The sequence below is a fragment of the Pteronotus mesoamericanus genome, unplaced genomic scaffold, assembly GCF_021234165.1.
Source record: "Pteronotus mesoamericanus isolate MK-2021 breed Mesoamerican mustached bat unplaced genomic scaffold, CSHL_Meso_final contig_90, whole genome shotgun sequence".
In the NCBI taxonomy this organism is placed as follows: domain Eukaryota; kingdom Metazoa; phylum Chordata; class Mammalia; order Chiroptera; family Mormoopidae; genus Pteronotus; species Pteronotus mesoamericanus.
Window position 1 is genome coordinate 41,634,549 of NW_026555277.1, and position 118,500 is coordinate 41,753,048.

General features: G+C 48.6%; 3 protein-coding genes and 1 long non-coding RNA gene across 4 annotated transcripts; 3 read left to right on the top strand and 1 right to left on the bottom strand.

Moving 5' to 3' along the window:
* The first annotated feature begins 11,184 nt into the window (after window positions 1-11,184).
* PTPN5 (protein tyrosine phosphatase non-receptor type 5) lies at window positions 11,185-61,004 on the top strand. The gene is made up of 14 exons (XM_054586260.1): window positions 11,185-11,292; window positions 24,761-24,837; window positions 47,409-47,602; window positions 48,143-48,226; window positions 48,386-48,463; window positions 48,880-49,121; window positions 50,251-50,440; window positions 52,658-52,742; window positions 56,550-56,629; window positions 56,816-56,953; window positions 57,533-57,643; window positions 60,119-60,279; window positions 60,365-60,478; window positions 60,911-61,004. Exons 2-14 carry the CDS (start codon window positions 24,813-24,815, stop codon window positions 61,002-61,004), a joined length of 1,596 nt encoding a protein of 531 aa, XP_054442235.1. The 5' UTR covers window positions 11,185-11,292; window positions 24,761-24,812.
* Window positions 61,005-64,689: 3,685 nt separating this feature from the next.
* IGSF22 (immunoglobulin superfamily member 22) lies at window positions 64,690-82,574 on the top strand. The gene is given in 30 exon segments (XM_054586005.1): window positions 64,690-64,795; window positions 67,013-67,144; window positions 67,380-67,409; window positions 67,412-67,453; window positions 67,456-67,511; window positions 67,867-67,966; window positions 68,047-68,090; window positions 68,295-68,468; window positions 69,108-69,221; window positions 69,704-69,866; window positions 70,519-70,791; window positions 71,717-72,001; window positions 73,035-73,116; window positions 73,118-73,154; window positions 73,241-73,382; window positions 73,519-73,563; window positions 73,566-73,814; window positions 74,875-75,177; window positions 76,407-76,415; window positions 76,418-76,579; window positions 76,773-76,901; window positions 77,568-77,720; window positions 77,723-77,863; window positions 78,331-78,419; window positions 78,622-78,652; window positions 78,655-78,810; window positions 79,508-79,807; window positions 80,614-80,888; window positions 80,890-80,944; window positions 82,294-82,574. Coding segments are annotated over 30 exon segments (3,948 nt in total). The 3' UTR covers window positions 82,365-82,574.
* A 74-nt stretch (window positions 82,575-82,648) lies between these two features.
* On the top strand, window positions 82,649-87,704 carry LOC129080515 (uncharacterized). The gene is made up of 3 exons (XR_008530186.1): window positions 82,649-83,356; window positions 86,183-86,320; window positions 87,657-87,704. It is a non-coding gene; the product is annotated as an uncharacterized LOC129080515 (long non-coding RNA).
* Window positions 83,665-88,147, bottom strand: TMEM86A (transmembrane protein 86A). The gene is made up of 3 exons (XM_054586006.1): window positions 87,954-88,147; window positions 85,526-85,790; window positions 83,665-85,167 (listed from the first exon to the last, which is right to left on the bottom strand). Exons 1-3 carry the CDS (start codon window positions 87,972-87,974, stop codon window positions 84,731-84,733), a joined length of 723 nt encoding a protein of 240 aa, XP_054441981.1. The 5' UTR covers window positions 87,975-88,147; the 3' UTR covers window positions 83,665-84,730.
* Window positions 88,148-118,500: the final 30,353 nt, after the last annotated feature.

The window sequence follows — 118,500 nt, forward strand, 5'->3', positions numbered from 1 at the left end:
AACAGAAGTGGCATATGAGAGTCAAGGAATAAAGGAATGGAGTCCTGGCCAGATCCCTGTCACAGTGATCCCGCTGAGTCCGCAGACCAAGTGGGAGTCATCTTCCCAGCTCTTGCGTACATAATTGGAATGGCCTTACCTAGCAGTTAGCAAAAGCCCCGTATTGATTCCTACTGAAAGATCAAGAGGAAGTCCCTGAAATTATACCCTCTTCTAGCAAAATAATAAATAAAGACCAACATTGCATCCCAGAGGGAATGACAGAGATTGGTACTGACCTCAAAGATTTAAATGATGGAGGGGAGGTTGTCTTGATCATATTCCATTTAATTCATGAGTCTGGCCCTTGTAAAAAGCAGATGACTATGGCAGATGAGAGTGGACTACTGACACCTACCAAGCAGTAGTGCTAGTGCAGCTGCTGTGCTCGATTTGGCATCTTTGCTAGAACATAGTAACATGGCCTCTGCTATATGGTATGTCTCTTGATCTATTTACTTGGCTATTAAGCGAATGCATTATGCTTAATAGCCAAGAAGAAAGATAATCAGAAGTTTGTTCTGGGTGAGATTGGCAAGAGTATGCAACAGGTATACTCTGTGTCACAAAATATTCTGAAGATACATAGGCCATCTGCACATTCCAGAAAAAAGCCATATTGGTCCACTGTATTGATGGCATCATATTAGTTTGACTTGGTGACAAAGAAGAGGCAAGGACTCTGGCTTTCCAGGAGATAAATATCACAAAACTCCAGGGCCCTGCCTGCCCCAACTGTGAAGTTTTTAGGGGTTCGGTGGTTTTAGGCACGCTGGGACATCCCCTTCAAAGTAAAAGACCTCATACCTCCTACCACCAAGAAAGAAGCCCAAGGTTTGGAAAGCATCTCTGTATTTTGGGAGCAGAATATTTCACACTGGGGGATACTGCTTGGACCAATTTATTGAATGATGTGGAAGGGCGGCTGTATGCCCCCAAAATGTTAAACCTCTGTAATGTCACCTCCAAAACATAACCGCATATGATTTTCCCTATAAATTGGAATCAACCATACTTTTTACACTTATTTGTAATACTCTTGTTCTCATTATCAACATATACAAATTAAATTTTTAATGGCAACTTACTAATGATCATTAATTGTAACTTCAAGCAAGGCACTTCTCTCTGGGTCTCAGTTACTTCATCTCTACAATGAGAATGTTAGAAGAGATCATCTCTAAGACGCCTTCCATCTCTGATAACTTGTGCATATATGCAACTTATGGTGCCTGTATCTGTTCCTCTCCCCCTCGCCTCTCATCCACAGGCAACAGCCAGGAAAAGCTGCACCTTGGAGAATAAAGACCTTGAACCAGCCTCCCTCAGATTCCACTTTCATGACCCAGAACAGCTGCCAGTGGTAGGGCTCCTCTCTGTCAGGGTGATGTTCAGAGGCCTCAGTTGCTTTCATTCTGATATATCTTAGTGTCCCATGTCCTTGCCGAATCATCATTATAACTTTTTGTCAAACCAGACTGGCATTATTTGAAATTGATGAATTTTAGACCTCTGGTTAGAAAGGAAGATTGGGGGTTGTTTCCCCCCAATAAAATATGACCTCATAAAACAAGGACTTTGTTCATAACTTGTACACCTTATCACATAGGAAGTTTCTAGGGAGTAGGACTCAATAAGTGAATCTAATCTTATTTCTGCCCTTTCTAGCATTTCCAAGGACTCTTGCAACATCTGCTTACACATCTCCAACCACTGAGAGCTGATTACCTCTTGACGTAACCAATTCCACTGTTGCACTGAGAGACAGGTGTAACTGGAGAATGACGGTGTCAAACTCAGAATACCTTCTACACCAGCGATTTTTTACTGGTGTGCCACAAGAATTTTTTAAAAGATTTTATTTATTTATTTTTAGAGAGAGGGGGAGGGAGAAAGAAAGGGGGAGAAACGTCAATGTGTGGTTGCCTCTCACTTGCCCCAACCAGGGCACCTGGCCCACAACCCAGGCATGTGCCCTGACTCGGAATCGAACTGGCGACCCTTTGGTTCACAGGCCAGCACTCAGTCCACTGAGCCACACCAGCCAGGGCAATACCTGACTATTTAATCAGGAGTACTGCCCTCTTTTTCCTTACATTTTCAAATTAAAAAATGACAACAGTCAACACAACAACAGCTGTCCAGTGTGAATGAATCAAAATCATGCACTTTTTTTGGTAAAATTGGCAAAAAATATATATTTTTTAATATGCTGTGGAATTTTAGTAATTAGTTTATGTGTGCTATGAGATGAAAAAGACTGAAAATTGCTGCTCTACCCCAATTGCTAAGTCAAGAACTGAGGGGCAAGTCCTGGCTGGTGTGGCTCAGTTGGTCAGGAGTCATCCTGCAAACTGAAAGGTTGCAGGTTTGATTCCAGGTCAGAGCACATGTCTGTGTTGTGGGTTTGATCCCCAGTCAGGGCACATGCAAGAGGCAACTGATCAATGTTTCTCTGCCTCTCTCTCTCCCTCCCTTCCCCTTTCTCTAGAATCAAATTTTTTTTTTTTAATTTAAGAAGAACTGAGGGGCAAGAGATGAACATGTCAAATGGGCAAAAGTTTGCTCTGGGAGTGGAAATACAAGCTTTGAGACAATAAACTGTAGTCTGTATATTACTTTACAGAACATTTATGCACATTTCTTTTGTCCTGTCTTGAGGGTTAGGCAGCAGGATTTAAATTCAACGAAAAGTATTTGTTGAGTAGAGTCTTTCTGCAATTTTTACATCAGTCACCAGGGGACGCACTTGTTGCTTGAATCGTCACTTAATCATCCCTGCGTCTGGGGACCAGCAGAGTCCCAGAGAGACACTAGACTTCAACAATAAGTAATCAGGGACTTTTAGGTCCTGTCACTGGCCCTTTCTACTACAAAGGAACAATACCAAAAGTAAGATTACCTCACAAGGGGGATACCCAGGGAACATCACATCTACTGAAAAAGGTAGTTAGAAATTCTACCTTTACTGCTAATTAAATAGCCAGAGGAGAGCAAGCCAAAGGCCTATGGGGAAATATTATGGCTCGGAGGTGAAGAGGCTCCAGGGCCTTGCTGAAATGGAAGGAGAGTCGTGGGACTTTACCTGCTGCTGCTGCTGCTTTATTCTCAAAATCTCTGGCAGTCTCATTCTGAAATATTAGGACTAGAAGGAACTACATATGAGAGCACACAAGCATTCCCTCTTCCCTTCTGTTTTACAGATGGGAAAACTGAGGCCCAGAGGAAAATAAATTACTTGCCTAAGATCTAAATGACTATCTATTGGCAGAGCCATAATTAAAACCCAGGAGGTCATATCACTGAGAGTAGTTTGGCTGACGGGGATGTTCTTTAGAAATAACTCTTTGGATTCAGGGCAACCTGAATTCTATCGGAGATTGATTGATCTTTCAGAATGGGTTATTAACTCTGATATCTTTGCTCGAAAGAGAGAAGAGAAAAAAACAAAGGGAAGGGAATGGAAAGTAAGGGAGAAGACAAGGGTTTCCTGTTGGCCTTGTCTCCAGTCCCTGCTGCAGCTCTCTTCCTAGCAACTGCTGCTTTGCTGCATTGTCTGAAGCACATATTTCTTTTCGAAAATCAAAAGATGAAGGATTAACTTCCAAGCCAAAAGAAATTTTTCTTCTGGGTTTCAGATAAATCATAATTCAAGGACAAAAGTGTCAAGGGTGAGCAATCCCTCAAAAAACTTCTGCAGAACAATTAAGCATTGTCTATAGCACAACTCAGTTCTGAAGTGCAGTCTCGGAGACACTTGGAAGCCAGACCTAGAAAGGGCCTTGGGATAACTGTATTCAAACACCACACTTTTTTTTACAAATGAGCAATGTGCAGTTCACAAAGGGGAAGAGACAGGGTCATAACTCAAATGTTTTCACAGGCCTGGAGAATGAAGCCAGCTGGGTCAGATAGGAGTTATTTCAGATATGTTACAGGAAATATGTGACTTTCCCCTTCCAGAAAAACAAGAGGGCAAGCATCTTGACAAATGGTGAAGAACACATGCCCTCAGTAACGAGGCTATGACTGGGGCCTATGGCGAACTGGACATGCCCTGCCTCCAGCTCATTGGCCACTATCATGTAGGCTTCTGAGCCTGAAGTTGCCAGATCTTCTGTTATTCATTTTAATATGAATTTGTACTTGAAATGTCCTCGTTGTTTTTTAACAGTGGCAACTAATTTGAATTGGTTGCAGGCCAACCAGAGCCCTTCTGGAGTCTGATTTCCACCACGTTTCTGGTGTGGGTATCCTGGGATGCCCGGGGCTGCACAGCCTCCGGGGGCCCGGTGAGAGCAGAAGAGCTGAGATTCCCGGTGCTTCTAGGATGCTGCTGCTCTCTAGGGTTCCCCCAGTTCAAGTCCAGATCTGACGGCTCTCCCCACTTAGAAACCTCCCATAGTTTCTGAGTACGAGAATAAAACTCGTCCACCGCCTTCAGGGCCCCATGCAGCCCGGCTCCTGCCCGCCTCTCCCACCTCCTCTCTCGCTCTGCCTTCCTGCTGGGCCGAGATGAGAAAGTTCTGCCTGAGGGCTCTCTCCCCACTCTGCATGGCTGGTTCCTTCTAGTCACTCAAGGCCTTGTTCAGATGTTCTGTCCTCTGAGAGGTCATCTCTGAACACCCCACCAAAAGGGACCCCTCTCCACCTTCTCTTATCACCCCACCCTCTTCTCTTTCTTCATTGCACTTACCGCTGTCTGAAATGATCCTCTTAGTCATTGTTTTAACCTGGCTCACTGGCAACGTGTCCCCTCTAGAATATAAGTTCCATGAGAAAAGAGACGCCGTCTTGCTCTCTAAAGTGCACCCAGCTTGGGGAACAACGGCTGCCTCACAGTAAGCTCTCGATAAAATACCAGTTGAATGACTGCTTTGCAGGCGCCCAGGGCAGTGACCACAGGCAAGAGTGACTTCTGACTCCCACTCCTCCTGAGACAAGTATTTCTGATCAGCAATCTGATCGTCTTGGGATCAGCAGCCAGGGGCTCTTGGTCTTCACCTTGAGCTGACAGGCTGGTGTCCGCGGGCCCCCAGAGGCTTGGTCCAGATCTGTGGCGAGTTGCTATAGCAAGCTCATGTCCTACCCTCCCCAACCCCCACCTGCATACAGCCCAGCAATTGGTCTCAGCTCCGACTTTCTCCTGACAAACCTTGCTAACGTCCTTGGCTTTTCCCTCTTCAGGCTTGTGGCCAGGAAATATGACTCCAGAGATGAACTGTCAGAAACACAAGGTTGTTCTCTCCCTTTAAATCAATTGTCTCCCACAAAAGCTCTGCTTTTTATCTTCCCATCTCCGTCTGTATAGCATCTACTCCAAATGTCCCAAAGGCTTGAGAATGGTACTTGGACACTATTCTTAAACCCCTGAAAAAGGATTACCTTTGCCAGTTTGGGTGTAGGGACACCAGTAAAATCAGCTTCATGAATCCCATTTATGCTTTGCTGAAACAAATGATACCACGGTCATTGCCCACAGGACCCTAAGGTTCTACCCTCAGAAAACCTTCCTGAAGGCTTGCTCTGAGAACTAAGTGCTAGAGCTACCTCAAATTCTTTATGGAAATGAGAAGGTGAAAAAGAAAAGAAGAAAGAGGGAAGGAAAAGAAAATCTGAGCTAATAGAAAGGGAGCAACCTGCCTTGCCACTTGAGATATGTCTGTTTCTTCCTCTCTGAAATAATGACTCAAGTATTCAAGAAAAAATTTATTGAGTACCTACTACCTCCCAGGCAGTGTCCTTGACACTTGGATGCATCAGACAAAGATGCCCGCGAATGTGGACTTTGCGTTCTAGTGGAAGAAGACAGGCAATTAAACAGTGGATACATGAAGTAGATAAATGATCTAATTTGTAACTCCTAAATAAATGTAGTAATATAGAACATATTATAGAATATCTTATATATAATATAGTTTAAGAATCATCCAATATGTTTGAAGGCAAAATGTGCCATAAAAGAAAAGATTAAGACTGCTGAAGAAAGCGGGAAGGGGCAGACTCCAGTATTAACTGAGGGAGTGGTCAGGGTAGGTCTGTCTCATTGACAAAATGATGCTTCAGCAAAGACTTGAAGGAGGTGAAGACAGTTGTTCTACGTAATTGACTTTTTCCCTCCCTTTTTTAAATTCTGAGAAGATCAGAACCAAATTTCAAGCTCAGTCTTCTAGAGGTCCCTGTGGTCTGCAAATTTGGGGTCTTTTGTCTCCTGAAGAGGCAGGACAGGACAGGGGTTAAGGACATGTGTTCCAAAATCAAACTGGGTCCAAATGCTGGCTCTACCATTTCCAACTTACATGACTCTGGGCATGATATTTAATCTCTCTGTCTCTGTTCCCTATACCTCAAAATGAAGATAATAATAGCACCTATCTTACAGGGCTCTTTTAAGGATTAAACGAAATAGTGTACATAAATTCCTTTGCACACAAGAACTCAATAAAAATGAGCTGTAATTATTAAGCCTCAGTCTTGTCTCTCTAAGTTTATTTACAGTTTCCTTGGTCTCATTCTCTATCCTTATTGATGTTTTAACATTGTTTTATGGATCTTGCTCTTGTGGTAAGCTATCTCAAACCCTTTGTGGATTGGGGTAGGTTATAAATAAGTAAGAAAATAAATAAAAATCTAGATAGAGGAACATTTTCACTGAAGCAAAACATTTCATTACAATAGCATGAATTGCAAGTGAAGCCAAAGGCAAAAGATATTGATTCTAATCCCTAACTGTCCATCAACAGCCACCAGCAAGACACTCTGCTTACCAGACCACCTTTGTCTTTCCCAAACCCCTCTCCCTCTTGCCATCGATAGAGGGTAAATGATTCACACAACATGGCCCAATAAGCCTAAATCCCCCCAACCTCAGAATTACTTCATTGCCATGGGCTTCAGAGAATTCTCCTTCTTCCCCATCAGAGAAGAGAAAGGAACTCAATGAGGTTGCTTTCCATGGTGACAGGGTTCAGGAACCAGCTGCTGCCTCAGTGCACAGGCAAACATAAGTTAGAATTTCATTATGGCCATTAATTAGTGAGCAATGTGGCCATGGAAGTCCCTGGACCTCTCTGGTCCCCAGTTGTCTTGTCAGTAATAACAGTACCTCCCTCCAAAGGTGCCTGTGCAGATGAAAGAACAGAATGGAGAAAAGCAATATGGATAGTTTATTGGTAAAGTTCTCAATCAATGTTAGACTTCCCTTCCTTTCCTGCACCCCAGGGCAACACTCAGTGGACTATGGGAATAGGAAACTCTTCAAGAAGAGGGTGTGCAGCAGGGCAGACACCTGGGGAGATGAGCTTAGGTATGGCCCTGTATGATAGAAACTTCCTACAAGTGATGAGGAAAGATCATTTGTGAGCTCCGCCTACCTTCTAGGTATTTCATCACGCTTCTTCCTCACCAGCGCCCTTTGAGATGGGCATTGTTATCCACACCTGACAGCTGGAACTGGGCTTGGACCCAGAGCACACAGCTAGGCATGTTTGAGAGGCAGCTCTGGCCTTCCGAAATTGACTTTATGAAGAGCAAGGACTGGCTTCCACCACAGGATGTCTTAAGTACAACTGATAGAAACCTGTGAGTTCCAGGCCCTCCTGGAGGGCCATGCCTCTGTGAATCCAGAGCTGAATTCGGCAAAAAGGGAGGCCAAGCCGCCCTTACCGAGGCTTCCTAAACCCCTGCCCTCACTACCACCAGCCCCCAGAGCTTCCCTGTTAAGGCATCCCTGCTCTGTAAGTTTTGAAATTAGCTAGATCTGAATTTGAAACACATACCCCTCACATAACAATAGGAGAGCCTTAGGTAACTCACTTACTCTTCCTTGTTCCTCTTCTGAAAATAGGGATATTATAATAAAATGCCTACCTCCCAAAGTTGTCACGAAGATTAAATAAAGCAGTACATTGAAAACACACAAAATAGTGCCTGGCACATACATAGTAAGCACATATTTATGGTAGCTGCTATCATTATACTGACGTTGTCTGGGGAAAATCAGCTCTATGCTGGCTGAACTGTAACTGAGTGGAAAAAAATGGGGATTCAGCTGCCTGTTGCCACAAAAGCAAACTCATGAGGTAGATGCTGGTACAGAAGGAAAGGGGTTTTATTCAGGTGCTGCATGATCTAGGAGAATGGCAGACTCCTGCCCCAAAGCCCATCTCCTTAGCAAGGCCAAGACAAGGCCAGCATCCAGAGTTCCTGCTCCAATTTAAAGTGCAGTCCTTTGGAGCCCACAGGTGGCTGCTAAGTAGTGAGAGTCTCCATCCAGGTAGCTTGGCTTGTTCCCAACTGCTATTTATTTTAGGCTCCCTCCTGGAGCCTGAGTGTGGAGCTTGTATGGTTATGGGCCATGTGGCTGCTGGAGCCAGTCACGTGCTCCCAGGTGAGAGAGAGAGAGAGAGCGAGAGAGAGACTCTCTCCTGGAGGCCATGGATCACATGGCTGCTAAGGCCATGTAGCCTTGAAGAGAACAGGTGAGTACTCGGCTAGTCCAGATAACAAACGACAGAGAGACAGAGAGAGACAGAGACAGAGACAGAGACAGAGAGAGAGAACGAGCCAGCACTTCTTTGTTCCTCTATGATTATATTAGCTTGGGTGTAGGTCAGGCTCAGTGCTTTCTCAAAATGACCAATCAACTTCCCAAACTTTTGCACACTTTAGGTGGGTCAAGCTCCCAACTAATCCCTTCTTTCCCCAGGGTTGACTGACTGTCTCATTGGTCCACCACCTCCTCTTGTGCAGTTTTAACTTCTGTCCCACGTGAGCCTGCCTTCTCCTGGTCCAGCCCTCAATATGGTACCCCAAGAGGGGAAGGGCTTTTTCCTCTATCCAATTGTCTTGCTAGTTTTTTGCCCTCAGGCCCTATCCATTGGTATTTTTAGCTTTCTGCACTCAGTGTAAGAACCTCCCCCACCGCCATCTTAGCCAATGGGGGAGACTCCCCCCTCCCTCCAGACAGACGGTCTGCCCTTAACAGAACCACAGAGATAATGTTCTCAGTGGCAGAGAGCATGTCTCTGAGCACCAGCTACCCACACATCCATACAGGCTGGGCATCATGGCCTGGTTAGCTGACATTTGCTCCTTCCCCTAGCCCCACAGGAAACTACCTGGTAATAACAAGATTTAGCTGGGCTCTGTGTCCCTCCTACAGAAAAAGACTAGTCCATGCACAGGCCAGGGCTTCTGTTCACTGCCCTTCACCCACAAACATGTACAGCTGGTCCCTTCTGTGCTGGGAACTGGGGAGAGAGAAGACCCAGCCCTATCCCAGCAGTTCATAGCACACTTGGGGGAAAGGGCAAGGAACTGCTATTACAGCAAATGGAAAGGAATGAGGGCTGAGCGTCCCTGGGAAGATGAGGAAGGCTCCGAGGAGAAAGAGGTATTTGAACTGGACCTTAAAAATTAGGTAAGACATGGGGGTGGGAGGAAGGCATTCCAGGCTGAAAGCTAGCATGACCAAAGGACGGAAATATGGGGTGTAGGTGTGCTTAGAGAACCGAGGAGCCTGGTAAGGCAAGAGGACTGGGAAGCCAGAGGACTGCGGTGACAGCTGGCAGTGGGGGGGCTGCAAGCCTGAGGGATAGGGAACATAAAATAAAGATCTTGACTACCATGAAGAAAACTGGAGGCAGGGGTGGGCCTGCAATTTAAAATAGGATGGTCACAGAAAGCCTCTTTGAAGTAACATTGAAGACCTTAAGAAGCAAGTCACGTGACTACCTGGGGGAAGTTTTCAGGCAGAGAAAATAGCGGTGCAAAGGTCCTGAGGCCATAGGGTAGTTGCCATGTTGGTAATGCATTAAAAAGGCTAGTGTGACTGGGGTGGTAAGAAGGTGAGAAAGTTAAGAGGAAGCCAGCTCATGAGAGTCCTTGCAAGTCTTTATAGAGGCTTGGGCTTTCACTTGGATGAAATGGAGAGCATCATAGAATTTCTAACATCGTTTCCTGACTTACGTTTTTAAAAAGATGGCTCTGACTGCTGTGTAGAGGATCAACTGCAAGGAGCCAAGGGTAGAAACTGGGAGACCAGCTGGGGGGGCTATTGCCAACAACCAGGCAAAAGAGGACGGTGGCTGGAGATTTCCTCATGTTAAAATGGAGCTCAGGATCCCCGCACTGTGTGCAGCCCAACGCTTAAATAAATATATATACATATACATACATATGTATGTATGTATAGGAACCTCTGGCCAACGGCGTGTCAGCCTGGGGAATGTGGGATTATGGGCAGCCTTTTGTGAGTCCGGCCCCTGCTGCCCAGGAAAAAGCCAAGACAGGTGCGCGCCCCGCACCGCGTCAAGAGGTACAACTGGCTGAGGGGTGTCTTGCTCCCCAGAGACTGAATAGAGAAGGGTAGGAAGGAGGGTGCCCTCTCCCAGCCCTGGCGCGGGTCCGGGGAACCCGGCACTGTGTGCGCCCCGGTATGCAACCTCTCCGCCTGTACAGGTGTGGGAATCTTCTAAGCATCCTGTGGGGAGCGCCACGGACCCCCTCCATGCAAACCTGCCCCCCCACCCCATACCCCTTTGTCTCACTTTCCCCGGATCCCATCTGTCTGCCTGTCCGTCCCCCATAGGTTTCGGTGCGCAAGGCTCCGCCGCGATCCCTCTGGCGGCAGCCCTAGCGGTGCAGCCCCGGCCGAGGGCTCAGGAGAGGAGAAAATCATGAATGAAATGGATGCGGTGCCCCCATTTCCCCCGCCCTCCCTGTCCAAGCAACCTCAGTGTGGGGGCGGTGTCTGCAGGGACTCCGAAAGCCGAATCCGGGAGAAACGGCTCCCGAGATCTGGGTCAAGGATTAAGGGTCTGAGACCCGGCCCCACTCGGGCCCTGGGCGCCGTTGTAGCTCCTCGCTTGCCAGCCCCGCTAGCCCTGCGCAATTCAAGGGAGCGGCGCAAGCCCGCCCGGAGGCGGGGCGGAGCCGGGGCTAGGTTGGGGGTGCCGAATCCACCCCGGCGGCTGCGCCCGCGACTCCGCAGCTGAGGTGCATTTGGTGCGGCGGTCCGGCGAAGGAGCGCGCACGGAGCACGGGACGGAGCGTCGGGAGGACAGACCGACGGACGGACGCCCCCGCACACGCAGACGCACAGAGCTCGGCGCGGCCCCCGTCACACACACGGACACACTCGCGCAGACACTTACAGGGACACACGCAGATACACGCACACTCGCGCGCGCATATCCTCCCGCCAGCCAGCCCGCCCGCCCGCTCGCCGGCGCCCGGAGCCCGCTCTGGCCGGTAAGTGTGCCGTTTCCTCGGCGCCTTTGTGTGGGGAACCGGAAGGCGGAGGGCGCGGGGCCCTTCCCCGGGCAGCCTCGCGACTGAGACCTCCTCTAGCCCCTAGGACAGCAAAGCCGGCGCCCGCCCCCGCCACGCCCCCATGGGGCTCCCGGCGCCCCCGGACTGGGGGAGGGGTCCCCACCCAAGGAAGGAGGCCGGGCGCTGGGGAGCGCGCTAGGAGCAGCTACCACTCCCTACGGAGCTCGGACACGGTTTCGGGGAGGGACCGGCTTAATGGTCCCGGGTCCGAGCCTCTGCAGCCGAGGCTGGTGCGCTGCTGTTGGCCGCATCGCCTCTCCAGGGGCTGCAGCTCCATGGGGAGACTGGAAAACGCCGCTAGCCTGTTGGCTTGTAAACTGCGGCTCCAGGCTCCCAGCCATCCCCTCGCTTCGCCACCCCCGGACCTTGTAGCTTAAACCACCCACTTCCCACCACCCCCGAAATAAAATGCCAGTGCGTTTCCCTCCCCCACCATACCCCTTTTTCCTAGATGAGGCCCAGGCTCCTGCAAAACGTGCAGATTACCTGGGTCAGAGCCCTGAAGGGCCACCTCACCAAGGATCATGTGGCTTAGAGGCTCAGGACCAAATGAACCTTTGGAACTCATTTAACCCCCTGATTTTACAGATGGGGAAACTGAGGCCCAGTGAGATGGTTTGAGCAAGGTCACCAGAGAGTTAGTGGCAACGCCTGCGTTAGAATCTAGGGTCCCTGGCTTTCGAACTCATTCCCCTCTATCCAGTTTGATCCTATTCCCATTGAAGCCCCAGAACCCCAAAATTCATCTAAGTGTACCAAGAAAGTCTTTGTAATTCCTGCCCCGCCCCGACTTGGAGCATCAAATACCATTCATTTGCTACCATCCTTACTGGGGTGGGGTGTGGTGGGGCGGGCGGGGGCTGGGGGAGATTAGCCCTTAATTTGCCTCATTTGGCCTCAGAGGAGAGCTATTTTATGCAAGCACTCCAGGTTTAGGATTTAGTTTGGGAGAATGAATCAGTCCTGGAGGGGAAATCGGTTACCAGGATGTTCATCCTGGTTCTCCCAGGAGTCACTAAGCCTGTGTCCTCAGTCGGACCAGGTGATGCAGCATCTGAGGAGTCGTCCCCTCCCCCACCTGGACCTGCCTGCGTGCCTTCCCAATCCCTCTTCCCTCCTCTGTAAAGGCCTGGGTCTTCAATCCAACCAGGACCCTTTCATCATCCCTTCGTGGAGGTCCTCAGGTCCTTCCTGTCTATTGAGTGTTGCTGGCAAAGCTGCGGGGAAAGCCTGAGTTGCAGCCTTAGGAGGTTCTGGTGGCAGTTCAGGGCAAGGCTCCCTCAAGGACAGCAGGGTGTCCCCAGAGCTGGCACAGAGAGGGTGCCCTGAGAGATAAGGTGATGGAGTGCAAGCTGGATGGTGGCTGGATAAAGTCAGTCATCTCTGAGGAGGCTCCATGGGATGGCAAGGTGTGCCATGTTCATTCTCTAGGGACCTGAGGCTCTGGTCTCAAGAGCTTCCTCCTCGAGTGGGATGGGCAGCCTGGCATGCAGGCATCAGGGCCAGGGCGACCCAGTGACGGAACTCCAGGACCCACCGTTGATCTAGTGGCCCATCTCAATGGCATTGTGCTCCAGAAGCACAATTTGCATAGACTTCATGATGAGTCGTGGCCCCTGGGTTTTTGCAATGAAGTGGCTCCCACCCTGAGAGGGAAGAGATCCGGGTTCCAGGCCCAGTGTCCTCCTCACTGGCCGGACAGTTTCAGTAACTGCTCATGACCTCTCTGGGTCGCAGTTCTTCCATCCAAAAAACACAACATCATTTGATTGAAGAGCTTCAAGATATCTTTCAAGTCTGAACTGTTCGGGGGTGGGGGGAGCACTTATTTATATAACTGCCGTGGGCCTGATTTTCCTCTTCTGTTACTCTGTGAAGGAATAAAATGAGATGAGATCATTTATGTAGGGTATTTAGCACAGTGCCTGGGGCATAGAAAAAGCTCAGAAATCAGTAGCTTTAGGGCCGCAGCTTTATGGCTATACCCTCCACTTCTTCCCTTTTTCAGATTGCCCAAGCACATGAGATTTTAGGGCCTCAAAGTCCCTCTACCTCAAAATCCCGTCCCCACTGACCTTTCCCAGATGCAGGGCTCAGCCAGCGTAAGTAAGTCGTTCACGCAGCCTCCCTGGGAGAAGCCTCACTTTGTGTATCAGGTATGTCACACCTAAGTGTGATCGAATGTATTAATTTATATAGTGTCAAAGATTTCCTAACACTCTGTCAGTTACTCCTCATCACACACACGAGACCCACTGTATTACTGTTGCCATTTTATAGATGGCGAAGTTAAGGCTCCCTTCAACTTACCTGCAGGGGTGTAGCGTAAAAGTCTCAGAGCCAGCGAGCTGTGCCTCCTGCTCAAATCATCTGACTCCGGATTCTGAACTCTTTCCCTCATGTTACATTGCCTGTCCTTTTCCAAGACCTGCCCTGAAGGAGAGACTGATAACCCCTTGGAAAGAGTTGAGAAGAAGGAGGGGTTTTATTCTTCTGGAAGACCAAGAGTGGCTTCTTGGAGAAGCCTGGTGGCATTTGAGTTGGGTCTAAATGATTTGTACCAAAGAAGAAAAGCGCGGGCCTGGCTGGTGTGGCTCAGTGGACTGAGTGCTGGCCTGCCAACCAGAGGGTCACTGATTCGATTCCCAGTCAGGGCACATGCCTGGGTTGCAGACCGGGTCCCCAGGATAGGGCGCACGAGAGGCAACCACACAGTGATGTTTCTCTCCCTCTCTTTCTCCCTCCCTCCCCTCTCTAAAAATAAATAAATAAAATCTTTAAAAAAAAGAAAAGAAAAGAGGGTAAATATTGCAAATAATAGAAACAGCATGAGCAGAGAATAGGCAGTTTGGGTGCGGGGGGGCGCGTTCTAAGGCATGTACAGGAACTGGAAAGCAGTTCATTCTGATCGGTGCAAAAAGGTTAAAAAAAGGAGCCGTGAGGACGGCCGGGTGGGGAGGTGGAGGCTGTTGCTGGGGGCATTGGGTGCCAAGCCAAGGGACTGGTCTTTTGTTTTTGAGTATGGGAGAGACATGATCAAATCCAGCCATTAGGAACCTCACTGTGAGTGCCCCCTTCCCCAGCAAAAACAGATTGGTAGGAGAGAACCCGCTTGCAGGCAGCCCAGGGAGGAAACAGCGGCAGTCGTCACGGTGAGAGAGAAAGAGGGTCTGGACTGGGGGTGGTTGTAAGAATGAAAGGAGAAAGGAGTTGATGCAGGAGGCTACAGTGTCACCAGACTTGGCAGCTAATTGGGTATGTACACTGGAGGGAAGGAGGAATGAGGAGTGATGACAAGGTTTTGATCCTGCGGAGCTAAGGATGCCATTCGCAGAAAGCCCAATCGGGAAGAGTCGGGAGGCTTCGGAGTGGAGGCCATGGGTCTGACAGGGAACCATAAAAACTCCTGCAAAGCTGGCTCACCGAGTACCCCAGACTGTTAAGGGCTGGTTCGTTCATTCATTCTTTCATTCTCCAAATGCATATAAACATCTGTTACATGCCAGGTTGCTCTAGGCTCGAGGGACACATTGCTGGAAAAGATGAACTTCCTGCGTAAGCTCTACCAAGGTAGACAGAAAATAAAATATAAGCAAAGATGCAACATTTCAAGGGGGCAAGCAGTGCTCGGGGGATAAAAGTTAAGCAGGGTGAGGAGTGACGGGAGGACAAGAGTGGAGAAAGAGGTTGGCCTTTAAATAGACTTGTCTTTAAGGAGGTGATATCTGGACAAAGACCTGAATGAAGTGAGGAGGAGACCGTAGGGAATGAAGGCATTCTAGGAAGAGACCACAAAAGTGGCCTTTAAGGCTGCCTGCAGCTCTTGTTACTCCCACATCCCAGAGGAAGACACTGAGGCTTTGAGAGGTTCAGATACCAGCCTGAGGCCCAGGCGGAGGGTGGGGGGGCGGGGGCGGGGGGGCGGGTAGTGGCAGAGCATAGCTTTCAGCCAGTTCTCTCTGCTTCCACATCCGTCCTTTTTCCAGAAGACCATGGTTGCCTTAAGGTGTGAGACCTCAAAATGGCCAGCCTGTCATGTTTTGAGGGATTCTCCCCATGACTGAGGACCTCTGGTGACAGCCCGCCCTGGGCCCCAGGTTTCCAACTGTCCGTTGACACAAGGCAGTGAGAGACTCCATCATCCCCGGGCCAGGACCAGGCTCCATCCTGTCTTCCCCAGTGGACACCTGAGCAGGACCAGAGTGACCACCTTCCTTCTGTCATGCCAGCCCGTAGCCCTTCCGAGTGCCCGTTAGCTCCTGCACCGAGTGGAGTAATGCTCTCTTCTTCATAAGGTCGTCACAAGGGTCTAATGAAGTAAGGGACTGGAAAGTACATGGCACATAGTGGGTATGCAGCTCAGATTTACTCTATCTGAATTCAGACCTTTTTCAGCCTTGACTACTGCTCCCATCTGGGATTTTTTTGTCTTTCCCATTTTATTTGACTTCCTGGATACCATTCTTCTCTCCCCTGACAAAGGAGCCTCTGCCAGGCCCTGCGTCTGAATCGGTTTGCCTCAGTCTTCCACCAAAACCAGAAGTGCCAGGATCTCTCGAGCCTGTGGCACCACAGCTCAGCGGGGCCTGAGCACAGAAGAGTTAAATCAGAGACTGAGGGAGGGGCCCTGACAGCAGACTAGACCCCTCTGTGGGGCGTGGCAGGAGCTGGGGGCCTCCCTAGCTGTAGGTGCGAGCAAACCAAGCTCTGAACTCCAGCTTTCCCCTCTGTGAGTGCTACAAGCCCCAGGAGAAGTGGTTTTGTAAGCAGTGAAGCTCAGAGCAGATGTCAAAAGGGATCATCGTGAATGATCCAGAGCAAGGCACAGGTGGCCCTGGCAGTCCAGGCCAAGGCTCAGCATCAGGGACATCTAGGAGGGAAACCAGGGGCAAGTAGAGACCAGAGCACAAAATCATTTGCGATCAGGGTGGGTGTGTAATCAGCACAGGCTCGGTTGGCATTCTAGTTCCAAGTGGAGTGGGGAGAGCTGCAAGAATGGACAGGCTTTGGTCCTAGAAGGCAGATGACCACGACATAGACAGTGGCTGCCAGAGTAGAAGGCAGAAGGCCAGGTGCTAGGACTGGGACGGTGTCCTTGCCAGACAAGCAACAGTGAGACTGAGTGTTGTTAACACTCTTAGCAACAATAATACCAGCGAACACAGTGTACTCCGTGCAAGGCATTCTTCTAAGAGCGCCCTGTTTACTCATCAGAGCCATATTATGAGTTGGGGGTCTGTCGCTAGTTCATTTTACAGATGAGAAGACTGAGGCAGGAAGAAGCCACGTATCTTTCTCAAGATCAGACAGCCTGTGAAGGAGCCTTGGTTCATACGCGGCCAGCCCAGTCCCAAAACCTGAGCTTTGTGGGGATTTTTAATGAGCTACTCACACAGACTCCAACTCTAGCCCACTTCTCATTTGTTTTTTCCAAGAAGTATGTCTTGAATGTCTGCCTGGTACCAGATAGAGATTAAGCATGGGAAACAGGAAATTCCATATAAGAGGTTGTGAATCTAACGGTTTAAATAAAAGCGGGGCCTAGAGTTGAGACAAACTCAGTTTGAAGCCTGCTTCTGCCACTTAACCAACTGTGTGACCTTGAGCAAGTGACTCAGTCTCTTCAGGTCCCGCTGTCCATGTGGGCAGGAGGGGGTGATAACTGGGTTTGGCTCACAGGGTGTAGTGAGAAATGAATGATGTCATGCATAATGCTTGGCATGGTACCCAGCACACAGTAAGCACTCGGTAAAAAGAGGCAGCAAGGATTATAAACCACAGTGTGAGGCGAGGATACAGGTATCAATAAGTGACTGCCAAACGGAGAGGTAAGAACAGAAAAGGGAGCATCCAGGTCTTCCTAAGGGAGTCAGGGAGGGTTCTGCTGAGGAGGTTACATTTCAACAGGGTCTTGGAAGGGCCTCAAAAAGTTTTCCAAAGGAAGGTGGGCAAAGGGGGCTTTTCCAGTGAAGAAAAAGTACATTTCAAAGCACTATGGGTAAGAGCAAGCATCTAAATGGAAATATCAGACCCCCCCCACACACGAGGTGTGATCTCACCTTCACATTTGCGATTGCCTGTTTTCTCCTCGCAAATTAAACTGTCTACCTTGGGGATAGAGGGGCTGTAGAGAGAAGGAGCAGAATGCAGTGTTTTTGGAGTCTTGGAGAACAACGAGTTAAACCAGACGGCCTTTGAACTCTGCAATCCTGCTCTTCATTTGATCTTATCATGGGCTCCTGTCCACCACACAGGCAGAACTATGTGCAGCCAGTAGTCATCATTGCAGCTTAACAGGCCTCCATCAATAACTGGCTGGGATGGGGTCTTCCCTCCACACTTGAAAGTGGGGCATCTGTTGTCCAGGCTCCATGACCCAAGACCTGGTTTCCTTGGTGCTGGGAGCGCCCTCTGCTGGTCTCCTGCGGCTCCACCACCATCCATTTCATCCAACATTGACAGCCCCAGAATTGAAGCTTGACCTTAAGGAAAGGCCAGCCTATAGCCCCTGTGTAGGCTGGGCCTCTCCGGCACTGTTCCATCTTCCTTCCCTTGGGTCTCTGCCGCGCTGACGCCCCCGTCTCCCACCAACAGAGCAGGATAGAGGAGAAGTCATCATTTATCTGGGCACATCCCAAGCAGAGAACACTCAGACCCTGTGTTTGGGATGCAGAACACTCCAAGTTTGCAGTCTGCTCAGACGTGGGGACAGATGGCTGGACAGTGGACAGCTGGGCAGGGAGGGTAGGCAGCTTGGCAGGATAGAAATAGCAGTGAACTAAGTATTGGGAGTCCTGGGCTCAGAGCCTATCTGTTCCACAAGTTTGCTGCACGTATCAGTCTGTGTCCTTTGGTTGCCAGCAACAGAAACTAACTCTTAGTAACAGGCAGAAAAGCCATGTATCACAAAGCTTTGGGTTATGACACAGAATGACAGGTAACTGACCTCTGGTCTTGGGTTCTTCCTCTGACAAGGGACACACAAGGCGCCAAAGGAAGAGAGAGGTAACTCTTCAAACAAAATCAGGATTTTGTTAACTACCTGAAAATGGCTGTTCGCCTGCCGTGTGACCTGAGGCAAGTCACTTAACCTCCCTTGCCTCAGTTTCCTTACTGCTAGCCTTTCTCCTCCAGTTTCCAGTGTACTTTTTGCTGAGAAAGCTCCCTGACCCAGTCCCAGAGGGCACCTTCCCCCATCTTGGGAGTGAATTTTGAGGGAGCAAGGTGAGTGAGGGGCTGTGTGGTTCCCTGCAGCTCATCCCATTAAGGAGGACAAGCCCCCTCCACGTGCATGCCCCCGGAGTGATGACTCATTTGCATGAGGTGCTCAGCGTGGAGCTTACAGGTCCCCTGCCCCTGAAACTCGGGATGGCATGTGAGCTCCTCCTGGCTGTGGTCTGGCCATCTTCTCCAGGTTGCGGAGATCCTAGCTAGAGTCTACGCTTCCAGAGCCCCCAGAGCCACCAACCCCAAGTCCCTACCGTGCCCTCCATTTGATCTTTAACACAGGGTCCATTTATAGACTCAAGCCCTGTGCTGCACACCTGGGGTGCAGAGGTAGCTGAGGGAGTGGGGAAGCTCCAGGTCACCAGAAGCCCAGGGGAGGATGCAGGTGCATAAAGAGCTAACGATAGCAGCAGAACAAAGGAAGAGACAGAAGTGTGAGGTAGGGGTATGGGGGAGCCCAGAGATGCGAGAGCTTGATTCTTCCTGGCAGATCAGGGAGTGCTCCGTGGAAGAGGGAATGTTGGGCATGATTGAGATTCAGTCATATTCAAGGACTAGAGGAGTCTGCTGGGGTCAGAGCTTTAGGAGGATGACAGGAGCTCCATGTTGACAGCGAGGGATGTCTAGAGGGCCCTAGCAGCCTCAAGAGTATGAAACACAAGGTAGAAAGCATGGCAGCCTGGGGTTGCGTCAGGAGGTTCCCGGGGGCCCAGCCTCCCACTCAGGAATCCTGACTTCGGCACCCCAGCTCCTCCTCTGCCTCCATCCCCAAACCTGCCAGGTGCTCCTCTGCCTATGTCGTTGGCACCCCTGGCATGCACTCCAGGACGCCTCCTGTCAGCACCCACTCGCCCCTTCCAGCCCCCAGGCAGAGGCGACGTGCTCCCAGCCCATCCTGGACAGATACCTGGTAGAGCGCGTCACTCAGCACACAGCAGTGACCTGTTCTGTCTCCCCGACCAGCCACACGCTCTAAGGAGATGGGCGGGCTGCTTCAGGGCAGTCTCCAGCACCCAGCACGGGTGGAGTTGCCAAGTGGCGCACATTGCCGTCACATGTACGAATGGACAGTCGATGGTGATGATGTTCAAGCTGAAAGGGACTTAGAGTCTGACTATTTATTTTATAGACAAGACCTCAGGGGTCTAGAGCGAGAGAGGATTGCTCAAAGTCACAAGCATGTGGGGGGCAGAATTGAAAGACTTGTGGTTCATTGCAGCATTGTTCACAATAGCCAAAAGACGGGGACAGCACAAATGTCCATCGCCTCATGAATGGAGAAATAAAATGTACTATGTTTTTATAGTCAAGTATTCGTCCAAAAAAAGGAGTGAAGTACTGTTACAAGTAGATGAACCTTGAAAACGTTATGCTGAGCAAAAGAGCCCAGACACAAAAGGTCACACACTCTTTATGATTTCATTTATATGAAATGTCTAAAACAGGCAAATATATAGAGATACGAAGCAGATTGGTGGTTGCCAGGGGCTGGAAGAGGGGAGAGTGAGTAAAAACTAATAGGTATGGAGTTTCCTTTTGGGATGATGAAAATGGCTGGAACTACATAATGGTGGTGGTTGCATGTTGTGAAGGAATTAAATGCCACTAAAGTTTACACTTTAAAATGGTTAAAATGATGTATTTTATATTAAGTGAATTTTGTCACAATAAAAAAAAGGAGCGGGGGAGGTTGTTTGAGACCATAGCAGATGCCCATGAGCTGGGCCTAATGTCTCTTCCTCAAGCATAGCTGCTGGCCCTGCTTCCTGTTGCCGACCTGCCCGGCCCGGGCCATGGTGGAGGAGCCCGCGGCACCGCTCACTGTCAGGGAGCCCACAGTCCAGTAGAAAAGGGCTGCGCCCCCTCAGGAGGCAGGATTCCCGGCAGCCAGGCCTGCCTCTTGCCGTGTCCTCTGCTGAGGCCTAGCACCCGTTGCTTCCCATCCCACTAACCAGCCTGCTTCCAATTAGTGCCAAATGTTCCATACATCTCAGGCCTCCATGCCTGGCTCTTGCTATTCGCTCTATGCAGGAAGGTCTTTCCCTCGTGACCCCTCATTTCCCTGAAACATCCTTTAGGAACCAGCTCCTGTCTTCCCCTTGGAGAAGACTTCCTCCACCCCTCACCACAAGCTGAGCTGAGTCCATCCCAAGGTGTCCATGCATGTGTCAATTAAAGCAGATGTGGGTGCATGATATTTGCACATTTGTCGCACCGGGAGGATTGGGAGCTGTGGAGGGAGGGGCCTGGATTGTTTGTCACTGTATTCTAAGACCGCGCTGGTGCCTTGTTCATAGGGGGTGCTCAGCAAATGCTTGTTGAATGAAGCAGTGGCCTTGGAAAGGTTCTCTTTCCTCCCAGACATTCCGCATCATTGAGGGAGGGACAGGCTAGGTGATGGCCCTGCATCTCCAGGGTTTTCTGGTTCAAAGGGCAGCAGTGGGGGCCACTCCAACAAGAAGCTGCCTGTATCTTGGCCAGTTTTCTGCTTTTTTGCCCACTCACTGGAGTGGAGAAGGAGATAGAAGGGGACTGCAGCAATCCACCGCAGACAGCTAGTTCTGCTCTTGGTGAGGAAGGACGGCAGTGCCCAGAGACTTCTCCTTCTCCATGTAGCCTGAATGGACCATCTCTTCTCTTGGGGAATCTAATTAAAACCCTCCCCTAAGCAGCCTAGGCATGGGGGTTTGGGCTGACGGGGGTTTGGAGTCCTTTGATTGCAGGACCGAGCAGCAGGTTCTTGCTCCATGTTCCTCTACAAATGAGAGGTGCTACTCTTTCTGCTTTTCTGATTATGAAATTAGTCATTTTCTAGGAAGCTTATTTATAGAGTCCTCTGAACGCATGCAGCACCAAGCTATTCTGAACACGGCTTGGGGCCAGGGAGGCTTAAGGTGCAACAGCATCTGTGAGTCACTCCTGGGGCCCCTCCCAGAGGTGTCTGGATACTTTGGTTACCTTTCTGCACCCAGCCAGAAGCCAGCCCTCACGGATTGTCCTCGGGCTGGGGCGCTCTTTAGGGAACACAGAAAGCTCTTTCTCAGGGTGGGGAGATTGTGGATAGGCATTCTTGATCCCAACTTCCGTGGCCACGATGTACAACCTGGGGCAAGTCAGACCCCCGTTGTGTGCTTCAGTTTCCTCCTCTGCAAAATCAGTCCTCCAGATATGTGGTTCTGTGACTGCTCTTGACAGCAGCCCTGGAGGAGGGTTCCAGGAGGCTTAACAAAGACCTGCCCACCAGGCCCTGGCTGGATAGGGCAGTTGGTTAGAGCATCATCTCAATACGCCAAGGCTGTGGATTCAGTCTCCAGTTAGGGCACATGCAAGAATCAACCAGTGAATGCATAACTAAGTGGAACAACAAATCAATGTTTCTTTCTCTGAAATCAATAAATAAAAAGAAAAGAAACTTAAAAAAAAAAAAAAGACATGCCCACCAGGCAGCTCCGATTATAGCCTTGTTTGAGGTTCCTGATTTTTTTTCAACATGGCCAGGGCAACATTCATTTATTCAATGAATATTTATTTCATGAACACCTGCTATGAGCCAGGCACTGTGTGAGACTTTAAAAATAAAGCAGAAGTAGTGGTGGTACTTCTACTGGAGGTAGTACTGCCCTCATGTAACTCATGGTCTAACGGTTGAGATAGGTGTCAATCAAATAATGGCATAAATAAAAATAAAATTTCAAATTGTGTCAAGTGCTGTGAGTAAAAAGTACTGAGAAGCAGAGCTGGGGAAGCTTTCCAGGCAGAGAGGAAACCGTGTATAAGTTTATCAGGGAAGAAAAGCCTGTCAGAGTGCAGAGGTCAAGAGGGAAAGGGGCATGAAATAAGGTTGGAAGAATAAACAAGGGTCAGACCATGCTAGATCTGGAAAACTTTGGTAAAGGATTTTTGTCTTTGTTCTAAGTACAGTATGAGGCCATTGAAGCAGTTTTTCAAGGAAGGTTCTATGAGCAGTGTTGAGTTTGGAAAGAGTTGATTCTCGCTAAACCTGCCCCATTCAGTTGTGCAGGTTGTAAACGGCACCACCGCTACAGCCCGACGTGTGCGTTGGAGCATATGGAGACTGTTGTGGAGACCAGCCTGAGTGGACGCCAGGGACCAGTTAAAAGGCTGCCTCGGTCACCTAGGCAGGCGGTGCTGGGCATGGACCGAAGTGCAGGTGGTGGAGGGGGAAGTACGTGCAGGGACTCAGGAGACATTTGAAGGCCCTCTCTGCAGGAGAGCTCGGCTCTGAGGTTTGGGATTCAGTGAGGGAACATGGCAGTGAAGAAAAAAGAAAATTGTGCAGCACCAGTTGCGAGCACATTAACCCAGCTTGTCTGCCCTTTATTACCTCAGGTCTGCAGCCTGACCCGAAAGCAGCCTCAGGACCAGTCCTAGGGGCAGGGTTGCAGGACTGGTGGGCAGAGAGGCAACCGACCTCTTGGATTTCTCCAACGTATTGCATTGGCCAAATATTTCATGTGGTTTTTTTCCATAAAATGAAAGACATATTTTTCATTTTCACCAATAACTTCATCGATTTGGATATTTTGAGTACGTTGACTCTCTTCCACATGGTAGAACATTGATCATTCTCAATTAATGTATTGATTTGACCACTATAAACTTCAGCTGGTCTACCTAACCATGGAGCATTGTCCAGTGAGAAATCTCCAGCATGAAACTTCACAATTTGTGTTTCAGTTGCATTTTTACCTTTCTTGAAATAAAGCAGTCTGCCAAAATGTTGCTTATTTTCTTCCATTTTCAATATTAAAATGGCTACACAAAAATTCACCAATTTTGATCATTTTTTAAAAAATGCATGCTGATGTGACAGCTGTCACAATGCAATCTGGTAGAATTGTTTCGAATGAAGTTCAAGGCAACTAAGTGCTACTACAGCTATCTTCCAGAAAAAACCAAATGAACTTTTTGGCCAACCCAAAAGTATACTGATGAGGCTCTATTAAAGCTTCTTTTGGTTGCCAGCCTCAGAAATCAAATCCCACTAGCTTAAGCTAAAGTGTTGTAATCTATTGGGAGGATTCTGGGACATCTTGTGGCCTTCATGGACACGTTGCCCAGCCGGGACTCAGGATGGGCTGGAACATGGCAGCTTAGAGGCCCCCAGCAGCAGATGTTCTGGCCCTTTTCTCCAGGAGACCGCAGCTGCCATGATTTGGCCCAGCGACCGCAGGCCCTCGGGGGTGCCTCTGACTGACCCAGCATGGTTGGCGCGTCCAGCCATCTTCCACGGGGGTCAGGGCCATGAAGAGCAGGCGGGGCCATTGGAGGCCACCGCATTTCAGGATATTCCTAGAGTCGGGAGCCCCTGTGAGCTATATAGTTGTCCTTAGAGTATGTCTGTCTCTAGACCCTTCAAAGGGTCTGCCTAACCCACAGCGACATTTTCCCAGCTTACTGGGTAAAGGAGAAAAAGGCTAGACCCCACTATAGTTCTGAAAGGTGCCCTGATGGTCTAGAGAGTTTTCTGAGTTCAGAAAGAAAGAAAACATTTAGAATGTGCAAAAAATACATATAGCTACTTCTTCTAGCAGTTTCTGGAGATGAGTCTTGCATACCACTGTCCACTGCCTGAGGTACAGTCCTTGGGGAGCTGGACACAGACTGTGTTACCCAGACCCCTCTCCTTGCTTCCCCCATGCTTTCAACTCTTAAATGGTGCAGGCACAGGAACTGAGAGGCAGGACAGCACCGCAGGGAGCGTGAGCCTGGAGCCTTAGACTATAACTTCCTGCCCAGCTCCACCCTAATGAGCAGAATGACCTTGGGCACGTTATGTAACTTCTCCGAGCCTGTTCAATGATTCCTGTTCATGGGGTCACACTGAAGACTCAGTGCGATAGAGTCTGTAAAGTGTTTCACACATGGTAAGCCCTCCTTAAGTGGTAGAGATGACGATGACGTTGGTCACAGTGATGCTGCTGATGCTGGTTTCACCGGGAAGATACCTGCAGGATTCTCCTCTTCCTGCAGCCTGACCCTTCTATAGGTTGGTCTTTTCTGAAGGTCCCTCTGATGGGGCGGGGTGAGGTTATTCAAAGGGACACAGTGCGAGAAAGGAAGGCCTTTGATGTTTGCTCAGGGTTTTGTCTTGATCCCAGCTCAACAGCATCCTCTCCGGTTTTTCATCCTGCTGCAGGAGGGAGAGAGAGAACCGCGCCGCCGATGACTCCGAGGCTGGGGCCCTGGACATGTGCTGCAGTGAGAGGCCGCCGGGTGAGTCTTCCCAGCACCCAGGCGCCCCCGCCCCCTGGAGTTCCAGATGGAGGGAGAGAGCCCCAGATGACACGGGCTGGAGTAGAGCCTGGTTAGCTGTGAACTTGCTTGAGAGGAGTGACTCAGCTGGTCCATAGATCTTCATTTAAATGGGGATTTGTTTTTCTAATGCCTGATGTCTCTCTAGCCTGTTATCATTTGGAGCTGCTCAAGGCTCCCATGGAGAGAAGAGCGGGTAACTGAGGGTGTGCTGGGAGGGTGGAGAGAAGGGTGAAGAGCTGGGGAGTCCAGGGTTGATCAGGATATGACCACTGACCAGTAGTGTGCTGGGCTGATTTCAGGAGGTAAGATCAGGAAACAAAATCTCACTGAGCATGAACCCAAGGTGGGGTGGAGAATGTAGAGAAACTACCTGCGAGAAGCCTGGTGTGGATGTGAAATTGTGCTGCTTGTGTCTGGTTGACCACACTTGTCGGGGTGGGGACGGTGCTGGCTGTCTGAACCACGGACCATATCACCACAGAGATACTACCAAGGCGCTCCTGCCCATGGGGGCAGATGTCCCAGTCATAGCGCAGATACCCAAGTCGTGACAAACAGCCTTGGAAGGAATAGAGAGAAGGAAGGTAGGGGAAGATGTTAGTGGGGTTTTATTCTTTTCAGAAAAAATTGTATTGGTTTTTCTTTCTTCTTTTGCCCATTGTAGAAATGTTAGAAAATAAAGACAAGTGAAAAAAAAAGAAAAATTACCATAATCCTATAGCACAGCATACTTTTTCATCTCTCTCCTTCCAGATGTTTTTGTTAAAAAAAAAAAAAAAAAAAGCAGCCATTTGATTTCTAATATTGAAGTTCCAAACCTGTAGCTTGTCAGAAGTCTCATGATTGGCTAGGAACGTTAGAATGGAGTCTTCAGTGACACTCTTTAAGATAGACATTTAAACAACTAGGTATGCCTCTAAAGCGATGACTTTAAAATAAGCAGTTATTTTAGCAGTGACCAGTTTGGCACAATTGGTTGGAGCTTCATCCTATAACCAAAAGGCCACGGGTTCAATTCCTCGTCAGTGTACCTACTTAGGTTGTGGGTTCTGTCCCAGTCTGGGCACATACTGGGCACATACTGGGCTCATATGACAGGCGACCAGTGGATTCTTCTCTCTCACACCAATGTTTCTCTCTCTCTGTCCCCCCTCTCTTCCGCACCTCCCTCTCTCTCTAAAAAGCAATGAAAAAATGTCCTCAGGTGAGGATTAAAAAAAAAAGTAAGCAGTTATTTTATTCACACCATGAGTCATGCCCCTGCTACTGCTGAAGCTCCTCAGGTGAGCATTGAGCCTCATAGTGCAACTCACACTTCATCCAGTACGGGTGCCATTGCTCAAAACACTTTGGACGGCCTGTGAGGATGGTCTTAGTGTTGTTCACGAGGACCTGAAACATCTAGTTTGAAGAAGAGGATTCTTCAAAGGGATGTGAGCACTGTCTGCAACTATCTGAAAGACTGCCTTGCAAAGGAGGCAGCCTATTCATTCTGTGTATACCTTAGGAAGATGGCATAAACCCAACACACAGAAACCAAAGAGAGGCCTGTTGGCCCACAAGGTGCAGAACCTTCTTTCTGACTCTAAAAGATGTCCACAGAGCTTGATAATTCAAGAGGAAGAAAATGAGTGTTTCATCACTGGAGGCATTCAAGTAATTTCTGGATAGACATTGGAGAGGAAATTTCCACGAGGGTGGGAGGTCGAGATGACATCAAAAGTCCCTTTCAACTACTAAACAGCTCTGTGACTCAGCTATGAGTCATAGAATTCGGAGATGACTCTACAACCAGGGATGGCCCCACTGGCTAGGGAAAATAACCATGAAAAACAGGACACGATGTTCAGGAGTCCAAAGAATAGCATGGGGAGGAGGAAAGAGAATGAGATTTGGCCTCTGAGTCTGGTTTTTCTGTTTACAGGCTGTGTGTTAATGTACATGTTGCTTAACCTTGCTGGTCCTGTAGTACTTCATTTGTAAGTGAAGACAACGACAAAATGGTTATTTGTCCTCACAAAGATTAGATAATCTCAAGCACTTATTAACAAATATTTATTGAGTACCTACTATGTGTCAGGTACTGTCGTGGGTGCTAGGGATAATAGTAGTGAATCAAGCACGCATAGTTCCTGCCCTGCTTTCAGTTGCTCCTGGAAAATGGAATGAAGCCAGAGCAGAGAAGCTATGGTAATAAGGATGTTTCATTCCACCCTTCTCTTCCATTCCTCCCTGAAAGCCAGCAACTAAGATAGAATGGAAGAAGCATTGGTTGTCTCCATTGGAGCTGGTACATTGCCTTCCTTGTGCTGTGTGCACTCTTCCAAACGCTGCTACATGTTTATGGCATGGAATCCTCTCCAATAACCTAGGAAGGCAGCACCATTTGCTATCCCCATCTTACATATGGGAGGACCAAGGCCCAGGGAGGTTAAGGAATCTGTCCAGGTCACTTAGCTAGTGTTTGGTAGATAAGAATTGACTCCAGACAGTGTCTTCAGAGCTCATACTCCTGGCCACTAACTACCCCATCGTGCTTCCATTGTCACCATGGAGCCACCATCATCTCCTGCAACCTTGTAGGTTGAGGCCAGAAGAACTAAGGGCTGTCTATCCCCAGGGAGGAGTTTGGAGGAGATGGTGATGTCACTGTGCATGTCCCTATCTGTGTCCTTCCTCTGGAAAGTCCTGACTTCCAGAGGCCAGGCAAGTTGCGTGCCCCTATAGACCCCCACGATGCCATCTTGATGTGTTTATTGAAGAAACTTTTTGCCTGTTTCCTCTATGGGACCATGAGCTCCTTGAAGGCAAGTACCTCTCTATTTCATCCTCTATGTCCATTCATTCACTGACTGTTCATTGAGCATCTGCATGTGTTGAGCACTCTTGTAAGCACTGAAGAGTCAACAGTGCATAAAACTGAGAATTTTTCCATCCTCACAGAACAGTGTTGTGTACTGGTTAACAGCAGGGACTCTTGACCAGGCTTGGCTCCACAGCTTACCATGGGGGGATCATGGGCAAGTTATTTAACCTTTCTGTGCATCCCATTTACAATATGGCAAAAATAATATACACTGCCATGTAGAGTTGTTGGAGGATTAAACGAAGTCATAGAGAAATTAGAGCAGCATTTGGTACATATCAAGTGCTGCACAGGCATTTGCAATTAAGGGAAAGAAAAACAAATAAAGTAAGTAAAATATATGGCGTAGTAGATAGTGATAAGCGCTCTGGAGAAAAGGCCAAGAAGCAGAGGATGGGAAAGGAATGGAGGGTGGTTCTGGAACCTGGTGAGGAGTAGATTTCCACAAATGTTGATTAGCTGAAACCACTGACCTGAACTTCAACTTGGACATAAAAGGAGATGGCAGTATAAAGGCCAAGAGAATTGGGGCGCTGGCCCTTTAGAATGAGCCCCTGGGCACTGCAAGCAATTGCATAATGATGTAAAAATACAGCCCTCAAGTAATCTCTCCCCCTGCCAGCTGTCTTCCCAGCCAGGCAAGACCAGAGGCGAGGCAGAGAGGGGGCCAGCCATGCCTGGTGACTCACTTATTCCTACGCGCACCACATTGCCAGGCTGGGGCAACATGGCCAGCACTCCTGGCCACGGTCATCTGGACCTGAGCCATCGCCGAACAGGTCAGCGGTCCTCGCAGATTGAGATTTCCAGGCGAAAGTATCCTCAGGCATCTCCAGCACCGCGGGCAACCCACAGCTGCCCCAGGGACAGGCAGGCTTGCTCACGGCCCTGGGGCGCCGCATGCATGGGCTCACACACTCATCTATGTGTTCTCCCTTGTCACCGCCTCATGTCACATACTCCCGTGCACATAGCCACACATAGCCGGGCACGCGCCCTGTCTCTCTGTCCAGCAGAGCCCTGTAGAGGCTCACGCACCTACCAGTCTTCTTCCTCTCGCGCACTCAGGCTGTCTTAGCCCCATGGCTCCATCATGCCCCTCCTTCCACTAGACATGCTTTTAGAGATGGACAGACTCGCTTGCTCTCTCCTTCCCTCTTTAGGTCTCTCTCTCCCCCACATCACACCCTTTCTCACGCACACATACGGACAAGCAGGCGCCTTCCCTCCCATTCTCTACCCCTTCCCAGGCCCTCAGTTATGCGTGGTTCCCAGGTACTGTCGCAGGCGCAGAGTCTGCACCTGGGTGCGCGCTCCACTCCATGCCCATGCACACATTTATTTTTCTTCTCCCCTCATGCACATATTCTTTTTCACATGGCCACCCATGGCCCTTTTCTTCTTTTTCACCCTCCCTTACTCGCTCACTTACTTGCTCACTGTCACCGAAACACATTTATACATTCCAACTCACACTCCCCCTCTTCTGCGCGTAGGTGTTCACATTTGCGAGAAACCAGGCAACCCTGCTGATGCTGGGGCCTCCGCTCCTTCCCCAGCCAGCACCGATGGGCACCTAGCTGGGGACCAGCAGCTTCTTCGGGGGTACAGGGCAGAGGAGGGAGGGAGGTAAACAGTAGGCACTAGGGATGGCACGACATCACCAAGTGTCGTTCTATGTCTCCAGTGGGCAGGCTCACAGGACTGAAGCCAGAATGCAAATGGGGCCCCAAGTGGTGCATCACTCCGCTGCGCAGTCCTACACTGCGAGGGCCCTTGTGTGCATGCACGCGGGCATGTCAGTCTGTGTGTCTAAGCGTGGTCTGCACTCCGCCCCAACAGCTGTTCCTTGGCCACCCCTCACACCAAAAGAGCCCCAAGCAAGAGGCCGTGTCCACCTGCAGAAGGGCGTACCGGCACCCGTGCAGGCTCCGGGCCACTTGGGCAAGCAGCTCTGGAGTCCTAGTAGCCAGAGCGTGGCCAGGAAGGGGGCCTGAACACACCTCCTGCACCCACCGGGAGCAGCACAGCCAGAGAAGAGGGACCCCAGGTCTAAAGACAACACTGCCCTTGGGAATAGGGTGTTCCCACAGCCCTCCCGTGGCTGGCAGCTGGTCCCTGCCACCCTGAGATTTTAGTATGTCATGATTAGCTGGTTGTATGGAAGGCTGTGAGTAGACACTGAGGCCTGAGTAGGCTGTTGCCCATTTGGTAGGTACAGCTGGCCTCGATACCCACTCCCTACCTAAGTCTCAGTGCCTTAAAGTCTTCTTTCCACCCAGCCTTAGGCTGTGTATCATCACAGGAATCCAGTGGGCCCTCCTGTGAGGGGGATGAGCTCCAGGTCTCAGCAAGGTAGCCTTTTATGAAGTGGAGAGGAGGCCTGTGTTGAGCAAACCTTTGCTCCCCTAATCCTGCAGCCACTCCCCCGGCCGTCAGGGAGGGGGGTCATGGCTTTCATGGCGGCATCGCGGCTGCACAGGTGAGGTCTTAGGCCAGAAGCCAAGAAGGGCCCGCTGAAAAGGCAGCCTGACACTTTTTATTGATTTGACAGCTTTTCTTAAGATTTTATTTATTTATTTTTAGACAGAGGGGAAAGGACGGAGAATGGGAAAGAAACATCAGTGTGTGGTGGCCTCTCTTGCACCCCCTACTGGGGACCTGGCCCGCAACCCAGGCCTGTGCCCTGACTGGGAATCAAACTGGTGACCCTTGATTTGACAGCTTTTTATTGAGCATCTACTCTGTGCCCAATGCTGTGCCAAGCACTGGTAGTACAGTGAAGAGTGAGACAGTCCTGGTCCCCACTTTCAAAGAGGACAGGACTCTTGGAAGGGTACAGCAGTAATGTAACCCCATATTGAGGGGCCACAGAAGTCTTCCTGGAAGAAATGGCCTTTAAACTGTGGCCTGAAGGATGAGTAGGATCCTGGTTCATGGTTTGGGAAACTGGCTGTCAAAGCATTTCAAGGAACAAGTTAACCTTGTAATGGACCTCGTCCCTCATCTGCCCACCCCTGTTCTCACAAAGCGCCCCATCTGGTGCCTAGTGCTGGCCCAAATGGTCTGCAGGCAGGTGCAGGAGCCCAGGAGGGCACATGGAGAGGCGGCAGACCTGGATATAGTAGTATTGCTGAGCTCTCCCTTGTGTCTGTCAGCGCTCAGCAGATTGGGCTCTACTGACTTTTACTTCTTTGTTTAACGGATGATTTTGTTTTCACTCAAGACTTGTAACGCATTTAGGAGTGTTTATTGTGGCTGATAGTACACTGACTTGTCTTTGACTTGAGTCTTTGGAGTGGAAATTAAAGAAAAACAAAACAGCATTTGGATGTGCTAAAAGCCTTAGTTGGTAACCATTCTGTAACGACACAATTGTATTGAGAGAGAAGTACCGAGCCAGGTACTCACTGGTCAGCAATGATGGAGGTTAACTGTTCTCGGGTACCAGGACACTTACGGAGGCAGCAGCCCAGGTAGCGGGGTCTTGAGATGCTCTGGGGAGGCAGACAGACCTGGGTTCAAATCCCAGCTCTGCCACGGGATAGGAGCTTGACCTAAGATAAACCAACTGCTTTAGGCTCCACAGTCTTCACGCTAAAATGAGGGTGATAATATAAGATCTTCAGAGAGATTTTGTGAGGATTAAATGAGTTGATGCATGTGAAGTACTTATTACCCTGTGTTTGATAAATGGTAGGTCATAATGATGGTGATGATATGGAGCTAAGCATAGGGAGGATAAATACAAAACCCCTTGAGTGTTCCCAGAGCCCAGGTATCAAGTCCCAGGCCATTCCTTCAGAAGTGGAGTGCACAGTATAGCTTTGCGATGCTTTCGTGACTCCCCACAGCAGCCCTGGGACCTCCCAGAACCAGCACAGGCACACACAGAGGAGTGTCGTCTAAATGCAAAGTCCACGGGAAGAGGAGCCAGAGCTGCAGGATGGGACAGTCATTCATTTTCCTTCACCAGGATAGAAACAGGTCTGCTATTCTAGGGAAGTAGCTGGGTGTGTGAGGAAACTAGAAAGAGAGTCTTCGCAACAGCAAGAAAGGCCATCTGGTCCAGTCCCCTGCCTCCCCACAGGTTGCTGCTAAAGCCCTGTGAGATAGATGAGCATCCACCATACTCCTGAGACATGCAGTGACAGATGATGTCCCCCTTCTCTTTGGCCTGGCCGGGGACTAATCACCCCAGCTCTCAGGAAGTTGTTTCTACCTTAAAAATACTCAACCTTCCATTTAAGCTTATGTCTCTTTTTCGGGTCTCCTGTTCTGGCTCTCTATTGCTATGTAACAAACTACCTCGAAACTTAGTGGCTTAAAACAATCATTTTATTTGCTCACAATTTGGAAGGTCATGCAAGGGCCCAGCTGGGTGGTTCTTCTGTCCCGTGTGGCATCAGCAAGGTCATTCACTCAGCTGTATGCACCTGGCACTGGGCTGGGGTAGAAGGTCCGAAGCAGCTTTTCTTCCACGTCTGGCACCTTGGTGCTTCTCCATTTGGCCTTTCTCTCCATGCGGCAGACTTAGACTGCCTCACAGCATGGTGGTCTCAAGGTAGACGGACTTCTCATATGGCAGCTGATTTCCAAGGAGTGTTCGGAGAGGGGCAAAGACGGAAGCTTCAGAAGGCCCAGAAGTGACATGGTGTCACTTTACCATACTCGCTGATCAGAGCCCATCACAGGACTAGCCCAGATTCAAGGGAGGGAAATCAGTTTCAGCGTTTGACAGGAGGAGTGCAGAGCGTCGGCGGACACCTTTAATCCACCAGCGCTTCCTCCTCATAAGCTGTCACATTCCACCTAATCCTAGCTTCTTCCTCCCCTAAGTCCCCCTTCCCTCCAACTCCATCTCATGTGCCGTTCTTTCCCCCCAGCCTTCCATCCCTTTAGCCACTCACCCTTTGAACTAGTAGTTCAGAGCTTCAGGAAGCATGGCCATGCACAGGCCTACCCCCAACGTTTTTAGGGCCTATACGTATTATGTCTGTGTCTAAATAGTTAAAAGCCAAGCTAACAAATTTTAAATGAAGTATATCCTCTCCTGACAAATACTCCTTTTTAAGGAGCTTGAAAGCCAGGTTGAGATTTAGAATTCTGACCCCCAGAGTCTGCTGGAGCCCAAGGAAAGGCAGTCCCCCGCCTCCCCTGGCTCTGTCCGCCCTCACAGGGCCCTCGTGCACATTTTTCTGGACAGGTGCCCCAGCCCACACATCCAAGCTTCAAACACACCTTCTGCAAACAGTCGCTTCTTGGCCAAGCCACAGTAGCCAGGGAGGCGGTCTCGCAGGCCCAGGAATCAGGCTCAGCGCTGTTTGGGCAGGAACACCTGGGATTTGTGCTTCTCGGCATCTGGTCTAAAGGTGGGGGACTGTCCCTTTGGCTCTTGCTCCACGGACCTCACCATGAGGAGGAGTGTGCCTGTGAAGGGTTGAAACAAGTGCAAGGCCAGCGTGAGGGACCTTTCCCTGAGTATAAGGATAGTACTGAGTGTGTCTGCCCCTGCACAGGGCATCGCCCTTCACCAAGGGGCTTGGACAAAGCCCCATGGTGGTCCAGCCCTCCCATGACCCCCTTCACACCTCCCCTGCGAAATGGGAAAGACAGTCCTCTCACAGCAGTCGTGAGGCTGCAGCGCGATGAAGGATGTGAAGGAGGGTTCGTACACCGTACCGTCTGATTCATGTGTCATTTTTTTTATGGTTTCCTGTTGTTGGATTGAGAAGCCCTGGGTGTGAGTGAATTTGGGTTCGGTTCCTTTTGAGCTGGAGGTCTTACATGAGCCACTGTACTTCTCTCAACTTTGTGACTTCACACGCACTCCTGAAAATGATGCCATGGGGCAGGCAGAGCTGCTTATTAGGACCCCAGTGCTGTTTCTTTTTTAATCTTGGGTGATTAAATCCAAGGGATCAGGGACAGTCCTCATTAAAGGAGGAACTAGGCTGTTTGACCAAGCATACCCAGACATCAGCTGAGGTGGCATTGCCTTTTCAAATAAAAAATGAGAAGCCTGCCCCAAGTAGCCTTCCATGTCATCTTCTTAAACAAAGACAAGCCTTTGCATATAGCACCCTCGTCTAAGGACCAAGCATCAGCCCCCGCCGCCCTTCAGTCCACCTCTCAATCTGGCTTTCCATCTGCTACAAACCCTAAAGCCAGGAGCAGGTCCCCAAGGCCACCCTGGCCCAGGCACTATGTGGCTAAGTATGACCATTAAGTCCTTTTCAATCTTTTTGTCCACATCCCAGCTGAACATCACTTAGTGGAAGACAGACCATTTCTCCATCACAAACAAGATCATCTGGAGCATGCTCCCGTCCTCCACCCAGCCCGGCTCGCCCTCTGCCGGCTGGAGCCGCCCACCCGCCGTTCCCACATCCACACCTGGGTCTCCCTTCAGCCACCCCTCGCCTCTCAGGCCCACCTCTCCCCAGGGGGAATCCTGGTCTCCTGTGAAAGCCCTCATTACCTGAGGAATGGATAAAAAGTTCTATTTTGCTACAGTTTTTGTGTTTGTATATTTTTCCATTTTTTAAAAAATATTTGTGTTTTTCAGATGCAGTTAACGTACAATATTATATGAATCTCAGGCGTACAACATAGCGATTAGACGCTTCTGTAACATAGGAAGTTACATGTGCCTGTATTTTTAATATGTAAATATTGTGTTCTGTTAGATCTTATTCCTTTCACTCAGCACTCTGTCTCTGAGCTCCTTCCATGGTGCCAGATGTCCTCCGGTCCTTTGCTCCTAAAGGCTGCATAGTGTTCCCCAGTGTGTCCCTAGACACTTGGACTACAAGCCCCGCTAAGTGATGGGCCTGCTGAAGCCTCTGCTACGCCACCCCCTCCACAGATAACAAGGAAGGGAACCTTAGCTTACATGCCCTCTTAGGGATGGAGAATTTCTTTGAGCAGAATCACTAGTTTCCAGACTTTTCCTTTGTTTTTAAATATATTGTATCGATTATGCTATTACAGTTGTCCCAATTTTCCCCCTTTGCCCCCCTCCACCCATTCCCCCCATTCTCCCCTCAGTCCATGTCCATGGGTCATGCATATAAGTGCTTCGGCTTCTCCATTTCCTATACTGCCCTTAACATCCCCCTGCCTATTTTGTACCTACCACTTTGTGCTTCTTAATCCCTGCACCATTTCCCCCATTCTCCCGCTACCCCCTCCCAGCTGATAACCATCCATATGATCTCCACATCTGTGATTCTGTTCCTGTTCCGCTTGTTTTCTTAGTTTGTTTTTTAGGTTCAATTGTTGACAGTTGTGAAGTTATTGTCACTTTAATGTTTATAGTTTTGATCTTCTTTTTCTTATATAATTCCCTTTAACATTTCATATAATAATGGCTTGGTGATGATGCACTCCTTTACTTTTACCTTATCTGGGAAGCACTTTATCTGCCCTTCCATTCTAAATGATAGCTTTGCTGCGTAGAGTAATCTAGGTTGTAGGAGCTTGCTTTTCATCACTTGGAATACTTCTTACCAGTCCCTTCCAGTCTGCAAAGTTTCTTTTGAGAAATCAGCTGACAGTCTTATGGGAACTCCTTTGTAGGTAACTCTCTGCTTTTCCCTTGCTGCATTTAAGATTCTCTCATTAATTGTGTTCGTATATTTTTTCCATTCTTTCTTTTTTTAAATAATATTTTCGATTTTCAGTTGCAGTTAACATGCAGTATTACATGAGTCATAGGTGTACAACATAGTGATTAAACAATTCTGTAACATAGGCAGTTATATGTGCACATGTTTTTAATCTGTATTTTAATTATAATGTGCCTTGGTGTGATCCTCTTTACCTCCATCTTGTTTGGGACTCTGTTTTTCCTAGACTTGCATGTCTATTTCTTTCACCAAATTAGGGATGTTTTCTTTCATTATTTTTTCAAATAAGTTTTCAATTTCTTGCTCTTCCCCTTCTCCTTCTGGCATCCGTATGATTCGGATGCTGGTCTGTTTAAAGTTGTCCCAGAGACACCTTAGCCTATCCTCATTTCTTTGAATTCTTTTTTCCTCTTGCTGTTCTAACTGAATACTTTTTTCTTCCATATGTTCCAAATTGTTGATTTGGTTCTCGGCTTCATCCCCTCCACTGTTGGTTCCCTGTAGACTTTTCTTTACTTCACCTAACGTAACCTTCTTTTCTGCCCAGGTCTTTTTTATGCTGTTGAAGTACCCAGTGAGTTCCTTGAGCATCCTGTTAACCTGTGTTTTGAACTCTGCATCTGATAAGCTGCTTATCTCTATTTCATTTAGTTCTTTTTCTGGAGTTTTGTTCTGTTCTTTAATTTGGGCCATATTTCTTTGTCTCCTCAATTTGGTAATCTCTGTGTATTTGTTTCTATGTATTAGGTAGAGCTGCTTTGACTCCCTGTCTTAGTTGTGTGGCCTGTTGTAGGAAAACGCACCTGTAAGGTGTATGGGGCAGAGACTTAGGTAATCAGCAGAGTGGGGCAACCATGTTGCCACTCTGTGGTTCTGCTTGGAGAGGGGACACTGTTGCTGCCTGGCCTCTGAAGTTTTGTCTGGGAAGAAACTGTCTCCCAGCACTCACCCTGAGGCCAGACACTTCCATTTCTCCTTGCGTGCCACTGGTGCCCTTTCAGCTCTAGCCCTGGTGCTGAATCTCAGAGGGGATGCATCTGTGTAAGTCCTATATCTGTTGTGGGCCCTTTAAGAGGAGTCTCTCGAGAATCCCACAGTTTCTTCCACCACCCCAACCCCCAATAGTTTTTACAGGCAGAAGTGATGGGGACTTATCTTCCCGGCACTGGAACCCTGGACTCAGTGGTCAGGTCTGGTCTGGGGCTGGGATCCCTCTCTTCTGAGGTATCCCTCCCAATTGTTATCCACCACACATGGATGTGGGACCCTCCCCATTCCACGCCTCCCCGCCTCTCTGTGCCTCTGCACCTCTCCGTGGCTCTGTGTGTCTCCACACCTCCAGCTCTCCTACCCGTCTAGATGAATGTGGCTTCTTTAAATCCTTGGTTGGTGAACTTCCCTACAGCTCGATTTTCTGACGAATCTGTGTGATATTTCTTTCGTAGTCCAGTCGTAATTTTTGCTGTAGTTGTGCAAGGAGGCGAAACGTGTTTACCTACGCCCCCATCTTGACTGGAAAAACCCAGTTTCCAGACTTTTCTACTTCCCACACTAGTCGGAGGAGGAGATCTGGGAAAAGCTGAAACAGAGAAAACCAGAAAGAAGGTGGTGTGGGTGGAGGCTGGAGAGATAAGCAGGGGCCAAAGCATGCTGGGCCTTCCTTGGCCATGACAAAAATTTTGGTCTTTATCCTAAGAACAAGGGGGAACTAAAGCTGGAGCTCATATTTTTTTAAGTGGGTGTTTAATGCTGGAAGGGCCCTCCAGGACCCTGTGTCTCCTTCAGCTTACAGAAGGCCTCTGAAGTCCATGAAGGCAGTGCGATGCATGGCCACTCAGGCCTCCAGAGGCAGAGCTGAGCTGCTGCTTTGCCAGCGTTATGAGGCTCCAGGTTGAAGAGGTCCATCTGAGGCGGGCAGCCTCTGGAGGCTTGGAATTTGTTAGCGCTACTCTTGCGGGGGATCTCAGGTCATTCCCGCTCACCTCTATCACCTGGACTCTCCTAGACCTCTGAGGACACTTACCAGGACCCACAAAGAACCCCAAGCCAGGACACAGCCTTCCGCTGCCATTGGGCTCAGCCTTCACTGTGAGGCTTCCTGTGCTGCCTTCAGAGCTGAGAACTGACCCAGAGGGTGAAAGACCCGAGTGCCAATCCTGGCTCTTACTCTCTGGACCTCACCTGTGAAATAGGAGGATGGAACAAGATGCCATCTCAAGTCTGTCCCTCCCGCCCTATGCATTTGCATTTAAATCTCAAGCACTTGCAGCCTCTGGTACCTCATCACGCCAGGGCGTCTCTATGGGTCCTTCTAGTTCTCAGCGTGGGGGCGGGGGGTGCTGCACTCTGAGTTTCATTGACCCCGTCACCCTTGTGCTTCTGGGCCTCCACTCTGGAGAGGCACAAAGAACTGGGCCTTTGTCTGCAGCAACAAAGCTGTTTGGTTCTACTTCAGATAGAACCATTTTATTATATCCCATCCAAATAGAACTTGAGTTGCGCTTTGTTTTGAAAGCTTGTTAGCATTCCGGTTTTAAATAACTGGCAGAGACAAAGCTGCCCCACTTCTGCCACCCCCAGTCCATGCCCGCTCCAGTCGCTGCCAGCAGCCTCAAAGCCCCTACCCGTGTGGGGACATGGACCCACTGTCCTCCCGGGGGGCCCACCTGGCAAGTGAAAGGGAAGTCCTTACAGCTGCCTCTTGCCTCAGCTCCCTTTCCCTTCCCCTCGGCCCCCTCCTCTCTAAATTCTGGCTACAATTTATTGTGTATTCACATGTGCTAAGCACCAGGGTAAGCTCTTTGCATGTTTTACCTTATGGTAGCCTCAGAATCCAAGAGGCAAGTGATGTATTGATTGTCCAGAGGAGAGATTAAGTCACTTACCCAAGGTCACATAGGTAGTAAATGACAAAGGCAGGCCTCAAACTAAATCTGTGTGACTGCAAAGCTTTTGCTGTGAGCCACTACAAAAAGCTACCTCCTGGAAACAAAGCCACTTGTGGGGACAGGAGAAGCTGCGGTACAGCCTTGTAGGGTCAGGTCCTAGAAATACTTGTTAGGATCGAGAAATCTGCATACCGAGAGCATCCACAAAGAGGTCCCTTGCCTTTCTTGCCTCTTGACCTGCCTCCTTCTCTAGCACCGCCTCTCAGGTGTCTGCAAACAGCATTAGCCACCAGCCCACCCCACACCCCAGCCTCCCCCTCTCCAGACTGAGCAGCCAACACACTTGGTTCCCAGACCTTCCCATCATCTTGGTCCCAGTCTTGCTTTTCTCTGCCACCTGCATGCCAGGGTGTGATAGACTATACCAAGGGGAGAAGGCCTGGCCTCTCTGTCCTGGAGTGGGCTGAAGCTCCTTTTCAGGCTGACTTCCCCCAGCGAGGAGGAGGAAGCAGCAGCAGAGTCCAGCCTGGGGTGGACAGTACGAAGTCTGGCTAAGATCCAGCTGTCTAGGTCTGAGTCCCAGCTCTTCTGTCCACAAGCCATGATGGCCTTGGGCAAGTCACTTAACCTTTCAGACTTCTGTTTTCCTATCTGTAAAATGAGGACAGTCCCTTCTATCTATTTTATGTGGTGGTTAGAAGTACCGAACAAGTCAATATTGGTAAAGTCACTGGGACACTTAGCACTATGCCTTGCTAAGTGCTAAGAGAAAGGACAGCGCAGAATTCTGTGGCTTAGAGGAGGTAGAGCTTGCTTAGTGCAGACCTCAGACCCACAGGCTTGCACTCTGAGTTGTTCTGAGAACTAGGGCCTCCAGACTGAAGAAAGTCACTGAGGAGAGTTCTGCCTGGGACAGGAGGAAGACAGTGCAGCTGTCCGCCTGCCCTCTCCCTTACTGTCCAACTTTCTCACCTCGCTTGAGGTGGGTTCCCAGAATGATGACCTCAGACGCAACACACAAAAGTCCCACACAAATGATTTTTTGATTGTCCACTTGGGCCTAAGGTGCAGATACCTCCTGCTTCATTGGCTGTCTGCTCAGTGTCAGGACTGGTCAACTTCAATTCAGAATTCAGAATTTCCTGAGCACCCGCCGTGTCTCATGCACTCACACTTTCTCATTCTCTCTCTGTTCTCTCTCCTGCCCTCCTCTTGCTATCTCCATAAGGTAGCCTCAGGGTACCCAGATTTCTTACGTGGCTGCTGAAGGTCTCTAAAGCAGGTGTCCCGAGAGAGCCAGCGGACGCCGTGTGGGCTTGTCTGACCTAACCTCCACAGTCATACAGTATCCTGCCCCCGCCCTGCCACATTCCCGTCTTTAAGGCAGTCACCCAGTTCAAGGGGTAAGGGACACAGACTCCACCTCCTGGTGGGAGGAATGTTGAAGATTCACAGACAGGTTTGAAGACCACCGCGGGAATCAAGTTACAGAGAGGTGAAACAGCTTGCCCAAATCTCATAGTTTATAAATGGTGAGCTCCCATGTTCTAGTCCAGAATCCCCTGATGCCAAAAGCAGTTTCTTTTGCCGGTGCCATCCTGCCTGCCTGCCTGCCTGGGGAATGCAGAGATGAGCAAGACTGGGGCCCTGCCCCTGGCCAGCTTACCATCCTGAGGGACCAAACACCTACTCACCTCCAGCCCAGGTCCCAGTCGGTCGTCTCGCTACCTCCTTCTGCGGACTTGTTTGCTGTGTTGCTCACTGATCAGCAGAAGTGAGGAGCTGGAGCGGTTGTGGGAAGCTGGTGCAAACTCTCAGAACCCAACACCCTCCATCAGTTCACCTTTGCCCAGAGGAGCTAGAATTTTTATTTTTTTTCCTCCAGGGCTGTCCTCGCTTCCTAGGTGTCCTGCTGGTCAATGTTCGTGCTGAGACACAGAACATCCCGAGGGCACAGAGCAGGTGCTCAGTGAATGTTTGCCAAACGAGAACATTATTTTGGGGAATCTCCTGTCACCCCAGCACATCCCCTCTGACTCCTAGTTTGCCTGCTCTGAACCCCCCGGATAGGGAGCCTGATAGCAGAAGGTGGGTTTGCCCCTGCACACTCCACAGCAGTGCGGGCCCTAGAAAAGCCGGGCCGTCCTCCCGGAGCCCAGGCCAGTGCTGACGAGTGTAGTGATTGCGATGGCAGAAATGGCAGATTGGGACTACTCCTTCTAGACTCTTCCACCCCTCCTCTGTTCCTCTGGCAGCACCTCCCTTGGCTCTGCATTTGGGGCCTACCCAAGCAGAAGTTCAAAATAGACCTGGTCGGCCTGCCCTACCCCATCCCTTGTGGCTTTCAAGGTCTTTCTGTGGGATAGCAGAAAGATTATGGACTGTGGAAGCCCACAGACCTAGGTTCAAATCCCAGTTCTGCCACTTCCTGGCTCTGAGACCCTGGGCGAGTGACTTAACCCCTCTGTCCCTCTGTGGCTCCACGTGTGAGGTGGGACAATAACGTCAGCCCACAGCATGTTCTGGGTATTGAATAGCATAAGGCTCAGCATATGCCTGGCTCAGAGCTGACAGAAGGGGAGCATAAGGGAATGTGAGTCTTCCCTGTCGGTTAACCACTCTCAGAAGGTGGGAGCCGTCAGAAAACCACTCAGGCCTTCCCCTCATCCCCTCCCCACTCCCTTCGTCCCCACCATGAGACAGCAGCACTAATCCTGTAGACAAGTGTCCATGTCTAATGGTGGGACTTCGTACCCAGTGATAGATGGCGGAGCACAGCCCCATCTCCCAGATAGAAGAGGCCGTACTTCTGAGACATTGAGGGGTGGAGTGTTGGAGTTTTCTTAAAGGTGATGTGGACTAGAGAGCAGAATAACCTGAGTTAGTCATCTTGTGTGTTGGTTAATAGTATGGGCTCTGGAGACAGGCTGCCTGAGTTCTAGTCTTAGTTTACCCATTTATTAGCCGATTTTGGCCAAGTAACTTGATTTCCTTGTGCTGTAGTTTCTTCATCTGTAAAGTGGGAGTAAGAGTAGTACCTATCTTCTAGGTAGGGTTGTTGTGAAGACTCAATGTGTTAATATATGTAAAGTACATAGAGCAGAGCCTGGCACATGGTAAGCACTCATTATGTGTTAGCTAATAGTGGTCATGATACTGGCCAGTGTTCTGGCTCTGCCATTGGTTGGCTGTTGACCTTGAGCAACCCACTTCCCATCTCTAGGCCTCAGTTTCCCCATCTAAGAAATGAGCAGACTAGCCCAGATGGTCCACAGGGCCTATCAGGCTCTGATGTCATGGTTTCTATAAGCCCAGGCAGGACGAGTGTGAGGTTCTGTTGGTCCGAGCCCCCTGTGACTATGTGGGTATAGCTGCGAGGTCACCCTGGCCATCTCTGGGAAGGGAAGAAAAGCTGAATGGGGCAGAACCACCCTCCCTGCTCATATAAACAGGAACAGGCTGAGCCGCCTTCCGCTCTAGCTCCGTGTGCCGATGGGCTGGCAGCAGGCAGCTCCAGGGATGAGTCACTGACGGGAGCAGCCACGGGCTCTCCAGCTCAGGGGGTGCCAGCCCCAAGCACGCAGTAGCCTCAGAGTTTAGTGGTGGGCTTCAGGTGCTAGCCAACAGGAGAGGGGTCATAGTATTTCCACATGCCCCAGGGAAATCGGAAGGCTGTTGGCCTGCAGGCCTTATGCAGCGTCTCCAAGAGCTTTGACCTGGGATCTGGAGCTCCTGCCTTCCAGGACCTCTCCCCTTCATACCATAGGGCTTTTGAGGAGCTATTAGCTGGGGATCAGGCACAAAAGCTGTCCCACCCCCACCGCCACCCAGCTACAAGTTTCAAGGTTCCCCCAGATACAGGGACTCCCTCCCATTCTCCCTCCCAGGCTCTCACCATCTCCCTGCCTTTGCTGCAGTGACCCTTTCCTGAGAAGCAAGGTGGCAAAATGGAAAGATCACTTGGTGTCAGGAAGCCCTGGGTTTAAATGTCAGGTCTGCACTTACTTAAGCAAGACACTTAACCTCGCTAAGCCTCAATTCCCATGCCTGGAAAATCCGCTTCACCGTGCGCAAGAGGCAAGTGCATGAGGAGCTGGCGCGATGTGCAATCTCTGTCAGCAAGCTGCCTCTGAGTCAGGGTTTCATGCGTGGCAAAGCAGCTACCTCGCTGTGAACTGTTGAAAAGCCAGCCCTTGACACAAGCAGCCGCCTCTCACTGACAAAACGGGGCTGATGATGATAATATCTACCTCACAGGGCTGCTGAGAGAAGCAAATGCAACTGCGTGTGCAGAAGCGCCTTGGGAACTGCACAGAGCCTGCCCAGCATGGTAGCATTGTCATTCCCAAAACTGGATAGTGAGGGGAACGGTGAGCAGGGCAGGCAGAAGCACTGACGTCATCTGGGGGGGTGGGACCAGAGGCCAGCAGGACGGGTGGGCCCAGGACCACAGTGGTCCATGCAGGAAGAGACTGGAGCCAATTCCAGTCCTTGGCAAAATATATAATTGGTGCTCAATAATTATGTGTTGGCCTCATGGACATATGAATGAGCAGAGGCTGAAATCAGCCCAGTTTGCCACCTCCACAGATTTCCGTGATTTTCTGTCACAGACCTTTACTCCCCACCGCTGAGATTATTAGGGGTTCTTGACTTGAGGTCCGTGAATTCCCTCCAGAATTGTACGCAGAATATAGTATGTGTTTGAAAACATACCTTCCTGAGTAAAGGAGTGTTAGCGTTCTGAGCAGAAAAGCTTTCAAAGAAACCCTGCTCTGGCCCTGGCTGGGTAGCTCAGTTGGTTGGAGGATCGTCCTGTATACCAAAAGCTTGAAGCTTTGATGCCTGGTCAGGGCATATACCTAGGCTTCAGGTTCAATCTCCAGTTAGGGGGTGTCGAGGAGGCAACTGATCGAAGTTTCTTCTCTCTCTCTGTCCCTTCCTCTCTTCTCTCTAAAAATCAGTAAGCATATCCTCGGGCAAGGAATAAAAACAACAACCTGCTTTGAAAGGCGGGCACCTACCAGGTGCTCAGTGCATACCCAGTTGGGTTCTTTTGGATCCTAGGACAGCCAGCCACCCTGGGGATTCAAAGACAAATAACAAACAAAAAAGAAAACAGCCTCCACCTTTGTCTCTGAGATGTGCTTACAGGACCCCACCAGCCTGCAGTTTTTCCTGCAAGTTAGTTCCCTGACGTCTTTGATATGCAAAAACCATGATCACACATCATCAGGGGCCTATCTTTTGAGCAGCTGTTCTACAGCGGGGCGGTCTCAGACGGCCATGCACCTCTCTCTCTCATGTCCTACCATGTGCATGTATTCTTTTGAGATTTTTTAAAAATTTAAGTATAGTCGGTATACAAAATCTTATATTGGTTATATTAGCTTCTGGTGTGTAATATAGTGATTCAACATTTTTATACCTTACAATGGGATCACTCCACTTAATCTAGTAATTATCTGCTGCCATGCCTACTTATCACAATATTATTGACTGTATACCCCTTCCCCTCTTCATCCACTCCCCATCCCTTCCCTTCTGATAACCATCCCTTTGTTTTGTTTCTATCCATGTAGATGTGGCAGGTGGGAGTCAGAGCCCAGAGCCCGGGGTTAGTAACTAGACCTCATGATATCTAAACTCAGAACAGTGATCTTTTTGAAAAAAAATCGTGTCTCATGGAAAAAAAATACATGTGCATGAGTATATACATATGTCTATGTCTATGTATGAGTATATGCATGTGTATGTGTACACATGTACACATATGTGTATATGTATTCACCATTTTGTGTGTATACACATACACATGTGCGTGCACACACAAATGTGTGTGTGCACATATGTGTGTGTGTGCGTGTGTGTGTACACGTGTGTGTGCACTGTTTGTTGGAAGAAATCTAGAATATGTAAACAACAAGAAAAATCATTTCTAATTTCACTGTCCTCCAAAGAACTGTTAATACCTGGCTTCTGTTCTCCCCATTAACCTTGTACAGCATTTGTGGAGCAAATGCCACTGTGTGCCTATAACTGTGTGCCAGACACTCACTGCTGCATGCTCTACAGGTACCATCACATGTTAACCACTTGTCTTACATCGGGTCTACTCCACCTTTTTGTATGCACATTTATGCTTTCTTAATTTTTAAGGCCAAAGGGATCATACTGTTTTGTAACCTTGTCTTTCTCCATAGCATTGAAATTTCTTTCCATGTTATTAAATATTCATCTACAGAGTCATTTATAACAGCAGCATGATGTTTTATTGCAGACAAGTTCTGTGCTTCTCAGACTGGGGTGCGTGTACCCCTGAGGGCAAAGCCACAGGATAAATGTAGCATCTCCTCCTGAAGCATAAATTTGATTCAAAGCTTTGGGAGAGAAGAAAAACACATTAGTGTAATACCAAAACAAGTGCATATATACCATAGTATAAAACAAAGAGCACCCATGAATTTTAAAACAAAGCAGCCAAGTTCAAAGTTGTGTGAACTGGTTGTTATTCCCCAAAGACACGAGTCCCTGTCCTTCTAGGATGGCAGGAACATCTGAGAAGCACTGAGTTCTAGTTCAAGACCCTTTTTTTTTTTTTTTTAAAGATAAGGCACCTTTTTTACGGATAAGACCTTTTTTTTAAACAGGGAAAAGGGATTGTCCAAAGTCTGCAGCACCTGTGTTGCAGAGCCCAGCCACGGAACCCCTGGCCCTACCCCTCCCAGCCTTCCATATTTAGCAGTATCCTTCTACTGCTCTTTCCGAGAATGTGGGTAGAGACCTTGCCACTTGAGTAATTAACCCTTTGCTTATCAATAATGGACAGGCTCGGCTTCCTGTGTGATCCATCTGTTAACAGCGGCATTTTCTTTTTACCTTGCTGGCCAGCATCTGAACTGGCCACTCCTCTGGTTAATAACTGTAGCCTTTATGTGCAAAAGGTGGATGCCATCCCCCTCCCCCAGTGGACTCCAGCAGCATGTAGATTTTTCACTTAATACACTGTATTGTAAATGTGTATCCACTGGTCTGTTTTACCCAGGAAACTGGGAATTGTGTAATCATTATTATAATTTGACATTAATCAACCACCCTCTAGATGCCAGGTGCCATGCTGGGTGTTTTATCTATAGTCTTCATAACAGCTCTTCAAAGTGTGTATGATTATACCCATTTATCAGTAAGAACACTGAGTAAAAGATTATCACTCATCCTCATTCACTCATTTAATAAGTGTTTCCTGGAGGCTTACATGCCAGGACTTGTGTTAAATGCTATGGCCAATCATGGTGAACAAAGCCAATACCACTCCTGCCCTTACAGAACTTACAGACAAGTTGGGTAGATGATATTCAACAAATAATTTTACAAACTGTAGTGAGCGTAATGTAGCCCAGAGCCCCTCCAACTGCCTTGGTTTAAACCCACCTTGGCCACTTACTAGCTGGCTGACCTCCTGCACAAGTCTGCTAACCTCTCTGCACCTCATCTTGGTCTTCTGTAAAAAGAGGATAATCGTGGTACCAGCTGCACAGGGGCACTATGAAGAGGGAGTCGGTTAGCAAACGTAAAGATCTCAAAGCAGGGCCTTGCACATTCCAGGTGTGTGGCTGCTGGTGGAGTGGAGAGGCATGGAGTGCCAGGCGCACATGATAGGGCAGGACCTACATCTGTTGGCATCTGACTGAGTTCTATAAGATGAATAGAAGTTAACTTGTCAAAGTGTCGGAGGTGACAGGGGCGAGGAAGCAGAGTGTTGGAGGGATGCCCCAGGCAGAGGAAGCAGCATGTGCAAAGTGCAGAGGGTGGGCTCACCTGAGGAAAGGCATGGCATGTTCCTGGAACACAGCAGGGAGGGACCCATACGGGGGCAGCATCTGAAAGGGAGGAGCCTGTGACAGAAATGCAGCTGTTTCCAGGACCTGGGCTCTGCACCGCACTGTTGATCCGGCCCATGGGAGATGCTTGGTCAGTGTTGCGTGAACAAGCAAGCACGTGGACAAACAACTACATTGGTCTCCCGTGGTCTTGGCCATGGGTCTTCTGTTGTCACCCAACCAGAAAAGGAGTCCATTGCCCATATGCACAGTTATATGTGGACGGCTCCATCCCCACTGTCAAGCGGTACACATCCCTGTTGCTTGCCTTTCTCTCTTTTTGGCAGTAGGCCAACGAAACATACAGGTTTAGATGGGGGCCTTCAACATCCGGGACTCACCCAGGCGGCTGCTGGTGGAATCCCTACACTACAGTCAGGGCCTCACATCTAAGGCAGTGGTGTTCATACTGTTTTGGAAGCAGAACCCTGTCTTGAAATGATCTTAAAGGAAGTCTGCTATGTGGAACGGGAACAAGCAGAGCGTCCACAGTTGAGCCACAGGCACAGGGACTCAGAGCACCTGGTAATACCTAGTGCGCCTGAGGAAACACGAGGGCTCCATAAAGCATGGCGAGGACACCAAGAGTTGAGCCCAACTCTCATTTTCCAGGAGTGGAAACCGAGTCCAGAGAGTGGGCTTCTCTCCCAACATCACACAACTAGGTACAGACGCAGAGCTGAATTCCAGACACTTGATATCGATTTTATAACACCCATATTTTTTTCTCCAGGCCACCATGACCACCCCCACTCCTCCTCAGTCGGGGGCCTCCACATTGGGGAGGGGCTTGAGGCTCTGATCTTGTCACGTGTCCAGCCTCCAGCCCCAGTCAGGGCCCAGAGCACAAGAGTCAAAAACCCGGAGGGCAGGCGTGGGTGGGTTGTTCACATTCATGACCTGGTTGTGCCGTGCCTTTTTTCCTCGCTCTCTCTTTTAATTGAGTTTGAGGTGGTTGTTTTTTGTTTCCTTAAGAAATGGAAAAGAATGAAGCTGCGTAAACACAACGATGTTAACTCCCTGATAAACCTCCTGCCATTTTAACTCTGTTACTGGAGGAATAAAAGAGAAATAATTTGTCCACCCACACTTAGCTGTTTCTGACGAAGGTAGGTGAATATTGCTTTGCTAATCGAGGGTGACTGCTGGAAGTGGAGCCACGCCGACTGATCCTGGATTGAGAGGAGGCCACGGAGCCCCGGAAGGAGCGGCCCGCCGTGGGCCGGCAGGCCTCCCGTCAGCGGCCGCCATCCGCCTTCCGCAGGTCTCCCCCAGCCGGTAGTGATGGAGGCCCTGGACCAGGCCGAAGGACTCACAGACTCTCAGAGAGAAATGCCACCACCACCCCCTCCTTCACCGCCCTCAGAGCCAGCTCAGAAGCCGCCACCTCAAGGCATCGGGAGCCACTCCCTCACTGTCAAGAGCAGCCTGTGCCTGCTAGCCGCCTTCCAGTTCCTGGTAAGGACATTGCAGGCCTCACGAGGGCCTGGAGAGAGTGCAGCCCTCCTCTTCCTCCCCAAGCTGGCTGCCTGGGGATGCAGAGACATGAGGGGCCTTCTTGGCGTCCCTCAGTGACTCCCAGCACTCAGGCTGGCTCCAGGAGAAGGCTGGAGTTCATAGCTAAAACCTCCACAGCTAAGCCCCTCCCACCCTGCCCTCCTTAACCCCAGAAGTAGGACATGGGTCCCCCCACCAAACCTCTGGCCCTGTAGTGCACTCTTGAGGACTTCCTGTCTATGGAGGTATCTCTGGGAAACTTTCCTTTTTATTCATATAGTGGGGGATGGGGGGGGGGGTCTCTGGGAAGGGCTTTCTCTTGGCTTCCATTTAGTCAGCTTTCCTCCAGAGAGAGTCCACGGGCCTTCTTTGGGCACACGGCAGCCGGGCCCTTCCCTCGGCTGTACAGCCTGGACCTCAGGGCCCAGGTTGAGGTGAGCTCTGTGGGGAGGGAAATAGCAGTGAAGAGCCCCAGCTCCGAACTCAGTCCCCTTGTCCCAGCTTGCCTGCGGGATGCTCTGGCTCAGCGGCTATGGCCCCGTCTGGTTGCAGAATGCCACACTCCTGGAACAGCTGGGACCCAGGGTGAGTAAGCTCCGGGACCTCGGGGGAGGAGGGGACAGTTGGGGCCTCCGGTCCCCCCAGCCCCTGCACAGAGCTTCTCTGAGTTCCGAAGGTACTTCCACCCCACTGAAGCTCTTCTCCCTGCTTCCCACCCTGACCTGTTTGTCTGATGTTCCCCAGGCCTGGCTGGACGTCAGGACCTGGGAAGTCCCCAGTCTGCTGCTGGTCTCTGTGTCTGTGCTCCTCGTTACCACCCTGGTAAGGTGCCTCCCGACCTGACCTCAGTGCTCCCCTCTTCCCCTGGCCCCAGGCTGGATCCTCACCCGCTCCCATTAGACGTTCTGGGTAGGGCCGAGGACCAGGAATCTGTCTCCTTCCACCAGTGTGCCCAGCATGGGGTGAGAGCACCTTCAAACCTGATTAGAGTGAGGCAGGGAGAAGGCTCAAGCGGAAACACCCCACACCTACCAAGAAGCCCTCAATCCACAAGAAACTGAAGGGTCGGGGGTGGGATGAGTCAGGGAGGACAGGGCGGGGGTGGAGCCTCCCCTCTGTGTGAGGGGCAGTGCCGTGCAGATGGCTCCCAAGAGGGCAGGGGCAAACCCTTGGGCAGCCCATCAGCGAGGGGGCAGCAGCGTGGTCCAGGGTCCTTGACGCCATATGCCCCCAACTAGGTGTGGCACCTCCTGAGGGCTCCCCCAGAGCCACCCACCCCAGAGCCCCCTGAGGACAGGCGCCAGTCGGTAAGCCGCCAGCCCTCCTTCACCTACTCGGAGTGGATGGAAGAGAAGATCGAGGATGACTTCCTGGACCTGGACCCCGTCCCTGAGACTCCTGTGTTTGACTGCATGATGGACATCAAGCCCGAGGCCGACCCTGCCTCCCTGACCGTCAAGTCCATGGGTCTGCAGGAGAGGTGGGAGGGGTGGAGGAGGGGTGGACTCTGTGGGCCCTGGAGCTCTCAGCCCCCAGTCAGAAGGGCAGGTGCCTGGCTCTAAGCCCCGGGGCCCCGGGCCTAGCTGACCTCCTAGGCTAGCCAGGGTACACGCATGCCCTTTAGGACTGACGCACATAGATCAGAATGCCCTGAGGTGAGTGCTAACAAACACTGTTAATGCACACCCGCAAACTGACACACACAAGTGTATACATGAGCACACTCGCACATACAGTCCTGTGCTCAAGCAAGTTTGGGTAGGTTTCTTTACTGCAGGACTTGTCAGGGCTTTTAATAACCCGTGTTCGTTGGAAGTCACAAGGGAGTAGGGCATGGCATTTCTCAAAGTCACTTAATTACAGATCATGCTTTGGGAGGTGTCGACGCCCTCTTTTCAGAGATGAGCTGGGTAAGCCAGATCACGCCAGCTGTGAGTTCCCCACACCATGTCGCGGACAGAGCACTGAGTGGGGAGTCAGGAAACCTAGCTTTTGTTTCAGCTCTGCTGCCCCCTTACTGCGCGAGCTTAGACAATTCTTGTCCTCTCGCTGGGACTCAGTTTCTCTCTGTATATGAGGAGGGCCCTCCCTGATCTGGGCCTTTAGACAATGAATGCAGTAGAGAGTGTCCAGGGCAGACATCCTTGTCCCCCTGTGCTGCCCTTGGAACTCCCTCTTTTCCCGACAGCTGAGGGTCCCGACCTCTCCTGGATGAGATGTCCTTGACTCCTTGGCAGCCTCTTCCCAGACTGCCGGGCCCAGGACCAGAGGGCCAAGCCCTGCTTCTCTGATCTAGGCAGGTCCCCTCTCTGGGGGAGCTTCCCCGGGGTCACAGGGAAGGGCTGTGTCGAGGTTGCCTCCGATGGAAGCTTTGGAACTGGTTACTCCCACTCAGCTACTCCACCGCAGGAGGCGGGAGTCAGACCTAAGCCTTGGGGCTGAGACCTGTGCTCCTTATGTCAGAAGTGCGATCACACCCCCTCTCCCCTTCTGGGGCCCACTCTGTCCCCACCCCTGACCTCTCTGTCCTTCATCTTTCCGCTCCAAGGCCCCCAGCCGATGTCTCTTCCTGCCCCTGAGACTCACTCCCCTTTTCTCGGTCCTTCCAGGAGGGGCTCTAACGTCTCCCTGACCCTGGACATGTGCACCCCTGGCTGCAACGAGGAGGGCTTCGGCTACCTGATGTCCCCGCGTGAGGAGTCAGCCCGAGAGTACCTGCTCAGCGCCTCCCGCGTCCTGCAGGCCGAGGAACTCCACGAAAAGGCCCTGGACCCCTTCCTGCTGCAGGCAGAGTTCTTTGTGAGTCCCCTGAGCCAGCTGTGTCACCATGAGCCACCCCCTCTGCTCACGCCACCTACCCAGCGAGGCAGTGGAGGCGGGTGCCCAGAATTCAGCCTCTGATAGATGAACATCATTTCGTTGTCACCTCTCCTACTGCCTTGGGCAAGCTGCTTCCCCTCTGGGCCTCCGTTTCCTCATCTGGAAAATGGGGATGGAAACAATGGGGATGTCGCCAGGATTAAAGAGAACACTAAGGTGTGCAGAGTGCCCGTCCCGGCGATTGGTGTCCAGTGGCGTTCCCACATCTCAGTCCTGTGCTTGGAAAGCCCTAGAAGGCCTTCTCTCCTAGCTGCTGCTTTCTCATCCTCCTCCTGCCCGACATCACCAAGCACAGTTCATCCCCCTTTGAAATCTCTCCACTGCCATGGCTGTAGCTTAGGGTGGTCCTGGTCATCTCCCCTCTAGACTTCTGCAACAGCCTCCAGCTGGACTTTGAGGGACCTAGTAAATGACGCCCCATTTTTACCTGCCTGCACAGTGAGCCAGTTAAGAGCTAAGATCTAGGAGACCACAATATCATTTTTCCTTTTGTTGATAGAGACCAGGTTTAAAATTAAGCTTAGGTATGCAGCAGTAGTGAGCTTCCTAAGACCGACTCCCGAAATTAAACTTGCTACCCAGCCCAGGATGTCCTGACACATCCTGGGCCCCGCAGGGTGTCCTTGTAATTCTTTCTTGGCAGGAGGGGCCATGAGTATTTGAGGAGAGTCCCTCCTGGAAGAAGCAAAAGGGACAGAGAACCCATGTGCCTCCCTCACAACTCCCTTCGTCCCAGGCCACCCTGCTCCCTGTCTGGACCAGATGGCTGTCTGAGACGACCTCCGTCACACTGTGACCCATGGCTCCAGATTCTGCAGAGCTTGGCATGGCCTACATTACCTGAGTTGGACTAGCCCCAGCCCCCTGTCCTAGCCGTATGCCCCCCAGCCCCTGTAGGGACCGTCCGCTTCAAACCAAGCCAGCGCCTCACCCCCACCCCTGTGTTTTTCTCTTCCCAGGCCTTTTCACACACCAGCCCCCGCCCTCGATGCTCTGAGAGCCTCCCTGGACCACCCCAGCCCCTGCTCCTGCCCCAAGTCCCCACCACCGTCACCTCCCCTTAAGAAAGGACTTGTGTCCTCTGTCCTTTCCTGTACATTAGATCATTGTTGATTTTGCCCAGAGAGAAAGGAACACAGCCTACGCACCCACTCCATGGGCGCTTTTGTACCTTTTTTACTCTTTTGAATTTCACAACAACTCTAGAAGATCAGTATTATGACCCTCATTTTACAAAGCACATACTTAGTGGGTCCAAATACAGTGAACACTGTAGAACCATATATGGTCAGATGCTAAACTGTGTGGACAGATAGAAGGGGACAGGCCCTAGGGAGTCATCCCAGAGGGCATGGGGGGAGGTGAGGCTATGGGGGAACCCTAAAGCGTGAGAATGATGTGGAGAATTGAAGGGGTGCTCCCTGCAAGTGGAATGCCATGAGCTCAGACCTGGAGGCCAGATGGAGAAGGGCGTATCAGCAACAGGAAGAGATGGGCATACCTGGAGGCTCTTAAGAGCAGCTGGTGGTACAGAAAGGTCCCAGAAGGCCTCACATTCCAAGCAGAGAAGTCCAGACTTGCAGCTCTTGACACAGGGAGTTGCAAAGACAGCCCTGAGAGCTCAGGAGGCCCCTTTCCTGCTAGAGAATCCGGGAAGGCTTCGTGGAGGAGGTGGCATTTAAGATGGACAGGACATGAAGAGATGAGGATGGAGTGCAACATAGAACGAGCAGCACAACCCAAGGTCCTGATGTGGGGATGTCTAAGTTGGGAACACGGATCAACAAAGCCACTCAGTTTGGCTGCAGTGCAGAGTGTGGAAGATGGTAGTGATTGGCCAGGGTGCTTTTCAAACTCCTGTTCTTGTTCATCAACCATTTATTGAGTATCTATTATGTGCCAGACTGGCCCCCAATAGACAGTAGTAACAATAACATTTATTATACACTCAACATGTGCCAGACACTGTTTAAATGCTGTTTATATGTGCATTAACTCATTTAATAAGTGGCGAATGAATGCGTGCACTCCGGCCAGCCCCTGGACAAGAATTTGGGGGCACAGCAGCCCCTGGATTCGGACGTCTGTGAGGGCCAGCCCACAGCTGCTCACACGCCCATGGTCCTCCTCCTGCAGGAAATCCCCATGAACTTTGTGGATCCGAAAGAGTATGACATCCCCGGGCTGGTGCGGAAAAACCGGTACAAAACCATCCTTCCCAGTGAGTACTGAACTGCCTGGGGGGTTGGGGTGGGCTCACCCTCCCTGGGGGTCCCCTCACCCTGAGGAAGACCTTAACCCCAGAGCTGGGCCTCCAAGGCCACGAGAAAGGATAGAGGGTGGCGATGTCCAGTGAAGGGAACCCCCTCCCCCGCCGTGAGGGCAGAGGTTAGTTCATCCTTCACACAGCACTCTCGGACCCTTGCCCTGACCAGGCGTTGCGCTGGGCTCTGTGGGAACCCAGAGAGAAGGGCCGATAACAGCAGCTCCTCCACAGTGCGGCGATACAGGGTGTTCTCACATCCTTTGTCTCTTTGGAGTGGGCAGGTTTTAAGGACAGGGGGTTAAGGTTCAGAGAAGTTAGCAGTTCATCCACACACACACAGCTAGGAAGCACAGACCCGAGATTCAAACCAGGCCTCCGTGGCCCCAGGACTGGGCTCTTCTGTCTGCCTGGAGTTCGGTCTGTCCAGGCTGCACACCCTCTCGCAGGCCGAGCAGCCCCACGAGGGAGCGAGCCGCCTGTCAGGTGATAAGCGCCCCATCACTCGATGTTCAAGCACAGCCGCGTAGGGATTTTCCCTCTTTGGGGGCGGTTAGACCAGGTGACCTAATGTTTTTCTTTCAGCCCTAGGGTGTCATTTTCAAGTACTGCCATAACTTAAATCAATCCCCTGTCTGTCTGTCACCTTGCTGAGTTCTGGCCCCGGGCCCCAGGGCTAGCTTGGGGCGGGGGGCGGTGACTTGTTGAAAGTAAATCCCCACAAACCTACTCCACTCAGTTTATGAAAGTGACGAGGCTTTTAAAAGCAGTTTTGCCATCAGCATCTTCAACAATATATAAGATGTCATGACTTATTTTTAACTTTTAAAATAGCAACTTGTGGTTGCTATGGTTACGCCGTCTCTAGGTAGTTCCAGTTAAACAAAGCACCATGTAAGGCCAGGATACACTGTTCAGGCAGCTCACCTCTTACCTCCTCTTGCTCCCCCACACCTACGTAGCCCCACCTGGAGAGGGGGGCACAGGTACCCCAGAACCTAGGCCTTTGCTAGTTGCTCAGCGTGGCCACTGAGGGAGGACGGGCGTCAGGCCATGACACGACCGGGGCCTGGGTTGCTGAGAGGCCCCGAGCCACCCTGCGCCTCCAGGCCTCCGAGCCCAGCAGCGATTGTTCTCTGTGACAAGCAAGAAGGGACCCTGTGCCCTCAGAGACTGGGATCAGGAGCAGTGGCAGAAGGCAGGTCAGGCTTCGTAGAGGACCCATCCCAGATCCAGGACACCCTGAGGGTGGTTTTGCATTCATTCTGCTCCTGTTTCCTGAGCCCCCACCCCCAGGGCTGAGAATTCAGACAGGAATGAGACACAGACTCTGTGCACAGGGAGCTCACAGGCTAGTGGGAGAGACAGATGTGTGGACAGTACAGTGCAGAGTGGCCCGTAACCCAGCAGTCAGCGCTGAGAAATTTCTGAGCAGTTTCTGTCCATTTCGTCACTGTGTCCCGAACACCAAGTGCCTGGCGTATCACAGACACTCCGCCTTTCCGAGGGAATGAATGGGGGAGTGAGTGAATGAACGAATGAGCCTCTCTCAGATCTGGCTCTCCCCCTCCATCCTCACTGTAAGTGACTTTTTAGGGGTAGGCGGTAGTTGCCCCGTTTCAGGGGGTGCCGTGTACATAGGCTGCACTGACAATGCCCCCAGGAGTGGTTCTAGGGGACAGGGTGGCCCTCTGACCCCTGACACTTCTAACGTGGATCATGGCAGTCATCTAACTGGTCTGACTCCCATATCCTACCCTCCTGTCCGTCTTCTACCACTGTCACCAAAGTGACGCAAAACCAAAATCCAGTCGCACCTTTCTCCTCCTTAAACACTGTCCCGCCACCCTGTACTGCTCGGGCTTAGGTCAAGCCGGGGGAGCACGGTTTGTAAGGCCCCTTGTCAACGGGTTCCTTTCCAGCTCATCTCTCACCAGCCCCCGCCCTGCCCCATGCACCCTCAGACCTGGCCCAGGTGGCCCCTCCTCCTGGAAGCCAAGGTTACACCCTAGCCAAGTCAGCGGTCCCCTCTCTGTCCCTCAGCCCCAGTGCTCACAAACCACATGCTACTTGTCTTCTTGCCCAGCACTCGGGGGCAGGGACCATGTCTGGTTTATGCAGGAGGGTCCACTTTCAAGCACAGTGCCAGGCACAGAAGCAGTGTCAGCAGGGTCCGTGGGACCATCGCTGTTCCCACAGCGCTCCTTGACCACTCTGGCCGGAGGGGCCAGCACCCACTTCTGGCACCAAACCCGGGCAGGCGCTGCTGACAAGCAGAGGGGAGATGGCCCCTGCAGCAGGCCCTGCTGCTCTCTGCTCCCGGTTCCCCCAGCCCTCCTCTGCTTACCCTCGGCCCCACTTCTGACACCCTTCTAGGCCCTGTCCACAGAGCCACCCCTCCCCCACCCGCTCCCGCCCTCAAATCACCTGCCAGAACCTCAGGCACCGGGGCCGGGGCATACCGCGGCTGGAGGGCAGAAGCTCATGCCTTTTCTCCTGCCGAGTTTGGCATCCTCCTTTTTACCTGTGAACGCGTGGTAGCACTTGTAATGATGGCCATAATAGCAGCAGCAACTTTCTGTCTAGTGTTTTCTGTATTCTGGGCTAAATTACTGGTCTAAGGACTCGGTAACATTTGTCCTTTAACCTTTGCAAGATTAATCGGGTTATGAGGAAATGGATGTCCCCAGTTTACAGATAAAGCAGCCCACGTTGACACGGCTAGTACGTCAGAGCCAGGACGTGAACCCCGGCTGTCGGGCTCCATGGTGTGGACACGTAGCCACTCCCCTGTACTCTGAGCTGTGCACGCCTGAAGTACTGTTAGTCTAGCCCTCCCTCCACAGGAGAAAAACTGAGGCCAGAGAAGGGGTAAGGCAGTGAGCTGGTGACAAAGCTAGACTACAGCCAGGACCCCAGGCCCCAGCCTGCTTCCGGCCCCGCCCACACGCCGTCTCCATCTCAGTCCCAGCCTTGCAGGCTGACAGAGCAGCCAGTACAGGGAGGCCAGAGCTGCAGCAAAACAGATTCTACTCCAGGAAGAGCAGGATGTTATGAGAATCTATTACTATGGGATATGACATGTGAATGGATTGCAAAGGGAAGAAAAACAAAACAAAACAAACAACCTTTGTGTGCACGTGTCTGCTGCTGAAACCCAGCAGTCTCCTCTCAGATGTGGAAGGCTCTACTCTTATCTCAATATTCTTCCTCAGCTTTCATCCCCTAAATCTTAACAGCCCTTTCTAGTTATGAAGTAATTTTACATAGCACTTTGGCAGCTGTTCTCTCATCTGTCTTCCCAACAATCCTAGGAAGTAGGTATCTTTATCCCCATATTACAGACAGGAAAACTGAGGCTTAGAAAGAGTCATGTGCTTTACAGACGTGCACAGCACGCTGGTGAGAGTACACACTCACACTCTTGTTGCCCCTGCGGTCCGGATGTGTACCCTAAGCTTGCTTCTCTCCCGAACCTGAGACACAGTGAGACAGGGTGGTTTAAGGGACATGGGCAAGGGGCAGGCATTGATGCTACAGAGGCAGAGACCTAGGGCCTTGCCCTCCGCCCGCCTCTTCAGCCTGGGGCCTCACCTGCCTCAGTGGGCCACGGGAAGGGCCACTGTTTTGCTCTGGGCAGGGAAAGGAGGATCTTTGAGTCCCAGAAGAAATGTGGGTGCTCTGAATGGGCCGGACAAGGCGGGCCCTGCCCCATTGGGGATGGCACATGTCCGATCCCAGCCTCATCTGTCTCCCCCACCCCAGACCCTCACAGCAGAGTGTCTCTGACCTCACCGGACCCTGACGACCCTCTGAGTTCCTACATCAACGCCAACTACATCCGGGTATGTAACCCCCACCCCTTCAGCCTCTCCCTGAAAAGGATGCCCACGCTGGTGGGATCCATCCTCTAGGCTTGTTCCTGAGCCAGCGCGGCTGCTGCCAACACCCCCAGGGAGAGCCTGAGTGTGGGGACGGGGCCCCGGGAACACGGCAGCTGACCCTGACAGCCTGGACTGGGTTGGCCGCAGGGCTACGGTGGGGAGGAGAAGGTGTACATCGCCACTCAGGGACCCATCGTCAGCACGGTCGGCGACTTCTGGCGCATGGTGTGGCAGGAGCACTCGCCCATCATTGTCATGATCACCAACATCGAGGAGATGAACGAGGTAGGCACCCCAGTGCCATTACCAGGTGTCTGCTGCTTTGGGCCCTTGCTAAGCCTCTTGTTTGCATATTCTTACAACAATCTTGTGAGGTCAGCAGTGTTCACTCCGCTGTCAAGATGAGGAAGTAGGAGGCTCAGCAAGGTGACGTCACTTGCTCAGGGCCCCACGGATGGTCCGAGGCAGAGCCTGGAGCTGGCCTCTCCGCCCCCTGCCCATGCCCCTGATCTTAACCAGGATGCCCTGCTGCCTCCTCGGCTGCCAGGGCTGACACCTAGAGCAACCCATGTAAGCGAACCCCTAGGAAAGTCCTTCAAAATGGATATTATTAAATTGGGACAACTGTACTAGCATAATCAATAAAATATAACTTATAAAGTGGGTATTACTCCCATTTCCCAGATAAGGAAACTGAGGTTCAGGAAAGGGGAGTAACTTGAAGTTTACGAAGCTGAGATTAGAACCCAGTACTAACTGCAAACCCGCTGCTGTCTGACATCTTCCCGCTGGCCGTGGAGGGGCACTGGGGAGACGGTGGTTGGGGAACTGGAAGTGTACCGCTGCCTGATCTCGGCCCCACAGAAGTGCACCGAGTACTGGCCGGAGGAGCAGGTGGTATATGACGGTGTCGAGATCACCGTGCGGAAAGTCATTCACACTGAGGATTACCGGCTGCGGCTCATCTCCCTCAGGGTGAGGCCTGGGGCCGGGCAGGGCCGGGCAGGGCCGGGCAGGGAGGATGGGGGCAAGGGCTCTAGTGAGGACATCACAGAGAACAGTGTTCCAGAGTCCACTCTAGCTGGAGTCAAGTCCTGTGTCTTCCAGGATTTACTGATGGGACGAGGGAGGGGTGAATGGACTTGGGGGACAGAAGCAGGACCAAGCCTCAGTTGTATTTCTTCCTGTTGGGCTCTCTGTGTGTCTACACTGTCATTCATAATACCTTCAAGGTCTGCTTCAAATGCACCCAGATCCAGGACTATCTGGATAAGGGGTCTCCAGCTGCCTCCAGTGCTGTCCTTGTAAGACCATGGTGACTTTGAGATCCTGGCTAGAAGCATCCCTTTTGCCCCGGCTACTGGCCTTCTGGCCTGTGGTACCCAGTTTGTCCACCAGAGAGCAGGCACGCCTTGCTGCGTCGGTTGCGCGAGGAAGTTGGGATTACAGAAAAAGGGAAAAGAGACACAAAATATGAGCAATACAAAACAGCCCAGAAGAGTGGGGGAAGGCATCCTCCCACCCTGAAGTTGTGCTTCTTCCAAGAGCAGCATGATAGAGGAGACTGTTCCTTTGGAATCAGGAGGATGAGTGCGCTATCTTTTTGAGAAATAAGAGCCATGTTTGGGTAAGGTGGAACCACTCTAATAAACCCCAAAGGCTGGAAGAGGTGAGCCGGGCACCAGGAAATGAGGCACTACCCAGAAAGAGCTTGGGAATTCCAGTGATGCTGGCAGCCACAGGGCCCATTCAAGGCCTGAGAGCCCCTCTGGTCACCTTCCCCCCGCCAACACACACACACACAGTAGCTGATGCAAGGTGGGGTCTCTCTCTCTCTCTCTCTCTCTCTCTCTCTCTCTCTCTCTCTCTCTCTGTAGCGGATGCAAGGTGGGGTGTCAGGGAGCACTCAGCCCCCAGAGGGCAGCCCTCAGAGCCTGAACAGCTCTGAGGTACAGGCCTGGCTGAAGGGCAGAAAGGGCCAGGAGGTGGGGGGCAGAGGCTGTAGGAGCCATAACAGCCAGTAACTCAGGGGCCCGAGGAACCAGCTTCCTGCTTCCCCAGAAAGAGAGGTCAGGGGGAGGCAGGGCTACCTCATCTCAGTACCACAGGGCTGGTTAGGGGAGAACCAAGATAGCTTGGGGTTTGGAGACATTCACTTCATCCCATAAACATTTATAAGCAGCTGCGCTAGTCTGGTTCTGGGTGAAATACTGGGAACGGAGCTGGCTCAAGCCTGTAATCTCCTCAAGGAGCGGGCATAAAACGATAAGCCCTGAGCTAGAGGTAGGTAAGGGCACAGAAGGGCACTCTGCCAGCGAGGTGCTCCCTGTGTCCTCGTCCCTTTGTTCTTTCTGAGGGCTTCCTGGAAGTCAGGATGCTGAATGGAGCCTTGAAGGATGAGTAAGAGTTGAACAAGGGGCAAATTGTTTTGTTCTTTTTTTTCCTCTGCATTCCATGCAGAGAAAAAAGTAAGGGCATGGAAGATAGAACATCTGTGTGCGTGCGTGTAGCAGAGGGTTTATCTACAAAGCATTCGGGAGCATCAAGCACCAGTACACAGGGGCAAGAAACAGGCCTGGAAGGGTTGACCCTGCAAAGCATGTGGTGTTTGCCAGGCTAAAGACTGAGGGGAGTGGGTTTTGTTCAGAGAGCAAGGCGAACCGTGGGAGGGGTTCCCAGCAGGACAGCAGCATGTGCAGATTTGTACTTGCAGACAGACCTTTTTTTGTTTGTTTTTTTCTTTGTTTAAATTTTTAGAGGAGGGGAGGGGAGGGAAAAGAGAGGGAGAGAAACAACTATGTGTGGTTGCCTCTCACGCACCCCTTATGGGGACCCAGCCCATAACCCAGGCACATGCTCTGACTGGGAATTGAACCAGCGACCCTTTCCTTCGCAGTCTGACACTCAATCCACTGAGCCATACCAGCCAGGGTTCGGCAAACAGACTTTTGGACAGGTGTGGAGATGGGGCAGTCATGGGGAAGCAGGAGGTCTGCAGAGGGAAGAGATGATCACAACCAAAGTGGGAGGCGCGGTCGGGGGTGCTTGGGGCAGGGAGCGGAAGGAAACACCACTTGCTGCGGGTGGACGCAGGCAGGCCAAGCAGGGAGGCAAGAGGAAGGAGCTCTGGTTACGTGGCTGAGGGGTGACTAGGCTGTCTGTTAAGGAACCGGGAGACACGTGTGTCTTGGATGGTGCTGGAATTGCTGGGGCAGAACTGAGGTGAAAACAGATGCTGACCCTGCTGACCAGCCCCCACTACCAGACTGGCTTTGGTTCTCTGTCTGGCGCCGCTCTGCAATGTGGTGTAGACGGCAGAGACCAGAGGTCCCACTCCCTGTATTCTCCCTGCTGTGTTCTTCCTCCTCCCATCCCCTCCCCATCTCTGGGCTGCTTGGTGGGCTCAGAGAGCTCACATGTGTCTGGGGTGGGCCTCTGTCTCCTGGACAGAGTGGGACCGAAGAGCGAGGCCTGAAGCATTACTGGTTTACGTCCTGGCCCGACCAGAAGACCCCAGACCGGGCCCCCCCACTCCTGCATCTGGTGCAGGAAGTGGAGGAGGCTGCCCAGCAGGAGGGGCCCCACTGTGCCCCCATCATCGTCCACTGCAGGTGGGTCCTCCCAGCCACCCACCAGGGCAGGGCAGCCCCCCCCGCTGCCCCGCCCCCTCACCCCACCCATCCCCTCGGCCCTCAGCGCAGGGATTGGGAGGACTGGCTGCTTCATTGCCACCAGCATCTGCTGCCAGCAGCTGCGGCAGGAGGGCATGGTGGACATCCTGAAGACCACGTGCCAGCTCCGTCAGGACAGGTCAGCCCATGGGCAGGGCAGGGGCACGTGGAGAGCTTGAGCCCCGGGGGTCAAAGGGAGAGGCTGTCACATGCTTGGGGCGAGGGGCAGGACACTGGGCATAGACCTGGCGGATGGGGTAGGGAAGACAGGTAGGTAGAGGCTATGGATCGAAACAGCTGGTGGCTGGATAAAGAGGACAGAGAAGCAGCCGGTGACCAGAAGTGCAGGGGCTGAGTGGTGGGACATGTCATTTCTGTCCCTGCTCTCTATGCCAGAGCTGGGAGGGACAAGGAGGAACAGAGGGGAGCGGCTGGCTAGGGGTGGCCTCTCCAAACTGCGCAAAGACAAGACCCCTCACAAATGATCAGCACTCCACGGGCTTGGGGGGCACCCTCCCGCAGCCCATCCCGCAACGACCCATCCCGGACACTGTGCATCTCTGCCGGGCAGGGGCGGCATGATCCAGACGTGCGAGCAGTACCAGTTCGTGCACCATGTCATGAGCCTCTATGAGAAGCAGCTGTCCCGCCAGTCCCCAGAGTGACCTCCCTGCTCCCCTGAGGTCCTCTGGGCACCACCGAGCCTGAGTCTGGACCCTCCCCCCAGCCACACCCCCAGGGCCCTGCCCAGGGTCCTGGCCTGCTCCCTGCCCTGCCCCTCCTGCTTCCTTCTCTCCAGCCTGGCCCCTGCCCCCGAACATAGCTCTTCCTACTGTATATACTGGGGGTGGGGCAGGGTGGGGGAGGGATGTGCCAGGCCAGGCCTGGGGCTCCAGGGCCTGACCCACACCACGCAGACCTGGGGCCTCAGTTTTTAACGACGGTTCCATTGCTACTTGATTCAAAATATTTCTGTGCTGCACTCCAAGTGTCCTGCCACAGCGTGTTCTGTCTGTCCATCCATCTCTGCTGTCTGTACCGGACACTGTGTCTCCTCAGCCTGGGATAGGGGTAATGAGCTCCAGCCCCGAAGTAGCCCAGCCAGAAGGGCCTGGCTCAGGCCCCCACCCCACTCCTTCCAAGTGGCAGATCGCATTTTGCCCCCAGTTATTGGGACCAGGGAGGGGAGAAGGGTCAGAGGACCTGGAAGCCAGGCATGAGGAGCTCCCGAGTCGGGGGGGGAGAGAACTCAGCTGGGGAAGAGGGCCCTGGGTTGGGGTGGGGGGGCGTCACAGCCTGCATGGCCTCTGGGTGTCAGGTGCCCTCCAGAGGCAGTGACCAGCCTGGGAGGCACTGGGGAGGAAGGGGACAGATGGGCGCTGTAAACCCAGAGGACCTGGACCCTGGTCGGGGTGGGAGGGAGAGGGGGAGCTCCAGGGGCGGGGTGGGGACTCAGCCCCAGATCCGCGTGAAACATTTCTCTGTCACTGTGGGAAGCCTTCCCAGAAGTCTCGCTGTGTGTAGCTCTGTGTGTGTTCCTGTGTCCATGCGTGTGTTGAGAGCCCATCAGCAGGGCGTGCATGACTCTTTGGCAACATGTGTTATCTTGGAGCCACATGTTTTTATTGCTGACTTTAAATATTTATTCCACGGCAGAGAGAGACATTTGGTGTCTTTTTATAATTTGCTCGTGGTCATTGAATAGAGCAATAAACAGAGCATTTTGAGCAAAACTAGTCTCCTGGGTCTGTGTGATTGCCTCTCCTCTCCATTCCCCGCCTCTCTGTACTGGTCTTCCCTTCTTCTTAGTGTGCACACATCTGTGCACACATGCGCGCGCGCACACAACACAGCCGGTCTCCCCAGCACCTCCTTGTGGAGATTGGGAGTCTGAAGGAAATCCAGATCTGCAAAGCCAAAGAAGTCATTAGACAGGATTCTCACACACCCTCACCCCAATCCAGCCCGAAGCCCTGGGACGGCCGGGGAACCTCAAGAACAGGTGTGGGAGGCTTCCCCAGAAGGCAGAGTGGCTGGCAGGGCACCAGTTCTGACAGACAGGCCGGAGAAGCCAAGGCTGGGGCAGGGGGGCTGGGAGCACTCAGGTCCCCCCGCCCGGGCCCCTCCCTGTTGGGCAGCACACTTACTCCGTGTTAGCCCTCCAGCTCCCAACAGCAGTTGCAACGCCGCAATTTCCCTTTTAAGGCCTGGACTGAGAGCAGCCCCTCCCAAGGGGCCTGGAGAATCTGCCCATGGACCCAGATTCTAGACACTCCTGCTAGACAGTCTTGCCCCTGCCCCCAGGGATGCAGTAACAGTAACTGACGCCAAGGCTGGCAGGCAGAGGTCATTTGGGGGCAGGAGGGGCCCAGGGCAGGGCTGCTGATCAGCTGGCAGGTCCTCACAAGTATCAGAACGCAGGGTGGGCTAGCCGAGGGTCTAGCCATGCAGGTGTGCTGCACAGTGAGGAGAGGACAGGGAGCAGCTTCACAGCTGGGATGGAGGTCAGGAGTGGGCGCGCTGCTGTCTGGCCACCCTGCTGCAGCAGGATGGGCCTCTTACCCTTCCACCCAGGTCAGGGACGAGGCTGTAGGAGTGGGCAGGGGAGGAGGGCTGACATTTCCCTCTCCTCCCCCACGGGGGCCCTGTGAGGCTCCATACAGAAAGAAGAGGTGCTCCCTGGATCTCTGCACAATGTCAGACCCCTTTGACCTTCCCGGTGGACTGTGCGTGCACACGCACACAGTACCCTGAGCCCTTCAGCTCAGATGGTTCCCACCCAGCAGCAGTGAGAACAAAACCTCTGCCACCAGGGAATGAGGAAAGCATCCCTGCACCCCCACCCTCAGGCCGCCACCGCCCACGCCCAGCACTTCCTCCAGCTTTAGCGACAGCCTCCCTTCCCCTCACCCCCACCCCCACCCCCACCCCCAAGCCTGTGACAGCTGGGGCAGCTGCAGGACCAGATTAGGGCATTGCCCCCAGGAGCCAGACATTTAAGAAACCAGCAGCCTCCCTGTTAAGGCAAAGGAAGAAGACTGGCCAGTCTACAGCCTCAGCACGAGCCTCACCTCCACGGCTGCGGACACAGCGTTTTGAGTGTTCAGAGAGACTGGTCACACAAAGGTGAGACATCGCTTGTCCCTCAGGAGGGGCAGAGCCTGCACCCTTCTGAGCCCAGAGAGGGACAGCAGGCGCTGGGACAGAGGTGGTCTCAGAACCTAGAGGGGAAACAGGACAGGCGGAGACACATCAAGGTGGGTGGGGGATAAAGTTTAGCCTCGACCCGCCTGACTCGGAACAGGGCTCTGGGGTCCCTGGAAAGGCACTCGGGCGTCAGGAGGCCAGGATTCCAGTCTGAGTGACCTTGGGCAGGTTGTATCTGTCAGACATCAGTTTCCTCATATACAAGGCAGAGGTTTAAAAACTGCCATGCTGGTTGGATCAAAGGTGGTAGGTACATGCATTCATTGGAATACTATGTAGCTGTTAACTAGAATAAGAAAACTTTATGAACTGATGTGGAGAGATCTCCAAGGTGTATGTACAAAGTGGAACAGAAAGGGGCTGAATAGTGTATATAATAGGCCACCTTACATGTAAAAAGGGACGAGGACGAAGCCATTCACATTTTCACGGAGGAGCCTGGAGACCAGTGCTCACCTGCTGGGGGAGGTGGGAGACGGAGGGGCTGGAGAGCAGAAGGGGGCCTCCTCGTAAAGATGTTTATACTGTGTTAATGTTTAACTACGTGATCGAATGACCAGTTTTACAAAAAAGTATAATAAGTAAAAACTCAACCTCTGTCTTTACTTTGTCACAAATGAAAGAGCTGTGGAAGTGAGCTGTCATCTGTCTCAGCATCCCACCGACGCCAGGGGTCCCCAGGGCCCAGGACGAAAATGCAGCTTCTGGGCCAGGCCTGCTGCAGCAGGGCTGAGTCAGGAGGCTCCTCCTCAGGCCTGAGTGCATTTCCTTCTGCTGAAACCACCCTAGTTTCATGTAGCTGTCAGCAGCTCTCCTCAACCCACCAGATAAACCCAAGACCTGCATCCTCTCCACCCAGAATTCAGAAGAGTTTGGGATTATTCAGGGAGGGACAAGCCCATGGGTCCTTGGAACCTGGCTGGGAAAGTGAGCTATAAAGGGAAGCGGGGGGCCAGAGAGAAGAGGCTTGCTGTCCGACTGCTCACCTCCCCTGGGCGCTGCCATTGTCCCTCCTGCCCCGTCCCTTACACACCCACACACGCACACGCATGAACATCTCTGCATCTCCCTCCTACTCCCTCTTCCTTCATGGTCTCGCCCTCTCCCTGTCCTCCCAGGTGAGTGCCCACGTCTGCTGTCACCATGACGACCATTCACCACAAGCAGATGAGGCAGGAGCATGTGTCCATGGAGTTCTCCAGCTCCACCACCCACGTGCAGACCTCGCAGACAACCAAGATTGTGGGAGGCAAGTAGAATGGGGGAGGAGGGGGCAGGAAGGGGCAGCCTTTCTTCCTCCACATCCACTCCCTGGGTGGCCTCAGTCTGTGACTACCCGAGATAACGAGAGCAGATCTATCCCATCCTGTGTTTCTAATCTGTGCTTTGATAAAGCTTTGGCTGCTGGATGTTCACCCATAGGTCCGCTCTCCAGGAAAACAGCTTAGGAAAAATCCATCACGTGGCTGTGTGTGAATGACGGATGAACTCTTAATTACTTGAGATCAGAGCCATGGGTAAACACATGCATCTCCAATAGTTGAATTTCCACACTGAGGGAGTTAGGGAGGTAGCTGCATTGCCTACATGTTAGTAATGCTGACCCTGCTCCACCTCAGAGGTAGAAGACTTCGAGCTGCCAGTGGAGAGAGGATGAACAGATAAGCAAGTGACTTAACCTTCCAGGCGCTCAGCCCCTGGGGACCAGACCTGTGGGAGAGAAAGCTGAGAAACGGTCTCAAAGCAGAACAGATTGTTTTAGTCGTGTCTCTAGAGAAATGTGATTAAAAGATGGCCAAGGGCCAGGATATTGAATATATGTCCTCCCAGTCATTGTCCCTTCCTCAAAGTCCTAGAGACGCTGTCCTTCAAAGTCCTCTGTGCAAAGAGGTCAAAGCTGGATAAACATGTTATATACCAGCCCCTCCTGGTCAGTGAGACAGAGCAAATAGACAACAGATGGGAACTTAAGACCAGAAGTTGCAAATTCAAGTGATCATAGAGTAATTATCAGCACTGGCTGCATGTTAGAGCCATCTTAGTATGGCGGTGAGAGGGAGAGGAATGAAAAAAATAGCAATACCTGAGTCTCACTCAACTGTTAAACTAGGTGTGTGTTTGTTTTTAAAGCTCTCCAGAGGTTCTAATATGCAGCCAGAGTTTGAAACCACTGACCAACAAGGGTCCGGGCAGGGAACATAAATGCGTGAAAAAGATTGAGGTGAATCTGAGAGGACCCACTCCATCTAAAAGGACATATTCACCTCCCTCTGGTTGTTACCATTTGGAAATATGAGAATCCAGGAATCGGAATTTTTTTTGTGAAATCTTACAATTTTTAGATATAGAGCTACTTTTTGTTTAAACATAGTAGAGTGCAAACAAAACACAGGTGCAGGCCGGGTGCCACCTACACACTGCTTGTCCAGGGCCTCTGATCACTATTTAACAGCAGGCCATGGGACTTCTTAACACATTTTTCTCTTCTCAGTCCTTCAGATTGGTGGGATCATAAAGGCAGCTCCTTCACTGGGTTGTTGTAAGAATTAAATAAAATAATCTCTGGAATGTGCTTAGCACATTCTGGACATAAGGAAAGGACTCTATGATTCGCAGTTGTTACTAACTCACTAGCCAACAAGATTTTGTATAGTGTAGTTTATATTGAAAAAACAACTTTTTGTTTCCCAAATATAAAATTATATTACCGCATTGAATATGCTCTTTCAATAATGAGATTCCCAAATTCAGTCCCATTGGAGCGGGATTGCTCCCTGTCCCTGGCTCAGGAATCACTACTCCAAGGCATTGAATGCTGAACCCACAGAAGGGCGGGGAGAAGACCCACAGCAGAGCTCAGCTCAGCTACCAGGCTGCCCAAGCAGGAGCTGGCCAGCCCCTGCTAATGCTACTGGAGAATTTCCAGGAGAGAAGCACAAAAAAATCAAGAAATTCCCAAAGAGACCTGACTGGTGTGGCTCAGTGGGTTGGGCATCCACTCACAAACTGCTAGGTCATTGGTTCGATTCCCAGTCAGGGCACATGCCTGGATCGCAGGCCAGGTCCTTGGTTGGGGGCGAGTGAGCGGCAACCACCAATATTTCTCTCACACATCGATGGTTCTCTCTCTTTCTCCCACTCGTCCCTTCTCTCTAAAAATAAATAAATAAAATTCCCAAAAGAGAAGTCTCCTTAAAAAAAAAAAAAAGGACTCAGGGCCTTGGCCTAAAAATGGTGCTTCACTATTGAGGGGTGGGAGAAACGTTGGCCGCCCCCCACCTCCCGCCGGTGGCTGAAAGTTGCCATACTGCAGTACAATGACCCACCGACTCCAAAGGCCCCCTTTCTTGGCCAAAGCCAATCCTGCTCGTGCTGGCCTAAAGTGCCCCTCGAGAAAAGGCCAGCCCTCCAGTCCCGGCCTGAGCTCTGCCTGGAGTTCATTCTGACCTCTTACCAGCCGCTACAGAGGAAGCTGTGACGAGGAAGTCACCGAGCACTGAAGTGTTCTTCAGTTTGGTGACTCAGAGTTCCAACATCCCTGAAGGCGAGAGTGTCCCCAAGTTTGTGCAGACGCCTCATCCAGGCACCACGCCCGAGGGTGCATTGTCCACACCTCACGTCTCCCCAGCCCCCGGGGTGCTTCCCTTTCTTCCACCAGTGCCCCAGCCACCCCACCAGCACCACCGCCCCTTAATACACAAACACTGGCAGAGCCAGGCCAAGGGCCCCTCGCCCACCTGGGCTTGGGCGAGATCCCTGGGAGGAGGCAGGGAGCAGCCAGAAGGTGCAACCTGGAGGCTAAGAGGTGACCCTGCATCCTGTGGCCACGGCAGGGGATAAAGCTGTGTCCCGAGCACTGGTGCATGAAACCCCAAACCCAACATCTGGAAGAGGGAAAGCGGCATCCCCTCAAGGAGTCCGCCAAGATGTTCTCCGGCAGCATTAACAAGGAGCACGTGCTGAAGGTGCAGGGGCCTGAGCCTGAGATTCAGTTACCCATGGGGGCAGAAGCAGGAACCCTCCCTCTCCCCGGGGCAAGCCACTCGTCTTCTCACCCACCAGCATCACAGTGAGAGCCCAGAGCTGGGAGATAGGAAAAGAGACTGTCATTGCCCCAGTGGAGGGGCAGGATAAGAGAGTCCACTCAGGAGCTGGGTCTTTCTCAGAATGAGCATGGGACCAAAGTTAGGGGCTGTTCAATCCTCCACACACACACCCATCACTCAGCTCCTCCCTCATCTCCCCACATATGCCCTTTTCCCACAAGTCTCCCTATGGTCCCCTCTTCTGTCCCTTACTAATGGCCTGACTCTGATCCAGCTGGAGCCACTCACCACGGATGACTCTGACAACTACAAGTGCATTGCAAGCAATGACCATGCAGCTGCCATCCACACTGTGTCCTTGCTAGTGACAGAGGGCAGGCCAGCCCCCTCCCCTGGCCCTTCTTCCCAAGGACCAAACTCCCCTCTCTGACCCTGTCCCTCTCTCTGTCCTCAGGTCAAGATAAAATGGATTTCAAAAGATGTCGAAGAAGAGGTGAGGCTGGAACAAGGCTTGTCTATCCAGGTGCTGTCTCCCCACCCTCCAGGCTAGGGCTTCCTGAAGGCCTCTCAACAGAGCTCTGATTTAATGGCCCAGGCTCCAAGAATCCAGGGAGCGGGGCGGGGTATCTCAAGGTTAGGAGAGGCTTTCTCCATCTTCGGAGGGAGTTGCTGAGTCCAAGCTTGGCACCCACCTCCTCCCAGGGCCCCCCCGCTCCCAAGAAAAAGCAGAAGAAGGTGACATATGAGGAGGAGATGCTGGAGATTTTGTCCAAGGTACCCAAGAAGGACTTTGAGAAGGTCTGCATGGAGTACGGTGTCACTGACTTCCGGGGGCTGCTCAAGAAGCTCAAAGGGATGAAAAACGTAGAGGTGGAGGTCAGTACTCATCAGGGGAAAGGGGTCTGCAGGATGGGCCTGGGTCTCACCCAAAGTGCTAGTGTCCATGTGTCTCCTGGCCTGCGCGCATACTCAAAGGCATATACTCTGTACAGTGAAAGCAGGAAAGGAACTTAATTTACATCTTCCCTCTCCTCTCTTCGCCACTCCCTAATATACGTGCATGGACTTGGAGTCAGATAGGCTTCAGTTCAGATCCCAGTGCTACTGCCTTAGTAACTTTGTGAATTTGGGCATCTCTCTGAACCTCAGTTTCCTCATCTGCCAAATGAAAATTAGACTTGCCTCTTTCATTTGTTTTTGTGTTGGTATTGTCATTCATTAACTCAACCAACTTGTCATTATTCAGCATCTACATTGGAATTAGAAAGTCTATGTCATGAGCCCAGGTCCATAGTGACTGCCCTGCGAATGATGGTGCTTTTCTCATCCCCCTGTGTATCTGTCGCCCCCTAAATCTGCCAGCTGGTCAGTGGCAGGAGGTGAGGGGAAGCACAGCTATCTAATCAGCTTAGCTGTTCTTCCCCAGACCCTTGAGGGGCTCCTCCAGGACTGGGGACACAGACTGGGCAGGCTTCAGGTGCCCCTGACACTACCATTTTGTTATCACAGTCTCAGGCCATCCAGATTCTGAAGCCCCTGGAAGACATAGAGACCAAGATTGACACCGCAGTGACCTTTGGCTGCATCATGGAGCTGGAGGATCCCAATACCAAGATGACATGGGTCAAGGTGGGGGAGCACCTAGTTGGGGCCCCTCTGGCAATATCATTTCCTCCCTGCACCCTCCCTTTGTAGACCCTCTCATTATCCATCAGCCCTGCCCTCTCTTACATCCCATTGAGAGGATGCCTACTGGCATGATTGAATCTGCCTGGAAGCTGGGCTCTATTCTTAGCTCTTCTACCACTTTGCTGTTTAATTTGAGACCATTGCTTTCCTCTCTCTGTACCTCAGTCTACCCATCTGAAAAGCCTACATTAGATGGCCCTCAAAATCACTGAAGATCTGTGCCTCTAAGAGAAAGTACCTAACGACCTCATGAGTATTAAGAGTTCAGGCCTTGGGGGAGGCAGAGACCCAGTTCTGGGTGTGTTTTAGGATCTTAGAGAGGTAGACATGGCACCTTCCAGCTCAGACTAGCCTTGGGGAATGGGACCTCTGTAAGTCTCCTAAACCACTTCATCAACTTTTCTACCTGGTTCATGAGGCAGGGGAGTGAACCACTGAGGACCCAGTACTCCCTGGGCAAGTACGATGTGAAGCAGGTGGGCACCAAGTACATGCTGGTTACTACCAACGTGAACATGAGCAATGCAGGTGTCTGCACCCTGAATGTGGGCGACAAGCGGATGACTGCAGAGCTCAAAGTGCTGGGTATGAATGTGGGCATCAGGCAGCACCAGGAGGACAAGGTCAGGGTCAAGGGGAAGGAATAGCCAAGGATGGGGTCCATGGGGATATGGAAGAGAGGGCACTGGGGCTCTGCAGGAAAGGACTGCATGGGGCTGGGAGTTCATGGAGCAGAGAGACAAATGCCATAGGCCAACGTGGTGTAGTGGTGAAGAACGCAATCTCTGGAATTAGACTATTGGTACTCAAATCCCAGCTTCTGTAATTTATGAGCTGTATGATTTGGGGTAAGTTACTTAACTTCTCTTTGCCTCAGTTTCCCCAACTGTAAAATGGGGAGTAATAGCATAATCTACCTGCGTGGGAATTGGATGTCTTAATGTGTACACATTGGCTAAAATAGTGCCTGGCACATATCTAAAACTATACAGGTGTAGTTTTAGTTTAAAACTAACTTTTTAAAATTGCTGTTACAGTCACTGGGGAGGAGACCATATAAACCCCATGAGAGAGGACTCCAGGATTCACAAGCAGAATGAAAGGAAGGACACTTTCCCTGACTGTGGGCTACAGGAGGCCAATGACACCTGATTCTCCATGTCCCCTTTATCATCCCACTCCTCAGGAGAGACAAGGTCTGCAGTCCACTGACTCCCCGTCCTACTCTTTGCTGCAGATGAGCCACTGAAGTTTTTGGGAGAGATGAAGCCAGTGGAGGTGATAGAGCACCAGACAGCTGTGTTTGAGATTCGCCTCTCCAAGAAAGTGCCTAACGTTGTGTGGGAGTTCAATGGGAAGGAGCTGAAGAGGGACGAAAAGTATGAAATCACAGTGTCCGAGGATGGTCTGACCCACACACTTAAGATTAAGGATGCCAGACTCAGTGACAGCGGTGAGTTCTCTGCCAAGGTAGGGGACCTGGCACAGAAGGCCCAGCTCACTACTGACTGTGAGTGGTTGAGCCAGTTCTTGAGGGATGAGCTTTATGCCATGGCACCCTCCATGTGGGCAGTCATCCATCCATCTCTCCATCCACCCACCCATCCATCTCCTCTTTGCAAGGCCCTGTGATGGGTACTAGAAAGAGAAAGGGTTTGCCTCTCCACTAACTCCCAGTCTGGTTGGAAAGGCACTTGTGGCAATGTAATTAGAACAGAAGTTCTTAAGCAAGGAGACAAAATACACTGAGGTCTTATTGTCAGCTGGGAAATCATGGGCCAAGAAATTATGAGCCTTTATGGCCCTAATATCATATATTACAGCACATCACTCTTGACCACTCGCATTCTCATAACTCATTTGGAGAATTGCACATGATGGTTGGCACACCAAGAAGTATGTCTCACATGTGAACCACACTTGACACATGTGGCATAGAATTATCATTACTGTGATGGAGGGAGACACAGAAGCTGTAGGAGCCCAAAGAAGAGGCACCCCCTGGCAATGTTAGAAATAATATGATGAGGTGATGGCCAAGCTTTACCAAGAAGAACAAAAAGTCGTTCAGCTTTCAGAGAACGGGGAGGAAGAGAGGACATTCTCAGCAGAGGGAATAGCATGTGTAAAGACCTAGTCACCACAGAGACAGTGCAATTACGACTGGAGTTACAGGGGGGTGTTTATCCCATTTACATATGAGGAAAGTGATACTTCAGTGAACGGATATATTGCACACAGTCAGCCAGAAAGTAAGGGGCAGAGCTGGGACTCCCCCTGCCCCGTACCTCTATGGGTTCAGTGTTGCGTGCAAACACACTCCATGTCTCAAGTCCCTGGGTTTTCTGGGACCAAAAAGAAGAGCAGAGCAGCATGTAGCTGCAGAAAAGGATGTAGGAGGCTAGGTGCAGGTCCAAGTGTTTATCCGTCCGCAGGCATCCCCATCAAGTTTGTGAGCACCCTCAAGAATGTGTACGTGAAAGAGAGGAGCTGGGCGTGCCTTGAGTGTGAGCTGACATCCAAGGATGCGATGCTGCACTGGAAGAAGGATGGGCGGCTGCTGGCGCGTGGCACCAAGTACAGCATGAGCCATGAGTGCAAGCGGGCAGAGCTGATTGTTGAGGATGCACAGCTCAGTGACGGTGGCGAGTACACTGTGGTGGCCATGCAAGATGGGGACCCCACTGAATACTGCAGTACTGCCATGGTCACCGTGGAGGGTACACGCCCATCCTGTCAGTCCCCGCGGACCAACCCCCTGACCCTAACAGTTCCCTATTCTGCACCCCTACTGACTCCAACCCTACCCCAGACCATGATCAATTTCTGCCTCCCCACTGTGACTCCCCAATCTCCCAAATTCTGACCATCTCTGACCTCCCAGGCCAAGAACATCTCTACCTCCTAGGCCAGCGATTTTCAACCAGTGTGCCAGGCAAGTTTTTAAAACATGCACTACCCGACTATTTGGTCAGGGACACTGACCTCTTTTCGCTCAGGTTGTCAAATTTAAAAAAAAGAAAAGAAAATGACAACAGCCAACACAACAATAGCCATCCAGTGTGAATGAATCAATATCACACCTATTTTCTTTTGTCAGATCATCAAAAAAATATGTTTTGGTGTACTGTAGAATTTTAGCAATTAATTTATGTGTCCCATGAAATGAGAAAGGTTGAAAATCGCTGTCTTATACCCCAATCATCCCCATCTCTTGAACTCTACCCCAAATCCCTTGACTTTATCAATCCTTTATTTCCAGCCTTTGATTATCCCCAGCAAATGTGATCATCCCACACCCCTTGACCCTGACCAAGCCCTGCTCCCTAGCCCCCACCATTCCCCACTGACCTTTACCATCCTCGATTCCCAATAACCTCGGGCATCCCACAGACCAGCAAAACCAGAACTCAACATCCCGACTGCACTAACCACCTGTATCCTCTCTGCCCGCTGATCAGAGGACACAGGTGGTTTTCCTGTATCCCCTTTGACTGAGCATCCTAAGTGCCTGCTGACCATTCTGTGATAATCAGCTACCCTCCCATTAGCCATCTCACAGTCTTCCAGGTCACTGTTTCCCAATGCCACTAACTTTTTCCAGAAACTCCTCACCTACTTGCTCCAGTCCCCACACTGACCAATTCCCCAGTCTCCCAATGACCATTTCCAAACCTCTGCTCATCATAAATGATTTTGACAGATATAGCACACCTGCTCCTTCCCAAAGCCCCCTGCTCTGTTTCTCTGCAGAGCATCTGGCCACGGTGAAAAGTGGGATGTCCAACGTGCATGCGGCCACCAGCAGCCCGGCTGGGCTGTGGGTAGTACTGAATGAAGGCGGAGGGTGTGTGGCTGAAGGATGGCAAGGAGGTTGGAGCAGGGGCGGGGGAGGGGAGGGGAGGAGGAAGGGGTTCAGCGAGTCTACACTCTCACTCACGCTCACCCATCACCCCCAGATCATGGACTTGCCAGGCGTGCAAATAGTGAAGCAGGGTGTGGTGCATAAGCTCATCTTCCCCAATATGGGCCCCGAGCATGAGGGCAAGTACACATTCCGGGCCAAGGGCGCAGAGAGCGAAGCCTCGGTATTCATTGCAGGTAGGGTTGCCATCCAGTGGTCCAGTGTAGACAGGACCCAACCACGCCTGCCCCGCCCACATGCTCGTAGCTCCTCCCCCCTCGACTCTTCCCCTATCCCCAAGGGGCCCGTCTTCCCTACCGCCCCTCCCTGCAGATCCTCCTACCATGGACCCCTCGGTACTGGAGACACTCGCTATGCACCTGTGACAGTGAAGGTGGGCCGCGCGGCAAACATCAAGGTGCCCTTCCGGGCAAAGCCACTTCCCAAGGAGACGTGGTACAAGGACGGTATGGAGGTGACAGAGGAGGAATGAGTGTCCATGGAGCACAAGGAAGACCAGGCGCTGCTCACCATTTCCAACTGCGTGCGTAAGGACAGCGGCCTTATCCTGCTCAAGCTCAAGAATGACCATGGCTCAGCCACAGCCACTCTGCACCTTAGCGCACTGGGTGAGGGCAGGACCCTGACTGGGCTGGGCTGAGGGCACCTGCTGCCCAGTGTCCAGGGTAGGAGGCAGACTGGAGACAGAGTTGGAGTTGGGGTTGAAAATGGGATTGGGGTGCGGGCTTCTAGCCAGAAGCCCCACTTCCTACCTGGGCAGCCTTGCGCAAATTAGTTAACCTTCGCAAGCCTCAGTTTCTCTTGTGGAACTGGGTGATTTTTTTAAGTATCTATTTCAAGTGAATAAAGCGCTTAGAGTGTGAAGCACATAATAGACCTTCAAATATTACTTAAGTATTGTTAATGACTTGGAGATGAGGACATGGTTGGACAGATGGTAGCAATGAGGTAAAGGAGAGGTGAGATTTTAGGGATGGAAGTGAGGTTGGTTGGAAAGAGCAATGGGGTTGGAAGTGAAACAGAGTGAGGGAATGTGATACAGCGTTGAGGATAAAATGAGGTTGGAGAAAAAGATGGAATGAGGGTGGGAATGGGATTTGGGATGGGTCTGAACATAAGGTTAAGGGAAGAGATGAGAAACTGGCCTTAGTGAACACATATTGCAACACACACACCATCGCCACCACCTCCTCCTGCATCTCCATCAAGATGTGGGGTGGGAAGGTTTGGATTTCAGTTCAATTTAGCAGCAAGACTTAGCACCTGCTCTGTGTTCTCAGTCCTGAGGACACAGAGGTAAAGTATCCCCAGCAGTCCCTCAGCCCCAAAGGAACAGGAACTGGTAGACATGTAATTATAGCATAAGGCAGACTGTAATACCAGATAACACTGGTGTTCTGGAAGCTCAGAAGAGGGCAAGATGTTGTCTGGAAGGGGACAAGGGGGTATCTGCCAAGGCCCCTCAGGTCTTTAGTCCACCCACTCCTAGGCAGACAGGAGTCTCAGGGGACAAGGATCAAACTTTTGGACAAGTCTTAGAAGGAGATGCAGCGGACACAGGGGAGGGCGAGGGATCCAGAAAGTTCAGAATCCAGCTGTGTTCCAGTCTGGCTAGACCTCTGACCCTTGGCTCCAAAGCCCCATTCTGACTTCGTCTTCTGTCCTCAGACTGTCCCAAGCCTCCCCAGGGCCGAGTGGAGTTCCTGGAGCTGTCCGGTAATTGTGTGCACGTGAAGCGGAAGGCCCCAAAGGACAATGGTGGGCGGCCTCTGAACCAGTTCATAGTGGAACGGAGGGCAGTTGGCAAGAAGTCCTGGATTAAAATAGGTGAAGTGGACGGCAAAATCACCAAGTTCTCCACCGACAAAGTAGAAGACGGAAAAGCCTACCAATTTCACATCGTAGCTGTCAATTCAGAAGGAGGGAGCAACCCCCTGGAGACAGATGAAGTGTATGCAGGAAATCCTGTAGGTCAGTGAGCCCCATACCCAGCGGGGAACTCAGGTGTCAGGATGAGGGCCTTTAGCCAGAGAGGAATGCTGCTGTGTGGGGAATTTAATGGGTTCATTTCTCTAGCCACCCCATGAGACAGATAGGTTCAGGGGTAAGAGCCAAACATCATTTGAGGTGGGAATTCTCAACTTTTCCCAGTCAGATCCCACGCACTGTGTGTATGTCCAAAACTGTGCACAATTCCCAGAACATGACTCCACATGTTTCTCTGTTCCCGAAATCATCCCGATGCCAGGTGAGAGTGATGTTACTTTGGAGATAACCTTGAATCCATCCTAAGTTTTTTTCCAAAGAAAATCCTTAACAACATCTATATCTCAACTATGATTAGTAATTAAGTACTTGCTACACTTCTTCCAACTGATCTCCATGTCCCAATGTGTCAAGACAATACCTTAAGAACTGGGACACTGGGGTGACACAGGTTGGAAGGTTTCAGTTGGTGATTCTCAATCTTGGCCACACATTCGAATCACCTGAAGTCTTTTTTAAAATGCTGGTGCCTGGCCTCCACCCCAGGCCAACTGAATTAAAATATCTAGAGGCAGGACCTAGAAACTAGTTATTGGTGGTGGTTTGTTTCTTTCTTCCCACTTCATATTAATGTGCAACCAGAGTTAAGAATCATGGGTTTTTTTTAAATATGTTTTATTTTCAATTACAGTTAACATACATCATTATATTAGTTTCAGGTGTACATCCCAATGACTGGACATTATACAACTTAATAAGGGATCATCCTGATAAATCTCCAACCCATCTGACACCATACATGGCCATTAGACTATTATTGACTATATTCCTTATGCTGCACTTTACATCCCCGTGACTATTCTGTAACAACCAATTTGTACTTAATCCCTCCACCTTTTTCACACCCCCTACCCCCCCCATGTGGCAACCACCAAAATGTTCTCTGTATCTATGAGTCGGTTTCTGTTCTGCTTGTTTGCTTTGTTTTTTAGATTCAGTTGTTGACAGATATGTATTTATTGCCATTTTATTGTTCATATTTTTTTATCTTCATTTTTTTACTTCCTACTTCATATTAATGTGCAACCAGGGTTAAGAATCACGGGTTTAAGGTTTGCTTGTTTTTTAAGAAGAGAGCCAGAGGTCAGCATGGGGGTTGACCAAAGGTTTATATGCCACTCTCGTAACCTCTGCCCTCTCTCCATCCCCTGCAGAGCCTCCTGGTCTTGCTCCCAGCCTCAAGTGACTGATGTGACCAAAGAGACTGTGAACATCACATGGAATGCCCCCACCCAGGATGGGGGAGCTTCAGTGCTGGGCTACATTGTGGAATGGAGGAAGAAAGGCAGTAACCTGTGGGTGCCAGTCAACAAGGACCCCATCCAGGGTGAGTTCCTAGGGACAGAAGCCCAGGAGGAACTAAGGGAGGTTTTGCTGGATAGACCAGGTACCCCTGCTGCTCCGAATGGACTCCCCCCTAACTCATTTGGAAATTTTAACAGGATCCCACAACCCCATCTTCCATGCCCTCTTACCCTGTGGACCTCCTCGCCCCATGATCCCTCAAATTCCCATTTCAGGCACCAAGTACACAGTGGATGGTCTCCTGGATGATACAGAATATGAATTCCGAGTTATAGCTGTAAATAAGCCGGGCCCTGGACACCCCAGCATGCCATCCAACTCAGTGGTGGCCAAAGACCCTGTCAGTGAGTTTGGGGCTGCCAGGCTACAACACGTAATGGAATTAGCCCATTCATGGTAGAGAGAGAGGATTTCTTCTCTGGGAAAGTCTAGCAGGGCAGTTGAGGTGGTATCAAAGAGTCTTCACTTTCTGGGAGTAGCCAGCCTATTGGAGGAACAGAATGCAGACTCATAAGAAAGCCAGCCAGTCAAGACTGAGAACCAGGTTAAGAGGCAGGTTGGGGGGTAAAAAAAAGTTTTTTTATTAAACTTTGAGTATTTCTGGTATTAGGTGAGGTAGTAGAAGCGTAGTTGAGGATGGAGTAGGGGTGCTTGGTAGATGGTTGGGAGGGTGCTGAGTCTAGGAGTTGAAGTGGGGACAGTGCATGTGAATGGATGTGGTGGAGATAGATGGGGTAAAGGTTAGGGTTTTGAATACAGAGGGATTGGATGTGTCGTCTGTGTTGAATTTCAAGGATACTGACTCCAAGGGTGAAAGTGTTGAGTCAGTGAGAGAACTGAATTAGGAGGTTGCTGAGTGTGCAAGGTCAGGTATTGAGGGGAGGGTGTTACCCGGGGGAGCTGGAGATGGAAATTGTGAAGTTAGGTTTCAGGGCTGCTGAGTGTGGGGACTGGCGTAGGGTTGAATGGAGATGAGTTTGGGGTCTGACTGGATGTGTCTTGCGCCCCAGAGCTCCCAGGCCTGGTGCAGGGCCTGCACGTGTCTGATTCCTCCAACTCTAGCATCTCCCTGGCCTGGCGGGAGCCTGCAGAAGGTGACCCACCCTCCAGCTACATCCTGGAGATGTGGGCTAAAGACACCAAGGAGTGGTCCAAGTGCACAAAGATCCCATCTCGGGCACCTGCTACATGGTGGGAGGCCTCACTGAGAGGCAGAAATACTTCTTCCACATCCGGGCTGTGAATAAGCCTGGGGTTGGGGAGCCTATGAAGCTGGACGAGGGGGTCTGGGACATGCCACCACCAGGTGAGGACACAGAGGGCTGGGGCTGTAGGTCCCTGTACCCTAGCTTCTGAACCTTCCTCTCTGAGACTTCATTCCACAGGGGAAAGTAGGGTCATGCTGTGACCAAGAAAAAGTCATCCATACTTATGGTGCCTGGACAGAGCCAGGGGTGACCTTAGGGGCCTCCCCCCCAACACATACACAAAGTCATTATGTGCCAAATAGCACCCACTGTATGCCAAAGGAGGTGTGAGGGATATAGGACACATAAGACACTGTACCTGCCCTCAAGAGTCTTACATACTAAGAGAGGGAGACAGATGAGGAAAAAAAAGTGTGACGCAGTGATGCAGGACTGTTAGATGTCTGTGTGGCCTGTAACAGTCATGAAGCAGGAGAGGCTGGGAGAGGCTCTGGAGGAAGGCTTAAAACTGAGACTTCTGGAAAGAGAGGTCCATGCCCCAACCTCTCTCTCTCCTCCATCTCAGCTGCACCCAAGTTTGACCACAGTGCCCGGCTGAAGAGTCACATGGTGGTTCATGCAGGGACAGCCCTGTGCATCCCTGCTGCCTTCTCTGTGAGTCATTCCTGCCCCTGGCCCCAAATGCCTACTGTTTAACCAAGATGGCTGCTGTAGCTCTCACAATCCTTGGGTCTTCCTCTGCCCCTTGCCAGATGCCTGACACTAGAGCCTGCCAGGAGACTCCTCAACACTGGGGGTGGCCCTGCCACCAAATACCACCCGTGTGACATCTGGTGCCATCTCCTGTCACTACCAGGGCTCACCACCACCCAATGTGATCTGGCTGAAAGCATCCCCACCAAGGGCAGGGAAGCCATCACCAAGGGCAAAAACCACTCCCAGGTCCTCATCAACAGCACCAAGCGCTCCGACTCAGGCATGTATTGCATCTTGCTCCAGAATGAGTTTGGAGAGGTGCACTATGACATCCATGTATGAGTGGCAGGTATGAGAGCAGGCAGAGGCCTCAGGAAGCATCACTGCGCACAATCCAAAATATAGTTCCCACTGCCTTGAGTTCCTACCACTATAAAGGCATGCCTTAAGGTAGTGACGGCTTCTTTGGCACCTCAAAGACTTCATCAGCCTTGGCCTTAACAGGGGTGGAGTGGGAGGAGGTTGTTTCAGCTTTTTCTCACTGTCCTGAAGCCCCAGGGGCATCGAACTAGGACCAAGCCATTGTTTCAGCTTCTGCAGTCGTGTCTGATGAGCCTCAGGACATATGCAGGGTAGGTCCAATAAAATCGAGTAGAGAATGGGTGACAGGCAAGAGGGACAGATGAAGATAATCCATTAAAAATTGGGGCGGCCTCTTACAGAGGGCTGGAGGCTTTAAATGAAGCCCTAAGTGACGAAGGGATGAACTTCTATTGAACAGTTACTGCTCACCAGGCACTTTACCCAACAATTCTCTGATAGTTATTGTTAGCCCTACTTTTCAAATGAGGAATTGGGTCTCAGAAAAATAAGTCATGTGCCAAGTTCATGGGGCTAGTAAATGGCAAAGCTACACTTCAGAAACAGACCTTTCTGATTCCAAGACACCAGCTACCTAAGACTCAAAGGCCTTGGCAGGTGGCTGGGGTGGGGGCACAGTTCTTGAGGCTCCCCAGGGTGGCTGAGGGCCCCTCTGACCATTTCAGATATTCCACGGCCACCCACAAACCTACAGTTGTTTGAGGAGGTTCCCAACACAGTGACTCTGACAGGGAACCACAGCCCTGACGTGCAGGAGGACGGTGAGGCCCACTGTGTCATCTTGAAACAGGATGCCAGCACTGCCACCTGGTTCACAGCAGCAGAGCACGTCTTCAGCAACAAGTACACAGTGACAGGATTGCTTCCTGGCAGGAAGTACTACTTCCGAGTGTTGGCCCAGAATGAAATCGGTGACAGTGACCAGCTGGACTCCAAGGATACTTGGCTCATCAACAAGGACAACAGTGAGTCAGGGTATTTGGGGGCTCAGGTTACATCTAAGATCTCTGATGCTGGAGATGACACAAGGGTTGCAAGGCGTACCCAGGATTTGAGGTAAAATCAGAACCATTGAGGAGGGAGGGGGAATGTTGGGAAGTTGAGCAGAGAAGTAAAGGTCAGGGAACCTAAGGGGAGAAGATGCCTTTGGGGTATCCTGAGGGGGGGACTAAGGTAGGGGTGGGGAGGTGTCCTTGGGGACTGGGTGGCAGTGTTGGGCTGGAGGAGGGGCAAGGGTGCAGTGCTGAGAGCTGTCCTCTGTGCACAGGACTGAAGAGGGGGAGGACTGGGAAGGGTCTCCCAAGAGCAGAGAGCGTGCATGAAGTCCAGCAACAGTGGAGGGGAGGGGTTAAGGGTAGGGATAGTGTCAGGAAATGTGAAATTCAGGGCTCAATAGGAGAACGCTGAGCCCAGTGGGGCTGGGATGACATCAAGGAAAGCTTGGAGGGGGTTTTAAAAGCAGGATAACAGCTCAGGTCTTGGAAGCTGGCAGCTGGAAAAAAGTCTAGGACTCCAGGGTCTGGAAAAGCATAAAGCCCTGCAGACCTGGCTTAAGGTGTGTGACCCTGAAGTGGCAAGGGGGTAGAAGGGTGGTGGAAGGGAAACTTCAGGAAGGAGTAAAAAGTCAATCCCCAGAGTTGGTGGCATCTGGGAATCTAAACCATGTCATCAGGATTCCATGAGCTGCGTCTCAAGGGTTTCTTTGGCGCTAAGGCAGCCAGTGGTGGGTAGGGACCTGGAGATGTTCACAGCCTCTGCATCCCGTGTGCAGTCGAAGACCTGAGAGCCAAGCTGAAGCCATACCAGCAGAAGGACTGGCGCCACGCACCGCGCTTCCTGACTCCGCTGAAGCCACACATGGTGCTGCAGGGCCAGGACTGCACCATGACCTGTGCCTTCCTTGGGAATCCACGGCCCATGGTAACCCTCTACAAGGGCGACGTTAACATCATGGCCAACTCCAGGTTCTGGTACAACTCCACCAGAGACGTCTGCACAATTGTCCTCCCAACCTGCACGCTCAAGGACAGCAGCGAGTACAGCGTTGCTGGTGGAGAATGAGCTGGGCAAGGACTGTAGCAGCTGCAGGCTCACAGTCTATGGTGAGAGTGCTGTGGACCCAGGCCAGGGTGGGGCCTGGGGGTGGGGTTGGAGGTGGAGGTGGGAGGTAGGTTGCTTCCCTTATAGGGCAGAGGCACAAAATGGCGGTCTTGTGGGTTGTTGATGTTCTTCATTCTTCATATGGCTAGCAAGGTTTTTTACTTAATCTGCCATCAGATGGTGTAAACATTGGCCATAGTTGGTGCTAGTCTCCACCCTCAATGTCATTTGTTACGTGCCTAGCCGCTGCAGACGTCGGAGTTTGCAACCCTTGGTAGGCTTAGACTTGCCTGGAAAAAGACACTGAACAGGCCTAAAACAGACTCATCAATCATAATCTCTCTGGCAGGGTCATGGAAGGAATCTTTATGTTACAAATTTTTGCAATTGATTCAAGATTGAAAACTATTAGTGTAGTATAAGGACAGATGAGAGGCACAAATGAGGAGAGGACTGAAGGGAACTAACTAGTGGAGACCCTCCTTCTGCACATGTGTACCATGTTTCTGCTCACATGTGCACATATAGGGAAATATTTTATTCCTTCCTACAGTCTACTGTCTTCACAGCTACACAGCTGGTAGCGTGAACTCTAAAAGCAAAGCTGACCTGTCCCAATCCCTCTTGCTAAACTCCCTCCCACAATCCTCTCGATAAAATCCCAACCGAGTCTCCTCCCCGACCTCAACTACCTCCCCAGCTTCATCCACCACTCCCAGAACTCTCCATGGCATTCCACTGGTGTCCATGGCCTCCATGGTTACAGACTTTGCTCATCCTGTTATAGATGCCCTTTCCTTGGGGGAAGGACCATGTCCTGTTGCTGTCTCTGAAGTCACGTAAGTGCCTGGCACACTGAGGGGTTGCCTTCAGAGTGGCTGCTGAACTGTGCGACAAAACTAGACCAGACTAGACTAGACTAGGCACAGTGGGAGATATCTAGCTTTCATACCACAGCCGGAGTGATCCCTGACAACTCAATACTGGTTGTGAGCACATGGGCCCAGGGCCTTGGCTTCACCACTGACCAGCCCTATGACCTTGGCAAGCCACTCTGAGCTTATTTTCTCCTCTACTCCCTAGGCTTAAATGAGATAGTGCATGGAAGTGCCTGGCATAGTGCCTGGCATAATGCCTGGCAAGTATTAAGTGCTGAATAACTGGCAGCTCTTGGCTCAGCACACATTCAGCTGACCTTGGGAGACTGGAGCTGGGGCCCAGCCCCAGGGAAGAATTTAGGGTCCCATGCAGGTTCCAACTGCTGGTTCCTGCACAGTGACTATAAGTCCAGCAATGTGGAGTTTCCCTTGCCTCTGACATTACTAAACTAATACTTGCTTTGCTCTTTCAGACAAAGATGACAAGTCAATTTTAGCATCAGTTACCAAGAGTCTACAGAAGAAATCAAAGTACCTTATGTGAGCTTCAGCCCAGTCCGGGCATTGGGATGTTGTGATGTGGGGCCTCTTGGCCTCTCCTCCGCATGGTCCCAGTCAGGGAAGCCCAGTTTGCTCTCTGGTGCTTGTCAGTGTAAACATTCCGTGAAGGGATGGGACACTAAAATGACCGAACTTACCCTTTCCTGTTCCTGAGGATGGTATACAGCAGAGACCATGGAGGTGGAATGGGGATGCAAAGAGACTGCTGAGAGCCCGGTCCAAACCCACTCTTATAGGGAGGGACCAGTGCCCTTTTGACTGCGCCTTTACCTTCCCCTCCTCTGTGGCCACACTGTGCCCTCCCCTCCTCTCAGGTGGGCCAGTCTTGCCTGATTCACCCTTCTCCCCATCTCCCTCCCTCCCATGTCTTTAGGTAGGTCTATCATCAGAGTTCCAGGGTTTAAAGGGATCAGGACCTTGCCTCTGTAGTGTCCGGGTTTCCCACTCTCTGAGAACTAAAGCATCTTAGAGCTAGAAAGAATTATTCATCCAGCTCTAGGTTTTCAAACTTATGTTTTTGCAGTGCAATCCTTCCTTTAAAAAAATCTTAGGAAGGTCCTGGGCTTGAAACAAAGATAAGGGGCTTTGAGCCTCCCTGTACTTATTCTTTTGCTATCTCCCACCAGAGATTTCTATAAAAAACCCTTTGTTGAAAATCACTGATTCATGCAACACCCACAAGGGACTTGAGTTGCCTTCTATCATATCCCCACAACTGTGCAAGCTCTCCGCTAATGGCGTATTCAACATCACCCAAGGCTTCCCTTTAGAATTCTGGGTCAAAGCACTGCCCATTAAGATGCAAATGTCCCTGGAGTGTGGGGGACACAATATTCTGCCAGGGCTTCACATCAAAAGTATGAATCACCCAGTCTAATCCCCTTCCTCCCAGCTGTTCAACTGAGCCCGAGGCTAAGAAGAGAGAAGATAGTTGAAGGGGATCTGGATCCTTTTGGAGCAGGCAGCAAGTCTGGGGTGAGTCAGGAACGAAGTGGGCAGCAGGACACTGGGTAACTAAGGGTCACCAAAGGTGCTGGGCACCCATGCACAGATGAGGTCATCAGAGACAAATTTGGACGGTGACAAATACTACCCATCCCCCATCCTCCTGAACTACATCCTCACCCATACACATGACCAGGGAAGTGAGACCCATTCCAATCAGCAGTGTTAGCAGAGCCAGGGAGCTGGCCTGGCACCCAGCTGCACTGGCCAGTACGATGACCCAGCCTGCGAGGACATCCAGGGCCCCTGGCTCCATGCCGCTACATCCTTCTCTCCAGGACAGGCATGTGCCACACAGACAAGCAGGGAGTCAATGGCCCCTGGTTTTTATTTTTATTTTTTCATATGAACAGTAAAGGACAGAGTTGTCCGATCTTTGCTCACCTTGCATTGAATGTGCCTCGGGTCTTATGACCCTAGAGTGTCATTGGAGCCCCCGCCCCACCCTTGCTACCAAGGCAGGACTGGCAGGGAGGAAAGAGGTGGGGGTGTGGGTGGGCGTGGGGGTTCCCAGCTCTCCAAGCCAGGCTCAGCACCCCTTCAACAGCTCCCTGAGGCCTCTCCCTATGACTTTAACAGACAGCAGAACAGAGACAGATGGCAGAGAAAAGACAGCCTGGGAGACAGATTGCACACACACAGGACACACAGGCTGGCCCCTTCCTTTGGCATGGTTCACCCTAGCCCTGGGGATAGGGTCTGAGGGTAACAATGTGGGGCCTGAACTCTTGCCTGACCTTTGAGAGAGATGGAACCAACTCGATACCCAAATTCCCAGGCCAAAGGAGTCCCTCTTGCCTACCTGGACAGACACCTTTCCACCCATCACATAGAAACTGAGATTGTTCAAGTAATAAGAATAGATGAGGGAAAGGGAGACTCCACCCCCATCCGATCTTCCCAACTCAGGGTCTTCAAGAGGGGCTTCAAGCCCTGGTACAGATTTCTGCCCTCCCCTTCAACTCTACACAGTCAGAAAGAGTGGGAGTGAGTGAGCCAGACTCTTCCATTTAGTAGGGGAGAGGCGGGGTGTGGTCAAGAAGCTGAGCACCATCACAACCCCAGAGGGGTTTTGACAATCCCAATGGGATAGCGTTGAGGAGATGTCTGCTTCTGGCTCCAGCAAAGAGAGTTAGTCCAGTTCTTTTTAGCTCTCAGCATTGTCCTGGACCACTAGCTTTGCTAGAGAGATCCATTCCTGCTCATCCCCTCAAACTATACATTTTCCAAGTGGTACCTGCTGCCTCAGGCTGGAACTGCAGCCATCCTGAAACAGCTCTTGCAGGTTCCCAGGTTCTGGACCCCAGTCCCAGGAGGAGAGAGGGGTGACCAGACCCTAGCCCCTCAGTTGGCCTTGCTCAGTCTGTAGTCTTCCGCTGGCTCCCGGCTCTCGACAGCTGACAGGGCAATGAACATCTGGGCAGCATAGTAGGTGGACATGATGAGTGCCTGCGAGTAGGGCACGGGAAAGCGGAACTTGTTGACAGCGATGGTCAGGTCTGAGATGATAAAGAGCACTGCGCCGCTGCACGCCGCCAGCTCAGTCCAGCGCCAGGCTGCCTCGACCCAGCGTAGCCCTGCTACAGCCCGCCAGCCCATGAAACTGATAAGGGCCACGTAGGCCCCCACCAAGTAGGTGAAGGCACCTGAGAGGCCCGGATAGAGGAAGCCATATAGCAGGCCCGCCAGCACTGCTATCACCAGACCTGTCCGAAGAGCCAGTGGCCGCATGCCGAAGGCTGAGGCGTAGAGCATGTGGACCACCGCAAACATCAGTAGACCTGGGAGTGAGAGAATGGGGTGGTGCTGAGGGCAGGCTCGGGGGAGCAATGAGCAAGAGGGGCTGGGGGTGGGAGTATTTGGGATAACCCAGGAACTTTGTTTTGGGAAGAACAGGGGTGGGAAGAAATCCACAAAGGTAAAGATCCCCCCCAAACACCCCAACTCCCCTGAGGAACTCCAGATCTGATCACCAGATCACTGGCAAAGTCATCCTCCTACAGGGGCCCCACAGTTATGGTCTCAGAACCCCTCAGGTTCCCAATATTCTTGTCCAAAAGCTCCCACGTCCTTAGCGCTCTAGGACTCTCTAGCCCCCAACCCCAGGATTCCTCCCAGGTAGCTACTGCAGCAACTGACCGTGCACAAAGTAGCCCTGGTCCTGCCAGATGAGGAAGGCATCACCTAGGGCAGAGAAGACGAGCCCCGCAAAGATGCGGATGGCACTGGGGCGGGCCAGCAGGAATCCTAGGCCATGGGCCAGAAGGAAGAGCCAGAGGCAGAAGATGGGCAGGCACTTGATGAGGGCGCTGAACCAAGATGGGCTGGACGAGGGCAGCCAGAGCACAAAGTACACACAGGTGGCCTTGAAGAAGGGCACCAGCTTGGGTCCCTCACTCTTCACCTGGAGGACATAGGACAAGGGCAGCACTCAGAGCTTGGGAGTTCAAAAGGCCACCAGAGAGCTCAGAGCCAGCATCTGCAGCCCAGACATTCACCCCAGAGGCCCAGGCCCACCTCCCAAATGGGAAGGATTGACGCATAGAAACCCGTCTGGCCAGTCCCCCATCAACCAGTGGAATGTGAACAAGCCCGTCACTACCCTGAGGCTTAATTCATTAGGAAAGAGAAGGGCTCCACAGCGCCTGCTGGCCATCTCCATTCTTGGCCCTGGGACAGGACCAGAATGGTCACTTACTAGGCTGAAAACAGTCCTTGGGATTATGTCCCCTCTTGCAACCCAAATGCTTCTCCCTTCCTGCCCCCCTCCAAAACCCCTCTCCAAAACCCCTTTAGGCCCTGTCTACCAGCATCAGCTCTCAGCTGTCTGAATGGAGTGAGGTCATCAGGAAACCACAGAGACGCCACAACTGGCCAACTCGTGATCTTCAGCAGTAAGGCCAGGGCACAGACGCAGGGCCCTGGAAACACCAGGTGACTGCCAGGAATGCGTGAGGTGGTGCACTGCCAACCACCTCAAGCCCCACAGGCTCTCTCTCAGCCAGTCCGCTCCTAAACCTCCACTCCAGCTGCTCCAGGGTAAAGGCAACCATCATGAGTAAAGAGAGTAGATAGGGATACTGGCTAAAGGAATGGACCCACAAGTTAGGAGCAAGAAAACTGTCGCTGAAACACCAGCAATTTCAGGGATCTGAGGGTTGGCGGTGGGTGTCAGTCTCATTTCCCAGACAACAAGAGCAACTGCAGACACATAAGACAGAGGGGCAGGAAGGGGTGGGGGTTCTTTTCCTAGCTTTTGATCTGAAGCCAGCAGAGAGGCTGGGAGAGATGGGGAACTAAGAGAGGGAAGTTAGAGCAGCTGACTCGGTCTCAGCCAGATTAGAGGGGGAGGGCAGCTAAAGAAAGGTTGTGTCCAAGGTCACTAAAGGCACTCTCCAAGCTGAGGGATGGGGGCGGCTGCAGATGTTCGAAATATATGATCCCCTGAAACCTCTTTCCTTGGGCTTCTGGTACAGAGTCTCTAAGAGTTACATGGTGCCCTGTATACCCATACTCTGCCCAAAGTGACTGTGCCTCTGTCTAGGTGAGCTGTCCAGCACAGGGCTCAGGGGACATGCTCAGATTCCCAGACCACCAGTTACCTAGGGACAAATCAGGCTGTGATGAAGGAGGTTGGGAAGAGGAAGATGGGCAGGTCCATGGTCTAAGCCTGCCTTTGCTCTGCTGGGGTCAGAGCTGGGAGAAGAGATGACTAAGTCCTCCCTCTGGAGAGCCCCATGTCCAGGCTGGGCAAGTCAGGGCACAGGCACAGGAAGAGGCTGAAGGAGACGAACAGCTGGCACTGTCCCGGGGACTCCCACCTACCAACCCTTGGAAGCATCGACTTCTGCCAACCTTTGGAAGCATCGACTTCTGCTCCATTCCCCGCCCCAGCCCCGTATGTCCTAGAAGAAATAGACAGTAGTAGCTGGGGACACTTTTGACAGTCATAGAGAACCCAGCACTACAGGAAAAGTGGGGAAAAGAGACAAAGGTTAGAGCTGAAAAAGTCGAAACAGGAAGAGGTGTCAATAGAGAATGGTCCCACTTCCTCCACTGTTATCAAGGATGCTTGGACTCACGGGTGTCCCCTCCTCTCCCGCCCGAGACTTGTTTATACAATGAGGAAGGAAAGGAAACAAATCTGGGACAGGATTCCCAGGAGGGCCCAGTCATCCTACCACCCTCCCTCGCCGCCTCCCACGCCTCCCTGTAGTCTGCCCGCGCAGAACCCGGACGCTCGATCCTGTCCCCTTACCGTCCCCTACAGCAATCCCGCCGACCATCACCAGACACACACAGATCAACAAAGTCACGCTCCGGAGTCACGTGCCCTCTGTGTCCCTCCCTGCCGCTGACCGGCGTGGGGCCCACGGAGGAAGGGCGCCGTGAGTCTGGGGAGCCGGGAGGCCTTGACAGCGACCGCCTCCTGCCCAGGTACGCGGCCACTGCGGGACCCCCTGCCCTTCCCTGGCCCCAAGTGGCTTGGCCTGCTGCAGTGCAGTCCCCAGGCCGGTGGGCTCCGGCCGCGCAGAATATTGGCTCGCTCGCTGGCTCGTTCACTCACCACGGTGACCGGGGACACCATGGCGGCGGCGGCGGCGGCGGCAGCGGTGGCGGCTGGCACCCGGCTCTGGGCTGCAGTGGCCAGGATGTGCCTGTGGTCAGGTGAAGAGGCAACAAGATAACAAAGACCTGGGTGGCGGACAGTACCTCCCGCGCGCTGGGCGCTGGGGGTTCTGTCTGCGATACCCAAAACGTCACCAGAGACCGGGCCAATGAGGTGGCCAGAGTGGGCGGGGGGCGGGGCCAGGCTGGAAGCGCTGGCCAGGCCCCAGGGGGTTTTGCTCCCAGGGGAAGGAAAGCAGAGGAGCCTCCAAGGAATGCGATGCCAAGGTGTCTCAGAACAAAACGTAACTCCAGTTCCTGGGTGATGACCAAGGTTGGGAGAGACACAATCATTCTTGTCCTGAACTCCTAGCCACACACATTTTTCCATAACCCGGGTATAAAAAGCAAAGACAGTTTCCCTTCGCCCTTTAAACATGCAGTCCACATGGACACAGTTAAACCCACAGCCTTTACTGTTTACATACATTCAGTCGGACACACAATGGTCAGCAGACATGCAACTTTTAACATGAAAAGAGACAGCCCATAGACTTATAATCCTAACATATACACAAGCACATACAGAATCACAATTACCTTAGGTACCAGACAAGTACATAGACACAAAACGAACAACCGCAGGTTGACACACATCCTTCAACTTTAAACAAAGACACATATAGGCTGTGCATAGCTGTGATACAACTGCAATAAACGCAAGAACAAACCAGGAATGGTAGGCAGATGGGTAGACCTGAGCATACGTAAAGACCCAAAGGAGGGGGAACTAACTTTGCCAAAAACACAACTTAAGCAGATTTAGTGTTGATATTACACCAACTACAGGTACACAGGCACATTTGGAACTGAGTGTGTTCAGAATCATGGGAATTACATGGGTGCACTGATAGGCAGTCACATGGACTGGGATCTAGTGTCAGCTTTGTCACTTCACCTGTGTGATTGGGCGAATCATTTCTCCACTATTGCCTTGATTTCCTCATATATAAGTGACTTATCTCTAAAGTCCCTCCTCAGCCCAACATGTGTAGGATGGTGTAAGGATTCAGAAGAGGCTTCCCCAAAATGTGCCACTGTGGCATGTGAATTATTTTGAGCTGAAGGCAATAAAAACCATGCAGGCCCATGAGAAACTTTTACCTCTCTTTTAAAGAACTTAAATTAGGGGCCTTGCCCATATAAAAGTTATTACCAGAAATAACTTTTTATGACCGATCTATAGGGCCAGGCAATCTTTTAATTTCTAAACATCTGCTCTTCTTATCATCCTGCAATGACCTCTTGAAGCTCCCAAGGCACCTTACCTCATCTTTGGCTCAGAATGTCATGTCTACCTCATTTTAACTTTCTGTCCCTGAACCTCTCATATATGTGGATTCTTTGAGGCTCCTCCTCAAGCTAAAATAAAACTATGTATCCAAAGGAAAAGATGCAAATTAGGAAGATGTAGTTAGACAGATTGATCAACCTATAATGTCACTTATTACAATTTTGAGAGCTATTGTTCTTATTTTACCAGAATATACCAGAATACAGCTCTAGAAGCAGTTCAAAGTCCAAGTACATTTATGAGTCCTGATTCAAAAAAAGAAAAACAAGTTTTTGTTTTGTTTTGCTTTTTTAAAACACAAATGGGTTCTCTGACTCCAAGACTCCCTCACAAGGACAAATACAAATAAATCTTCATTGTTGTCTCCACAAAAGCTAAAAAGAAAAAGCTTTCACCATCAAAGAAGGTAAACTTAATGTATTCCATGTGCCAGAAACACAATTTGGATGCAACTTTTACAGTCTCTTACATTATCATACCCATAGTGTGGCAGTAATTTTAAGATGAAGGCTAAGAGTTCGCTGTGTCTGTCTGTCTGTCTGTTCATGTGTGTCGTGTGGTCTTTTCTACCTTGGGATGCTATTGTTAATTTATGAAAGAGCTCTGTTTAATTGGCTTACACAAATAAGCACTTACATAAGAATTCTCAAAAATATAACAGAAACTAACCCAAATGCTCTTCAGAATCACATGATCGATGAAAATATTTGATATTAAAGCTCGTTTGAGTTTGGCATGTCTTTAAGTTATCAATATTAAGTACAGCACATAACAAAAGTAGGTGGACAGTTGTGTGTGAAACAGTTCATTCTTGTATTATAATTTATTAATTATTGTATTATTTTCCATATGAACAACTGTATATCTACTTTTTCCCCCTCCCCCTCCCATATTGTATGTGTACTTAAATATGATTTCCTAAAGCTTTCCTGGTAATTTGAAACTTTAGCATTGTGCTAGGTTACATGATAAGTCAAGTTCAGTTCACTGAATGGCTAAATCATTTCCAAATAAGATAAAATAATAAATCATTAATTACTGAACATAGGTTTATCTACTTTTGCTTCTTATTATAGAGAAACTAAAGACATTTGGGTCTATTAGAAAACATGTCCTGTGCCACATTTGAAAAAATTGTGCTATAAAAAATATATATTTTTTTAGAAATTATGAAATGTATTCAAAAATTTATCAGTCTAAAAGAATACTTGTGTAACAGACAATTCATAGTTGCTTACTTTTTAGTTTTTACTAGAAATTAAGGTTTTTAAAAGTTAAGAATTCTATGTGAAAGTACAAAATGCAACAGACTTTAACAGCCTTAACTGAGAAAAGGAAGGTAGTTCGTAGGTAAATTTATAGGGTTCTAACCTTAGGATAGTAAAAATGTAGAAAGACCATGCTGGCTTCTGGGGTAGCAGTTTCTTCAGCCTCTAAATCTAAGTTTTGAAAAAGAGGTTAGCATTAAGCATCTTTACCTTCATGGATAAGCTTTAGCTTGCTCTTGCCCAGAGAAGAGTGCTTGAGTTACAGAAGGCATTATTAGTTTAAAGAATTCAGCCTTTTTGTAAATTGCCAGATATCAAAAATAGATTTTGATATAGAAATGAGTTTTGTGAGATGACACTGCCCCTATTTCTATAACTGTTTTACCTGGACTTTCTCATTAGTCCTATGACTGTATCCCTAAATGTGTTTATTAAAAACCGAATAGCTGCCTCATAACAAGTGCATGTTATTTAAGGAGGAAAAAATATTAAATTTTGAACTGAGTGTGTAGGCTCCCTATCATTACAGTGATTCTTTTTCACACTTGTCAATGTCTTTAACTTAAATTGTAAGTGTTCGTAAAGGGTAATTGTCCTACATCAAACTTACATTAAATAATTCCATCCACTCTTGAGGAGGAGGAAGATGTGCAAAAGGTAGAGCCTGGACATTAATTCATATGCCTGTGATTCATAGGGACTGAAATAATGTCCCATGTTGAGTTGGTTTTTCTGAAATATTCAAAAAAATACTAAGCTAAAACAGTTCTATTAACTGGATGATCACATACCTATCATTTTTTCCAGGACAGATAGTTTTTGCTGTGGGGTGAATAGGTAAAAATTATACTGTATGGCAATTGCATTTAGGTTCTAAAGACAAAAATATGCAGAGAAATCTGTGCAATATATAATTTGCCCAGATTAGTTTTTATTTGTGGAAAGAAGTTCTCAAATATCCCCAAAGAAGGTTACTCATCAATTGAAAGTCCTCCAAAAAGGGAACTATTGGGAACCATGTTACGTGAGGTGAAAAAGAAAAGCTCCCTCAGTTTTTTGGAGGAAATAACTTTAAAATACTAAATAACTAAGTTTACTTGGTGCAGTTAATCTTGTTAATTTCAACATCGCTGTTATATCTGAAATAAACTTACGTGATAAGTTCTGGTAGTAAAAAAAAAGTGAAGAATTCTAATATACGTAATTAAAGCTAAAAAAAATCAATGATAATAGGGAAAACAACTGTATATATCAGAAAAATAGGATATGTTTTGGCTTGGGGAAAAACCAGGCATGAGGTACGGGGAAGTGTTTTCATTGGGGAAATAAAGTAATTTTGTCCGGATTATTTGTGAACTGGGTAAGAGAAGAAGGTACAAACTAGAAAGTTGTAGAAAGTTTATGAAAAAGAATCCTGAGAGAGGAAATTTTGTGTGATCAAGCTGGATAAGAGTGAATGGATCCATAGCAATCCAGAGCAAACTTCCCCAAAATGCGCCCTTTTGGCATGTAAATGATTTGGAGCTGAAGGCAATCAATACCCCTCAGGCACATGAGAAACGTCTACCTCTCTCTTAAAGAATTTAAATTAGGGGCCTTGCTCACAATAGAAGTTATCACCAGAAATAACTTTTTGTGGCCTATGTATACAGCAGAGCAAACTTTTAATTTCTAAATAACCTGTTCTTATCGTCCTGCAATGACCCTTTGAAGCCCCGCCATGGCACTTCACCTCATTCTTAGCCATATACACCTCATTTTAACTTTTTGCCCTGGAATCTCTCAAGTATGTGGGGTGTCTGACTCTCTCATGTAAGTTGGGTTTTTCATGCCTACGTATAGTATTAAAACCGGTTATTTTTCCCTTGTTAATCTGTCTCATGTCTACTTGATTTTTAGACCAGCCAAAAGAGCCTTGAGGATAGAGGAAAGTTTCTTTCTCCCCCATAATGGGGAAGGGGAAGGGCTGCTGGTTGCAGGAAAGTTTAAGCTTAAGAAGCTTCCCCAAGATGGAGATTTCAGATACAGAATAAATGATGGGCCAGTGGTCTTTGATCCGCAATCAGAGGGAAGTAGCTGGTTGGGAATTGGGGGTGCGGTGGGGGTAGGCAGCCCTATTTAATCCTAATTAGCAGCCATCAAGGGGTTTTCAACATCCTGGGATGGTGACACTTAAGTCCTGGTGCCAGACCTCAGCCTTGTGCTGGCTGGGGAGAAGCCAGCAGGCCGCTGTGAGCCCTGCCCCACGGTGAGTGTCCCTCTCCTTCTTTTGGGCCCTGCCCAGGGTTCCCAGAAGCCCATGCTCTCAACCTGACACCTCCTCAGAGCAGGGAGCAGTCCACTTCTAGTGAGAGAATTGACAACCAGAGATTCAGGGCCCAAGTCAATAAGGGCCCAAAGTCAAGGCTTGGGACTGGATGTCACCCACAGTCTTCCTCTGTCCCTTCTGGCCCCTCCTGCCTAGAGCGCCAGTGGCCAACGCACTCAGCCTGCTCTTTCCAATCAGACACTGTGGGGAGACCCACCTTACCAGGACAGGAGTCTAGGACACTGGAATTGCTGCCTGCGGGGTTCTATGATGCACACACACATACATACACACATACCCCTTCCTGCAAAGTGTGTTGCCTGAAAAGAACACTGGACTGAGAGTTAGAAATACTGACCTTAGTACTAGTCCCTCCTTCTCTGTTACTACATAACTAACATCTTATCTGATTATATGACTTACATAACTAAGTAGGCACATCACTTCATCTTTGAAGCTTCAGTTTCCTCATCAGTAAAATGGAGAAACTGGGCTATGTGATACGTACAAACATGTCACTTTTCCAGTCAAACCCTTTAATGTCACCTAAGGGATAGTTCTCAAACAGCACTTTTCACCTGGGCCTTAGTTCCCTGTCTATAAAAATGAGAGACTGGGACTATAAAAATGGTTTTCAAAAAGTGAAGACTTTGCCCTGGCTGGGTAGCTCAGTTGGGTAGAGTGCTGTCCCCATATGCCAATGTTGCTGGTTCGCTCTCTGATCAGGGCATATACAAGAAATCAACAATGAATGCATAAATAAGTGGTACAACAAATAGATGTTTCTCCCCCTCTCTCCCTGCTTCTCTCTCTCTAAAACCAATTAATGAAAAACAATTTTAAAGCAAAGACTATCAAATTTACTTGGAAAGTATTTTTTAAAACATAGGTACCCTTGTCCCACCCATACCTACTAATAAAGCAGCACAGATTTTCATAAGTTTGGACACACAAATGCCTAAATATACAAAACATGAGACATAAAATTGTCCTCCACAGGGCTCCAATTAATGTTTAATTAAGCTACAGGCACTAATCATACACATAGATCACTGGCAGAGTAGAGGCCTCTTCCCTCCGTGCTGATCGTTCTCTGTCCTCCTAGCACCCAGATCTATTCTCGTCCCTTCCCCGCCCAGCCCCTGGAGTCTGACCTCTGTGAACTCTCTCACTAGGGCTTGCTGGTCCTCTGACTTCAGACTGGGTTCCGCTGAGAGCCAGAGGCAGATCTGATTGTGCGGAAAGAGCATGATTGAGGTTCCCCTACCATGAGCCTGCTGGGCCAGGCTGAAGTTCTGACTTCGGCTTTGCTCCTCCAGAGCTATAGCTCTAGGCTCACACCCTGGACCTCAGGCTTAGGTATGGCAGCAGCTTCTGCTGTTGCTAGGCTTCACTTGCCTCTTCAGCCCTGACTGTTTTCCTCAACCCTGCCCACATCTCTGCCAGTAAGTCACTACATTCTCTTGTTACATTCTTGGGTGAGCCAGCACCCTGATTGATAGTTACCAATGAAGCAAGGCGCTGCCCTCTTCCTGAAAAGAGAGAGCTTTATCTAAATTCATTGCTATGAATAAGATGACTTGCTTGTCTCAAAAGCAAAATTTGATTTCACTGTTTAGTGTTTTTATATTAAGTTGCATTGCAAGGGGCAGAAAGTGGGATAGGGCTTCCTGAAATTAGGCATTCCTTCCTCTCTGTACCCAAAATGACCTGTTAGTATGACCCTTTCCACACAGCTTTTCTTTTTTTATTGTTAAAATACATTTGTCTCCATTTTCCCTCCACCACTTTCCCCTGCCCCACACACCCCCACCTCCTACCCTCAGTCCTTCCCCACTTTGGCTTTGTCCATGGGTCCTTTATACATATTTCTTCATTTGGCCCGTCCCCTTCTTTTGCCTGTTACCTCCTCCCTCCTTCCCTCTCGTTACTGTCAGTTTGTTTTTTCTTTCAGTGTTGCTGATTATATTTTTCTTGCTTGTTTGTTTTGATGATTAGGTTCCACTTGTGGGTGAGATCATATGGTATTTGTTTTTTTATCCCCTGGATTACTTCACTTAGCATAATGCTCTCAAGTCCCATCCATGTTCTCATGAAAGGTAGTAGCTCTTTCTTTCTTTCTGCTGTGTTGTATTCCATTGTGTAAATGTACCATAGTTTTTTGATCCATTCATTTGGTCATTTATTGATGGGCACTTAGGTTGCTTCGAGCACTTGGCTTTGTAAATTGTGCTGCTATGAATACTGGGGTGCATAGGTTCTTTTGAATTGGTGTTTTGGGATTCTTAGGGTATAATCCCAGCAGTGGAGTCGCTGGGTCAAAAGTCAGTTCCATTTTTAGCTTTTCAAGGAAATTCCAAACTGTTTTCCACAGTGGCTGCACCAGTCTGCATTCCCACCAGCAGTGCACTAGGGCTCCCTTTTCTCCACAACCTCACCAGCACTTGTCTCTTGCTTTGTTTATGATGGCCATTCTGACCAGTGTGAAGTGGTATCTCATTGTGGTTTTAATTCGCATCTCTCTGATGGCCAGTGATGCTGAGCATCCTTTCATATGTCTCTAGGCCCTATGTATGTCCTCCTTGGAAAAGTGTCTGTTCAGGTCCTTTGCCCGTTGTTTAATTGGATTGTTTGTCTTCCTGGAGTGGAGCCGTTTTTACACAGCTTTGTAATTTTCTCTTTCCTTGCTTGTCTCTCCTGTGAGAATGTGAGCCCAGTCATCTGTTCACTTATTCATCCAACAAATGTTTATGGTGCACCAGGTATGTGCCAGCCACTATGTTAGGTGCTGGGGTTCCAAAGTTCAGTAAGATATAGGCTCTGCCCTCATGGAATACACAATTCACTGAAGGCAGACAGGCAAACAATTATTATGTAAAGTGGCAATTGAAATAATTGAGGTAAGAAGGTATGTTTCAGGTGACATTAGAATTACTCACAATGTCTAAAGGAGTTGAGAAATCTGGGGCTCATCTGCTAGGGTGACCTGCTAAGTCATCACTGAGCACATACCAATGGAAATGAGGTTCTAGGCAGAGGGAAATGTGTGTGTACATAGTAGCACAAGAGACACACCAAATTCAGGGAAACGCCTGTAGTACTGGGGTGAGTTGAGGAGTGAAAAAGGTGAACTTAGGGAAATAAGTATGGGCCAGGTGAGAAAGGACCTGAATATTCTACTAAGGATATGACCTAGTAGATGACAGTGTGCTAGTTATCTTCTGTTCCTTAGCTTCTCTGATTGTTCCCGATTCTCACATACCAGATACATAGGTAATGCATGGAAATGGGGACCAACCATCATTCCGGGCTTGCCTGCCTTCCTCCTGGGGGACTACTTCTCACCCAGTAGCCTCTTCCATCTCTGACCTCTGCAGCTTTGCCACAGGATAATTTCTCCTCACATGGTTTGCCCCACTTGACATTGTAATCCAGCTCTAAGCTGTTTACCTTATTCCTGGCCTGCTGCTGGATCTCAGATAATTCCTGTTTGTTTCAGACCCCCACCAACTTCTAACCAACTCTCAGGGTGACCCCACCCCATCCCACCCCTGCCCCATCTATAGATCTGGTGAGGGAAATCAGATACCAGTGAAGATATGTTAAGGAGGGCATGAAAAGTTCAGGTGTTCCAATAGCAGTATGGGGAGTGAGCTGATAAGTTGATAGAGGTGAGCTGAATATCAGTCAACCGAGTAGAGGTATTTGACAGATGGTGACAGATGGTAATACTTCCTCCCCATTGTGGTAAGTCAGAAGCTTTGAACACAGAGGACAACGACCTATCTTTATTCCTGACTGTGTGTTTTCATCAGCTCATGGTCTGTGTGAGGCTCCACCCAGTCTAGGGCATTCCTATAGGTCTCTCCTGCTCTCTCTGCTTACAGGAGTCAACCTAGGAATACAAAATCCCAATATCATCCATCTTCTGAAGACACTCGTTCTAGAATGCCTCTGTTGTGCTGCAGCCTTGGGTCAAGTAGGTGAGCCCTGGAGTGGCCAATGTAACCCAAGGTACACAGTCAGCTCCTGGAGGCCTTTAGGAAAAAAACAAAGATTTTAGCACAACTCCTCTTTCTAGACCCTCAGTTAGGGATAAATTTTAATGATGTCTTGAGATAATATATGGGTCAGTGTCATTCTGGACACTGACATTCTGGGGTCTTTCTTTGGCTTCTGAGGCCAGACGCTCCTGGATTTTTACTCCTCTTTCCTTTGTTGACAAGGACATCATCAGGTCTTGAAGCACAAGTGGATTTCTCTAACTGTAAAGCTGCCAAACCAAAGGTCTTCTAATGGGGTTCGATACCAGGATGCCCCAGGCAGAATTCCTGACTTTGGTGGGGTATGTGGAATTAGATAATCTTCGACACTCAAGTTTCTAGAACTTCACGTTCTGGGAAGTCCAAGTGTCTCAGTAAGTCCTTGTGTTGGTGTTATCCAAGTTCAGTTGTCTCACCAATCACAGTACCCCTCCTACTCCCCCACTCCATGTAGCATCTAAGATATCTGGGTTGTGTTTTTTTGTGTTTCTCCTTCTTCAGTATTGGGAAATTAGTATGAGGAAGTAAGAATAAGAAATGAGAGGTATCTCGAGGTTGGGCAGGAGGATGGCTTTTGAGAAAAAAAAAAAATCTAAAAGATTTTCTCCTGAACATCAGTGTCTGAGAACCAGTCTTCGGATAATAGGCCGGAGCAGATCCTCCTGTCGCTTCTTCTCAAAGACTCCACCTTTCCAGACAAGACAGATGATTGCCCGTGCCCAGATCCTTCCTCTAGTTACCTCACTCAATGCAATCATTCATCCCTGAGCTAGTATTTATTAACCACTTACAATGTGCCAGGCTGTATCTAGGACACAGGCACGAATAGAACAGACCTTCCCTGTCCTCATGGAGCTCATGATCCGGTTGGAAAGGCCAACACAATCACCTTGGCCTCAGCTCCCCACCTCCACCCCACTTCCCACTCAGATTTCCCAAGACCAGAAAATTGGACAGGGAGAGGGAGGGCTGACTGGGCCTGGCTGAGCCTAGATGGACTTTCCAGGAGATTTCCTCTAACCAGACAGGAAGCGGAGCAAAGCCAATGAGGCTGAGGCACCCTGTGCAGAGGTCAGGAAAGCTATTTGTGCAGTCTCAGCCCTCTCCAAACCCTTTGCTATTCTAGCTCAGCTTCCTGCCTCCCAGCCTGAGAAATTCAGGCTTTGGGGGAGTGTAACACTCTTGTATTACAATTGGGTTTAAACTGCCAAAGAAAAAGAGTTGGAATTGTGACCATACTCCTTTCCGTGCTCCTAGCCCCGTACCCCATCCCCCGCCCCCCCCCCCCCACACACACGCTGTCACACCTCATTCTGCAGCAAGTGTCAGACTTTCACTGTACAGGAAGTGGTGAGTGACCTCCACTTGCTGTGGGGAAAGCCAAGGGAACAGGCTCACTCTGTAGAAGACGGATTGCGTTTGAGTCAGCATTAACCACATTTTGAGATTTACAGAACAGGTCTAATTTTTTTTTTTAAGTTGGACCCCAGCTCTTCAATATGGCAGTCAAGACTCTCCCAGCTATTTTCATGTTACTCTCTCATGTGGGCTTTAAACTCGGGAGAGAGCTATGAACATACAGGGGAGTCACTAGCACATAGAGGGAGCTGAAAAAATGGAAATGGATAAAATCAATGGAGAAAAGTAAAGAAGAAGGGAGCCAAAGATAGACTTTTAAGTAACATCAACATTTGGAAGGTAGCTAGGAGACCATGGAGAAAATCATGACTCATATGCCTTGTTAAGTACTCAACTCTGTCGAACAGTAGAAAAATAGTTTGATAAATTAAATAAAATATTGAAAAGTCATTAACAATGATATTTCACCAAAATCTTCATGACATGGGGAAGTACTTGGGACATAGTAGTAAATGAAGACGTAAAACCCCTGTATTGTCATTCTGCATTCTGTTCGTCAACTCTTTTATGCGTGTGGGCTTAAAAGTAGGTGGGATGTAGGGAGACCCTTGGTAAAACAGAATAAAGAGACAAAGATATCTATGTGGTTCTCTTTGCTTAGATATACTTTTTCAAGTTCTGCACAATAAGAAGGTTTTCTTCAATAATTAAAAAATTCAAATTAAAAAAAATTGGAACCCAAACTAGAATTACCTGTATTTTATTTTGCCAAAACATTAAAAAAGGGGAGGAACCATTCTGTAAAGTGCATGATTTTCTAATCACTATGCTGTGCATCTGAAACTAATACAGAATAATATTGACTGTAAACTGGAATTTAAAAGTAAAAAATAAAATTCAAAAGAAAGGAGAAACAATCAACTACCACCACCATCATTTTGTACAAGAAAAGACCTCTTAATCCTAAGAATAAAGACAATAATCTCAAAATTGAGGCCAATGGTTTAAATAGACTTTCTGCTTAGTGAAAAGAGTAGTATTACTTTTATTTTTCTTATTTATTCTAGGCCTGGTGAAACCAGCATCAGGGACCAGCACCAGTGTGCTGGCGGGCATTTGGGAAATGTGAAAAATGCAGCACCCAGAGAGAGGCACTGGCTGCGGCAGGTTTGGGGAGATGGCCGGGTGTCATGGAAACAGCTTTGGAGGCCAGCAGCTCCTGGCTAGAGTCCCAGCACCGTTTCTCTCGGGCAAGCAAATGAATCTTTCTGATCCTCAATCCCCTTTCAAGTGGGGAAATCAATAGTTCCCTGAGAGAGTTTTTTGTGCTAATTTAACGAGAAATGTATATATAAGGCACCTAAATATAAGGCACCTGATACTTAATAAGCTCAGTCAATAATGTCTTTCTTCCTTTGAGGAAACAAGTTCAGAGTGGGCTTTTATCTGCTTGGAATGACAAGGCACAGTCTTTTCTGAAGATAAGGGAGACTTCTAAGCAATCATGAACTTTAGAGTGCGTCAGAATCACCTGGGAAGCTTGTTAAAAATGCAGGTGACTCCACCATGGGTTCCACTTCAGTAGCTTTGAGGTGAGGGCCCAGCATTTGTACTTTTACAAGCTCCTCAAGTGATTCATATACATGCTGAAGTTTGAGGATCTCTGTACTAGAAAAACTCATTCAGCCACTTATTCCATAAGCATGTAACACATGCTGGGCAGAGGCAAAGAAGAAAACAACATATTTTTTGAAAGGCCAGTGCCTAGCCCAGGGCCTGGCACATAGAGAGCACTTATTATATAATTATCAAATGATAGCTTTCAAGGAGGTGCATTCACTTGGGTACATGGGCATATAAACCACTAAATGGCCACAAGGACTTACGATAAAAGTGGGCACCACAGAAAGGGTAGCCAAAGGGTAACACATGTGCCTACAGAAGGAGATGGCACAAGTTTCCTAATGGAGGGGACATCTGTCAGCTTGAAGGACAGGCTGGATTTAAGTGGGTTTAAGTGTGCAAAGACATAAAGGTGTGACAGCGTGACTAGGTGTGTCTGGAGCATGGGGTGTCAGGGAGAAGGGTGGGAAGTGAAGCAGAAAGAGGTGTGTGTTTGGGGACCAGATTGTGACTGATCTGCTCTGCTAAGCAGTTTCAGCTTTATGAAAAAGTCCATAGGAATCATGGAGATTTGTAGGTAGGGGGTGAACAAACAAATTTTCACTTTAGAAAGCTCATGTTAGCAGCAACCAGTATGGAGACTGGGATGGTAAAGTCAGTCCTGGAGGCAAGGAGAGCAAACCCGGAAGCCGTTGCAATAGCCCACGAGGAGGCTGGAAGAGATCCAAACCGCGGTAGCAGTCAGAGGATTTTTATGCAGTTTTATCACGTTTGGGGAGTCTGTCATGTGTACGGTCTTTTACAAAGATTAGGGGGGGAATATGTCTATGAGGCGATTAAAAAGAACCTTTTTTGAAAGTAACATTGTGGAAATTTTGGAAAAAATAAAAAGGCATAAATGATATAATAGGAATCCCCTATAATGCCACAGTCCAGAGAAAATCACTGTTGAATGTTTTGGTATATTTCCTTCCAAGTGCTTTACATTCATATTTCAAGTTTTAAAAAATATAAATTAACCATAATTTATTTGTTTCCCATATTGTTGACTATATTAATTGTTTTCCTATTTTAAATAATGCTCTAATAAACATACTCTGCATAAATTATTGCTCTTATCTTTGATTATTTTCTCAGGAAAAAATTTTAGAAATGGGATGACTGAGCCAAAAGGAATTATTATATTTATGACTCAAAAATTGCTCTCCAGATAAATTGCCAAATTACCCTCTGAAAAGAGTTTTTGTGAGGGCTATGAGGAGTATTTATTTCACCTAATAAATAAGCACGTAAACTCTTTACTTAAGGGTGATGTGAAGATCACAATTCTGTTTCAGTTAATTTTCTAGAGGCTCTACTTGCTGTGTTGATAATAAATGTTTGCTAAATGCTGGACAGCGTGCTGGGTGCTCTACCTATAACAGGGGCAGGAAAAGTAGGTTTAGAGTTGTTTGTATGGAAAATAATATGATAATTAATAAATAATAATACAAGAATGAACTGTTTTGCTTATTCATAACTGTAAATCTACTTTAGCTCATCCCATGTGTATTTTTTTAATTCTCACAATATCTTTATAATATAATCATTATGACTGTCTCCATTTTACAGATGAGCAACTTGAGGCTCAGAAGGCTAAGGGATTTGACCTAAGTCACATAAGAGAAAACAGAAAATTATAAACCCCCCGAATTCTTTAAGAAGCCTTGGCTAGAAATTATATCTGAAGCCAGAGACCACAAGCTTTAGTTTCCCATTTAATGAGGAATCTTGAAAAAAGAATAAGATGACCATTGACATCGGTGCTTGGAGATAAATTTCTCAGGTGGCCTCATATCTCCAGTAGAAAATTAAAAGAATAGAGAACATTTATATACATATATAGTTACCATCAAATTTATATTAAATCTGTATGTATTTATATCCTGTCAGTATAAAATTGAGTTTCTAAGTTTGTTTACTATGAATGATAAAGGACTTCCTTGAATTATGACAGGTTGGTTTTAATGGGTTCAAGGGTTGCTGACTAACAACCTTGAGCTGTTGGTGGCAAAATAGCACCAGGTTTTAGACCAATGGAGTCAGACCCAACCTTGGTTCATCAACCTCAGTACTTGAGTTCTGGCTAAGAAAGAATTCAGAGCCAAGACTCAAACTGTAAGAGAAGGTTTATTTAGAAAGTCACAGCCCTGACCAAGTAGTTCAGGTAGTTAGAGCATCATCCCAGTACACACCAAGGTTGCAGGTTTGATCTCCGGCAAAGGCACATACAAGAATCAACCAATGGATGCATAAGTAAGTGGAACAACAAATAGGGTGTTCCTCTTTCTCTCTCTAAAAATCAATAAATAAATTTTACAAATAAAAAAAAGTCATAGGGGTATGTGTTGGCTGGTGTGGCTCAGTGGATTGAGTGCTGGCCTGCGAACCAAAAGGTCGCAGGTTCAATTCCCCATCAGGGCACATGCCTGGGTTACAGTCCACATCCCTAGCTGGGGGCAAGAGAGAGACAACCGATCATTGTATCTCTCACACATCGATGTTTTTCTCCCTCTCTTTCTCCCTTCCTCCCCTTCTCTCTAAGAATAAATAAAATATTTTTAAAAGTCACAGAGGTAGAAGAAATGAGCCATTGAAGAAATGGGTTTAGGAAACAAATTAAAAGGGAGTCAAAGAAAACGTGCCTAGAGGACGGGGATGGGGAAAAACATGGACATGCTCCATAGAGAGGGCCACACTGGGTCCTCTGTCTTGAGGGTTTTTCAGGGTGTGGGGATTTTAGGAGAGGTCCCAGGGGAGGATCTCGATAAAATAGTCATCAGCTTTCCAAGTGTGTCCTTTCAGGGCCATGGCCTCCACTGATTGGTTGATGCAAGAGTAGGGGGTCATTAGTCAGAGCAGCTCGTCCTGATGTTAGCCATGGCGCCACTTGTCTGGTTTTGCTGTTTTTCTGGGCCCAGAGCTAAAACATAACTAAGGCTCAAAAGTATTTGATGCAGATCAGAACCTCATTGTCCTGAGGGCTTAATGCTTAAGAGCTATTCTTTGGCCCCCTTGTTTGTTCCCTCTCTAAGGGTATCTAACCTGCATGACTAGTGGCATGCCAGAGGAGGAAATGTCAGGGGTGGGTCTGAGCCACCTGACCAGTGATACGAAATGTCAGGAGGTCCAAACTGCATGTTTAGTGATATGCTGGCAGAGAAAAGGTTATCCTGAGGATGAGGACCTGTTTTCCCAGTTTCATTCCTTGTTAGGCACCTGGGGCTTTTGGCCCTAGTGACCTTCCATACCTGGCCGATCATCTTACTCTGTTCATGCCTGTCTAACTGCCTACTACAAAGCCACACATATTTTTATGGCTTTTGTTAAAATATTTGTAAGAAACAAGGTTGTTTACTCAAAGTTATATACTCTGTTTATCCTAAGAGATTGAATTCACTCATCAACTTGTGATATTTAGCTCTCTATGACTTTCCTGACTTGATTAAGTAACTCTACTCATAAAGATGGTTTAACATGTTTGTTGGACAGTATCACAACCACAGCCTTTGATATTTGCCCTCACAGTGCCTGTATCAATTTCTTCTTTTATAGGTGTCATCTTAATATATTATTATGAGTACAGTTAATTAGGTTATTTGATTATCTTCTCCCTCACTAGCTTAAAAGCTCCATAAACATGGGGCCAGGCTTGTTTCTGGTCATCATTTTATCACCAGTGTTTAACACAGAGACTGGCACATAGATGCTCAATAAATACTTGCAAAATAAATGAATGAATGTTTGCCATACAACCTATAGGGGTCCTACTGAGGAAGGAAAGTTAGAAATGATGAAGAGGCAGAAAATGAAGGCCTGGAGGTTGAAGCCATAGGAAACAAAAGCCCACTGGTAATGGGGTAGTTAAGGGATTGATGAGAATGGAAGTGATTGTATGGCAAAGCAGTGGTTCTCAGATTGCGTTCCTGCAAGACTTCAATGGTTCCTTGACATTCTGTGAGCTGGCCGAAAAGTGGATTTATACCACTACAATAAAATAATCCTGGGCCTGTTCTCAATTTATTTCAATCTTAAATTTGTATTTCATGTGTTTTTCTTAACTCTTTGACACCTGCTATCCATTATCTGTATAAAGGCCTAGCATGTGGTGGCATGTTATGTAACATATAATCAGACAAAGTTAATATATTGGGTGGGGGAAGAAGGGTAATGGGGTCAAATATAAGATGACAGAAGGAGTCTAGGCTTTGGATGGGAAGCACAAAATAGAGTATTCAGATGTCATATTATAAAGTTTTACATCTGAAATTTATATAATGTTGTTAATCAATGCTACTCCAATAAACTTAATTTAAAAAAATGAACAGGAAACTCCTTTCCTCAAATTAATATATCAATGCTTCATAAAGTCTACAAATAGCATGATCACCTGTTTAATAATACCTGGGGTAGAAGGGTGCACATGGCATGATTTGTTTTGAGGTGGCAGGGGCTGAGAGATCCTACACTAAAGCCTTCTAAGGCACTTTAGAACTGTTGGTGGGTGGGGGGGGGGGGAGCCAGTGCAGAGGAGGCAGGGGAGGCAGATACAATGTTGGCTCAAGAATATCTGCATCTGACCAGAGGAAGTCAGCTCTTTTGGTGACTGCATTGCTCTGCCAACTCAGGCTAAACTTTTAATTAATTAAATCCAAAATATTTTCTCCCATACTTTGACTTAGCAATTTTTTTGATCTAAATTTAGCAACTGGTATTTTTCTTATTATCATAAAAGCTTTATGGATCCAGATTCTGGCAATATGTTCCATAGTCATGTTCATCTCCTTTGCTATGGACTGAACTGTGTCCCTCCCCAAATTTATATATTGAAGACCTGGCCCCCTCATTGTGATGATATTTGGAGATGGGGCCTTTGGGAAGTATTTTCGGTTGGTTGAGGTCATGAGGGTAAGGCTCTCATGATGATATTACTGGGATTAGTGCCTACATAAGAAGAGACACAAGAAAAATATCTCTCCTTCCCCTCCCTCCACCAGTTTGGAAAAGAGCTGGAAGAATGAGGTCTGTGAGCCAAGAAAAGAGTTCTCACAAGAATCTAACCATGCTGGTACCCTGATCTTGGACTTCCAGGCTCCAGGTCTGTGAATAAATAAATGTATGTTATTTAAGCCACGCAGTCTCTGGTATTTTGTTACAGATGATGTAACTGATTAGGACATCCTCTGAATACCATTGTCGCATGACTCCATTGTCGTCACCTCTCCCCTCTTAGTAATCTAATCACATCACCAGGTTTCTTGGTTATTCACCTACCAGATGGCCTTGAAAGCTGCCCTAAGTTCCACCTGGTCTCTATCCCTCCCACCTCCAACACAATTGAATATGTCCTCTTCTGGGATCTTCCATCCATAAATCAAGACAGAAAAGGCAGAGAGAGCCACTGACATTTTACAAATCAAGAAACTACCTGATCTTAAGCAAGTAATTCAGCCTACTTGTGCCTCAGCTCACCTAGGAAACGAGATGATTCCATGAGCTAATATATCTACGATACTTGGTACTATATCTAGCACATAACAAGGACCCAATAATTGTTAATATTATTAATACTCTGTCCCAGACACAGTGCTAAGTGCTTCATGTGTCGTGTCTTACATAATCTTTCTATCAACTCTGTGAAGTAGGGATTACCATCTCCTTTTACAGACAAGCAGCATCCCTGGTCACTCTATCACTTTGCCCTATTTTGTTGTCTTCAAAGCCAACCCCATTTGACATTATTTATTAGTTTTCCTATTTGTTGTCTCTCTCTTCAACAATGTTCACACTTGCTGGATTGAAAGCTCTTAGAGATAAGGGACTTTGTCTTGTTCATGGAATTCAATGCTTAGTAAGTGCTCAATAAATATTTTCAAATAAATGTATGAATGAATGAATGAATGAAAGAAAGAAAATAAGGAGCTCAGGTACAGAATGGTAAAGTTGCTAGGCCAAAATCACACAGAAAATAAGTGGCAGAGCCAGGATTTGACATCAGGTCTACATGATTCTAAAAATCCATACTTTCTCTCCTGCTACCTCCCAGAGCAGTGAAGATGAGCACAGTTGGAATAGTTTGGGAGAAGCAGGGTTAAACAACATTCAGCTCCCTAAACCAGAGCTTCTTCTCTCTCCTCTTACTGGTCAAGTCACACACCACAGCTGGTAAAGTCAACATTGACGTCCAAGTTTCCTTCAGAATTTGTGGCCCAGTGCTGCCTTGACTCTGTGGGTGGAATGTATGGGACCACACATAATTTCACAGATAAAGAGAGAAAGACACCCTGGGAACCAAAAGTTTTTTCCATGTATTCTGGACAGACCAGCTTGCTGCTGCCAGGTGACTTACCCTATTGTTCAAAGGCTGGACCTATTTCTACTTATCCCATCTCATTTTTTTGACACATTTCCTTCTACCTCTTAGTCTAATTTTGACATTCTTTGCCTTTTCAAACTTCATATTTATTTTAAATTTCTAAAAGTACTACCTGTATGTGGTTAAAAATATTAACAAGTAAAACTGATACAGTTCAGTGTTTTCTTCTATTCTGCCTCCTTTCCCAAAGAGAACCACTGTGGATGGTTTGTTGAATATCCTTTCAGAAATGTTCTATGAACATATAAATATGTCTCATTCCCTCATCTCTCTGTTATATATTGGACAAAACACTATACACTGCACCTTGCTTTGTTGCAGTGTTCATCTGGCCAAATATCCTGGAACTCTTTCCTCATCAACATATATAGATCTACAGCATTCTTTTTTTCTTTATTTTTATTGTTGAAACTATTACAGAAGTCCCCATTTTCTACAGCATTCTTTAAATGGCTGCATAGTGTTCCATCATCCGGAAATGTTATTTATTTAATCAGTCCTTATTTGGGTCGATGTTTATGATAGAACTCTAGAGTTAAAGATTTTTGCTTTAGTTTTAGTTTATAGACTTAAGTGATTAATGCACGTGGAAAACTGTTGTTCCAGGAACTGGAATACATGTCCTATGTGACTGTAGGAAGTCTGCAAGTGATGGAGTTAATATTGAGTCATTGTGCTCTAGGGAGGAAAAGTCCATGATGCAGATAAAGAATCATTGATCAGCCTGGCTGCTGTGGCTCAGTGGATTGTGTGCAGGCCTGCAAACCTAAAGGTTGCCAGTTGGATTCCCAGTCAGGACACATGCCTGGGTATGGGCCAGTCTCCAGTTGGGAGTGTGGGAGAGGCAGCCATGTATCTCTTCCTCTCACACATTGATGTTCCTCTCCCTCCTTTTTCCCTCCCTTTCCCTCTCTTTAAAAAGGTAATTAAATGAAACCTTTTTTAAAGAAAAGAAAAGAATTGTTTATCAGTAGATAAGAAAATACTAGGGAAATTTCCACCAGACTGCAACTCTTATATGATTAACCTTTTCCCAAACTCCTTACCAACCCTTTTCTTCTCCTTCTAAAAATGTCAGCCTGAGATGAGATGTTAAGACAGTTTTTTAGGATACATAACCCACCATCTTCTCAGGTTCCTGGCATCTGAATAAAGCATCCATAAACATTCAGTCCTTGTCTCTGTTTATTGGTTCTGATAGAGACAGGCAGCATGAATGCTGACTTTTCATTTAGACTGTTTGTTTTTTAGCTAATACAACAATTAACATCTTCAAATATTTCCACATCTTTGTGAGAGTAAGTCTGTTTGATAAATAAGTTGAGTTACTGGTTCAAGTTTACATGGATTTTTCATTTTGACAGTAATCCAAAATTGAGGCACTAGTCTCCAGTCACAGAGTATTTCCTCACAACTTTTTAAGGATTTATTTAATGGCTTTTTTTTTTCTTTTTCTTTTTTTTTTTTTAGAAAGAGAGGAAGAGAGAAAGAGAGAGGGGGAAAAACCCCGTCAATCTGTTGTTCCACTTATTTATGCATTCACTGGTTGCTTCTTGCATGTACCCTAACTGGGGTTCAAACCGGCTACCTTGGCATATGGGACAACACTCTAACCACCTGAGCTACCCAGCCAGAACCTCTTCACATTTTTATAACACTGGGGGGGGGGGGCAGTTTGTTTGTTTTTATAATTTTATAATACTTCATCTGTATATTGTATTATTCACCACTGTGATGTTAGAGGTGAAATGGCACCAGTTGTTACCAGTGAACTTGGACCTTGGTTCTTGAATTCTGGCTAAGAAAGAATTCAGAGCCGGACTCAAACTAGAACAGCAAGTTTATTTAGAAAGTTACAGAGGTAGCAGAAGTGAACCAGCTGGGCTGCGTAGGCTCAGGAAACAAGTTACAGAGGCGAAGGAAGGGTCCTTGCAGCTTAGGAGAAAGGTGAAGGTAATGTATCTGGGGGTTGGAAGAAGGGGGAGAAGAAGCGGGGAAAGGGAAAGGCACAGGGATGTTCCTGGCAGGAAGAGCTCTTGCTAGGTCTTTCACCATGAGGGTTTTGAAGGCAGGGAGCCCTTAAGGGAGGATCGAAATTCATCAGCCTTATGCTGACACACCAGAATGGGATTTATTCCCTTAACTTCATTTGTCCTTGGGTGTGTTTGACTTAAATGGCACTAATTGGATTTCTGCTCTCTGTGTCCCTGACTAGAGCCATTTAAACTATTCACCATCTGGTTGGGGAGAACTCTAAACCATTAACCACTAACTCTTTTTTATTTTATTATTTTCTTTTTTTATATTGATTTTAGAGAGAGGGAGAAAGAGAAGGAGACACTCATTGATCTGAGAGAGAAACATCAATTGGTTGCCTCTTGAATGTGCCCTACCCGGGACCAAACCCACAACCTGGGCACATGCCCTGACAGGGAATTGAACCAGCAACCTTTCAGCTTGCGGGGCAATGCCTAACCAACTAAGCTGCACCAGCCAGAGCTAGACCATTTACTCTTCAGTGTCCTTGGTTAGAGAAGATAGGATTTTGTGATTTACTAGATAGAAGGCTATAAAATTCTTGGCTGTTTAACTATCTGTCTCAGTTTCCCTGCCTTATTAGCCTGCCTCAACCTGTAGACAAGTCTTCTTCCATCACCATTAGTCCACTTTTACCCTTTCCTACTTCCACCCCAACACTGGGTATTATTAATTTTTATAAAATTTTTATTTTTGCCAATGTGAGAGGTGGGAAATATCTAATTTTAAGTTTATTCATTTAATTATGAGTGCAGTTGTGCTTCTTTTGGTGTTCCTTAGTTGGGTATAAACTGTGCTTTTTCTTTTGTGCATTGATTTGCTATTCTCTGACAAAGCCCCTTACCAGGCTTGCTCTCCTCTACCCACCGACAGCCCCACCCCTTGTCCTGTTCAGACCTCTACTGCCGCCTAGTGACAGGGCTTAGATTTACCACAGGTTCTCATTGTTTCTCACTGGAGCGAAGCGACCTGCTGAAATCATGCCATTGATTCCTAGGTACCTGGTTTAGCAAATAAAAATGCAAAACCTCCAGTTAAATATTATATGAATTTCAGGTAAATAACTTTTTAGTTGATACATACTATACTAAAAAAACCATTCATGATTTATCTGAAATCCAAATGTAACTGGGTATCTGTAATTTACCCCAAAACTCTATTCCAAGGCTTCGCCAAAAGTCCAGGGTTCCACCCTCATGTGCCAGACCTCCCCTGTTCTCAGCGAGTTCTATTGCACCATGTTCCACCCCAGCAGTTTTCAAAATGGTGGTCACAAGTGATAATGAATCATTATGGTTAAGACCTTGGCTCTCCATTTAAATTCTGCTTCCAACCGTTTACAAAGTGTGAAATCTCTTAAAAATAACATTCTCTCTGGCACCTCTGTTTCCTCATCAGGAGAATAAGGATAATATAATATTTTCCTCACTGGTTGTTTTGATGATTTCTTTTTTAAAAAAATTTTATTGATTGGTTGATTTGAGAGAGAGAGAAACATTGATTTGTTGTTCCACTTATTTATGCATTCGTTGGTTGATTCTTGTATGTGCCCTGACTGGAGATGTTGATTCTTATACTGTGCCCTGACCAGGGATCAAACCCACAACCTTGCTGTATGGAGATGATGCTCTAACCAACTGAGCTACCCAGCCAGGGTGATGATATCTAAGATCACACAAAACACTTTACATGTGTCAGTTCCTGTTGTTTTTACTATTATAGTCAAAGAACACGGCAAATATAAAGATAGGTTTTAGGCATATAAAAGTTAAACACTGGGGAGGCATCGAGAAGAGTTGAGAGTGGTTGTCAATGGGAAGTGTCATGTAAAAAATGTTCAAATCTGTAGAGAATTTTTTATGAGTTGATTTGAGCCAAACTGACAATAATTGCCAGGAAGCAAAATCTCAATGGATTGAGAAAATGTTCTGGAAAATGGCAGCTTTACCACTTACTTTATATATCAGAATCCAAGTGTTACTGGATGGAGTCTGGGCCTGTGGTGGGTCTGCCTTGGGCCAGCTGGCAGTGTGTGGGTACTTGATTTTGTGTAGGAAAGCTTTCGCAATGTGAGTCCAGGTGATTTGGAAAGTATGTTTATCAAAGCTGGGGACAGTGAACCAAAAGAAGGGTTTAAGGTAGAAGAAGCAACAGGAGAGAGCCTAGGCAGGTCTGCTTTGGCTCCTTAAGAAATTGAAGTCACAGTAAAAGAAGTGAGCTCACTGGGAAATCAGAGAAAAGGGGGTTCATGAAGACAGTTTCAGGGGTTAATCCCGGGATGAGCTGCTGCTACCCACTGCTCCCCTTGTTGCATGGAAGTCTCATGGTGTCCCTTAGAGTTTAGGAGAAAAACAGCAGAGATACAAAGCATGTGATCTAGTGAGAGCAAAGCACCCATTGTCCTTTGTCTTGAGGCTTTTTCTCTTTCTTTGGCTGGCTGGAATCCTAGGGGAGGTCTCATGGGAGGATCTTAACAGAATATTCATTAGTTTTCAGGTGTGTCTTTCAATATGTTGATTCATCAAAATGTGCCATATAATGGGGCCAGGGCTTATTTTTTGGTTAGTTTTATTTTTAAAGACCATCATTTAAAGAACATAAAGAGGGACTTGGACCTAGGATGTTCTGTCCCTGGATAGCCTGGAATGTGTAAACCATTTGCTCCTAAATGTCTTTGGTTGGGGAAGATAAAACCTGTGATTCATTAGCTGGTGGTAAATTGCTCAAATCATTTGGCCTTGTTTAATTATTTTTGTCTCAGTTTCCCTTATTCCACTTGTCAAGGAATTTCCCTAGCTTCTTGCTATCTGACCTTGAAAGGGGAATATGTAGTCATAAGGGGGTTATAGGAACTTCATTGGTGATAGGTTAGGGTGATAGGCAGGAGAAAGCAAAGTGGGGAAACCTCTGGGATAGAGTAAAAAGTAAACAAACAGATACACACTTCTTTCACATTTGTAGGTATAGCCGATAACAATAACAATTAAGGGATTTGCAGTCTCTGCTCTGGTGGTTGTGCCCTAAAAGGGGGAGGAGGAGTTAGTCTGACATTCCAAAGGTATGCTATTCTAGATGCAAAAAGACAATGAACAGGCTCAGTTAAGGTAAAGACTGAACTTTGTCAGGGAAGATACCGGCCTGCAGGACATGACTACCTGCCATGGCCTGCTTCTAGTTAGAAAGTTTTCATTGCAGACCATCCTATGCAGTAACTTTGGTCTCTGAGTTTGTAAGGCTGACATGCAGGCCTCCTCTGAACTTGTCAGGTTAGTACGTGGCCCCTTTTTCATCCACAGAAAACATTCTGGGGTGTAGGGAAAGGAATGGGATAAAAGACTACTCTTTTAAAAATAAATTTACTGTTTAACTTTTACAACCTAAGTCAGCATACATTCATAACTTGGTTAAAAAATTTCTTAAGATTTTGAAGCATAGAAGCATGAGGGCTCAGCACTCTGATTGCATTTTTCTGTGGTCTTTATTCTGTTCTCTCAATCTGTCTCTCGGCTTCCATTGTACTAAAAATGCAGCTGCAGCCTTTCCAGGCCTCGTGTTACCAGATCTAGCCATCCAGAGCAGTTCCCTTTCCCTACCACTATTCCAAAGGCCTGGACCTAGAGAACGCCAGGGCCTGACTGCAGGGCCATATTACGACTTTGAACCGTCCCTAGGCACTTTAGCATTCATGGGCTACTTCCTCCATAAAAATAAAAACATTACAAAATGTTTAATTTTTTATGACTGCACTGGTGATAAAGGTGAATATATTAATACTATATACTGTATATCTGTTCAGGCAGCTATAACAAAATATCACAGAGTAGATTAACAACAGAAATTGATTTTCTCAGAGTTCCAGAGGCTACAAGTCAAGATGCCTTAAAGGGCTGGTGTCTGGTGAGGCCTCGCTTCCTGACTTGCAGGCAGCAACCTGCTAGCTGCATCCTCACGTGGCCTTTCTTAAGTGTGCCCACAGAGAGAGGAAACTCTTTGGCATATCTTCCTCTCCTTGTAAGGACACTGTGAAACAAACATTTTAACTCCCACAGCTGAAAATCTTTTTTAAAAAAAGAGTTTGTAGGCCACTGGTGCAAGGAAAAGAAGGCCAGGTCCTGGGGCATGCACTCTCAACCACCAGCAGCAGGGCTGGGTAGAAAAGGCAACCATGTCTGCCAGCCTGGAGTTGGGGAACATTTTTTATACATCAAGCAGGGGGAAGAAAGAGGTAAGACATTCTGAAAGAATTTACATTAGCTATAGACAAAGAGGGTAGGAGGAAGTGAATCAGGCTGGTTCTGAGATAGATGCAGAGTCCAAGTGAGAAGGGAAAAGTGTTTGCTCCTGTGGATTGTCTATTGGCAACAGATTGGAAAATGTGTCTGTAAACAAGAAATGGAGGGTCCAGGGTAAGAAGGTGCCTGGCTATTCTCTCTTTTGGATAATCTTGGAAATAGGCACCTGGAAGTTAATCTGAAGTTTTAACAGACATACAGGAATTCCACCAGTCTTTTGTCAGCTGGCCTGTAGTTGTTAATTGGCTATAATTTAATTTAGGACTTCTCAGAAGTTTCTCCTTGTCAGCACCAGTCATAGGGGATTACAGCTTCACCCTTAAAACTTCATTTAATCTTAATTACCTTAAAATCTAATTTAACCTTAAAGGCCCTATCCTCAAATACAGTCACATTGGGAATTAGGATTCAACACAGGAATTTAGGGGGCGGGGGTGGGACACAATTCAATCCATAATATATTGAAGCATCTTCTTTAATCAAAAAGGTTTTTTCCCCCCTTTTGATTTTAGAAGAAATTAAGGCATTCTCATGTGCCCTTAAAAAGATTTTGGGATCTGGGCACTGTGCCCACTATGCCTGAGGAATACTCATTCCTGCCTGATTTGTTTACTATCGAATCCACTGGGGGGTTTTAACTTAATTGCTTGGAAAACCAAAGTGAGGTTATGCTGATTAGATTATGGCGCTCACTAGAGCTGGGAGTAGGGCTTATCCCACCCAGATGGGATTTTCTGCTATACAGTGGGACCTGGAGTGGGATGGAGGCCAGCGAAATAATCAAAATATCCCTTGCAGATGTGAACAATTTACAGAAGAAGAAAAAGAACACTAAATCAAATTAGCATATGAAAAGTGGCTAGTAATTCATGCTGGCTAGTAATTGAGGATAGGAAAAATAAGAAAACAATAAGATATTTTTCACCTATCAAATTGACAAAAATTTAAGTTTGGTAATATCCAGAGCTGTTATATAGAGAAAAAGATGCTCTACTATACTGGTGATGGGAATCTAAATTGGTAGGCCCTTTTCAGGGGACAATTAAGTAGTAGCTAACAAAATTTTAATTGTGAATACCCTTTATCCCAGCAACCCAATCTCTAGGTATCTAAATATATAACATAGGAAAACATAAGGGCTATTTGCACAAGAAAGCATTTACAAGGCTATTCATTGCAACACTTTTCATTATAGTAAAAAATTGTAAGAAGCCTTACAACTCATTAACAGTAATGTGGTTAGATAATCTATGCTAAATACATACGTCAAATATGATACAGCAGCTATAAAAAATAAAGTAGATCAACATGTACTGACATGAAAAGATCTCAAGACATATTTTAAATTGAAAAAATCCATATACATATATACATAGAATGATTTCATTTCTGTAAGCAAGCCAAATTGTTTCCAAATATAAATATAAATTTGTATTGATATGCAGATGTTTATATATGCTACTCTATGTAGATACATATATCATACCTTTATTTATGTATCTTACATGTATATTGTACATTAGACATAACTATGCATATTAAAACATCTCAGAAGAACAGCCAGCAATCTGATGTGGTAGTTTTCCTCTGGTAAGAGGAGTGAGAAATTGAGTGGACTCATGCATTATTTGTATTGCTTGCAAATTTTTTACATCAAGCATTGTATTCAAATACTGTGCAATACATACATTTAAACAATAACCAAAAAGGTCCTGGCCAGTGTGGCTAGTTGGTTTGTACCAAAAGATCATGGGTTTGATTCCTGGTCAGGGCACATGCCTGGGTTGTGGTTTCAGCATGTATGAGAGGCAACTGATCGATGTCTCTCTCTCGTGTCCATGTTTCTTTCCCTCGCTTTCTCCTCGCCCCTGCCCGCCCCCTTCCCCTCTCTTTAAAATCAATAAGCATGTCTTCGGGTGAGGATTAAAAAAAGTAACTTGCCGAAGAACACATAACCCTTCCACAGCAGAGCTAAGATTAAAGCCTAGACCTGTTGTCCTCAAAGACCAAGTTCACTCAAGTATTCCCTGTCCACACAACCTCTCTTGAGTTTGTCTTTCTCCCAAATAGCCCCCACCCCCACCCTCATTACTGCACGTCTCTCACCTTTTCTTCATCACCAAATATCTCCAGATACTATAGTCACGCATCTCTCCACCCACCCCATTAACCTCTAAGTGGCTCTGTCTTCCCAGTGTCACGTTGTTGAAACTGATTACAAAACCCAGCCTTTGGGTTGTGGTTGCTTAATTCCTGGAGGACCTCTGAGTGCTGCGACAGCTCAGCACTCAGGCTTGCCCTGCCCAGCCTGTGCCTCTCACTAATGATAAAAGCACTGCTGCAGCAGCTCTGATGCTCCAGAGTCCATTCCAGATGGAGATCATCAATAGGCTATTTCATGTCTGTTCAATGACTCCCCAGAAAGGGGTAAATAAGGCTTTCCTCAAAACTGTTGGAAGACAAAAGAAATGCATGCACATTAGTGCACATTTATAAAGTCAAAAGCGCTATGCACCATTCGCTGTTCTAATCTTTTTTAACTAAAAAAAAATTGGTTTGTTTTGAAGTCAGTATATGCACAAGGAAAGACATTCAAATAGCACCAGAGAGAATGCAGCAAAAATAACCCTCTCTTTCACAGTTGACTGAGTTTTTTCCTCCACAGAAGCAGCCTTCTCCTAGATTACCTTCTTGGCACCCATCCTTTCAGAGACAACTTTATATATGGAAGCATATATGTGTGTATATACATCTATGTTCACTTTTTTTTACCCCAGTATTAGTACACATTGTTTTGTGTCTTGCTTTTTTTCCCCCACTTAATGTATTTCAGAGATTATTCCATATCATACATGTAGCTCTGCCTCATTCTTTGCATAGTTTCTTACTCTAAGGCTGTACCAAAATGTATTTAATTAGTCTCCTACTAATGGACATTCAGATTGTTTTTCAAACCATGCTACCATAACGAACTTTGTTCAATTGTCTTTTCACACGTGTGGAATACTCTGGTAGAACATATTCCTAGAAAGGGAATTTCTGTGCCAGAAGAGTGGAATTTTAGACTTTAACTAATAAAGCCACTATATAGTGGGAGAACACAGTCTGGATCCAAGTGCTGGCTTGGCCCCTTATTCATTGGGTGAACCTGGACAAGTCCCTTAATCACTTTGTGCCACAGTTTTTCCACTCTGTGCCACAGCAACTCTATGGCACAGTTTTCCACTCTGTGCCATAGGGTTGCTGTGAATATTCAATGAATTAATTAAAAAAAGAACGGCTTAGAGTGCCTGGTATGCACTAAACACATAGCTTTAGCCTTTATTCTATCAATTTATTATTTTGTCAAGTTACTTTTGTTAAAGTAACATATATTCCTACCATAGTGTCTTATTTCTCTGACCCCTACCAACAACGCTTATTTTCCAACTTTTTGGACTTTGTCCATCTGATGGGTGAAAAGGGTATCTTATTGTGGTTTTAATTTTCATATAATAAACTTAATGGCTGAATTCAATGACCTCTTATTTCTAATGACCCTCCTTCCAGCTGTCCTCTCCTTCTTGACAATTCTGTTCTATTGCCTCCTGGAATACGACACTGTGCTCCTTTGGTTTGCCTCCTAATTCTCTGGTCTTTTACTGGTTCCTCTCCCTCCTTCCCTCCTGCCCTGGCTCTCAAGACTTTCTGAACATGGCTTCACCTATTTTTCTGACCTTATTTCGTATTCTTATTTCTGACATTAATTGACTCTAAATACATCCAGTAGTTGTTCTCTGAACCCAATTTATGTGCTTTCCTGCCTGTCTTTGTTCATATTCTAACTGAAATTCCATCACTTCTAGGATTGACAGATAAAATGCAGGACAGCTATTAAATCTGAAGTTTAGGTAAACAACTAATTATTTTTAGTGTTTTTGTTTATCTGAAATTAAAATTTAACTGGATATCTTATTTTATTTGCCAAATCTGGCAACCATTCCCCCAACACATTTCACCCCCTAATGCGGTTAATACTTTCTGTCTTACATCATTGTTACTTGCGTTCATACAAGAATGAAAGCCTTGACCAGGCAAGGGCTGGGTCTTTCCTTTCTTTGTATTGTATATAGGGCTGTGCGTAGTTTCTCAGGAAACATTTGATGAATTCAGTGATACAAATTTTTTCTTGGATGGTTACAGGAAAATTTCTCCTTTCAACTCATTCCTTATCTCATTTCCTCCTCTAGCAGTTGTTCTTGGTGATTTTGAGTAACTACCCAACCCAAGTTCTCTTAAATTATCTATAATTTCATGTGTATGCATTTATACCAGTTCAAATGGATTAATTGAAACAAAGAGGCAATTTAGCATGGTGGCTACTGTCTCTAAGATTTGTCTTTGTTCTCCCAATGACTAGCTGTACAGTATTAGTCCAGTTATTTCATCTCTTCAAGCCTCAGTTTTTTCATTTATAAAATAGTAACAAATGCCTTCCTATAGCACCTATGATTAAATCAGATGATCCATGTCAAGTACTTAGTATATATTAAGGGATCAATATATAGGAGGGGACTAAAAAAAAACCAATTTATTTATAAAAAATTGTGTATGTATTCTTGCATGTTTAAACTGCACTCACCTTCAAAGCACTCTCCATTTGATGCAACACACCTATCGAGACGTTTTTTCCACTGCTCAAAACAGTTTTTGAGCTCGTCAATTTTGATACCTTTCGGTGCTCCTGTTGTTTTTAGTTTCACCTCTTCCACATCAGCAAAATATTTCCCTTTGAGGACTTTTTTCATCGCAGGAAACAAAAAAAAAGTTGCTTCGGGTGAGATCATGTGAATAGAGAGGGTGGGGCATGGGGGTCATGCTGGTTTTTGGTCAAAAACTGCTAAACACTCAGTGCAGTGTGGGCAGGTGTGCTCCTAAAATCACCCATAATGAAATAGGCAAATGCATTGAGTCTTAAAAAAAAAAAAATTCACAGAGGCGGAACGCAACTTCTCACAACAACGCCAGCTGCTACACTGATACAGATGGGTTCCTAGAACATTAACCGGTGAGGAAAGCCTGCACTACAAGGGAATGCCCTCCAGAAGATAATTCCAGGAGTTTTTTTGGGGGGTCCCTCCTCATACGTTAGCTATTGTGCCAGTGAAAAGCTCTGTAAAGGAAAATATTCTGGGGGCTGTGAAAATTTACAAAAGCAGTCCTTAGCTAGTTCAGAGAGTGCTTCCTTGAGAAATAATACCTGATATGTATTGAGTATTCACCATATGCCAGTATATTAGATTGCTAGGGCTGCCACGACAAAGCACCACAAACTGAGTAGCTTAAATAACAGAAATTTATTTTCTCACAATTGGAGAATAAAAGCATGAAATTGAGGTGTTGGCAGGGTTGTTTTTTTCTGAGGCTTCTCTCTTTGGTTTGTAGGTAGCCATCTTCTTTCTGTGCTTTCACATGGTCTTCCCTCTGTACTTGCCTATTTCCATATGTTCTCTTCTAAGGATACCCTAGTTGGATTAGGACCCACTCTAATGACCTCATTTTAACTTAGTTATCTTTTTAAAGACCCTGTCTCCAAATATGGTCACACTCTTACACTCTCGGAGGTTAGAACTTCAATATATGAATTTTAAGGTCACATAACTCAGCCCCTAGCAGTTAGGTACTAATCTATAATCCTTACATGCATTATTTTACATCAGTCAACTGTATCGTTGCTATTTCAATCTTATATATTAAACTGAGGTACAGGGAGAGGTTGGTCACTTGCCTAATTATACAGTACCTAGGAACAAATAGAGCTCACGCTT

What these genes read in the sequence shown, in the direction of transcription:
- PTPN5 (XM_054586260.1), top strand. Translation starts at nt 24,813, where the DNA reads ATGTGCTGCAGTGAGAGGCCGCCGG. An exon ending in TGGAACAGCTGGGACCCAGG is followed by an intron (nt 48,227 to 48,385) that starts GTGAGTAAGCTC and finishes GATGTTCCCCAG; the next exon opens with GCCTGGCTGGACGTCAGGAC. An exon ending in GTACAAAACCATCCTTCCCA is followed by an intron (nt 52,743 to 56,549) that starts GTGAGTACTGAA and finishes CCCCCACCCCAG; the next exon opens with ACCCTCACAGCAGAGTGTCT.
- TMEM86A (XM_054586006.1), bottom strand. Translation starts at nt 87,974, where the DNA reads ATGGTGTCCCCGGTCACCGTG. An exon ending in TGGTGTCCCCGGTCACCGTG is followed by an intron (nt 85,791 to 87,953) that starts GTGAGTGAACGA and finishes TATGTCCTCCAG; the next exon opens with GTGAAGAGTGAGGGACCCAA. An exon ending in CCAGGGCTACTTTGTGCACG is followed by an intron (nt 85,168 to 85,525) that starts GTCAGTTGCTGC and finishes TCTCACTCCCAG; the next exon opens with GTCTACTGATGTTTGCGGTG.